The sequence below is a fragment of the Diceros bicornis genome, chromosome 24 (genome assembly GCF_020826845.1).
Source record: "Diceros bicornis minor isolate mBicDic1 chromosome 24, mDicBic1.mat.cur, whole genome shotgun sequence".
Classification (NCBI taxonomy): Eukaryota; Metazoa; Chordata; class Mammalia; order Perissodactyla; family Rhinocerotidae; genus Diceros; species Diceros bicornis.
The window spans coordinates 44549954-44663210 of record NC_080763.1 but is presented as its reverse complement, the minus strand read 5'-3'; the positions used below and the strand labels follow the sequence as shown (position 1 = coordinate 44663210).

Below are 113257 nucleotides of genomic sequence, written 5' to 3'. Positions count from 1 at the left end.
CACATTACAGATGAGATCCCAGACCCCAGAAGGAGGGACAGCCACCATCAATGCTGTTGTGACCAGCGCTGGCGTCAGCTTTCATCCAGTTCCTCATCCCTCATCCGAATTTGTCACTCTTCCCACAGTACTTAGTGCTCCACGCAGTGAGCACTTGAAGAGCCCAGAGAGGTGCCTTGCATCAGGGAGGCCTCATCCGGGCCCGAGTGAGGGATGGGGTCCAGGCATGGGGGTGGAAGTGGCCACCCTGTCCCTCTCCCCAGTGGGGACTCTGAGTGGTTCCTGCTGTTTGCCATCGGCACCCTGGGGTTGTACACTCAGGTGAAAGGCTCGCGGCCCTCATCGTGCCCAGGGGATGCTAAGTGGGTGCTGCTGACGGTGACAGGTTCGTTCCTCTTGCCCTGGGTGTGACAGGGAGCTATGGGCTCTTTCTGGAAGGAGCTTGCCCTCAGGTCAAGTGGTGAGCTCCCTGTCACTAGGGATGTGCACTTGGAGCTGGTGAACATCCTTGATCATGGTACTGGGCCACTGCTGCTCAAGTGGGCAGTGAGCTGGGGGGCAGAGGCCCCCTCTGGGTCTTGGAGTCCAAAGAACCACAGAGCAGCCCCGAGGGGGTAGGGGTCTGTTTTGGGTGGGAGCCAAGTCTGGGAGCCCATTTGTCATGTGTGGATTGGGTTGGCTTGGCCACCAGTGAACACAAGCAATAAGTTAAGGGCTCGTGGGGTCTGCAGACCTCCTGCGAACGAACCCAGGGAAGAACAGCCTCAAAGGGCCCTTTCCCCTCGGGAGGGGCGTGACTCTGTCCCTAATGCTGCAGTGGCTTCGGGGGATCAGGGGGAGCAGCATAAGCTGGGTGCAGACGTCTCCTTTCCACCCTGCTCGTGTCCTTGAGCCAATGCTGCACGAGGATGGCTTTCTAGGACAGAACTGTACCTGGGGCAGTCATCTTGCTAATGTAGTAAGCTGTTAAAAAGAAGCCAGCAGCGCCTCTGCCTGACCCCACACGCCGGGGACATTGTGCAGCTGCAGTGGGAGCCGACAGGCTGGGGAGGGTCAGGGGGCCTCACCACAGGGGCAGCCAGGGGCCAGCTCAGGGCGAGTCCCAGCCCTGCCACTAACAGAGCGTGCACGGGGGGACACGGGGTGACCCTGCCCCCCTGGAGCCTTAGCTCTGGAAGCTCATGGTGGGGGTGGGGTGGAGTGTTGCTGAACTTGGCGTCCTTTCATCAAGGCCCCTTTCTGTTTTACAAACTGATTCTCGATCCTGACGCCCAGTGTGACATCTGTGCTGTGGCTTCAGTTCCCACTGTGATGGATGCCACCCTTCCAGCCTCACCCCAGGTGGCCAAGCCCATCCTGGAAGCGGAATCTGCTGAGCACATTTTTTAGGGTGGCACATTTTTATCCAGAAGTTATTAGCTACACATCAGTGTTTAAAGAGAAAAAAGTGACCTTTCATTTTTTTTTTTCCTTGAAAACTTGAGAGGAAACAAAATACATACTACTGATTTTTTTTTTTTTTTTTTTTAAGATACAGACTAAATGCATGACTGCAGAGCGGTAGAGGTGTATATTTTTCATAATGTGGGGAAGTATTTGTGCTGCTTTCTGGAAATGGGCTGGAACGTCTGGTTCCTTTCCCCGGCCGGCAGCCATGCTCTATTTTCTGTAGAACGTGAGGCCGTAAGAACGGGCCAGCCCCTCCCCGGCTCCGGGCCGAGCTGGGACTCCTGTGCCCGTTTCTACCTTCTATTGAACCACTTTGGGAAGAGAAAAGAAATAGAACTTTTTGATAGTGTGGTAAAAACATTGATTTGAACTATTTTAGTAAAAGGAGTAACAGAATTGTGATAGTGTATACTTTGCGCTAGATAAATAAAGGCTCTTGGAAGCCTCCGCGGTGGCTGCGCAGTGCTTCTTTGTCTTGGGCAGAGGGCTGTGGCTCCTGGGAGCACCTCAGATGGATGTCCAGTGGGGCACGAAGCCGCTCCCTTAGCAAGACCCAGCCCCTTAAGGTGGATGGGGGAGACCCCCAACTGCTACTCCAATGGCCTCTATCTAGTCACAGGCCAGAAATGGAAAGGATTTCAAATCCAAACCCTGGTCTGACCTAGGAACCTGTGCTCTATGCAGGGACATTTGATGGTTCCAAACCAGCGTGAACTCAACCTATTCTTCCAAAGAAAGCCAGTGCAGGCACAGGATGTGGGAGGGTGCTCCCTGAGAGATGAGAGGTTAGGGTTGGCTGGCAGTGGGGCCAGCTGCCAGGCCTAGGCCTCTCCCGGGCAGCGTTCCTCCACTGCCCACTCCTCGGCCCCCCGGGGCCAGAGGGAGATCTGCTTCTGGACTTCACACCCAGGGGGGCTGCTTTCCGCCCATAACAAAGGGGTAGTTTCACAACTGATTTTATTTGGCTAACTGACTGAGTCTCATTTGTAACCAAGATGCAATTCACAGTATGTTATTACATTCATACTTAAAAAATATATCTCTATGTACAGGAATTTGCAAATCGATGTAAATATACATTACTTTCCAAGTACATTTCTCCCCTTCTCCCTGGAGGAAAAAGAAAAAGGCCATCCAACAAGGCGACTCCTTCAGAATAACTTTAATACAAAGGAGTAAACATCTCTAAACCAATGCAGTGGCTCAGAAGCCCTGCTGGGTGTCACGGGAGAGAATGTCACAGAATGAAAGTGGTGACAACAGCTTGACTTCAGATGGAGCGGGACTATTTCAAATTGAGTATCCAGGAAAAGGAGGCACTGATTTCTAGAAGGAAATTTACTCCTTACTGAAGCTATTTATTGAGCCAATATGGCTGGTTAACATTTTCACTAGTATAAAGGAACCCAGTGCAGGCCTCAGACAACACCAGCTGAAACCAAGGACACAGTCTGACCCCTAGGCTACGCTGAATGCCGCTGTCCCCGTTCTCTAGATGTAGAGGACCGCCCCAATTTCATTTCATGGGTTCGGTCCATTTCTTCCCATACTGCAACTGTCTAGCATATACAAGGTACCCTGCTGCTTACCCATTTAAACTGCTCTTTAAGTTGATTAGAAAAACTTTTGTTAAAAAAACAAAGGGAAAAAAGCGTCATGTTATCTCATCCAGCCTGCCCGCCCCAGCCCCCCGACTGGAGGCATGCCAGGTGGCGGGATGGGCGGGGGCACAGGTGGCTGTCCTCCAGGGGGGACAGCTGGAGGTGGGTAGCTAGCGGGCGGCAGGCCCAGGCCTGGAGGAGGGTGAGGTGGGACTGCGTGGGTGGGGGGCAGGCGTGGGGGTGGGGGCGGGAAGTTGGGGTTGTAGGTTGGTGGAGGTGGGGGGTAGCTGGGAGTGGGGGGAGGAATGGCAGGTGGTGGGAAAGAGGTGGGGGGTGGGGGCACAGGCGGTGGGGGTGGGTTAGGGGGGTAGACGTGTGGGTGGTAGGGAAGGTGAGCTGGTGGGCCATAGGCTGGGGGCAGGGCGCCGTAGGAGGGGCCCTCGGTCTTCATCATGGACTGCAGGCTCTGGTAGCCCTCTCCGGACATGTAGGAGCTGGTGGTGGACATCCCAGTAATGTAATTGGAAGGCGGCGGTGGTGGTGGCCGGTGTGGCAGCGGTGGTGGCTGGTGCACGGGGGCCGGGTGGGCCGGAGGAGGAATCTGGACTTTGGGAAGGTCACCGGCATCCACAGGGCCCGGTGGCTCGGCCTCCCCTAAGGCAGCCGCAAGTGGGGGCTTCCGGTCTGCAGGGAAAGACAAGTCACCGCCCAGCCCTACGACGGCTCCCATGGCACTCCCAGGGCTGCTTGTGCAGGGGTGTGTCTGCTGCTTGCTGTGGGGTGGGGAAGCCCTGTGCCAGGAGCCCCACACAGCGGTTCTGATGGCCACCCCCCGGATTCCTGGCCCCCATTACAGCAGGTGGGTTGCTGCTGTTCCCCCAAGGCCATCTTCACAGAGGAGCAGTGAGCAGCTGTCACCTTCGTGGTCAGACAGCACAGGCCCGGGCCAATGTCCAGATGCCATCAGTGGATTCACAGAGGCCTTCACCACCAGCTCCCCTGGGTCTCCCTCCCTCAGCCCTAACCACACCAGCCACGGGCAGTCCCTGCAGCGCAGACCCTCTTCCACCCCAGGCCCCCAGCCCCCTCTTCCTAGTATGAACAAGTGCAGGGCCCCTTCTTTCTGCCTGCTCCGCCCCCAGAGACTGAGCTCAGGGCCAGGACCACATCGCATTACTGTGTGCAGCACTGGCATTTAGCAGAAAGCCTGAGGGCTGGTCAAGTGAATGATGTGGCATTGAGAAAAACAACGGACAAGTCTCTGACATTCCCAATGTAGCCACCAAAATAGCAATTCTGGTTCTACTTTACTAAAGAGAAGCGAGATCAAACCCTGCTGCGTCCTCTCAGAAAGAACTCCTGAGACACCCCTGTGCTCAGAGCCCAGCACAGGGCTGTCCAGACACAGCCCTCACACTCCCTTCCTCCAGAGCCTCATCTCACACGGTTTTACCTGTGGTTCCCCCTCCTCATTCATGGTCAGACACCAGAACACCCCACCAGGGGTAGCCAAACACCGAGAAAGTGTGTCTCTCCCCAAAGCAGCCCAGAATTCAAAGACAAATCATAGGAGCAAGATTTCTGGTTCCAGAGAACACAGAAAAGGAGAAGTGAGGGAAATGAAGAGGGTTTCCCGTCCCCCAGTACTCTCCCTCATGTGCCCCCCAGAGCTCCATGCAGTCTTGGTTGTGTAGACACAGACATGCGACGGCCAGGGTCACGTGGGCAGTGGCGAGGCTGGGGCACCAGAACAGAGCCACAAGCCCACTGCTTTTCCACCCCCACGGCGCTGTGGTGTCCGCTGTTCCCTCACAGTTCTCACCAAAGTGAGCGCGAGCAGAACTTCAGGTCGGCTAGGACATCCTTCAGCACCAGACATGTCCCTGGGGCTGCCTGTGCTGACCAGCATACCCACCCACCACGTCAGAAGGTCAGACACGCCTGTGGAGACACTGCTTGGGCTCCAGGGCAGGGCCGGGGCCCTCTGGTTCCAGAAGCTGACCAGACACACAAAGTATGAAGCCAAGGCCTGTGCAGAAAAGTGCCCAGCACCCTGAATTCCTCCGTGTGTCCCTCCACGCAGAGGCACTCTTCCATCTTTAAGAAATCACCTCTTGTAACATGCAACTCTGTCGCCTCCTCACGTCACCAGTGCATCTGCCCTGTCCCGTGACTGAACTCGGGACCAGCAGTCTCTCCTCAGCCCTGCGCTCCCTCTCCCCACACTCACTCCTGACATCCGACCACCACAGCCACCCTCTGAAAGGTCACTGGTGACCTCAACACCTCCTCCCGCCTCCTGTGCCTCACAGGAACTGTGGGTCTAGCTCTTCTTTTCTCCCTACGCCATAGACTCTGGCTCCATCTCTCATCTTCCCTTCCGTCTCCCCATCTGCCACAGACATCTACAAAACAGTGCGGACTCTCCTCGAGAGCTCCTGCCGCCCTGGCCCACCCACCCCTTTGCTTCCACCTCCACCTTCAGGCCCTCGGCTGGCAGGCTCTGCCCCACCACACCCCTGCCCTCCCAGCAGCCCAGCTGGCTCCAGGGTCCGGCCCGCTGCCCACACTGGGCGCTCCCTGTACTCTGCGGGGCTCCTGCCTCTGAAGAGGCCCTCTCACTGCCCTGGCTCCCCAAGTGCACCACACCTCTCCTCGGCTGGTGGTGTGCCGGGGGCCCAGGGGCGGGGGATCTGCACCTGCCGAGGAGATGCTCCATAAATACTGAATGACCAACTGCAGGTGTTTAAAAGCAAACTTCATATTGAACTTGGGATTGTAGGATTTGTCCCAAAGTGCAAAACGATGCCTCTGTTTTCTCAAAGCTTATAAACTACCGTGACTGACTATAAACGGAAAGAAACCGAAAGAGCTGACACTGATGGGTTCAGAGAAGTCTCTGGAATATCTACCACCCTTTAGAAAACACACATAACTCCTGCCTTCTCCAGTTTAAGGCTTTGTCTCCCAAAACACTGCCACAGGGAAAGAATGACGTATTCTTTACAACTTTTCTACTCTATTTTAACTATGTCAAGGAAGCTTCCCAGTTCACTGTGTACCTGTTGGGAACTTTTCATTCTTTAATTTATTCTCCATGTGACTCTGTGAATAACTGCTTATTCTTCAAAATGTACTGAGAAGATATCCTGCCAACAGGAGGCAGATGCAAGAGTGGAGTCTAAGACCTACAGCAGTCCCGCCCGGATCTGGATAAATGTGCACAAACTTGCAGGGCTCTGCTTTCCTAAAACTGATTCTAAATCCACTTTTCCTGGGTAGTGTAGCATTTCCGGATCTGAGGAGTCAGAGAACATTCAGATATACTTAGAATTTACAACCTCAAAATACCTGGTTTGTAAAAAAACAATTTTTGAAAGATCTTTGGCAATTACCTTCTTTTTAAATTTTGGCTACCAAGTCTCCCTCCAATAAACTTTTCCTAAGTCTGTCCTTCAAAAAGGCAGAGAGAAAAGCTGGCATTCCCAAGCTGCTTTCAACAGACACTTACCTGGAGGTGGGTGGGCTGGAGGCAATGGAGGGTGAGTGGTCTCAATTTTGGGGATTTTAGGTGGTGGTGGTTCTAAAAAGAAAAAGTAGATTAAAAGTAGCAGTAGATTCATACCTCTTCCTGTGAATAAACATATCACAGAGAAGAAACAAACAATGTCCTGTTAGAAGAAAGAGCAGATACGACCAAAGCTTTAGGGAACGTGAGGAAGGCCTCAGCCACACCGTTAAGTACTAATCCTTTTAAAAGAACTAAACAGATGCCCCCGCCCACCTGGTGCCCTCTAACCCCCTCTAAAACTGACATACAAAACTAAAAAAAAAAAAAGATGAGAACAGGACATTACCTGCTGCTTTGTTCTCTTCTTTGGGAGAAACAACCTGTGACGAAAGAAAATACACAACTGTTAACCCAGACCCTGGGTGTATGGAGCAGAAACTGATTACGCAGGCACTAACACAATCATAACAACAAAACACGGCCTAGACAAAAATTATTTTTGGCCTAAAGTTGCAGGACAAACCCGGCACCTAACAGAGCATCATTTCTGCTTCCTTCCTCTTTCCCTTTCTCCAGTCGGACAGAACTACAAACTGTTTTGAAGAGTGCGTTCTGAACAATGCCACGTGTCAGGCCCTCTCACGCACTGTCCTGAATTTGATGAGCAGTGTCTGCTGACATGCGTTTACCCCACATGGCTTCCTTTGGGGCTGTGTATGAACAAATGGCTTCCTCCACGAGCCGGGTTGCTACAGTGGGGAGAAACTTTGACCCTATGTCACTTAGGGCACCGAACACAATAGAGTCAGAGAGAACCGGAGACACCTATTCCAGAAGTCAGTGTAGAGAAACTTTGACCCTATGTCACTTAGGGCACCGAACACAATAGAGTCAGAGAGAACCGGAGACACCTATTCCAGAAGTCAGTGTACAGATGCAGAAATGACACCCTGACGGGTTTTGGGGACCTGTAGGAGATGACACAGGCCGTGGTGGCTGGAGGAGGAGGACAGAGTCTTCCTGGCTCCCAGAGGCACCGCTCTGAGCACATTAGTGTTCAGGCTCCCCGTGGACATGCAGTCAGAGGGTAGGGTCAGGTGCGTCACGCACGCCCTGCATTGGTGTTCTGTGAGATCCCTCAGAAACAGGAACCTGCGCAGGCGGGCTGTAGCCGCCTGGAAAGCTGGCTCTGCCCAGGGCCGTCTGGCCCACTCACCACGGCGCGCTTCGCCTGTCGGGGAGGACTGGGCTGTGGGGATGGCTTCTTGGGCTGCTGGGCTGGCTGCGGCGGCTGTTGCTGGGCTGGCTGCTGTGAGTCCTTCTGCTGGGGCTGTGGTGGCTCGGGGCCTTGCGAGGGCTGTGACTGTGGCACTTGTGGCACTTGTGGTGTAGACTGGAGAGATGGGGGCTGCTGCAGCTGATGGGGCGTGTGATGAGGCATCTGCTGTTTGCCTTGTGAGTAAAGATCCAGGATCTGGTGGCAGATGTCTAAATGACAGGCAACAATTATATTTACCACAAATTGATATTTAAGTAAAATTTACCTAGGAAAAAAAAATCAGCCCATTTCCCTTCCAGCTACGATTCCCCTACAAAGACCAATAAGCAGGGATCATACCTGCAATTCACCTATCTCCGTTATTGCGCACAGCACTGGGGTGTATTTTTAGTTCACCAAAACTATGTGCTTGGACAGAGTGAACATTATTATTAAAGAATTTAATTAAAGATGCTTCTGAAGAATAGTTTACATACGCCTATTTGGGAAAATCCATTCTCAGGACTCAAGGTTTCCAGGAAAGAATGACCTAAATATGGAACACCCTTGCAGAAAGCTCAGCATGCCCAGTACCTTCCAGAACATCCACAGGGACATCTTGCACAAACTGCTCCCACCATCTCCTATACATGGGTTTGGAGGTCCATTCTTGTATTTCAAATTTGCACAAACGTCCTGCGAGATACATCACTGCCACTGCTATGATCTCTGGTTCCCACTGCAGTGACAAGGTCGTGCAGAGACTAGTTCAACAAGAAAAAGAGGTGACTTGACTTGCATGAGCAAATACTTAACGATTAACCCAATGCATGGAGATTAGGTGCCATATCTAAATGTCAATTTGCTTATTCTTCCCTAAACATGACCAAAAAAAGTATTATAAATAGAAGAAGCAAGTTTTAAGTCTTCCAAAGGTATCGAAATAAGTTACTTTAACCATAGTTACTAACTTGTCCGTCCCTTAAAGAATAAGAATTCCAGCACATTCAAAAATTGCTGTCATGAAATACGAATGAAAATGGTTTATGTTCTACAAACCTCTGAAATCCTAGCCACTGAACTGTTTCTTCAAATGACAGCAACTCCACTCATAGGCATTCTGTTGCCCACGTGGCACCTCATTAGATCCCTGGGCTCTAAGAACATCAAGACTCTAAAACCACTGCAAGGAAGTATATTTGTGCAGAACCGAATGGGTTCTAAGCACTTGGCAAAATCCTCCAGTATATGGTTTTGGACTTATGTTTCAAACTGGTGATAAGATTTCAGCCTCTTACACTGCTGTGACACGGCAAGGCATCCTCTCTGCTGGGAAGCAGATGACCTGGACTTTAGCCCCAGCTCTGCTATTAGTTGGCTCTTCAAGGTGGGGCAAGTCAGTTTCCTCAATACAAAATAAGGGGTTTGGATTAAATGACTCATAAAGTCCCTGCCTATTTTAAAACACTACAATTAAGTCAACATTTGAACACGTGTACCTGTCATTTACAAATGTCCATGCCATTTGAACCAACTTTTGAATTTTGTTTTTATCACCTAGAAATAGGAAGAAAAGGTAAATTAGTGGTAATGGGGGGGAAAAAAAAAAGAATGCACATGAAGCAACAAGTATTTATTTAAAGTCTGCTGTGTGCTCAGCACCATCCCAACGCACAGCAAAAAGCTCCCGCCTGGAAACAATCGGGACCAAGTCCCGCCTCTGTCCTCATCCACATGACCTATGCTGACCCACCATTTATGGAAACCTGGCTCAAAGGCTGATTTTATTAGGCTTTTTAAAAATCTGACTCATTTTCCTGCCTCATATCACTTGGCCACTGGATGACAGAATCTGTTTATACATAAAAGGAAACAGTATTAACGGCTACGGTATTGAATTATCAGCCAGCTGGGTCCCGCGGACTTGACACCCTGGGCTGTCTGCTTTCTTCTTGTGAGGAGCAAAATCTGAGGGTCATCAAATTAGTACAAAGACTTGATTTCAGAATGAAATAGTGCTTTAAATAACTTTTTTCCCCTTACCTTTGAGTTGTTTTGCATACTTGAGTAGAAATTGGTATGGATGTTCCACCTGTAAGTCAAACTTTATGGTCTGTAGTAAGATTCTCTCCAGAACCATTACTTCTTCCTAAAAATAAAATAATGAATGTTGGGGTAGTAAGTTCAATCACAGGTCTGAAAACAGCACTGAAAAAGTGAGCTTTCCTATTTATTCTCTCTTCAAGTTATATTTTAGCAACTATTTTTTGTTCCTTTTCTCCTCTTTCCCGCTTAGGCTTTTAACATGCTCAGAGACAATGATAAATTCTGATAAGAACTAAAAGTAGGAAGACGAAAAAATCAGAGTTAATTTTTAAAAAATACTGGAAACAAAATAAACATTCTTAGACATGTTATTACTTTCCATATGTATGAGTCCTCCTTTACAAAACAGACCTTTACTTTATAGGTAATTGAACTGAACTGTAGTTTCTTTCCAGACCTCCACTAAAAAAATGCAATCCCTGAGGAAATTACATGGAAAACTTTAAGCAAGAAAGAGATTATGATAATGGCAGCTTCATGCAAACTAGAATAGTGAGTTGTACCAGTTGGGGGGGAAAATATATATATATATGCATATATATATGTATATATAGCGTGTGTGTGAATGGGGGCATTTCATTTTTGTGTTTAAATCTCTCATCTATCTGAAATAAGCAGTCCCATCATTTACTGAATAAATCATTTTCAAACCACATCCTAAACTATCTAAGCATACACACACACATAAAAGCTTTTCTGTTTATTGATCTGTTTGTCTACTTCTGTTACCAGGATCAAAGGGACGTAACATTGGAAGAGATAGTTCAATTATTACTCCTCTATTTCAAAAAGTTTCTTGTTTTTGCATGTCCTCCCTCCCCACCTGAATTTTAATATCATTTTACTTAGTACCATTCTAGAAAAAAATGAAAACTATTGATGTTCTGATTGGGAACTCACTGAATTTACAGAATAATTTAGGGAAATGGACACTTTTAACTATATTAAATGTTCACATGAAAAATTTATTTATTTATTAAAGTATTCTTTTCAGTCTGTTAGCAGTTTTAAAGTTCCTCCCTTCCTACCCCAGCATGGTTTCCACAAATTTCTTATAAGGTTTATTCCAGGTTATTTTATTTCACTGTTGCTATTGTAAAGGAATCTCCTCTTTTATTATACTTCCTAACAACTAGTTAATGTCCATAATAGATACTTCTTGAATTCAACCTCTGTACAGCCTGACTGTACCCAGTACTTAAAGACAATGTAAAATACAACCCAGACACTCTGTGCGGGAAGAACAATTAGCGAGACTCACTTGTTTGCATCAAAGAAAGGGCTGTGTAGAGGATTGACAGTCTCATCATTAACAGCTGTATAAATCTATTAACTCCGGGAAGAGACAATGTGTTAAGTAACTGGCTTTTACTTTGAAGTTTGGCATTACTTCACAGAATATAGAGATGATTCTGTCATGATTTATTATTCCAAATGGCATGGCAAGACTGAGGTTTTTCTACCCAAGTTTCCCAAGCTTTCTCTCAGGAAAGCTTCTGAAAATCTTAGAAACTTGCACACAGTATAAAAAAATACTGCTAACATTGGTTTTTGTTTTCCTGCTTTTGTCACCACCTGTTTCCCAGAAGTTTCAACATATCTTCTAATTTTAGAAATAATCTTTTTACCAGTGTGCCAGGCTGTAGCCCATATAATATTTCAAGATAGCCCAAGGCCTGCCTTCCCTTTGCATTTCAAATATTCAAGTAATGGGGTAATTATAGGTCTGTGTGCAAACACCATTCCTCAGGGAAGTGTTCCTCAGCCCCACACCAGCTATCTGGGGGACCTGTCTAGGTTCCCAGGTTGAATGCCCTCATCGCATCTTTAAATAACTTGTTGGAACAAATAACTGTTGAATACGTGAGAAATTAATATAATGGGAGGAACCGTATGTTAAAGTAAAGCTAACTAAGGCAAAAAAGTTCCACATGATTCACAATCTTATTTCTCCTAATTGCTTATATTGCCTCCTCAAAATAACTGCCCTGCTCTCTTCTCGGCCAAGGAAAATGTCCCCCACAACGTCTTCACTGCTCCCAGACCCAGGGTCCTTTCCTTTGGGCCTGACACCCCAGATCATGTCTGGTGAGACCGCACAGGAAACAGAGGAGGGCAGGGTGCAAAGCCCCTTTGCCCGCTCTGGTCCGGCTGGGCCCTGGTTTCAGTCTGATTAGCGTGGCCATTCCCTCTTCCTCTCTTCTGGGCACTGGAGCTGCAGAACTTCTACCTCACTGTGCCTGCACCGGGGCTCGGTTTCCTGACGTGATGGCACAAGGGGTAACAGGGGACTTCTCTAAGGCACCCTGCAACAGCACACACCAGCTGCTGCCGCGCCCTCGTCCTGTAGCTGTGCAGATCTCTGCGACGCCTTAGCAGTAACCACAGCTAATCAGCCACAAGCTCCATCTGCCCGCATGACCGAGACCTGACCAAGCACCACACTCTCCTATAACCGTCTCCCTGCTCTGTAAAAACCAAATACCCATGGGCATCGAAAACATTATCTGAGGGTTACATTACTTTTATAAAATTGCATTTTTATCATTGTTTATGAATTCCTAATAGGTTCACATTTTTATAAACAGGGAAATGGATTTACAAATAAGTTCAAGGGTCAGAGTTACCCACAATGACAATACTTACAAAGTATTCATATTAATCACAACCACAATACACGCAAAAAGCCTCTGAGCCTCTGTTAATTCCTCAAAGCAAGGAGGAAAACTAACACACACATTTAAAATACACACATATAAATACTGCTTGGCAGAGAGAGGGTAACTATTGTGGGTGGCAACACCAGCTAGTTAGGAAAAACGAGACCACAAATGGCGCTGAACTTCCTCATCTTGATTAGCTTTGCTCTAACTGGGATTTTGAGTTTCTCCCCATAACACTAGTTTGTCATTTATTCGACAAGTGTCTGTTGAATGCCTACTCTGTCCAGGCACTGTGCCACACAAAACAGACACGGTCTTTGCTCTCCTAGACCTTGCAGCGGAGAAGAGGAGAGTTCTTTGTGTGATTATTTGATTAAAATCTACCTAATTACGAGCTGTCATAAACGTTATGAAAGATAATTAACAGTGCTATAAGGGTTACAATGGGGGGAACTGGACAAGAATGGGGACGAAGGAAAGCCATTGGTCCCGGAAAGTGGTCTTTTTAGAACATAACAAAAGCATGTGTACAATCATTTTAGCACCCTTTCCTGACATTGGCAGGGGTTGTGGGGCAGGGACAGGATGGATGGTATGACCAATATTAATGCAATGCAGATGTTACTACTTTCCAACATTTTTGGGAAGCAAAAGACACAAAGCATATGTAGATGCATGTCATGTACATATAATATTGGTACTTTCTGTCTACCCAGAAGCTGGCTGGAGATGTGGCCCTGCCATCACTGCTGAACCTAAGAAGCCAAATTGCTTCTGGGTCTAATGGCAATGAAAGGATTTTTGCTCATATCCATGAAATGTGCTATTGCCCCGAAAGTGCTCAGAACACGGCTTGATACATGAGGAAGTGTTACATAAGTGTAGGCTACATTATCTGCCCTCCTCTCTTACAGAAGCAAGGAAGGTACCTTCTGCATAAGGCCCTCTTAGGGACTCAGGGGACTGGCAGATACAGTGGCCACTGTCAACAGATGGGACTCTATCATTATGCTACCATGAAGAATCAAGATTTCAAGGCAGGAAGTTACAATTCTTACCTTTGGGTCATCTCCAAACTGTCCAAATTGTACATCATTTAATAAACTACGAGCAGTTTTGATGATATCTTTACATTTTTTTGGTGTTTCTTCTACCTTCCCAGCCAGAAAGAGACAACAAGCTCCTGTCACCTAAAAGAGAGACAAAAGCTCCTGAGATACTGTTATCAGAACTCACAGAGAAACAGAAGCAGCGATCTTTGGCCTTTACAATAAACTGGTCCCCCTCGTTCTCCTACCTTCCTTTCTCACTTACTCTGACACCCTAAAAGCTTGAAGGAAATGTCACATACACATACACTCCTCCTCCCAATTGGGCTTCATAAATTATTTTAAATTTAATTTTCTGAAGAAAATATCATGTAAACAAAGTAGATGCCAGAAAGGAAAAAACTCACAGAAACCGATTTTCTTTTTTACACTGCAAACTTAACGATAATGACTCCCTGAACAGTGAGCTCTACTACAGCAAAAGCGCCCCACTAACCGCCTGTCCGGGGATCCATCTCCACCACTGCCCACACTGCCCTTCCTTTCCCTCCAGCTGCCTGGGGCCTAGGCCAGTTCCGACATCACTGGCTCTTCTCACTGCTCTATCTTCAGCTTTTCTTTGCCCACTCCGACCTCTCCTACATGCCCCTCCGTCTACACAATCCTGATCATGTCAGATCTCAGACACTGTGTCAGGGGTACAAAACCAATTCTGACACAGTCTCCTTTCTCTAGAACTTCACAAACTAGTGAGGAAGACGTGCATACAAAAATAAGTAAAGTCTTAGCAAAAGGAAGAACTCCCAACAGATTAACATCCTGTTAAGTCTAGTTCTGTCATCTTCTTCACGAAACCCTTCAATCACTTCATGGTTTACCTATTAAAGTCAAATTTCCCTAGCCTGGCATTCAAGACTCACTATGGGCGGATCCAGTCTACCTTTCCACCAGGGTCCCACCATTCCCTTCCTGCCAAACGGACCTCCTGAATGGCTGACATCGCACTGCATGCTCCTCCCAGTCTCTGGTCATGCTAGTTTCTGTTGGGAGTATTGTTCTAGCCCATCTCAGCACGTCTAAGCCCTACTTACAGTCAAGGCTTAACTTACTGCTGGCACCTCCCCACTAGCACCTTCCCTGATCCCTCCAAGACGTAACTAATCTCTCCCTTGAATGCTACAGCCTTCCTCCGTGCCACTCCTATGGCCTCACTCTTTACCATGTGTTTTGTACATGTCATTCCATCTATCCCCAACTGAAAGCTACCTAAGGCAGGTTCCCTGTCTGAATCTCCCACACAGCACATAGAGCACAGTGCATGTTTAAGAGGTAACTGAAGAATCAGTGATACGGCATAAAGAATATCTATTCCATCTTGGCCTTTGTTGAGTCTCAATTATAAGCCCACATTTATCTTGGGAAAGGTAACAAGCAAGTAAACTTTCACACAACGTACAATATGATTATGGTCCATACTGGCCCAAAGCAAAAAAAAAAACTGAATATAGTTAATTGGAAAAAAACAAAGTTCAAACTTGACTTTGTTTATATACAGTATGTAGCATATAAAAATAAATACTTTCTGGAAAATATGATAAGAAGACTACAATCAGTAGTAGTAGTAAACTGCATGGAAATAATAATGTGATAGAGAATTATGATAAAATTCAAACACTTACATATCTTGGGAATTGCTTGAAGGAATGAAACATATAGAAGCGATGAAAATAAATTATTCCAGTTGCCAGGGTATCATAGTGTCTGTTGTTCTGGTTAAGGACTTTAGCCAAGAATTTTTACAGGTTATGTTCTTAGTTAAATGTGGAAAAACAATAAAGACAAACAATAACAACAAAATCAGTGGTAAACACTATCAGTGGCAAAGCAGGCAGATGGAACCTCAGGGTGGCAGAATTCTGGTACAAGAATTCGCAAGTTGAAGTTTATGCTTTTAACAAGGCAAGCCTTCACCATCCTGTAGGACCACCTCCACTGTGATCACTGGGTGCTCATTTTCCACCTGGTGGCCACTTGCTCAATGGCTAAGTTTATACATTTAAACCATAAACAGGAAATAGAAAACTCCTGAAGAGCCAAGCAAACCAGAAATAACATTTAAATAACAAAGATATTTAAGAGGCATTTTAATACAGATATATTATTTTGTCTATAGTATCTAATTTAATTCTTGGTGGTGGTGGTGGGGAGCCTATCTATATTAGATTCCAAGAAGACTCAGGATACAGTCCCAAACGCGTGCCCACATCAAAGATGAAGCGAGCCCCCTCTCGGCGGTACCGGGCCTCAGTGGCTGGATCGAGTCCTTCTAACTGTGAAGGTGTATGAGCCAAGTCTTTCTTATCCCAGTACCAACATGGTTTTGTGTGGTCCAGGTTTGCTGAGGTTACTGAAGGGCTTGAATTTTCTTTACTCTCCTTCATTTATTGAAGTAGACTTGTTCTTTCCAAAAGATTTTCTGAAAATGTTAGAATCCTAAGAGAAAGAGCAGCAGCAGCAAAGTTGGAAAGGGATACTCCACATTAATCAATCCCAACATTATAAACAATCTACAATCACAGACTGTACCTGATTTTGGATTAAAATTTCCCATAGAAGCACCACTACTGACAGGCAGTTAGAAGCCCAGGTTCACCTCCAAAGCTAATTTAACACCTAAGTGACCCACAGTATAAGTCCCAAATTTCATAGCTTAAAAGGAAGAGCATTTCCATCTCACTCTTCTTTCTGCCTTTTTTCACCAGACTGACCTCCCTCATGCTGGACTAGAGTCCATTCTTCAGTAAAACCCAGGCCTGTCCTAGCCCCCTAAAAAGATTTACTTTACTCCAAAATTATCCATCTCTTCTAACCAGCACCCAAATTTTCCTTTACTGAGTTTACTTGATTTCAGTTAGGTACTTTCACTTAGAAAAGCCAACAAATTGGACTCATTGCCATCTGCACAAGTCACTGAATTGTGCAATATGTTGAATCAGATATGAGGGAGAGTGATTTTGGGGGAATGGATGGAGGGAGGGGTTTCACAAGGGAAGGAAGGAGCGCCTTTAAAATTTTCTTGCTTTCTCATCCTCTTCTCTTTCATTTTCATTCAGAATAAAGAGATTCTCTAAAAGCTGAGGAAAGAAAACAAAAAACAAGGACTCTCATCTAGAGGCCACTGTAATATGTAAATTGTTTGTAAATTGGATCAGAGAATAGAAATTTTCAAATAAGGCAGCAAAAGCATTCTAAAAGAGGCAGCTAGAACCAGGTTGGTCTGGTTAGCAAGAAAATAGCAGTTCAGTGGCCAGGCTTTGGGCCAGGACCATCAATTAATCTGGAAGCCTAACTTTTCCTGTGTGCCTGCCTCATTTCTGGTGCCGTGGCAGGGCTGAGTCCTCTCTTTCTTTTTGCACTTGGGAGCTCTAAAGAAAATCGGATCTTTCCTATAACAGGAAGAATTAAGTACCTGGAGAAAAGCAATCTTCTTAAACTAATTTGCACCTCTGTGTGCAATCGAACTGGGCAACAGTTGGGGGTGGGAGACGACCAGTTAACTAAAGCCTCGGTAAATACGAAGAGTTCATAATCAGATGCTCAGTAAACACAAAGAGTTCATAGTTAGATGTCATACTGAGATATCACGTCTCACCCATCAGATAGGCAAAAAATCCAAAAGTTTGATGATATACTCTACTGGCAAGGCCAGGGAGAAGCAGGTGATCTCATATATTGCTGGTGGGAGTACAAAATGGAACAACTCGCACAGAGGGGAATTTGGCAATACCTAACAAAATTACATGTGTGTTTGCTCTTTGACTTAGCAATCCCACTTCTAAGAATCTACTCTGAAAATACCATCACAAGTATGTAACAACATATGCACAAGATTACTCTCTAAAGTGTTATTTATAATAGAAAAAATTGTAAACAACTCATATGTCCATGAATAGGGCACTGGTTGAATAAAATACGGCACATTAATATAAATGGCATACCATGCAGCTATTGAAGAGACTAAGAACTTTAAGTACTGGTATGGAGACAGTTCCAGGATCAGCAAGAAGCAGGACAATGTACATAATATGTTAGTATCTACTTAAGAAAAGAGGAGAAATAAGAACAGACATCTCTATTTTTTTAAACTAATAAAAGAAATGGTGACCAATAGAGAATGGGGAAGAGCAGAATGGAAAGGACAGGGATGGGAACAACACTTCACTGAATGTATCTTTCTATGTAGCTTTGACTTTTTAAAAAACCTTTTATTTTAAAATAATTATAGATTTACAAAAGATTTGTAAAGACAGTATAGAGAATTTTGTATACTTTTCACCCAGCTTCCTCTAATGTTAACATCTTATATAAACATGGTACATTTACCAAAACTAAGAAATTAATTTTGGTACATTATTAACTAAACTATAGCCTTGACTCAGATTTTGAGTTTTCCCAAAAATCCCTTTTCTGTTCCAGGATCTAATCCAAGATGCTACATTGCATTTAGGCGTCATATTTCCTTAGTATCTCCTAAGATGTAGCAGTTTCTCAGTCTTTTCCTTGTTTTTCATGACCCTGCCAGTTTTGAAGAGGTAGATTAAAATGTCCCCGATTTAGGTTTGTCTGACGTATTCTCATGAATAGACTGGAGTTTTGAGAAGAATGCCACAGAGGTGAAGTGCCCCTCTCCTCACATCACATCAGGGGGTAGGTGATATCAGAATGACTTCTTACTGTTGATATTAACCATGATCATTTGGTTAAGATGGGATCTGCCAAGTTTTTCACTGTAAGTTATTGTTTCTTCCTTTTCATTTTCTATTATTCCTTAGAAGTAAGTCATGAGGTCCAGCCCCTACTCTAGGATAAGGGCATTAAGCTCCACCTCCTGGAAGAAGTATCAAAGAATGTGTGGACATATGTTAAAACTACCACAGTGAATAGTAAACACTTGGGGGAAAATATTTTGCAATGCAAAATACTATGCAAAGTACCTGTTTCTCCTTAAAGTTTCACCCATTAATTTCAGCATTAATCTGAGAATCTTGCCTGCAGCCATTATTATTGTAGTGTTCCAATGGGGATTTTCTATTTCCTTCCTTCCTTCAACTTTATTTGGAATTCTTTTGTAAGAAAGATCGTTCCTTCTCCTTCATTTATTCAATCATTTATTTATATTAGTATGGAATCAGCAGTATTTATTTTATGCTTTGATTGGCTCCTGAATCTTTTTTTAACTTTGACTTTTGAATCATGGAAATATTTAACATACTCATCAACTGAACTAAAAAGAAAAAAGCAAATCCAAAAACTCAAAATAAACCCATTGTACACCAAACAGGCAACATAACCACACAGAAAACCATTATAAGTAATATCTGATCTTGTTCCATCCTGAGTGAGATATATTCTAAGGACAAAAAGAACTGCAAAGAAATCTTAAACCTCTTCAGCAATGCATTGTTAGTAGTTACGTTAACATGGTAATTGTCAAACCATTTTTTTGTATATTGTAGGATAAAGCAAATACATAAATGTTAATGGGATTAGGAATCAAGATTTTCAGTGCAAAGGAAACAAACATATATATATATGCACAAGATCAAAGGTTAAGAAAAAAACGTGTAATGTTACATTTTAATTGAAAATATCAAAATAAATCACGGTGAAAAATATAAACATATAGATCCCAGCTCTGTGCATTTCAAATACCTGGAAGCAACAACACTCTTATAATCAGGAACACATATAGTGCCCAAATCTTAGCTTTCCACACTACTATCCTCGAAAAGGAACCAGGTCTCCTCTCTTGCCTGGGGTGTGCTCAAACGAATGGAAGCTTATCAAAAGACACAGGAGCCAGCACTGACTCTCCCAGGACAAACTCAGGGAATCTGAATATTAAAAAGAAAAATGACTATGACTGATCGTAAAGAGTGAATAAACAATCCACGAGTCCATAGTAATATTAAAAAAATTATACATACATATATATATATATAAAATGAATCCACTTGGCTAGCTAGCACTGTTAATAATTATTGTGAAAAAAGTACCTTTACCTTAACAAGAATGATCAAGCTTGGCATCACTAATAGGGTGAAAACTTGCCATTATGTGCCTCCTGACGTGATGAGATAGGAAATAAATATCAACCACCTATGTAGTATTCTTACCGCCCCAAAAAGTTAACCTAAATCCAACCAAGCCTTTAGACCTAACTTCCAGTTTACAGTAAATACTGGGAGTAGAGGAACAAGTTAAATGGCACAATAAGGAAACTATGAATCACATCCAGAAAGTGTGACACTCTTACAAGACAACTGACCTGGTCTCTCCCAAAAAGTCAACGTCATGAAAAAAACAAAAGATGGGAGGAACCATCCTGGATTTAAAAAGACTAAAGAGGCATAACAATCAAATGTAACGTGTGAACCTTGTTCTCTATTAACATCAATTAGTCTTGCCTGTTTCTGAAGGATTGTGGAATGATATAGTATCTTTTGTCTACAACTGATTTCTTTTGCTCAATATTATGTTTGTGGGGTTTATCCTTGCTGTTGCATAAAGCAGTATTCATTCATTCTCACTACCGTACAGCAGTGGTTTTCAACCAGGGGCGAATTTGCTCCTCAGGGGATATTTGGCAATGTCTGGAGACATTTTTGGTTGTTATAATTGGGGGGCTGCTACTGGCATCTAGTGGGTAGAGGCCAGGAATGTTGCTGAACATTCTATAATGCACAGAACAACCCCCTTCAACAAGGAATTAACTGGTCCAAAATGTCAATAGTGCTGAAGTTGAGAAACTTGGCTATACAGTATTCCACTCTACAAATATAACACAATTTATTTATCCATTCCACTGTGGATGGACATTTGAAATGTTTCTGTTTTTTGATTATTAATAACAGTAATGAACATTCACGTACATTCTTGTAGAGCAGAAGGCAACTGGCCAATCAGCTGAGGGAATCAATATCTCAGCATATCTGTAATTTACTCATGGTGCACTAGCTGGGAATCTCTACTTTAAGATATATTAACCTAACAGTTCTCCATGTACTTATTCATTCAAATATTTACTGAGAATTTACTATGAGCCAGGCCTCAATGACACAGCAGGAAACAAAAGAGGCAAGGTCTTTGCCCTACCAGAAGCTTCCAGTCTAGTGGCAGAGACCAAGAAACAAATACATTGGTATTTGTAAGGGAGTGGTAAGTGTCATGAAAAATAACAGAGCATGGTAAGGGGAGAAAGTGATGAGGAGGAGCTGTTTAGAGATTTGCAGAAGGAAGACCAGTTAGGAGAGGACAGTAGCTGTTCAAGTAATGCCTAGAGGAGGGCCTGTCCCCACACAATGGTAGTGGGAGAAAGAGGGGGCATTATAACTGGCTGTGAGGCAAAAAACGGCAAGAGATGATTTCAAGTTTGCTTGACTGACAGAGAAGAGTGATACTAAAAACAAAAATGGGGAAGAGAGAGTTGGTTTTGATGGGGGGAGGAAAAGAAGACTTTGGTTCTATAAACATTAGGTCTGAAGAACTTGTAAGACGCTTGGGTGAAGCTATCCATCAGACAGATAAGCAGGCCTGTTGAAATCTGGTAAGAATATATATCCTTGGGATTCATCTATATAGCACTGACAACTAAAGTCATGGTGAGGGAGGAAGGGAAAGTGAAGAAAGAAGAGGCCTGGGGACAGAACTCGAGGAAGGAGGAAGAATCACCAAAGGAGAGAAAGGGAAGGAACGGTGAAAGAGGTAGGGAAATGCGCACCCTTAACTGCAGAGGAAACCACGGGATATCAGCTTCAAGCCAGAGGTGACAGTCAACAGTGACAAATGCTAAAGAAAAATGAAAGGACAAGGAATTAAGGAAAGGGTACTAGAATTGGTGATTAGTTATCAGAGATATTGAAAATTGATTGTAGCCATGGTTACACAACTCTGAATATACTAAAAACCACTGATTTGTACACTTTAAATGGGTGATTTGTACGGTATGTGAATTATATCTCAATAAAGCAGATACATACACATACGTAAACAGAAGAACCCTTTCAGAAGTGCATTGGGGCAGAAGGAAGACTACAAGGGGTGTTAAGGAATGAACAGGCTATGAAACAGGTTATTCCTGTTTTTTCTGCATAAAGGAGAATGAAGCATGTCCGAAGCCAGAAGATAAGGTGCCACTAGAGGAGGCTGAACAAGCCACTGAGCGTTTACTTGGCCAAGGGATAATACAAAGCACAGTAAAAAAGTCAACCTTAAAGGAAGTTCTTTCTCTGAGACAGAAGGGAAGGAAAAGTCTGAGGAACATATTTAAAAAATCATTTAAGGGGAACGAAATAAATCATGAAAGAGTATCTCCATTTTCTCTGGGAAGTAAAGTGCCAAGGCATCTGCTGAGATGAAAGGGGCAGAGGAGGGACAGGGTTAGGACCCAAAAGGGATGAAAAAGAATCTCAGTCCAAAAGTGGATAAATCACAAATATATTCAAGCCTGACCTTGCTGTCATTGGCTAAACCCCATGCTAATAATCTAGTGTAGGTGCCTTCAGACTCCGCAGCTGAATGAACAATTACACAACACACAGTGAAAATAAACCTACATAAACAGAATAGAAACAGTCCTCTAAATCATTCATGCCCCTGAAAAAGTTCTTGCCTCAGTGCTACAACCCTTTTCCCTACTACTCTTTATTTTTTCACAAGACCCTAAAGTTATAAATTTTCTCATTAGCAGCTCATAATTACTGTAAAAATGACAGAGATTTAAGAGCTCCACAAAGTAAAAATCTCTCCATACACAAGCAGCATGTCAAGGCATTTCAGTAACATCTTTCAGGAATGTGCTTCAGATACATCATTTCACATGATGAAAGATTAAATGCATTTTCAACATTTAGAATTATGGATACTTACAAATTGGAAACAATAGTAAGGTCACTACTCAATTTTTTCACCCAGTACAGAAATTCCCTCTAAACAACAGTAATATTTGGTCACTAACTAACCTTCATTTGGCCACTTTCATTAATTGGACCTTAATAATTTACAAAGCAGCCTATGACATTGCTGGGTATCAATAATTGGTATGCATATTAATTCTTGTATTAGTCATTTATTGGTTTTTATCTGTTCTGTTCATCCTCTAGATCTGGTAAATAGATGGGACAGAATAACAAACGAATGACATCTACCTTTCAACAATTCTCTGTAGCTCCCACCTAGGTCCCTCAGGTTTGAAAATACCTTTCCCTTATCTATTGATCGCCTTTCAAATATGTGCAGACAATTTTCCATTCCCTCCTCTTCTCCAGAGTAAACGTTTGTCTCTCAACATGGTTTTTAGTGTTTCAAGGTCCATCCTAAACTCTAGCAATCAAAATGGAAAACAATACTCTTTATATGATTTGCGTGGTACCTGGGGGAAGGGAGGTTACTAGTATTCAACATGACCATAGCGTTTGCACTGAGTTGCAGCACGTCTGCAAGCTATGTTTTCTTATCCTCACAATTTATCGCTGAGGAAATGGAGCCAAAGAGACATGAAGCAACTTGCCTAATTCATACAGCTAGTAAATGCCAGAGCCACAATTTGTCATTAGACCGAGATATACCACCTTCCCTCAATCTGGGGAAGATTCTATTTGCTTCTATAAATGGAACATTACATCCCAGAACCATTTTTGTCAAGTCAGGTCTTCCTCATGTCAAATATGTACAACTGAGTTTTTGTAAATTTAATCATTCCTGGCAAATTTACATCTTGTTAGTTTTGGCATATTATTTCAGCCTTTAAGAAGTCTTTGAATCCTGTGTATCATCTAACGTACTGGCTATCACTACAGGTTTTGAGTGTATTTATTACTTTAGAAGCATGCCTCACATATTTAAAGTTGGTAATACGAAAGCACTAACCAGAGTAAGGGCAAGACCAGAGCCCTGCAGCTTATCTCTAAAAACCTCTCTTCAGGTTGACATCAACCCGTTAATCAGCATTTTGGGTTTGGTAATTTGAGTGGATATATCCATCTAACCAGACCCTATCCAGTGTATATTTATTTCTTGCATCTACTAGGACAGGAAGAGAGATTATGTTCAGTGTCCTAAGGAAATATAAATGGTTTCATGTCCAGCAATCCCCCATCCACCACCAACCAGTCTAGTAAACTTATAACAAAAGGGAACATGGTTTGTGTCACCTGGCTGCGGCGGCTGCTTTTTTTTTTTTTCGGTGAGGAATTAGCTCTGGGCTAACATCCGTTGTCAATCCTCCTCTTTTTGCTGAGGAAGATTGGCCCTGGGCTAACATCTGTGCCCATCTTCCTCCACTTTATAAGGGACGCCGCCACAGCACGGCTCGACAAGCGGTGCGTCCGTCCACACCTGCGATCCGAACCTACGAACCCCAGGCCGCCAAAGCCGAGCGCGCGAACTTAACCGCTACGCCAGCGCGGGCCGGGCCGTTCCCCCCGCCTCCCCCCCTCCACCACCCCCCCTCCACCCCCCCCCCCCCCCCGCTTCCTTTTTAATTGAAGCTCTGCTGGCTTGAGGGAATAAGCTCTCCTTTCTCAAGTAGGCACAAACTCTCTTTCTGCTCTCCCAACAAGATTCTAAAACAGATTATTAAGAAGTTCTAGCATCCAAGAGCCATGTAATTGCTCTCTGCAAAAACTGAGACATTTACCAGACTCCAATCTTCTATCAGTAACTGCAGTTTTAGGATTCCTCAAAAGCTATGAACAATGATTGTACAATCTTATCTGCAAGTACTCTGGTATATTATTTATCTGAGCCTACAAATATGAATTAGATTTAGCCCAATTAGATATTCTTTATAATCTCCTCAACCGCCATAAACTTAATTCCTCTTAATTTTGTTTGCCCTTACCCAGTTTTAGAGAAAACAAACAGAAAACATTTTTCTTCCTTCTAGACACTCAATGAACTCACTGCTTTCAACCACGATCTCCTGAAATGAACTAGTTCATTTTGTAGGCTATGATCAATTTTTTTTAATAATTTTATTTATTTATTTACTTTTTTCCCCAAAGCCCCAGTAGATAGTTGTATGTCATAGTTGCACATCCTTCTAGTTGCTGTATGTGGGACGCGGTCTCAGCATGGCCGGAGAAGCGGTGCGTCGGTGCGCGCCCGGGATCCGAACCCGGGCCGCCACCAGCGGAGCGCGCGCACTTAACCGCTAAACCACGGCGCTGGCCCTATGATCAATTTTTAATTTATGACGTCAACTTTAGAAATAGCATTTAAAATTTAAGGATCTCATTAGCAATTAGAAAGCGTCTTTATCACTTGTTCGTGAAAACCACGTCTTCAAAATGGAACAAATGTTATGATGCTTTATGCAAGAATCAACTGATACGTTTGAATGCATCACAACATAAACAGAATGAGACAAAAGCAAAGAAACCCCTAAAATTAAACACTAATGTAGTCCCTCTGAAAAAAATAAAACAATCCTGGATAAATAATCTTGACTATAAATGTAAGAGTTAACAGGCAAGCATCCTAAGAACATCAACAACCTTAACCAAAATGTCTATCAATACCACCACTACCATCATCCTATCCATTCTCCATTCAGCAATATAGACAGCTACTACACGTCATGCAGTGTTCTAGACGATGAGGATACAAAGCTCCCCGTGGAGGTTTCATTTTAGCAACATCATTCATACAAACCTTTAACGAGCGCCTACAGTTGCAAAACACTGTGCTGGATATCTCTCAAGAGCGATACACAAGCATTATCAGGTTTACCTTACAAACATAAAAGGCCATCCTCAAGTAATTGCTCTGAGAAGTCGTTCCTAACTTCAGATGATTTAGCGAAAGCTCCGTTTAATTGGCAAGGCAAATTCACGGAGCGTTACCGACCATGCTTTGTGCTGGTAACAGCCTAAAAGCTTTTAGATAACCTCTCGCCTTTCGCTTCAACTTTCTAAAGAACACTGCCTTTAGTAAACTAAATAACCCAGGAGAGGGTCGGTAAGGACAACGTCTCGGCAAGAACGAATCTAATCGCGGAAGTGCCTTTTCCTCAATCCTACTCTCACCTTTGTTACACAGCTCCTCAGACTCCAAAGTCCGAGTACACCAGATGTGGAAGAATACCCAAAGTCTCAGGTCTAACCAGGAGTCGGTTGGGACCGACACACTGCGAAACAGCTGGGACGACGTGGGTAGTCTGTGGGTAGTCTGTCGCTGCGCGCGCGTGAGACCCCTGCCCCTTCTCCCCACCTGCTAGAAAGTCACCGAAACCTAGCTGCGCCTCACTGCGGGGGCCGCTACCTGTTCGAAGGTCCGCGCCGGCCTGCCTGCCCCGCTCCTGCGCCTCAGACCCTTCCCCGAAACCCGTCCCACAGCCCCGCCGTCGCCCGCTAACTTCGACCTGCACCGGGGGGTAGCGGAGGGAGGCGGAATCCAGCAAGAAAGACTCCGCCAGCGGACGGAGGCAGGCGGCCATACCCTACTGCGACCTCCAGGAACTCGGGAGGTGAGCGGCGCTGCCGGCGACCCGTCGGTCACTCACCCCTCGCCTCAGGCAAGCCCTTTAGCAACGTCTCTCCTTGCCGACTGCGGCCATCTTGGGCGTGGAATGTCGGGGCACTACGTCATCACGCTGCGTCCGCGACGGAAAACAAGCGACCGGAGGGCACCTGTCAACCAATCAGAAGAACGTAGAGCTCTCAAACGAGGAAAGAGCCGCCAATCTACTGCTGGTCCCTCCCCCCGGGTCAGTGGTCGCTGCGGGCAGGAGGAGGGGCGGGCCGGGGGCCCATCCCGTTGGTCCCGCCCCCCGGGGCGAGAGGGAATTCGAGAGCAACCGAACCTGCTAACGGAACTTGGGCGCGAGGGGCGGGGCCCTAGCGCCCGTCCTCCAATCAGCGCTCGGGTGTGGGCGCAGTCTAGCCAATGGTGGCCCAGAAGCTGGCTGGGCCGAGCCCGCCGCTCTGGCCCCGGAGCCCGCAGGCCCAATGGCTGAGGAGGAACCCGAGCCGAACGGTTGGGGGCGGCGGGGCGGGGCCGCGCCCATGCGTCTGATCCGCGGGCCAATAGGCGGCGGCGGCGGCGGTCCGGGGGCGGGGCCCGGGGGCGGGCGGAGCCGGGTTGGGCCGCGGCGGCGGGGCCGTCTCAGGCCGCCGTCCCGCCCCTCCCGTCCGACCTCCTCCGCCGCCGCCGCCGCCGCCTGGGGCTTGGTTGAGGCGGACGGTGGGTGCGGGCCGGAGCGTGGCGCCGCCGCCGCCGCCGCCGCTGCGCGAAGGGGCAAGCGGGCAGGTGAGTGCCGGCGGCGACCGGTCCCCGCGCGGCCCGCGAGGCAGACTCGCGCCGCCGCCCCCAGGCGCTGCGAGGCGGTCCTGCGCCCCGGCCGGCGCCCCTCGGCCGAGGTCCGGCCCGCACCCCGGCGGCCGCTGCGGGCCCGGGGGCGGGGGCCGGTGTGCGTCCTGGGGCCCGGCAGGGAGGGCTGGCTGCGGGGGGCCCAGCGGGGTCGGAGGCGCCTCTCGGCCTCTGCCCTCCGGCGTTGGTGGCGGGCACACTGCCGCTGCCCCGCGGCCTCTCTTGCGCTCGGCGCTCCCGGCCCCGCTCCCCCCGCCCCGGAGGTGGCGGCAGGTGCAGGGGGCGCCCGGCCCCTCGGCGCCCACCGGGTGCGGCCCAGGCCCCTCTCCCTCGCGCTCGTCAGCTCGGCTCTGCGTGCGGCCGGCTCACGCTCTCGCTTCCTTCCTCCCTCCCGTCACCCCGCGAAAGGCCGAGCGGCTTTCCTGTTCCTCTCTCCAAACCCTAGGTGCCGGCCGGGGTGCCCGGGGACTAGCCCCTGCTTCTCTCTCACTTTCCAGCTATAAAAACAGTCGTTGAAAATAGGTCATCTTTCTTCCTACGCGCCCTGGCCGTCTTCCACACGTTCAGTGCCCTACTAGGGAGAAGAATTCAGGGCTTTGGAGTTTGTCATTCCGGCATTCAACTCTTCCTCCTCGTGGCTCCAGCCTGGCGATGCAACTCCGCCTCTCCCATTTTGCACTCGGGGAGAAGGAGCCGATTAGCGGGGGCCTCACTCCCGCCGTGTGTTGACACGTTTAGGATCACTCGGAGGGTATTGTTTTGCTTTTCCAAACGAAGGATGTGATGTTTCAAAAGCAAAAATACTTTTAAAGTAGGTTGACAGGTTAATTTTGCTTTGAAGAACCTCCGAAGAGTTAATCTGTTAGCGATGGACCTGTCCATAGCTTGGTGGTGGTGGGTACACAGCTGTAGGTGTTTGTCAAAACTGGTAGATCTGGAGACGGGAAAGTGTGAATTTTATTGTATGTAAATGATGCCTCTCTCTCCCCCATTTTTCTTCTCAAAAATGACCCCACTGGTATTTCAAAACTGAAATAACCAGTAAGAGTCTTGGAGATGTTTTTCTTACTGTTTTAAGTGAATGCATTTAACTCAAGAATATAGCAAAATAGAAGCAGCTTTACTCTCCACGGTTAAAATTTGGCAAGACTTGCTTGCACCATGATATATTGTGTCTGTACGGGCTACTATGCATACAGGCCTGCGTTACCAAATTAGTCCCAGGGGCTGCTGTGATTGATATTTTGGTCAAGTTCCAACAATTTAAGGAGTTTTACTCTGGCCCAAGAAAGTGGTTTGCAAAGCCCAGTTCTTGAACAGCTACAGAACAACCTCTTTACTGGGACCCCAAACAACCTCAGTTTTCAGTCTTCTGCTACCCCTTCCTGTCTGCCCTCCTTTTTCTCTCTGTATTCGAAATTGTAAGTTAATATCTGAAATGAAACCCTAGTCTGAACGTGTGAAATGGTTGCTGCTTCTCATCTCTTCTCCAGTTTGCTAACATCTCTCAGTGCTTTTTCCAGGAATAAGAAGGATGTTGGACTTGAAGATTAAAACATTTATTCCTATGTTTGCTGTAGAAATGAAAGTTTCTGTTCATTTGTGTCAATAAGAAAGTACCGCTTATGGAGCTCCTCTTCTATATGGTGAACATTTAGGCCACATTTTAAATGATGGTTAAACTTTTGCTTTAGAAGCCACTGGAGAATGAGAAAACTGTAAAGGTTGTACTCAAATATTTTTCCATTCTAAAGTTGAACCACTGGAAAACTATTTTTGTTTTGAGAGCTCTGATAACCAGTCACAACAGCCTCCTTAAAACTTGATGCTTTCATATCTAGAAGAGAATGACGAGATGACAGCTAGAGGAAAGTGTCAACATTAGCACAACAGGGGCTTGCTCATAGTCAATAGTTAGTAGATAATTATTGAATTCAGTGAAAACCAGGTACATGGTTTGGGCCGCGTGGAATTTTAGTAAAAATAGAGTAAAAAATCTCGCCTCCTGCCTCAGGGTTACTCGCATTCTTTTTTACTAGATGTTGGTTTAGTTTGCGGCTTTCCAAGTCTCTTAAAATGTTTGAATTACATCATCCCCTTTTTTCTTATTGCTAATCTGAAGTAGCTTTTAGAAATGTAACTAATAATACTGTATCTTTTTTTGTGTAGCTTGATGAATATCTTTCACTGGAAGGTTTTTTCTCTTTAGAAACTGGCTGCTGTGTGTGGTGCTTCTGTTGGGGGTGGGGAGGAAGAGTTCCAAGTGTGTTTCCTCTCCTTGTACCTAAGTCGTGGGAATGGAGCCTAGATTTTGTTCCCCCACAGAAGAATAAGAGTCATTTATTGCTATGGCATTAAACGTTTTTAACAGAACAGTGAATATATCTTTATTCTTATGTTACTTTGGACGTTGCTTGTGGCCAGTTATTTGTTTTCTCAATTAGCTAGCGTTATATTTGGGCCCATTAATTTATCAGTGAAGAATATTTTGATTTGTGAGTCCTTTTTCTCTTGCTTCGGTCATAGCAGTGTTTATCTTGGATATCAGTTCATTCTGAGTCTTTTTAACCAGTTAAGAGTCTTAGACTTACACCTGAAATTTATACAATGTTATAAACCAATGTTACTGCAATAAACAAAAAATTAAAAAAAAAAAAAAAAAGTAAAACCACCCAGAATGTCAGTGCTCAGAGAAGAAAAAATAGTATTAGACTAAGGATTCTTGACTTTTAAATTTTCCTAGTTTTCACTTTTGTTACATTTACAGGTGTACCTTCCTTGGCAAAATTGACTTCTGTACACTGGATTTCCTTATATTATTTTCCTGTTTATAAAATTGGAGATGTTAAATATTTTGATCTACAAATATAATTAATTTACATAATGTTTATTCTCCAACGAAAAAGAAATTTCTAACAAAATATTAATACACGTGATATGTTTTTCTATTACAAAGGAGTTGAGACATTTTTTTTTAAGTCACTTAGTAGTCTTATGGAAAAAAAGCCTAGTTAGCAGAATTGGCCAGATTAGAAGTCCTGCTTTTGGTTGTTGAAGTCATCCAGTAACTCAAGCCAGAGATTAGCTGTGTGGACTCCATTTCCAGTTGGGAGCTTCCTCTAGGTTTTGGAAATAAACAGATCATAAAACAAGAGGTACAGACACAGGTACTGACAATTTTCAACTGAAATAAATTTGAATGGAAGAAAAATGATTCCAAGTGATTATAAAATCCAAATACCAAAGTTAAGACTTTGAAATTCTTTCTTTTTCAAGTAATTTCCCAGTAGAAGTTAATTAATAATCAAGATAAGTCCAAACACTCTTGGCTGACAATGGAAGACAAGTCTGACTCTAAAGTTAAGATTTTGAAAAAGATCTGAGTGATACTGATTTACTAAGCCAGAGTAAAATTTTAACCTTTTACACCCTTAGCCTCAGTAATGGGAGTGCAGAGGGAGGGGAGGACAGAGAGACAGAGCAGGAAGAAATGCCTTCATTATTTTTTAGAAGGAATAAAATATTGTCTAGAGAATGTAGATAATTAGCTGTCTATATAGAACTCTTAATGAATATGCAATATTTTAGGCTCACGATCCTGAGTTTCACTTTCCACTTTGTTTAGGATACAGTTCATTAGAACATAACAAGATCTAAAAAATCCTATGACTAAGTGGTTTAAAGGTTTCAGTCTCAGAAAATAGGCATGACTCTTCAATATCAGTAGTTTTCTATTAAGCACAGTTAAGAGAAAGTAAGGATTAGTGTTAAAAAATACTCCTTGAAATTGCTTTTACCATAAAATATTTACTAATGACTAATGAGGTTTTTCATTTGTTGATTGTAATGGTTAGCATTGCTACATGTCGTGGTCCCCTGGTTGGTTTCTACAGTTCTTCCACCCATGACAAGAGTGTAGCATTGCAAAGATTGGTGTGGGATTTGTGGGATTGTGGGGAAGCTCATTTGGAAGTTTTGCTCATGTCCCAAATTTAAGCTGAGGCCACTCCTATGTTTTTGGACAAGGCCAGCAAAATGGCTCTGTACTTCTAAAGGGCAAAGAAATAAAACCTTTACATGGTATATTTTACTACTCTATGGGAATACTGTTATTTGGAACTTCAGAGCCTTCATAACTGAGTTGGTTTTGGGCTGAATCCATGAAATACTGTTATCAGTAAAGTTTGCCATCTAGGTGTGCTGGTGAGGCTCTGCCACCAATCGAGTCTGTCATCTCGCATAAATTGATTAACCTTTGTGAACTTCAGCTTTCTTATCTGTAAAGTGGGCAAAATAATATCTGTCTTTATCTATTGTGTAAAATGCTTTCCTGAGTTCCTGATATAGTAAATGCTTGAGTGTTGCAGTTGTGATGAAGATGATCATGTTGGGGACCTGCCACAGGACACTATATGTGGCAGGGATGACATAGTTTCAGCAGCCCAGAAACAAACAACATGATGTTGAGCATGAATAACTGCATTTAGGTTCAAAAACTCAGTTGTTTAATATAGCGCATCTGTTTCACTGAAGATCAGTTTATGTAACAGAAGGTTTTGGTTGAATACCATCTTATCCTACAAGGCTATGGGACCATGTCTCATCCTTGCATTTCAGATTAGATACTCAATAAATGTGTCCTGAATGAATGTGTAAATTCACTAGTTCACTTGGCTTGTAGACAGGGTATGCCAGACTTAGGTATATGAGTAAAATCTTCTAGAGTTGAGTTCTAGGAAGGCAGTAGTCCCACTGAGCTGTGCCCCTCTCAAAGCACATCTGAAGGGTTTTGTTGATTTAGAAAAAAAACATTCATTGAAGTATACTATATCTAAGTGGTTTTGTTTGCTTTTGAGAAGGACGTGGTGAGAGGCGTGTTAAATCTGGACAAGAGAAGACTTTGAGGGGGACAGAAAGCTGTCTTCAAAATTTTGAGGGGTTGTCGTTTCTCTTCTAAAGGCAGAATTGGGGCAGGTCAAAGAGGATTAGGAACTTTCAAACAGTGCAGTCCTGGAGTGGCTCGCCAAGTGGATATGCTGCCACAGGAGTGGGCGAGCAGCAGCCGGCGGCCACAGGAAAGCGTGTTGGGAGCAGATGAGCAGCCAGCAGCAGCTTTGGTCTGTCCCCGCCTCTGCCACTTGGTAGCAGCCGGGTGCATTTGGTACCAGGGATGACACGCTCCGCCCTGTCTCTCTCACAGGGTTTTCAGACTTGAATTTGGCAGTGGATAGCAAGGCATTTGGACAGCCATAACTGCTGCATTACATTAGATGTCATTGTTTTAAACGTGTGGGGTTGAGGGTTAACACACATAACCCCAAAGATCTTTTCCACTCCTGATATTCCACAATTCTAGAATCTAGAATATTTATGTGAGGAATGTGGGTGATTTGAAGGTAATTTTTTGACAGATTACAGCTGTTCTTTCACACTCACATTTTTTTTCTTTTAGATGTAATAGGAAATGATTATTCCTAATACCAAATGATTCTCTGCTTTATGAAAGGTTTTTTTTTGCAACTTCCTTTGAATAGGAGCCTCATTTTTAATTTGTGTATTTACAACTTAATTCAACAGTATTTTAAAATTAAAACTGTTATGTATTGAAAAGTCAATCAGAAATGGTTTAAGCATCTCTAAAATTACCGTGTAAATTAGTGGAAGTATGGCGAAAAACATTGTAGAGGGCAAGAAACATCTGTATTTTTGTTAAATCTCCAGTTTGTGTATATCTCTGTCTTTCTGTGACAGCCAGACTGTTCTGTATAAAGATTGAAATTTTACTTACATGTAACTTAAAGGTGCACATTCATCCTGGTGCTTAAGTAGCTACTGAGTTGAAATTAATTCCACCTTTCTTGCCTGACTGCCTGCCTAAACTTCTCCAGACTTCTGAGTTGCGGTGCATCAGTACCTCCTTTGATAGAGATTGAAATGATGGGTGCTAGTTAGCCACTTAAACTGGTATAAGTTAGTGTGGCTTGACCCGACTGCTAGGCCCTGCTACTGTGCAAAGAGAGAATATGTTTCTGATACACTAGTTTGAGTTAACTTGCTACTATGCAATGCGAGGACTGTGCCTTATCAGTTTCTGTAGGAGAGAAAACATCACACAGTTAAATGCTTTTCAGATTAGGGGTGCTTTCATTTCCCTAAACCATCATCCTGTAATTTGTGTATTTAATTCAGAATGTAGTCATCTGATTCTAATGGCCTGCGAAGTATTTTAGTGAGATTCTTTTCTTCCTACACAAAGATTAGGCAGGCTCTCACACTGCCTTCAAGTGCATTTTACAGCTGGGGGCCTGAGGTAGGAGGAAGCCATAGGACCCTTCTCTCCTTTAGTCAATACAGCTGTCAAGTTGGATAGATGCAGGATATATTGAAAAACAGATGCTGTGTTTGAGCTAAGGTTTCCTGGATAAATCGCCAAATAAGTGTAATCAAAAATGTTTATTCTAGTTGTATTTAGTTGAAAGCAATTCAGGAAAAATACATGTATACATCCTTTCCATTTAGAATTTTTTGTTGTTGTGAGGAAGATTAGCCCTGAGCTAACATCCGATGCCAATCTTCCTCTTTTTTTGCTGAGGAAGATTGGCCCTGGACTAAGATCTGTGCCCATCTTCCTCCACTTTATATGGGACGCCGCCACAGCATGGCTTGACAAGTGGTGCGTTGGTGCGTGCCCGGGATCCGAACCTGCAGAACCTGGGCCGCCGAAGCAGAGCGCGCACACTTAACCACCGGGCTGGCCCCCATTTAGAATTTTTGAAAAAATAAAAAAACCACACAGCTGAATTCCATCTCAGTCGGTTCAGTATGTGTGAACTATGCTTTGTAAAAATGGGTTAAGTATGCAGTGCCCTCCTCACCTCGCCATCAGCCAAGTTCCCTAAATGCGCTTTTATCTTATTTCTCCTGACCTATTTCTTCCGCTACACAGATTATATGTAAGAGAGTCATCTGATTGGTCGAAGTGTTTACTGATTCCAGATGCCACTTGAGTATTAGTCAGCAATTTAAATAATGGTTGAGTGTGCCTATTATTTTACTGTCTTCTAATGCCTATTTTATCTGTTAGGTGGAGAGATCGTTGATGGACTTGTTGAATAGTTTATGGTATTTTAAAGAGACAGATTTTGAGGATTCTGTAGATTTTTAAAGTATCTTGATGGTGAAGAAATGTAGATATGTGTGAAACTCCTGGCTTGCCCTTCCTTTTTATAGACGCCCCTTCCTTTGACTACCTATCATTGTAGCATCCATTTGTCTGTCAGTCCTGTATTGCTTTTTTACGTATTTTCTTTTATCTTAAATATTGTTTAAATCCTTTTTTTTTTACCGTATACTTTTGTTTCTCTTCAGATAATTCAGTAAGAATTTGGAAATTATACCTGATTTAATTCTAAACTTTGGGGAAAAATCTTTCATTTAGCATTGAACCTTCTGGCTAATATTTTGAATTTAACTTGAGAGAGTTTGTGTATACACGTATTTAATTTAGCATGTCTTTATATTTCTCTAATGTAAATATTTGAAATAAATATTGAAAATAAATATTTGGTCTTTATAGGAACTTGAAGAATTTCTATTAGGTAGTTTTTTCCACTGAGAGCATTAAGGATGTTCTGGAGACTTATTTGACTGGTTCATTTGTTGAAACTTGGAATCTAGCCCCAGATTCAGCTGAAATCACAATAAAAATTATTCGTTGTGTGTGAGAAATTTTTGAATCATAGGTGAAAAGGATAGGTGGTTATTTCAAATCCATGATGTTGGGGAAATCTTTTTTAGCTAAAAATGGCAGAAGCGGGTTGAATTTAGGAAGCCACTCACACTGGATTCTAACATCTTCTCAAAAGGAGTCTTAAAATTTAGTCACCCTTCTTTAATTGTACTTTGTTCCCTGCTCCCCCTGTTGAGTTACTTTTCTTTCGTATTTGAGGATCTCCGTGCTGTGAGTATGGTTTCCAGCCTGCTTGTCCTGTTGCCACAGGCCTGGCCTTCCCTCCTTTCGTTGTCTCTGCAGCACTAGTGTGGGCTTGGGCACTTGGACACAGGAGGGCTTGTTGAATCGAGCACACCTATGTTTAGAGTCCGCCTGTGTGCCGGGCATAATACAGGATTTCAGGTTGGAAGCTGTGGGGCCGCTGCTGGTGGCTGCGGGCTCTGAGCCTCCTGACACAGCTGTGGTCACTGCCGGCCTCTGCGGGTGTGGCGGGCCCATGTGTGATGAGCAGAGCGCTGTGCGCATGTGCAGCTGCATGGGCCCCTGGTCACAAGCGCCCACAGAGCTTCAGAATGTGTTCGTGCTGTAGCTCTTCCCTTTCTGTCAGAAACGGCCTCATTCCTGCTTTCTAGGAGACCAGAAACACTTAAACAGTTCCGGATTTCTGTTTATCAGAGAGTTTCTCTTATGAAATTTAATGTCCTACAGCTTTTCGAACAATGAACTACGGATTCCCGAAAGAAACCATCTTTTATGTGTGAATTTTATATATGTATAAATTTTATTTATTTATTTATTTATTTTTGCTGAGGAAGATTAGCTCTGAGCTAACATCTGTGCCCATCTTCCTCTATTTTGTATGTGGGACGCCATCACAGCACAGCCTGATGAGCGGTGTGTATGTCCGCGCCTGGGATCCAAACCTGTGAACCCTGAGCTGCCAAAGTGGAGGCACAAACTTAACCACTATGTCACTGGGCTGGCCCCTGTATTTTTATTTTTAAGAGTTGTTCTAGTTCTTTAGTAGAAGTAGTGAGATATTTAGTAAATATAAATGTCTCCTTTTTTTTTTAAATTTTATTTATTTATTTTTTTCCCCCAAAGCCCCGGTAGATAGTTGTATGTCATAGCTGCACATCCTTCTAGTTGCTGTATGTGGGACACGGCCTCAGCATGGCCAAAGAAAGTGGTGCCTCGGTGCGCGCCCGGGATCCGAACCCCGGGCGCTAGCAGCGGAGTGCACGCACTTAACTGCTAAGCCACGGGGCCGGCCCAGTAAATGTTTCCTTTTGACTACTGTTTTTTTTTTTAATAATTTTATTTATTTTTTTTCCCCAAAGCCCCAGTAGATAGTTGTACGTCATAGCTGCACATCCTTCTAGTTGCTGTATGTGGGATGCGGCCTCAGCATGGCCAGAGAAGCGGTGCGTCGGTGCGCGCCCGGGATCCGAACCCTGGCCGCCAGCAGCGGAGCGCGCGCACTTAACCGCCAAGCCACTGGGCCGGCCCAGTAAATGTCTCCTTTTGACTACTGTTTTAATCACTGCTGGGAGAATGTATCAGTGGTTCCTTGCCGCAAAACCTTACTATCGTGATGGGAAGTAAATATTACCCACAAGGAACGCTAATATATCCAAATATGATATCCAGAGATTTCCCTTCATTCAGCAAATAGTTGACGCTGGACTGTGTGCATGGCACTATCTATATTAGACCCTACAGATAATGGAGAGATGGGGGCTCTGGTGTCTTCCTGCCATGAGACAGTAGGTAAATTAGGCACATAAGTAAGGTAACCTGCAGTGGGTGAGGCTAAGGGGGCTCCAGAGGCGTGCTCAGGAAGTTTGGGGAGGGGGACCTTGTTGGTGAGGTGGGTTTAGCCAAGACATACACACATTGCCCAAGGGGTGAAGTCATGTAGGTCACAGTGATGGAGGAGAGAGGGTGTAGACCAGGAGAGACAGCCAGGCCGAGGGGCTGAGGGAAGGCAGTGTGCAGGGAACTAGGAAACGGCGACAGGAAGGCCTGATGCTTTGTGGGGTGAAAACAAATGTGGGGCTTCTGCCTTCAAGGTACTTTTAGTTAGGGATGTCACACAAATACTAGAAGAATTGGTGCCAAACCATATTGAATCCAGAGGCAAATGAATCTTACAGACATTGATGGCCCTAAGAGTTCTGAAGAATGGCTGCTGGGCTATAGACCTCCCAGCCTCCAGAACACGTGAGTTCTTAAAGTAAACTTAAGGCTCAGCAACACATCACGATGGCCTCTGATTCAGTGTGCAGGGGGCTGAGTGCTGTGGCGGCTCCCGGACAGAGCGAGTCCAGGGCAACTGGGAAGCTTTCCTGGAGGAGGTCACTGTAAACCCGCTTTCTGGGTGGCAGATTAAGAGCTGGCCTGGATCTAGGATCCTGTACCCTAGGGAAGTACATTCACTGGGGACAAGGACAGGCCACCCCCTGCCCCCTCCTTAATTAAGAAGTGAGTTAACACCTATGTGGAAGATGCTTCCTGCCTAACTTGGGGCAGCTGCTTTCTCTCCATTAGGGCCAAATCTCTGTGGGAGGGAAACAGTCCAAAGAAAATTCCAAAAGGCTGAATCTCAAGGTAAGCCAAGCCTTTAGCATCTGTTAGTCACCTTGAACTTGACCCATTCTTACTGACTCTCAAGGGAGTGAGGGATGCATTGGAGGAGCCTGGAATTTCCTCAAGGCTATTGGGGTTGTTTTGGCTGAGCCTTAAAGTACAAAAAATTTTGTCAGGAGGAGACAAAAGGGTAGCAGAGGGGAGCTTCATTCCGGAAAAAAGGGAGAATGTGAGCAAATCCCTGGGGCTGTGTTGTGTAAAGGGATGATGGGCCGAATAAAACTGGACAGGGGAAATGGGATAAGGCAGTGAAGGGCCTCGAGCGCTGTACTAGAGAGGTTGAGTGTTACCCTGTGAGCTGTGGAAAGACGTTGCATTGAGCCAAAAAAGCATACATATTGTATAAGTCCATTTATATGAAGTTCAAGAATAGGCAAAAGTAAGCGATGGTAACAGAGGTCAAAATGACAGTCACTTCCGGAGATGCCTGTGGCCTAGAAAAGGCACAAGGGTGGCGTGGCCAGTGCTGATCTGTTGGGTACCTTACCCGAGGTGGTGGCTGTGCACACATACAGATAAACTCACCAAGCAGTGTACTTTACTGTTTGTGTTTCATACCTCCCTTTATAAAGGCTATCTGTCGACAGTGTCGGGAGGAAGGAGACAGGAGGCAGGGAAATGCATCAGGATGGGAGGAAGGGGCTGGAGGTGAGGGTCTTCACTGGGAGTGGCTTCAGTGACATTTCTATAAACATAGCCCCCCCAGGGCATTTGAAGATTACCTTCCATATGTCTGCTCTCCCAGGTGCTGATTTACTGATGTGTTTTGAAGTTTCACCTGTGTTATAGTTCTACACTTATTGTTTCTGAAAGCCAACAGTTTTCTGGCTTAAGGAGAAAGAAATCTTGAGAACAATGTGAATTGTATTACTCAACTCTAGAATATTACCACCAAAGGAATCTATGATGTTTTCCTTCCTTCCTTCCTCCCTCCCTCCCTCCCTCCCTTCCTTTTTTAATGGAGAATCCATTTTAATGTAGTACAGATCTTCCCCGACTTATGATGGCATTACATCTTGATAAACCCATCATAAGTTGAAAATATCTTAAGTCAAAAATGCATTTAATACACCTAACTTACCGAACATCATGGCTTAGCATAGCCTACCTTAAACGTGCTGAGAACACTTACATTAGCCTAGAGTTGGGCAAAAGCATCTAACACAAAGCCTGTTTTATAATAAAGGGTTGAATATCTCATGTAATTTACTGAATACTGTACTGAAAGTGAAAACAGCATGGTTGTCTGGGTGCAGAATGGTTTAAGTGTATCAGTTGTTCACCCTCATGATCACGTGGCTGACTGGGAGCTGTGGCTCACTGCCTCTGTGTAGCATCACCAGAGAGGATCGTACCACATATCGGTAGCCTGGGGAAAGATCACAATTCAAAATTCGAAATGTTTTTTACTGAATGCGTAGGGCTTTGGCACTTTTGTAAAGTTGAAAAATCGTTAAGTTGAACCATTGTTAGGTCAGGGATCGTCTGTAGTTAATTTATATGTTGAAAACAGCGACAGCAAAAGTAGTGTGCTTTAGAAACCCTTTCTTGGCCCCACGTGCCTCTTATATATTTCTTTTTTCTCTCCTACGCTTTTAAAATTCCACAAGTTGAAGAATATGATTTTTTCCCATTTTTTTTTATTGTGGTAAAGTTGGTATACAACATTATATAGATTTCAGGTGTACAACATTGTAATTCAATGTTTGTATACACTGCATAGTGATCACCACTGTGAAGTCTAGTTACCATCCATCACCGTACACTTAACCCCCTTCACCCAGTTCGCTCTCCCCCCAACCCCCTTTCTCTCTGGTAACCACCAATCTGTTCTCTGTGTTTATGAGTTTGTTTTTGTTTTGTTTCTTTAGTTTCCACATACAAGTGAAATCATATGGTATATGTCTTTTTCCATCTGACTTATTTCACTTAGCATAATGCCCTCAAGTTCCATCCATGTTGTCATAAATGGCAAGATTTCCTTTTTTCTTATGGCTAAATAATATCAGCCATAAATCTTCTTTATCCATTCATCCATTGATGGACACTTAGGTTGTTTTCATATCTTGGCTATTGTGAATAATGCTGTGATGAACATAGAGGTGAATATATCTTTTCAAATTAGTATTTTCATATTCTTCGGATAAATACCCAAATCTATTGTGTTTTCAAATCATTGTGACCAGATATTTAATGGTCTCTCACATGGAGCAGGAATTAGACATTTTCTGTATGTTCTAAGGAGAAAGAAACGTGGGTCCCCAGGTAGAAGCCTCAGGAATACAGAATTTGACCTGATGTAAGAACTGCCCAGAAGAGAGAATGCTTTTCCCTGGGAGCTCACACAATGTCCTGTGCAGAGCATCTGCTGTGTGCTGAGTTCTGGACTAGAAGTTGGGGACACACAGAAATAAGACAGAGAAGGTGACCTCAAGGAGCCTGCTGTCTCGGAGGAAAACTGATGTGTGAGCAGGTCTTTCAGTGTAGTGGGCTCCAGTGGTACAGAGGAGGGACTATTACAGCTCGGAGGGTCAGGAAGGCTTTTAAAGTGATGCCTGAGCAGGGCTTTTAGAGAAAGCAAGAGTTACTGAACGAGTGACTCAAGCATTGCAGGTGAGGGGTGGGATGGGGGAGGTGGAGAGACAGGCGTTCTGGGTAGAGGGACAGGGCTTGGAGGCATGTGATGATACCTGTATGAGGGCCTGGGCGCCATGGGTATGGCTGGAGCATGACATGTGGGGGCGGGGTGGCAGAATGGGGGCAGATTTAAGCGGCAGGGTTGGGCCTGGGCAGGGAGACAACGTAAGAGGCTAGTGTTACAGTCTAAGCAAGAGATGAATTCCAGAGGTGCGCAGGGGCGGGTGACCTGAGATGCTTGGGGGCGGCCACTTGGCAAGATGTTGTCAAGTGTTGGGTCTGGAAGGCCCTTCAGCCTTTGTGCACCCTGTGGTGCGCTGTGCTTTTGCCCTGCATTTAGACGGGGCTGGCGGGGCCGTGGCTGAGCACAGGCTTTACAGTCAGAGAGATCTGAATTTCAGTTCTAGCTGCACCCTTACCTGATGTGTGACCTTGGACAAAGACGAGGGGCCTCGCCTTTCTGAGAATGTCAACTAAAAGATGAGGAGGGCGCAGTGGTTAAGTGCGTGCGCTCCGCTTCGGCGGCCGGGGTTCGCAGGTTTGGATCCCAGGCGCACGCCCTCGCACCACTTGTCAGGCCATGCTGTGGCAACATCCCATATAAAGTGGAGGAAGATGGGCACGGGTATTAGCCCAGGGCCAATCTTCCTCAGCAAAAAGAGGAGTATTGGCGTTGGATGTTAGCTCAGGGCTGATCTTCCTCACACACACACACACAAAAAAGATGAGGATAATGTCTACTGATGAGAGGGTCTAGGAAGATCAAATGAGGAGGTATATCTTAGCCCAGCCCCTGGCAGAGGGTAAGTACTGCATACAAAGTCGCTGCTGCTGCTAATATTTTAATTAATGATCGTTATCTCAGGACAGGTGTCAAAATGCCAAGGGGTGATGGGAGTTGGGGATACCTAACGGAAGACTTGGGGAGGTAAGGGGCTGTGGGCAGAGCGAAGAAGCCTGTTTGTGGCCCTTGGCTCCCTGACTGAGGGCCAGTGCAGAGCGGCATGGCTGTCTGGGGCTCCCTTTCCCCCAGGCCTGCTAAGAGAAGGGGAGAGTCCCGGAGCTCCTCTTCATAGGAGTTCTCCAGTTGTCGAGAGCCTCACACCTAGGAGGTCTGGCCAGCAGGGCTGCAGGGAGAGGCCAGGCAAGCCCATCGCCGATGGCAGGTTTCTATGGTCTTCCTGCCAAGCTATGTGTGAAGTGTGATTCAGGTCCTTCTTTCCAGACCTATGGGTGGTGTTAGTTATTTTGGAGTCAAGTTCAGCGGTCCTCCACAGGGTGGATTCAGAGAGGGCCTGAGATGCAGAGAAGAGTGGCCGGTGCTCCATCCTTGGCCGTGAAGAGTAGACACGGGAGCTGTTTTCTCCTTTCAGAAGCTAGTCGGGAAGTGTAGGAAAAGGTGCTTAAACTGTTCCTCCTCCTGCCCACCCCTCCATTTATTTTTTTCTGCTTTTGATCTCAAAACAGTTAACTAATTCCTTTACTTGCTGCAAGAATTTTAGGTATTTTTACCTGTTCCCTTTTATTCCAGGATACTGTGTATTGCGCACTGAGTATTGTGTACTCACAATGCTCTCTTGCACACTGAGTTTTAGAAGACTTCTTAGATACGTAAGTTACACGTTCTGCTTCATACCTTAGGTACATAAGAGAAGACACGTGTCATAGCCCTGTAAGGATGCTGCTTGTTGTTATTTTAGCACATGGCCCATATTTGCGTGGATTCAACTACAATGGAATTAGTGATCATCTGTGTAGTGGGAGAATACGCATTTTAATCCTTTTATCCCATCACAGTTTTCCACACTACAGTAGTCATTTCTTTTTGTAAAAAACAAATGGGCCAGGGTATGCTTTTTGGTTCTCCCTTGAGATCAGGTGTAACGTGGGAGGGCTCCGTGGAGCCGCGTCGTGGTGTTTGTTGTTGATTAGTGTGTGGATTGCTCCAGCAGCTTTTTGGCTGAGTATTTGCTCTCTCTCCCTGGGTTGTCATCCTAAGGTGCTTCTCTCTCTTGGCAAATGCTCAGATGAGACTCCTCAGGCAGTCTTATTATCTCCACTGCTTCCCCGAGACTCTCCCCATGGACTCTGTCATGCTTCCCTCATTCCTCTCCTTGCCTTTGAACTGCCTGCCCTTTCTTCACACATCCCAATCCCGTACTGGCTTCAAGACACATCTCGAGACCCACTGTTCTAAAATGTTTTCGGACGAATGTTATCTTATTGAGGTCTTTGCCCAGCATGCTGTGGGTGCATCCTGTGTCCCACCATCTCATCTGCTTATGGAATGCTCTTTATTCTGTTTCATTTCTTATATGATAGAATAAGAATAATAAGGGTCATGGGTGGTTGAAGTGCCAGATTGGGAGGTGCTGGGAGACCTCGGTCAAGTCTAGGGTCTGCCATCGACTTCCTGTGAAACCCTGGGCAAGCACGTTGCATTTCCCAAGGAACCAAAGCAAGGAATTAGACTAACTCTCTGAATTTCTTTGAGCTGTAAAGTGTCTTGAACATTTGTACAGGAAACCTGATCTGTTGCTTATGATACAATTACTGTTAATGGGAAATGACTCTTAAAGCAAGGTGGGGAGAGAATATATAGGTTTTTATGCCCATATGATAGTTTGTGAGTACATGTATGTATACATAACTTTTATCTCTGTAGTATCGTAGAAAAACATTTTAGTATACACAGTAAAATCTGTGTAATTTGAAAAAAAATTTTAGAGTAAAATTTGCTTCTACTATAGTTTTTATAGGTGAAAAGGAGCAAACTTTTCTTCCAAAGCCTACAAAGCAGATTTTTTTTTCATTTGAGAGCCTCCAAATACTTATATTTGTTACCCATTTCTTTCTCTGGAAGGAAACTTCAGGATATGGCACATATGAGGTAGGATCCTAGCGTCTTAAGGCTAAGCCACTGCTGTGCACATTTTATCACATGGTTTTGTACTTTGGGAATGTAATGTTTTTCTCTCTGTCTTTTCTTTCTCGTCTCTGTAGTCAGAAAATGGGTAAGAAGAGTCGAGTAAAAACACAAAAATCAGGCACTGGTGCTACAGCGAGTGTGTCACCGAAGGAAACCCTGAACCTAACCAGTGAGCTGTTGCAGAGTAAGTTCCGCTCCTGGCCTCCCTGCCGTTACGTGGGACATGTGCCTTCTCGCTCCTCTGCATCCTCAGTGCTGCGTGTGGCAGACTCACTGGTACAGTGGAGCCTGAAGTGAAGCAAACCTGTGTTCAGTCCCAGCTAGTCAGCCGTGTGACCTGGGCACGTCACAGAACTTCTCTAAGCGCAGTCTCCCCTTGTGTGGAAATGGAGATACTGCACCTGTGGGTACCTGTAACTGTTAACGAGGCTTGGATGAAATAATGAACGTAAAGCTTCCAGCACAGCCTCCTGGAACACGGTCTTCCCTGGGCACTGGTGGGCAGGGACAAACTCGACTACTTTTGACCGTGTGGCCTCGGACAAATGACTCAACCCCTCTCAGTCTCACTGTTCATGTCAGTCAGTAAAGACTGTCTCGGGAGTGTGGTGAGGGCCCCATGAGTGATGGCGTGTGAGGGTGCGTCACGGGCTGTCAGGCCCCAGGTGAGCACAGCACGCCTCAGAGAGCAGACCTCTGGAGCTCTGCTCCCTTACTAGAGCGGCTCACTTTATTTCCAGTGATGCAACCATAGTTTTCTGATTCTTGCATGCTCAAGTTATGAGTTCTTGGTTCAGGGAAATTAAATATCTATTAAGTGCCTATACTTGCTTTAGTAAGTCAGTATAAACTGGTAACTTCTTTATTTAATTGTGAATTTAAATTGGTACTCTGTGTGTTTCACATTTAGCTGTGCTCACTCTTTTAACTGACTACATTCGTCTCATTTTCTTTGCCCCTTATGTTTAGATTATGTGACAGGCTAAACCCCAAATAAAAATTTAGCTTTCTCTCCCTGCCAGAAGCAGGCAGCAGCCAGACCAGGGCAGGTCCCTTCCCTGAATGTCCCGTGGACCCCCATGCTCCCGCCAAGAGCAGTGTGGGCCCCCGAGCACTGAGGTACTGACCACTACCACCTGTTTGCCCACTCAGCTGTGGCAACCTGAGGACAGGCCCTGTCTTCTTGTATTCCAAGGCCTTAATCTTGCTGATGGAAGATTGAAGTAGGACTGGTTAACCTTAACAGTTACAAGTCAACACATAACTAGTTATTGTTAATTATTTACCACATACACTCTGTTCCTTGGAGAACAAAGGGCGCCAAGAGGTTTAGCATAAGCATGGGAAGGGGGCTCTTCTTTAAACTGATACAGTTAATTAAAAAGGAAAGAGCTCCTGATAGGCAGAGCGCCCAGGGTGCAGCCTTCTGAAACTACCAGCCCATCACGAGCATTGGTCTTTCCGTTCTGGCCCTACAGGAGAATCTTAGCTTCTTTTTTAGCAGCGACTGTGCTGTCTCTTTTTGTAACTCCCCCAGAATGCTTAATATAGAGCCTTACACAGGGATGTGCAATGTTTGTTGACTAATTGTCCTTATGTCCAATGTAACTGGTTCCCTTAGAGAGCCATTGTTGTGGGGTTTAATGAGGAAGAAATGTTGACTGTTAATATTACCTTCTTTTTACCATCTAGAAGAGTTTTCAAGGAAGTGTTTTGCATTTTAGATTTGCTTTTTAGATTTTCCTGTTTATAAGTGTAATCTGAGGAAAATTTATCAGAGCAGCAAAAATAAGGCAGATACAAGCTAGGTGCTCACACTTAGGTTCTGGGGCCACAGTTGAATCAGTGGCATTTGAGAGGATTTATATGCTTTGAAAAGTACACCTGATTTATACTTCTCACATTTATCTTCATGGCTGTGGTGTCTTTGTCCTTTAAAAATAAACCAACAGCAATTACACAACCCAAATCCTCTTTCTTCTGAAGACTAATGGGTTAAGTTGTAAGAAAGAAATGTTTGAGTACCGTGGCTTTTATGTTACAGAATGCAGTAGTCCTGCACCTGGCCCAGGAAAGGAATGGGAAGAGTACGTGCAGATCCGGTCTCTAGTCGAGAAAATACGAAAAAAACAGAAAGGTAAATTTTCTAGAAGGATAATCATATTTTAATAAAATCATGTAGGGGTGTGGCATAAGTTAGAAAGGTTTTGAGAGCAGTAAGGTCTCAGTTTCATGCATGCCTCTCTGAAGGTGCTTGTGAAGGGGCTCCTAGACAGGGAGAGACCTTGCCCTGGGAAACGATCAGGATCTCTCCCATTTCTGAGGTGCTGTTACCTACTTAGAAAGGGGTAAAAATGTTGAGCTTTAGGGGGAAAAAGTGTTTGTATCTGGGGCTAAAATGACACAACTTTTATTTATTTTTATTTTGTGAAATATATATTTAAATCTGTTTTTCCATACTGTGTTTCCGTTAGGATTTGAGGTCAGTACATAGTACCGTGTATGGTCAACATGCAAATATATACTGATTGGTTAATATCTTATCAACATTTACAGTGAGCTCAAACATATCTTGATTAAATAAGAGATGTAGTTGTATTTCCCAAGCTGTGTTTTACATGGTGCATTCAGTAGACATCTTAATGATTCTCAGCCAGGCTGGCGATGGGGCCAAGCATCCATTTGAAAAAGCTTATTCAATATACCTATTGTTTTTGTTCTGGAAAGCACAAAAAGTAAAGATTGGTATGCAGGGCCACAGGGAAGGCGGAAGGAGAAAACGTAATAAGGAGCCTGCATTTAAAAGGATGAGAAAAACCTTCTTAGACTGTTTTTATTAATTGTCATGAAAGTGAGTCCCAAGAGGGTTTGTTTTTTATTTGCTTTCTGAAGGAGTAGATGATTGCTCCCCTATACACATCTGCAAACACGCAGTCTTGAGGTTAGATGGTCACCAAATGGTCACCAAATGGTGACAGGTTCCTTTATAATGTGTTTGTTTGCACTAAATGGTACACTAGGCTAATCCTGGCTCTCCAAACCAGTAGCTGAAAAATTTTTGTGTGTCCTGAGTGTCTGTTCTGAGTAGAGATGGTTTATTACAGCTGACCCTAAAGTTAGAGCATTCGTTAGTTCTTGATAAGTGAAGAGTAAATACTGTCTTAGAACACCCCTAACAAAATCATTTTCCTTCATTTAGCAGACATGTTTGCATATCTAGTATGGCACAACTCTGTGCCAGGCAATCCCACTTCTCAAATCCAGTTGACCGTTAATTATATCGTGGTGACATGGCCACAGGCACCTGGGCTGGGTTCTGTGCCCAGCTCCTCATGTTAGTAAATTTCCTTTCCCTCTCCCTATATTCATCAAAAAAATAATGTTTTTTGTACACCTGAAACTATTATAATGTTATATGTCAACTAATATAAATAGAAAACAATTTAGGGATGAACGGTTATGCTGTGAGCAACTTACTTTCAAGTAGTTTGGACCAAGAATGAGAGAGAGAGAGAGAGAGAGAGAGAGGAGCGGGGAGAGAGAAAGAGACAGACAGAGAAAGTGCACGTGTGGCAAGTTGGTGAATCGAGACCAAATCTATTTGAATGTTTATTCTGTTCTTCTAACATTCTTGTAAGTTTGAAAATTTCCCAAATAAAGAGTTGGAGAAAAGTAAAACAAAACCAAAAAAATGGTTTTTCCTGTGCACGGCTTTTCATTTTTTTCAATATTTCAAACATGCTGAAGAGTCCCGACAACAATATAATGACGCCTGAGAATCTACCTCCTAATTGCATCCACGTCAGGGTCTCACTGGTTCACGTTCTCCTGTCCTCCTCTCCCACTTGCGGGTCTGCTTCCCTTTCCCCACTCCGTGCTTTGCTTTATCTTGTATTGGTTTTCAAGAAAGAAGACGTTACACATTTAGCTGAGGCCCCACACTTCCATCGCCTTCCCTTCTCTCCCCTCGGGGGGTCTTTGTCTTTACTGTGAATGTTTTTCTGCTTCATGTATAACCTCACAAAAATATATGATAGTAATTGGTATTTTTAAAATTTACATAAATGATATCATACTACTTGATTTTCTTAAAACCACAGTGTTTCATTTATTGGTTCATATAGATCCAGCTCATTTAAATTGCTTGGCAGAATTCTCTTGAGAGCCCTACAGTTCTGTGCTCCTAGAGTCAGGACTGTGGTTCTCATCCTTACTCATGTCTCCTTGGGCACATATGTGACCAGCTGATTGTTATTTTCATGGAATTTTTGTTAGAGCAAATGTGCATGTGAGAGATGGCAGGTGGGACGTGAAGGGGAAAGCTGCTCTCTGTGTCTGCAGTGGTGATGAAGGCTCCCCTTCCCATCATGTCACTAATAGAACCTAACAGTCAATGTTCATGTTACGGAGGATCAGCAACTACTTCTCTGTAACCAACGGTGGGGTTAGGATTTTAATTTGCCCTTCCTGTCACTAAGATATGTATTGTGAGTATCTGGTGATGAGTTTTGATTTTTTTCCAAGATTGGAGCATTATTACTATTTCAATGTAGTTATGGTTTATTTTTTACTTTCTGAGAGCAGCGTGAATGACATATATCCTTAAAATGGCTCTTGTTTTCTAAAACTTGGATTGATATAGGTCTGTCTGTGACTTTTGATGGAAAAAGAGAAGATTACTTTCCTGATCTCATGAAGTGGGCCTCTGAGAATGGAGCTTCTGTCGAGGGCTTTGAAATGGTTAACTTCAAAGAAGAGGGCTTTGGTTTGAGAGCAACGAGAGACATCAAGGTGAGTTTATAAACTGTTGGTCTGGGAGGTCTAAGTGTGTTTGGACTGTGATGTGGAGGACACAGGATGTAGAGAGAGATGCCCTAGGCTTGTTTTGAGCCTTGTGGACACATAGGCAGCATGCAGCCAACACTCCCTCTCCCTGCCAGCAGTCTCCTCAGTGACCACATGGGCCTGGAAGAGCCTTGCCCAGTGTTCTAGGCAGCCCCTTCCAGCTCGTCCTCCTTAGGAGCCGTGCTAATAACCAGTGACTGGGGGCAAGCCAGTTCACATTTCTGAGCCTCTGTTAGGAAACTATAGAACATACCTCCCAGGATTTTGAGATTGAAATAAAGAGAAGGATGTGGGCTCAGGTGGTTTGGAGGGGACCTTGTTATGGATTGGATGTGGGGTGGAGTGGAGGACAAGCATGTTGAGGATGCTCACCTGTTTGCTGGAATGGATAATTGAGTGGTTGGAGGTACCACTTAGTGAAATGGCAGCACCAGGGGTGATAGGGAAAGAAGAAGAGAAACATATATCTGCTAAGAGACAGTTGCTTTTTCTCCACTCTTGGCCCTTCCTTCTGGATGAAGAGAGCAGCAGCACCCTGACATTCCCGGCCTCTCTCTGCCCGTTACTCGGGCCTATCCTAGAGAGGAGGTGTAACTTAATCTGTTTGATGGTTTGGCGAGAAGGAACTGGGCTTGGCCTTTTTCTCGTTGGGAGCTGGTTGCCCATATGCATTCATTCTGCTATGCTCTCTGCATGCTGTAAGTTTCACAGGGGCAGGCCACCTGTGGGGATGCCTGCGGGGCTCCAGTTCTGCCTGTAACTAGGTGGGGGAGTCTGTCTAATTCTGGGATTCAGTAGGTGATATTTTGGGTGACCATCTGTTGTAGTCTTGTGTCTCTCTCAGTTGGTTTAGAGCTTGGGTGGAGGAAATGAGTGTCATTTATTTGGGCCCCCTCAAACCTCCAGCAACATTTTTGGTTAAGTTGTAGTTAACCTTTCATTGATACATTGAAAAACCATACACTGGTTTATTAGGTACCTGTTAAATATCTAGTGCGTGAGTAGTACCGTGCTTGTTATTACACCAGGCTTCAAAAAAAAAAAGAAACAGGGTCTCTTCCTTCATGATGCTTATAATCTATGGTAAAGGACAAGACACACATAAAAATAATTCAAATAGTAGACATTGGTAAAAGGCAAGAGTAAACAAGATGCCACACGTCTTCTCTTGTATCAAATGAGAAGCATCATTAGTGTGGATGCTGCCCAAAATATTTTAGCTGTGGTTTGTCTTTACTGTGTGCATGGTTTTTTTTGAGGTACAGTTGATATACAAAAAATTGCACATATTTAACGTATACATTTTGATGAGTTTGAGTTTTAAGCAATATAGATACACACATAGAACATAACCGAAAAGAAGCATCTCGTATTGCCAAAAAATGAGATAATATTTTGGACAAAAAATTAGTAACCAAAATAGATCTAATGGGCTTGTGCTTTTGCTGGTAACCATCGTGCTTTAAAGACAAGCATGTAGAGGAAGGAATGTTATTCCGGCTTCACAAACTCAATAGCAGGAGCAATTCACGTTGACAGATTAGGGTTTTTGTCAGAGGTAAAAATTTTGTTTTGTTTTGTTTTTAGAACTTAAAAATATAAGTACGGGGGGCCAGCCCCGTGGTGTGGCTGTTGAGTGCGCGCGCTCCACTGCTGGCGGCCTGCGTTCGGATCCTGGGTGCACACTGATGCACTGCTCGTCGGGCCATGCTGTGGCGGTGCCCCACATAAAGTGGAGGAGGGTGGGCATGGATGTTAGCTCGAGGCCCGTCTTCCTCAGCAAAAAGAGAGGAGGATTGGCATGGATGTTAGCTCAGGGCTGATCTTCCTCACAAAAAATAAAAAAAAATAAAACTCTAAATTAAAAAAAAATAAAATATAAGTACAGCAAAGAATAAACAAACACCTTTGTGCTCTACCCCAAATTATATTTGCTTCAAATTAAAGTTGCAAGTCCTTTTTTTCATTATTTGTCTTGACAACTCAGTATATATAGTTTTTCTATTGGAAATAGGGTTTTAAACCATGCTTCTTCCTCATTTAAATATAACAAATACTTACATTTTAAAATATATTTGATAATTAGAAACAAAGTGCTGATGTGCAACCTTGTGTTTCATGTGTGATTGGATTTCTGACCATAGATATGGTTAGATTGAAGATTGTAACATGATTTTACTATTTTCTTGTTTCCCCCCCCCCCCAGGCAGAAGAATTATTTTTATGGGTTCCACGAAAATTACTGATGACTGTTGAATCTGCTAAAAATTCAGTGTTGGGTGAGAATAATTTCTGACTGTTCAAGTACAGAGTGCAAATGATAAAAATATATAAAATTTCATTTTGTTGAGCTAGGGACCATATTTGGTTATTTTCTCAACTAGTGAAATATTCCCTCAACTCCACATGAAGTGTTTCCGTGCTCGTAATCTGACATAGTAGAAGAATGTCAAAAGAAAGGTGCACGGTACTTTAAATGTTACAAGACGTTTTAATTATCTTCCTAACTTTAATCTGTATTTTGAATGAATATCTTTTGAAGAAGTTTGTGGAACTTATGCTATTAACTTCTGGGTTAATTCAGGGCCCTTATATTCTCAAGACCGAATTCTTCAAGCCATGGGAAACATCACTCTGGCCTTTCATCTGCTGTGTGAGCGAGCCGACCCCAACTCTTTCTGGCAGCCCTACATTCAGACCCTCCCCAGTGAATATGATACTCCTCTCTATTTTGAGGAAGATGAGGTTCGGTATCTTCAGTCAACTCAAGCTATACATGATGTCTTCAGCCAGTATAAGAACACAGCTCGGCAATATGCCTATTTCTATAAAGTCATCCAGGTGAGCAGCTGGTTACTTGTATGTTTAACAGGGTGGGAAGAAAGGGAAATTGATTGCATAAATGTTCCTCTTGACATCTTATTAAGGATGCTTAAACATTTTGCTTTTTAAATTAAAAGGCCTTCTGGTCTGTTGTTTCCATTTTTACAGAAATATCACTGAAATATGGTTTGAACGTATCTGACTTCATCAGTGTCCAGTGTTCATATAAGCAGCAGTTGTTTCTAAGTCATGAAAGTCAGTATGTTTTTCTGGAAACAAAAGATTACAATGAAAATTTAAAAGCTATAAAATGTATCTAGTACAAAAGGTGCTCTGTGTATAGATTTTCCAAGAAAATGAAAGTCCATTTGTGGGTTCTTCATCTATATTAGTAGTAAAATATTGACAATTAGTTTCCTAAATTATGACACTGATTTCTTTATGTTTTTCGCAGTGTACTGTGTATTATATTAATTTTAATTGGTTCTAAGTAAAAGTGTCATTAAAAATCTTTATAAGACTGTGAACAAGCCCTCGGTGCCTGTGGCTATGAGGAGTAGTTTCCTCTGGGAAACAGGAAGGACATCGTGGTTGAAGCCACCTTGGCCGGTGCAGTGTGGTGATTGAGAGGGTGGGCTCTGGAGCTGGCCTGCCAGGGTTCGAATCCCGGCAGCAGCACCTGGAGCTGTGTCGTTTTGGGTGAGTCTCGGTGCTTCCCTTCCCTCCCTGTAAAGGGGATACTACAGCAGCTGACTCCCAGGGTTGCTGAGCAGATGAGATGAGTTGGTCTGTGAGTTGGTCTGCGTCAGGCCCTCAGTTCGGTAATACTCGTTATAGAAATGCTCAATTTATGTGGCTAGTTTGTTTCAGTCCTTCTGGCCGTGTTGTTAGGTTGTTTTGTTTTTCATTGTTTTAAATTGCTTCTTCCCCGTCACAGCAGTACCTTATGTTAGTATTTCCTAACCTTTTCTACTAAAAAACTCCTAGTGGCCAAGGATAACGAAGAATATTCCTGCAAGAGCAGGGACCAACCCCAAAGTGACCCATCGCAAGCTCAGAATCACTTCCAAGTCTCATGTTTTTGTTGTTGGTTTTTGGTCTCTCATTTTTAAATCTTAAAAATTCATGCAAATATTTGTTTGTTGTAGTTTAAAAATCATGTTAAATGACGTACTGTCAAGTCGGATTGGCATTTTAGGGAAACAGCCCAGTCTCTCCTATGACCGTCCATGCGCTGGATGTCCCTGGGGAACGCACGTTCTGGTGGTTCCAACAGGAGAAGCACGGCTTTACGTGTAATAAACGCCATTATCCTGACAACGTGGTCAGTCTAGGTGTTTTCAGTCTAGGTTCTTTTTCACAAGAAGAAAATGTGACATTGACTTAACATTAGTAAAAATAGGCAGCAGAAGGGAATCATTACAAATTAAAAATACATCATAATGAGCTTTTGTAGAAAATTTCTTAATCGGTGATTTAGTTTAAGAATGAGATGTGCTGCTGTGACAACTAGGAAGGTATAGGCTGTGGAGTAGAAGATTTTTGCATAAGGATTCATGACAAAGGAAAACAGATTTAAGCAAAAGTTATCTTCTTAAAGATCATATTTTTTTTTTTTTTTTTAATAATTTTTATTTTATTTTTTCCCCCAAAGCCCCAGTAGATAGTTGTATGTCATAGCTGCACATCCCTCCAGCTGCTGTATGTGGGACGCGGCCTCAGCATGGCCGGAGAAGCATGTGTCCTGCGCACCCGGGATCTGAACCCCGGGCCGCCAGCAGCGGAGCGTGCGCACTTAACCACTAAGCCACAGGGCCGGCCCTTAAAGATCATATTTTGAGTCTAGCTGTTTTCCTAGTTTTAGAATATTCTCATTGCTTATAGAAGTCTTTAATAATTATTCAGAGTAAACACAAATGTTAACGTTGTTCTGCTGTCAGTTCATTAGTGTCATGTTTTCTCACCTCAGTACCAAACCATGTATCTTTCTCGTGCTTTTCCGGGGGCAGATGTTGGCCTTTGCTCCTTTTAGTCGACCATTTCATCAGTGCATTATCACTCAGGGGAGAGAGTGAGGAGTATTAGCATCACTTCATATTTAACACTTTCATTACAGTGACCTGCCCTCACTTTGTTTTTTTTGGCATTTGTGGCTCTTAACCTTTTCCTGGGTCATGGGAACCCTCTTCCCAGAGAAATGCACATGTGCACTGTATCGCAAGACACTTGCATACCATTTGGGGGGTCCAAATTCCAGAACCTGATATGCAGTTTTTATTTATGACTTCCCATTAAAAGTCATTTTCCCAGGGCCTGTACCAAGCTATGTGTCTGAACTGAAACCTGTTATTACTCTTGTGAGCTGACTGCTGGCTTGAAGGTGTGCCAGCCATGGCTTTTGGCCACTGTCTCCTGGTGCACTAGCAATGTGACAGCAAGCACGATTCGTTTCCATGTGTCTATGGTGGCGATCCTAAGTCCCTGGGAGTGGGGCACGGGAAAGTGTTAATAGTCAATTCAGCCTTACATCTTGCTTCAGGCTTTAGGATTTTTATTCTAAAAGAAAAGTAGCGCTAGTACCAACCTTTACTAATTGTAAATTCCTTTAGGTAGATTTCTCTGCATTGCGTTTTTATTTTAATGTTGCTCTTTCTCTCTCTTTGGTTGTTGTTGCTTAAAAGCTAGAAAAATAATTTCCTATGCTCTTTCCTCGCAGTGTATTTCCTTGGTCAAGGGCTTTTTAGTGTGGCCACTCACTAGTTCAGATTACTTTTTGTCTTTCACTTGCTTTACCTGGTTCGTTTAAAATGGTCTCTCCAGGCCTCTCCTGGTGCTTCTCGTGGTAGCAGGGGCTTGGGCTTTATGATCTTTTAAGTTTTTTACATTGTATTCTTCTTGAGATGTTCAGTATACAGTGGGTCCTTTAGGTGCTCAACAGAGGATAGTATGTAACCAGAAGCCTCAAACTCAAGGAGTTCTGAGGGGACACCTTGTATTAAGATGTAGTACCTGCTGGTGAAACTGTATTCTGTAGCTTGAGGGTTGAGGAATGCCAACACCCAAACTCAAGAGGCTAAATTTAGAAACTGGCTCAGCCACGTGCTGGGAAAGCTTGTGTGGATTGAGAACCCTAAGTGGTGGTAGAATTTCTGTCAGTTTGTGAAAAGGGGACCAGGGAAGAAGAGGGGATTAATGGCAGCAGGCAGTTTAATGGCATTTAAAACTGTTTCGGGGTTTTAAACCCCATAAAAATACTCCTAGCAGATCAAAACATTCCAGAGTTCAGCTCCACGTTGGGACTTTGACATGGAAATATATGGCCAGTTTTGTCATAGAAATCAGTGAAAAAGTAGGATTTGGCTTAAACCTGACTTTGAAATAGCGTAATTGTGTGAAAGTGAAGCAAATTATATAGACTTGACCTGACTTAACATAGTTAAATGATAGTACAAATATTTCTCACCCATGTCAATGAGAAAGAAATTAATAGATCCTATGAATGAACTGTTTGTTTAATTGATAATCCCGTCTCATGGACCCAGGCACTGTGATGGGGGGTACCAGCTTTTTGTAAAGGTTAAGAGCTATCTTAGGGACATGCACATTTCCTGTGTTGTTGAGCTTGAATATGATGTTTTGTTTTTTTTTTATGAGGAAGATCAGCCTTGAGCTAACATCCATGCTAATCCTCCTCTTTTTGCTGAGGAAGACTGGCTCTGAGCTAACATCTATTGCCAATCCTCCTCCTTTTTTTTCTGCCAAAGCCCCAGTAGACAGCTGTATGTCATAGTTGCACATCCTTCTAGTTGCTGTATGTGGGATGCGACCTCAGCGTGGCCGGAGAAGCAGTGCGTCGGTGTGCGCCCGGGATCCGAACCCCGGCCGCCAGTAGCGGAGCACGCGCACTTAACCGCTAAGCCATGGGGCCGGCCCTGATGTTCTTTTAAGTAAACACAAGTGTACAGAGTTTAACAGAATAGAGACATATCTATAAAATTACTATTTTTCCCTTGATCTTATAATTTAAGTGATTTGTCCCATCTTACTTGGATTTCCTCATTAGTGTTGATGGAACAATTTGAGAGGCGCAGGGGAAGGTGTGTAGATGAAGATGCTCATTCGAGCCTAAACTGACATGAATTTTATTTCAAGGCAAGCATCCATTGCAGCGAGCTTCCACTTCTCCTGCCTGACGCTTCAGGACGGGGTCAGGCCGTCTTAAGTTGGTATCTTCCTTGAACAGGCAACGTCTCCTGCCTAGCCAGGGCTGTAGTGACAGGATTCGAGCAACCTTACTCACAACTTGCTGACAACAGGACCCACCAAGAGGCAGAGGAAGATGTCACTTTCCGTTCTCGGCATCCTGTGGCAGCTGTGGCTAAATACAAACAGTTGCTTCTGCCGTTTCTCGCTGTTCTACTTGTCTCTGACGGAGCCTCACAAGAATAGCACAAGACGTGAATTGCCAGGATAGATTTAGCTTCTGTTTTCCTAAAACTCACATCTACATGGAGAAATCTGAGCGTACATAAGGCCTTCAGGAACAAGCACCAAATTAGAGTAGAAACCTCTGAGCATGAGCTTCAAGATGCCAAGGCCCGGAAAAGCCCTGGCGGTAAACGTCAACATCTAAAGCTGTCTGTAGACGTGTGCAGCTACATGTAGGTGAGCAACACTGAGGGAGAACACGCACACGCACACGTAACCATCTCCTCTGGTGGAGAGGTTGTGAGCTGGTGCCTCCCAGCGCATGCATGGGTCGTGTTCCACGTCGTCCCTCCGCGGCGGCGTGGGGCTCTCAGCTTCCCTGCTCTGCTGTTCCTTCCCCTCCACTTAGAAACCTGTCTAGGAGTCTTCCTTCCCGCATAAACCCCCTGACCTTGGATTTCCTCTCCTCTTCTTGTTTTTAACCCATTGTATTCTCTTGATTGTTTAATGAATTCACCTCATCTTTATTGTGTGTCTCTCGAGTGTGAGGTAACACACCTGGGCACAGGGACTAGGCTCTCTGGGGATACAAAGATTTTTTTTTTTGAACCTTTTATTATGAAATAAGTTTTTAGACTTACAAAAACTTGCAAACAGCACAAAGTTGAAGGCGTGGCCATGGACACCGCTTCCCAGATACCATTCTCCTGACCTCATTCCCATTTGAGTTTTCCCCAGAGGCAAATGTGTTTCATATGTGACGTTTCTGTTCTCAGCCAACTTCATGACAATGTCACATCTGCTGGCTGAGGGGTGAGGGGTGTGAGTAGCTGCAGAAGTGAGGAGGGAAGGAGCAGCATCAGAGGGGACAGGCGAGCGAAGAGGCTGGAGGGGTTGAGGTCAGTGAGCGGTGAATTGAGGTTGAGTCCTTGGGTTTATGGTAATGGACCTGGGTAGAGATTCCGGGATGTGGAGGGAAAGAATGTTTTCTGTTTTCAAGTTGTTCATCTGAAATGGCCAAGGGGCCTTTCTGTGTGTCCTATAAATGTTGTTCCTGGTGTTCTGAGCCGTGGGCCCTGTGGGCCAGGCCTGACGGAGAAGGGCAGGGCTAAGGAGGGTGGGATTGGCTCCTGAGGACATCGTGGGGCACTGAGGCTGCAAACAGAAGATACTGCTCGGCAACAGGACCCTCCCTGGCACCGCCTCCTCTCTCCTCTCAGGGCTTTAATCCTCACAGTCACCCTGTGAGGGAGGTGTTAGTCTTCCCTTTGCAAATGAGCAGTCGGAGCTGAGGGGCAACCTGCCGGAGGCTGAGGGCGCCCATGCCCCGGACTGGGTTCAGAGCGGTCTGCTAGACCCACGCCCACGTCCTTTAGTCAGTAAGGTTGTTTCTGGTCTTAATTTTGGAACCAAGAACCAGTCTGGTTTTAAGGGCAGAGCAGTCTTGTTTAAAATCCCTCTCTGGGGCTGTTATTTACAGAAAGCTGGGCGTGACTTGCTGACTGCGAGGCCCCTTGTCAGGACCGTCCCGTGAGCCTGCACAGGGCTCGCCTGCTGGCGATTTTCCAGCTCCGTAAAAGAATGTCCCTCCTGTCAGCCTTTAGTCTCATGCTTAGAGATGAGAGAGATTCATTCATGGAGGAAGCCATAAAGCCGCTTGCTTTTCCCCCAAGCTGTGATGAAGCTGGTCGTCCCCTTTTTATTGCTGCCCTTACCATTTCGACTTTTAATGATATAAAAAATGTGAAGACACTGGAATTTAGGAAGATCAGTGGAGGCTTGCATATTCTCTGGAGAGTTGCCAGTGCCTTTGTAATCTTTGTTAGAGCCTCTGGCAGTCTGGCTGAAATGCCCTGACCTGTGTCCTCGCTTGTCCCCATAGCTGGCCTTGCCCACTATTGATTTGTGTTAAGTGTATACGTGTCGTCCTTATTGTGTCCTTATTTCAGCTTTCTGATTTTGTAAATTATTCATCTAAACGTGTGTCTAATTTTTAATCATTTTCATAAATAAAGGCTGCAGATGTGTCATTTAAAAAATCAGATTTGTGTTTTTACCTGTTTGCTTGTTTTGTGTACTATTACAGCAATTCAAATAGATATAGACTTTACCTTCTGAGAATCTGGTGCTCTTTGTTTCTTCTGTTTTTTCCAGCCTTACTTTCAGCAGCCTCTGGAGGACTCAAGAAATGAAACGCCTTTTCTCTATATTAATGGTTCTAACTGGGGAAAGCCGTGCTTGCCGTCCTGTTGGTGGCACGTGTTCCTGTCTTGGCAGTTGAGGGAGGACACCACTGGAGGACGTTTGGTTGTGTGCCTGTACAAGGGGACAGGCTTGGCAGCCCCATGCTGTGTCCTCTTGTAGAACTTTCTCAGGTACAGATGCCAGGGTCTCTGGTCTGCGGTGTTTGCTTGTGCCACTGCCCTTTCCTGCCCTTGCCCGCCCCCTCTGGCTCTTCTCACTAGCAGCCCTCCTGTTGAACCACAGCCTTCCTCCCCTTTCTCATCTGGTTACCTGACTCGGGGTCCTGGGCGCCTTTAGAAAACTTCCCACTTTGCTGATCAGAGTTAGGAACAGATGTCCAACAAAGCGATACACATAGATTGTCCCCCATCTCCTGCTTTCGTATCACCCAGGTGTGCGTGTTAGTAGACGCACCTATGTGGGTCATGGCAAACAGACCTAAAGGGACGAGCTCTTACATACGTGTCCCTAGTGGTAGAACTCAGAATGGAAGAGGATTCGCATTTATGACGATGCCTGCTGTGTGTCAAGCACTGTGAGAGCTTTCTCCCCTTTTATTCTTTTGGTGAGGAGGAGCCAGGAACTACTGCCTTCCCATAAGAATCTGAGACAGAATTAACCAAATTAGATTCAGAAGAAACCTCCAATACCAGATCCAGATTGTTGGTATTTTACTTCATGTCCGAGAAGTTAAGGCAGAGGTCCAAGATGGGTCTCGCTCCTAAGACAGTGTTTACTGAGCAGACGCCTCCATGTGCCGGTGGCCAGCAGGGGGCTTGACGAGGTTCTTCCAGTCCTCATTGTTACCCCAAAGCTGCGCATCACGCTATTTTACATGTGAGGAGACAGGCTGAGGGCGAGAAAGCTGGCCAGAGCTGCTGATGGAGAGTCAAGATTGAAGCCTAGATCCGTCCAACCGTAGGGACTGTGTTTTCCACTTCCCTCTGTCTCCCCAGACCTATCCTTTTTACAATTCCTTCTTTCTCCCCCCGCCAGCCCCACTTTACCAGTCCTGGGTCTTTCCCACAAGTCTGATCAATAGAATTTTTTGTGAAAATCCCCACAAGTTTAAAAACAAAAGAAGCTTCAAAAAGGTCTTTCTTGAAACCTGCTTTTTTCCCCAGCTCCCCTAAGGTCTATATTTGGTGAGTACATTTCCTATAGCCAGCCCTGGTGGTCTGGTGGGTAAGATTCGAGCTCTCACCACCTCGACACCACCGGTCTGTCAGTTGTCATCCTGTGGTGGTTGCATGTTGCTGTGTTGCTGAAAGCTATGCCACCAGGATTTCAAATACCAGCAGGGTCACCCATGATGGGCAGGTTTCAGTGGAACTTCTAGACTAAACAGTCTAGGAAGAAGGACCTGGCCCCCCATTTCCGAAAAAATTGGCCACGAAGACCCTGTGAATAGCAGCAGAGCACTGTTTGATATAGCGCCAGAAGGTGATAGGATGGCGCAGTGAGACCGGGCAGGGTTCCACTCTGCTGTACACAGGGTCGCTAAGGAGTTGGAATTGACTCAGTGGCACTAACAAACATTTCTTATCCTTGGGACAGGATTTTGGGGTTTTATTTTTTGTTTTGAATGTGTATGCTAGAAGAGGGAATCTGCTTATATTTTTTGAGACCTCAGATAAGTGCCCTTATGAGAACACTCTTCTGAGTTAAAGACACATTTGTAACCACTCATGTTGATTGATATTGATGCCCAAATTCTGTTCCTTCTCTGCAGAACTATGCTGTTTTTGTAATTTCTTACAACCTAAACGGTTGAGGCTACAACCATCCTATGGCCACTCTTTGTATCCATCATCTGCTCTCAAGGAAGAAAACATTTGTGATAAAAGCTTGAAAAGGGAATAGAGATAGTGTTGGAACCTCCATAAAATCAGTGATTACATTATTAATATGTAATTCTTAATTGGATTGGGACTGGAACCTCTCAGCAGCTGAATGTGGAAGCATAGTCAGGACTTTTTGCCCCTGCTGCATTTTAACACCAAGTGGAAAAGTGGATTAGCCCACCGTTAGGTGAGCTTGAGTGAGTTTACAGACCTGCGTGGAGTGAGACGGTGAGAGTGATCACCTTAACAGAAGTGGTAGGTCAGTGAGTCTTCTCTGACAGGCAGCAAGGGTGGGGCATGTTCTGTTGACATTCGTATATAAGATGCTGTTGATTAGACACAGCCACAAGTCCAGGCTTCCTGACTTCCTTGGATTTGAGAGCCCGAGTGTGGGTGGGTCTTGGCTGTTGGTATTCATTGTGGATATTTGCTTTCTGCATTTGCTTCACGTGTTGACTCTGCCTAGGATTGATATGGCCTGACCTCTGATTTGAAATTTGGTGCTTCATTCTAGCCGTGGTGGGTTTACAGCCCACTACAGGTGGACCACATTTTTACTGTCATGGAAATGCAGTTTAGCAATAAGTTTCTGCTGCTATTGTTCTTTTAGCAATAAAAAAGTGCCCACATCATATCATAGTTTTAAAAGTAGTCTTGTTAACAGCAAGTTCTCCCAACTCTGCCCTCCCATCCATTCAGTGCCCAGCTTGCCCACTTTGACTTTTCCATCGATGTTTCCGTAGGATGCAGTGTACTCTAGAAGAAAGAACAATTCCTCATCTTATGGGCCTGTGACCTGCTAGGTAAATCTGATCAGATTGAGTTGGAGTCTGAGTTCTCTTATCTGTAGAAAGGGGACGTGGATGCCTGCTGGCTGGGCTGTGTGGAAATAAAGAAGGTAATAGCCCTGCAGGGCCTAGAACGCAGATGCCCAGCCCTGCACCAGACTCAGCGGTGTTGGCCCAGCCCACTTCCAGGACCATCCTCTGGTCTCTGTAGACCATGGTCCCTGCTCAAGGTCTGATTTTGCAAGGCAGCCCTTCCCAGTGTTAGAAGACTGTAGTTAGAGAGCCAGCCACTCTTTATGTGGAGGCAAAATATGCCTCCCTATAACCTTCGTCTCACAGTTTTTTTCTGACTTTTAGAGCAAAAGAGTAGATTTCATCTTCTGCCACATGTCCTCCTTTCCCACCCCATCTCCTCTCCAGCAGAAGCATTCATTCAGCAAGCACCTTCTCTGCATGAGGCACCTGCTTGGAATCGACGGTTTACAAAATTAATCAGGAGCTTAAATTCTGGGCATGTATAATTAATTCAGTAAAAAAGAATATTTAAGGACACAGATTAAAAAAATAATGTGAAAGTTCAGAGAAGGCAGAGGGCTTTCAGCTGAGAAGCTTGAGGAGGATTTTTTGTTGTTGTTTTTAAATAGGAGAAGTGGCATTTGGAGAAGATAATTATTACTGTTAATGATAACCTGTGTTTGTTTCGGGCCTTGTAGTTATGAACCATGTTCATGTCCATCTTAGCAGATCATCATCACACTGTGACATGGGTCTGTCATTTTCATCCCGTGAAGGGGTGAGGAACCTGATGCTCAGGGGGCAGCCTGGCCAAGGTGAAGGGGCCCGTGTCTGCTTGTCTCACTGGTACAGCCCGCGGAGCCCTGTTCATTATCGTCTGCGGGCATCCCCATGCTGCTGCTCCGGCGTCTCAGAGACATGTCCTGGCATTCACTACTCTCTTACCTTGCTTTCTTTGTCTCCTAAATCATATCAGTGCCTGACAGCATCTTATATCTTTCTTCATTTGTCTGTCTTCCAACTGGAATGTAAGCCCACTGAGAGCAGGGACTTTGTTTCCTTCTCAGTGAGAATGTGCCCAACACACAGGAAGTGCTCAGTCATTACTTGTTGAATGAATGAAGCTGTCAGCCAGTGGCGGAAACAGCCACAGACAACATTTAATAAAACTCTGGTCAGACATCGTGCATTACTTCATTCCATTCTGTCAGCAGCCCAGTGAGAGGTGTGAGTACTCTGACTTTACTGTTGAAGAGCAGACACGCCGAGGTCTCACGACTGGAGAGTGACCAGGCTGAGTCTCAAATCCAGAGCAGACTCCAGAGCCTGGCGCTCAGTCAGCATGCTGCACTCCTCCTGCCCACTTCAGAGTCACAGGACTCAGGCTGCATGTCACCTGAGCTCTGCTGCTCCCATCATCTGTTTGATGGCTCTTCTAGAATCTGCAAGGGCTCAGGAGCAGACTTCTGTTGTCTGTGTTCCTTAGCTTAATTCCTTTCTTTTTTATGGAGATATTTGCCTTTTTCTTGTGTTCAGACAGCTTTTTTTTTTTTTTTTAGATTTTATTTATTTATTTTCCCCCCAAAGCCCCAGTAGATAGTTGTATGTCACAGCTGCACATCCTTCTAGTTGCTGTATGTAGGACGCGGCCTCAGCATGGCCGGAGAAGCAGTGTGTTGGTGCGCGCCCGGGATCCGAACCCGGGCCGCCAGCAGCGGAGCGCGCGCACTTAACCGCTAAGCCACGGGGCCGGCCTAGACAGCTTTCTAATTTTCCATGATTTGTAACTGATCCCCAGCAATGATTCCATGATCACATTTCTTACTGTCGTATCTTATTTTGGAATTCGTTTCCTTCCAGTGATGACCCTGACACCCAGGCCAGGCTGCTGTCCTCTTTTCCAGAGGGTCTGTCCACTCTTAACTCCTCCAGTCTAGCTCTACGTGCAGAGCTAGAGAGATCTTTTTGTAATGTTAAGTCATAGCGTGCCACTTGTTTCCCATCACGCTGGGATCACCTCAAAGGGCAAGGTGGCTGAGATGGCCCCTCCTCACCTGCTTCAGCCACACCACGAGGTGCCCCTTCCTCCTCTCATTACAGTTGCTGCCTCTGGCCTTGGTCAGTTCCCCAGTCTTGCCCAGCCCCTTCTGGCCGCAGGGCTTTGCTATCTGCTCCCTTCCTGCCAGGGGCAGTCTTCCCGCAGTTCTGTGACTGCCTACCTCCTTCCCGGTCTTCTGGGTTCAGCTCAAACGTCACTTCCTGAGCGAGGCTTTCCCTCACCATAAGGTGGATCTCCCTTATCCTCTACATCAGTGTGTTAGTGAGGGTTCTTCAGAGAAACAGAACTAATAGGATGTGTGCGTATATATAGAGGGAGATTTATTTTAAGGAATTGGCTCATGTGATCATGGAGGCTGACAAGTCCAAAATTTATAGGATGGGCCAGCAGGCTGGAGACCCAGGAAAGAGCTGATGTTTCGGTTGAAGTCTGCAAGCCACCTGCTGCAGAATTCCCTCTTGCTTGGGGAGGTCAATCTTTTGTTCTATTAAGGCCCTCAACTGATTTGGATGAGGCCCACCACATTAGGGAGGGCAGTCTGCTTTATTCAGAGTCCACAAATTTAAATGTTAATCTCATCCAAAAACAGCCTCACAGACACATCCAGAGTATCGTTTGACCAAATATCTGGGCACATGGCCCAGCCAAGTTGACATATGAAATTAACCATCACAGTTAGCATGCTGTTTATTTCTTTCATAGCACTTGTCACTGTCTGTAATTGCTTCTTATTTATTTATGTATTTATTTGTTATCTGTCTTCTCCTCTGGAGTGACCTTTCTCTCCTGGCAGGAGCATGGCACTGCTGCCGGCTCAGTTCCTGTCACACAGGAGGCTCGAGTAGAGCTTGTCGAGTGGGGGATCAGATTGCTTTCCAGGTCTCTTCATGTAAGTCACATGGCCAGGGCCTCGTGGGAGGTGAGTGGCCGAAGTCCCACCTGTCCTCCCCTCCCCGGGCCATGTACCCGCAGAGCTGCAGCCTCACAGACAGACAGGTAGCATTTTCAGGTTTGTAGAAAGGTCCCTGTCAGACAGGAAACCTGATGGGATGTCCGAGGAGCCAGCATCCGTGAGGGCTGTCCCGAAGATAACAGAACACACCATCACTGCTGCGGACTTCAGGGGCCCCGGACGTCTGTGTCCTGTCCTTCCTTCCTCTGTCTTCCAGGAGGTGAAATTGACAGTGAAGGAAGAATGTATCAGATCCCCTGCTTTTAGCAGATTTAGTCTAACAGCTCTCCAGATCGCTGGTTTAGGTTCTCCTGGGCTATTGTATTTCTCTCAGTTAAAAGAAATATATACCTTCTGTATTTTCCAAAAGTTGGGGTGATGTGCAATATCCTTCTACAACATGTCGTCTCCCCCTCCCCCCACGTTCACTCCCCCTCCCCCCCCCCCGAAGCTGAGGGCTCTCTGCAGATCCACACAGTGACATCTTTCCTTGCCTTCTTACCAGATCTCTTTTTAGGTGGTGCACACCCTCCCGCTGCCGTGCTGCACTATGAGCCGTCTGCGGTCAGTTCTTCCTGATCACGTGGAGCCTTACGCTACTCCAGTGAATTACCTCTCCTCTATGTGCTGACTCTGTGTGCTGATGTGTAGACGTCTGAGGCTGTCCGTACTCCTCCTGACCCTCTCTGACTGCTTCTGCCTGGAAATCACTGGGTTTCTTCACCTCACTTAACGACTATAGCAGAAATGCCCTGCAATTATCAGCGGTTTAAACCTGAATTGTATTTTTGGAGAGCTGTTACTTTTAGGCCCACCTGTGTTCTTTAGCCCTCGAGCTTTGTTACATGTTATGATTCAGGTAATTTTGTCCTTTTACAAATAACTTGATTCTTTCAGTTTAAAAGAAAAAGTTCTAAAAATTAGTAATTGAAAACATAGCATTGATATTGTGTTTATTTTTATTTACATTCAGTCTAATCAGGAAAAAAATAGTAATAGGATTCATTTTTTATTTTTTTTAAAGTAGGTTAAATAAGTACCTATTTAAAATATCTTCTGATAATAATGGAGTTTTACTGAATGTTCGTTTCTCCTCCAGTTCAGTGGTAGGTGCTAGGAGATAGAAAAGTAATATGAGGTCCTTGTCTTCTAGAGGTTTATAGTAGAGATGGGAGGAAAACAATTGGCAGGAAATGTTGAAGAGCAAAAATGGTAAACTGAGGCAGTGACTGCTGTCTGAACTCTGTGATACTGGGGGCAGTCAGGTGGTACCTGAGTTGGGGCTTGGAAGGCAGAATTGTCTGGTTGAGGGAAATACTGTCAGCAAAGGTCTGGAGTTGGGGGTGAGCAGGGTGTATGCAGAGGAGCAGAGAAGACAGCCTAAGCCTAGCAGAGGCCACAGCCCTGGAATTCAGGGAGTTGTTTGCAGATTTGCAGTGAGAACCTGCTCCCAGAAATCTGACCCGTGCATCTCCCTGGGATGCCTGTAGCTTCTGGGGCTCAGGCCAGTGTGGAATGAAGTGGCTGCAGCTCTAGCAGTTCTGTTTACGTGACACCTGCTCAAGCGGCTCAAACTCCCTGAGCCTCAGTTTCCACAGTTACAGCCTAGCCTGTCTCACTTACAGACTTGGGAGTGCAGCTGAGATATCAGTGGATTTAAGTGTATTTTTAAAATGTAAAGCATTCTATTAACATAATTAACCGGAGCGGGATTTGAACACCCTTCAGCCATGTCGAAAAGGAAAGTTCCTGTATTGGATGTAAGAGGATGAGACAGAAAGGCTTGTTCACAGGAGCTGGGATGGAGAGTACAGGAGAGAGGGAGGGAGGACAAAAATGTGGCAAGAGCCAGGCCTGAGAGCCTTCAGCAGCCTCAGGATTTCTGTCCCCCCTGTCCCGTCTGTCTGTCCGTCTGTCCATCCGTCCGGGAGCCATGGGGAGCTGCTCACATGATGAGATTGGCCTGGGCTTGCCTACATGCCTCAGTATAACCTCGCAGCAGGGAGGCCAGAAGACCACTTAGCCTGAGGAATTGGAGAGTATTTAAAGGTTGGATTGACAGTATCTGTGACAAACGATGTGAACAGTTTGGGAGAGAGTTAAGGATGATCTTGAGGTTTCTGGAATAAATTGCTTTTGGGTTTACCTTCTCCGCCTTGCTCCTAAACTGACTTGAGCAACCTTTCTCTTTTTCAAACCTTGATGGTCTAGAAAGGAAATTTTTGATCCTAAATTTCTAGCTTATTCTAACTTGCTTAAACCGAAGACACACCAAAAGTAATCTTGTATCTGAGTTTTCAGTCCAGACAGGTTTATTTTGTACTTTGGAATATATATTTCAAGCAGAAATCTTTTGTATGCAAAAGTCAAGCCTGGAGCAAATTTTTATTGTGAAATTATAAGCTTGTGAAAGTGAAGGTTTTAATGGAAGTGCTCACTCAACCTTAACCATAGTGACACACACACAATAGCATGTCTGAACAGAAAGCTGTCAGACGAGCAGCTTTCAATTTAAATATATCAGTGATTTCAAGACCGACTCTGAGTTTTTACTTGACAGCATTTGCATCAGAAATGCTACCATCAGCTTTGAAGTCCTTGCTCTTGTGTGGTCTTTTCATTAGTCTAAAGTGAGTTAGTGGCTGTGGTTTTTAGAACCGGAAGGACATCGGCTTCCCATTGGTGGGCAGGTAGACTAACCTGAGGGACTACCTAGCTACAGCTACTGTGTCTAAAAGCTTACACTTAGTCACCTGAATGTGGGCGACATAGTGACAAAGGAAGCATTTCAGTTAATGTAGATGTGAAATGGAGTTTCCCTGAGTTAGTGAAGTGTTGGACCAGGGTATATGGAGGACTTACGGAGAGAGATCCATTGGGAAGAATCAGTCTCTGTCACACACACACACGCACACACCCCCACCTACTCACGTCACACAGTGACATAGAGGTCTCACTGCATCCAGGCCTTTTCTCTCTGGTGTTTACCACGTGTTATCAAGCATCACTGATATCTGAGGAACGTTGTTAGGTGCTGAGACTGCAGAGAGCTAACGATGTGGTGTCTGTTTTCCAGGAGCTTTCAGTCTACTGGAAAACCCAGTCTAGTACAGTGATACAATAGCAATTGTGGGGACCTAGCCCCGAGGCAAGAGAAACGGCAGAACAAGTGGGGGGTCAGGAGAGGCTGCACAGAGGTGGAGGTGGCACCTGACCCTGAAGAAGGTCCAGGAGTTTGCCAGGAGGAGGGCAAAGGGCACAGCATGGCCACTCATTGCAGCTCGAGTGTGGTGTGCACAGGGGCAGAAGAAGTGTGGGTGGAGAGAGAGACAGAGGCTGGAAAGGAGAGAACAGAATTAGCTCGGTAGCAGTTTACTCAGTGCCAGGATCTTCATTAAGCACAATTCCATTGAATTTTCACTACAGCCTTGCTGGTTTGGTAGTTATTATTCCCATTTGACAGGTAAGGAAATTGAGGCCTATTTGCTGGTCTCTCTATTCCAAGCCTTAAATTCATACCTAATTATTGGTCCACCAGAACTTAAATTCAGACTTGACTCTGAAGTATTTTCTCTGTCTGTAGTATCATGCTGACTTTGTCTTGTAACCATCAAGCTGCTCATTCATTCCATGAACATTTATTGAGTGCCTAGTGCTTAGTAAATCTGATGTGTATTTCAGCGCAAGCTGTTGAAATAATTTAAGCAGTGGATCTGTAATCAGAAGTCCTGCTGAGATGGAAGCACTGCAAAGGCAGGGGTTCACCTGTGTTGTTTGGGTACCTGGGCCACTGATTGCTGGCACGTGGTAAGAACTCAGTAATCAGTTACTAGATGAGAAGTACAACTCCTGTATGGGGTCAGGAGTAGGTAGTGACCGAGTTTGCCGTGTCAACACTTTCAGCACAATTCTGGGTTTTCTTTTGAGGATGTGGGTAGGTACTACGTTCCTGGAGAGGCCACTCTAGGAATTAAAAGCACCATAAGAGCATGACAACGGACCAAATCAAATTTGTGTTAAGAAAAAGTCATTCCAAGCCAACCTCACTGACTTGTTTTTCTTTTTAATTTGAAGGGGATACTTAATCTCAGGAGGATGCTCATCCTGGTATTGTAACAGAGAGTGCCATCCGAACATGGTTAGAGAGAGTTAATGGACGGCATCAGGCTGCAGCGAGGCCTCAGGCCCGTTTGCAGGCTCTCTTACTGGCCCTGGCCTGCCTAACCTCTTTGTCGGGATAGGGATGAGGACCTAAAAGGCATGCCGATCACATTTCTGGATGATGAAGAACTGAGAAGGGGACTTCCTCTGTAGACTAAGCCTGTGTTGATTCAGAAGGCTGTGTGACACCCTAGAAGGATGCAGTTTAACAGGAGTCATTTGGAGGGCTGTAGGTGTAGTGGGAAGACCGATGGCTAGACATCAGAGCCTGGAGTCCTGCTCTCTGTCAATAGCTCGTTTTGTGACCATGGACAAGTCATTCATGCTCTCTGAACCTCAGTTTCCACCCTTACTAAAAAGAAGGGAAACCTGCCCTGTTTCCCTACAGGCATGTGGATCCAGGTGAGAAATAGAAGGAAAGATGTTTTTAGATATAGGGCATTTTACAAATGCGTGTTTTCTAAAAGAAGCTACCTGTCACTGCCCTTCAGGGGTCCTGAGAGGTGAGTCTTGGAGGAGGTGTGAAACGAGCTGGATGGGCTGTGATGGTTCCTCGAAGTTCAGTGAACTATTGAGTGACTGTTGCATTCAAGGCACCAGTGGATGTAAAAGGGTCAAGCTTAGCCCATTTTATCCTCATTCCCTAGTCCACAAGCTGGTGGGGGACATAAGATAAGTGGGTAAAAGCTAAATGACACTAAAACGTTCGAATAACAGTTTATGGCAATAGAAGGATTTCACTGGTTGATGTGGGATTAATTACCAAAATTCTAGGTGAAAACTGGTAAGAGAACTTCAGAAGTAGAAAAGATTGAAGTGATTTAAGAGTTTACCACATAAAAAATATGACCTTACTTTAAAGGCAGTAAAGATCAATAATAGCTTCCAAACATTACACAGTACAGACTGTTTTCTAATAAGATTTATCTGCAGATTATCTCACACATCGTACATGGCAAGTAATAGAAAAAGATAAAAATAGTATGTATCTATTGATGAATTATATCATAGTAGTAATGAATAGGCTTTGACCACATCAGTTATTCTTTAAAATAGCCAGTGTTAATAGAATAAAGATATAATAGGAAAAAAGGTAGGGTCATCTAGTAACCATCTATAGTAGTAACCCCCTGTGTAAAGATGAATAGTTAGGGAAATTTTCTGTTGACTTTTTTTTGTAATTGAGATTTAACTGACATAAAGTACACATGTATGAAATATAGATGAGTTTTTATCCTAAGTAACAACCAAGATCAGGATTCAGAGCGTTTCTAGCACCCTAGCAAGCTCCCAGGCTCCTTTCCCACCCTTTTCAAGAGGGAGCACTTCCCGTCTGTCACCACAGGGTAGTTCTGCCTGCTCGTGAACTTCCTATCAGGAGAGTCATCCAGGGTGGACTCGTTTGCCTCTGGCCTCTTTTGCTCAGTGTGATGTATGTGAGATTCATCCGTGTTGTGGGTGTAGCAGTAGGTTATGCTCTTTTTATTGCTGTATAGTTTTCCACTGTATGAATATGCGACAATGTATTTATCCATTCTCTCCTTGATGGGCATTTTGGTTGTTTCCAGTTTGGGCCATTATAAAGGAAGCTGCTATAAGTAATCTTGTGGACATATGCATTCCTTTCTTCTGGGAGTTCTTTTGGGAGAAGAATTACTGGGGTATTGGGCAGTCATATATGTAACTTCAGTAGACATTGGTAAACCCTTTTCCCAAGTGACTGAACCAGCGTCCACCCCACCAGCAGTACATGTACGTTCTAGTTGCTCTGCTTTCTCACCACCAGCACTGTCTGTCTGGCATTCTTACACGTATGCAGTGGTGTCTCATTGTAGTTCTGACTTCCATTCACTGATGACTGATGGTGTTGAGTGTGTTTTCACTTGCTTATTAGCTACTTGGATATCCTCTTTAGGGAAATCTCCATTCAAATCTTTTACTTATTTAAAACAAAATTATAATAGTATATTTTATTTAACCCAATGTACATGAAAGATTGTCCTTTAAATATATAATCAATATAAAATGATTAATGATATATTCTACATTTTTTATCATAAATCTTCAAAATCCAATGTGTATTTTTGAGGGGGGAGTATATTATTAAGTTTTTTAATTGTAAAATATATGTAACATAAAATTTGCCATTTTGACTTTTTTTAAGTGTGCAGTTCAGTGGCATTAATTACATTCGTTGCACAACAATGACCACTATCTATTCACAAAACTTTTTCATCACCCCAAACAGAAACTTTGTAAATGTTAAGCAATAACTCCCCATCTCCCCTCTGCCCTACATTGCCCATTTATAATTTGGTGTTTTTTTCCTGGATATGTGTCCTTTACAAGCTATATGTTTTTGACTATCTCCTCCTAGTCTGTGGCTTGCCTAGTCACTTTCTTAATGGTATCATTTGATGAACAGAGTTAATGTTCATCATTTTAATTAATTTTAATGAAGTCTCATTTATCAGTTTTATTTTTTAAAAATGGTGTTTTTTATATCCTTTAAGAACTCTTTGCTAGCCCAGGGGTTCTCAACTAAGAGCAGTTTGCCCCTCGGGGGGTGGAGACATTTTTGACTCTCACACCTGGGCCCGGGATGCTGCTACACCTCCAGTGCACAGAACAGCCCCACAACAAAGAATAGTCTGGCCCAAATGTCGATGTGCTGAGGTTGGGAACCCTTGTGCTAGCACAGCATCATGAAGATGCTCTTGTATGTTTGCTCCTGGAAACTTTATTGCTTCACCTTGCATGTTTAAGTCTATGGTCCATCTCTCTTTAACCCTTGTATATGTGGTGAGAAGAATTTGAGAGAAATCTTGATTCTTCCACATCTATGCCCCTAGCCTTTTATTTAAAACAAAGCTCAGTAGGTTGATCATCAGGAGCTTTATATGGAACATAATAACATATAGAACTCAAAGTTTGGTGTTTGGTGATTTGAAAGCCATATTTGAAGCATGAAGTAAATGGCCTGGCATTGGCAGAAACCGAAGATTTTGTTGTTGCTGCTGCTTTTTAACTTTCATGTTACAACCATAATGAAAATTCCTGCACAAAAGATTCAATTCATAAAGTAAATTGACTCTAAAGTGTGCTGTTTTTATCAGACTGTTATCTGGTTCTTTGCATATAAGTGTCATGATTAACTAGACGTTTGCCAGACAGAAGGGAGCTTGTTAGCTTTTCCATTGTAGTGCAGTTGTATTTCCACTTGTCAGGTCTTCCATAAAACCGACTACTTAAATATACAAATCCTAGTAAAATAGGTTGTGTTTTAGGATAGTTGGAAGAAGGGGAAAATGCTTTCAGAAGTGGTGTCCTTGAACCATGTGAACAGCTGTTCTTCAGGAGGATAGCAAGGATGGAAAAGTTATGAGGACTTCTTCCTGTGTTTAATGGTCATGTGAAGTAGGTTCATAGTATTTTTCTGTTGATATCTAATTTTATATAAGAATTTATGGCCTTAGAGTGGTCAAATGGGGGAAAAAATTACCTTGTCCAATTTATGTTGTGGGATGGTAATTGCTCTGCTGTTGAAACTGACCCTGGCAAGGGGATCAGTTGGTCTAGGGTTTAATGCTTAGATTTTGCTTTATAATCCTGAGAAATACATGTTGGTCTTTTGGGGCACCACTGTTTCCCCCTTTTCTGAATTTGTATGAATGGTATGCACTAGAAAGAGTGCTGGATTTGGAATCAGAATCTCTTGATTTGAATCACAGCTCTGCCTCTAAATAACCTAAGGGATGGCAGGTCGCTTAGCCTGTTTCCCCATCTGTTAAAGGAGGCACCGGTAACTGCCTTATGTTGGTCCTGAGAAGATTAAAGGAGAAGTGTGAGAGCACCTTGGGAAGTATCAATCTTCACATAAATGTAAGGTACCCACTTTGTGGGTCCACCCAGGTTTTTTTTTTAGTTTCTTAGTATGATATATGTTACATTTATATAGAGACAACGCTTCAAGTGGTTAAATGAATGGATTCGGAAACTTCCCCACTTCCTAGCTGGGGGACCTGGGGCACGTTTCCTCTGGGCCGTAGCTGCTCTATCTGTAAAATGGGGGTGATGGTAGCACCTTTCTTACAGGGTTACTGTGAGGTTTAGATTTTCTAACATCTGTAAAATGCCCGGGACATTTTATGTGCCTGGCGCGTAGTAGCTACTCAGTGAGTGTTAATGATTATTTCTATCGTTACTGCTGGAGTTGATGTGGATAATAGTGAAATTTGGGACCTGCCTCAGTCAGACCTTTTCTGCGCACAGTGACCAGTCTGCTGAGAACAGGTGTGAGTAGTTCCTGTAGTACGAAGTTCTGGTTGTCAGCACTGTGAGGTTCATTCGGGGTAAGGGGTCATGGAGGGTCTGCCCTGGGGAAAGACAGTGAATCATGAGACAGATGCACAGCATTCACCTGCCTCCGCTGCCAACAGATTCAGAAGTTCAGTCGTTCATTAATGAGTCACCTCCCTAATTTCACTAATTTCTCTAACAAGGCCATTTTAGCTTTAGCCCCAGGAAGGCTAAGAACAAACTTTGTTTTTTTTGTTTTTTGCTGAGGAAAATTCGCCCTGAGCTAACATCTGTGCCAGTCTTCCTTTATTCTGTATGTGGGTTGCTGCCACAGCATGGCTGACGAGTGGTTTAGGTTTGCCCCCCGGGATCTGAACCCACAAACCCAGGCCACCAAAGCAGAGCGTGCCGAACTTAACCACTACGCCATGGGGTCGGCCCCAAGAACAGACTTTTGTCACTTTTGTTTCCACAGCTCCTAGCCTAATGTTTGGCACGTAATAAATGTCTGTTGAATAAATTTTCATTATTTGTAGGTCAGATCCAAAACTATATTAGAGATCCTGAGAAAAAAGAAATATGGCTGGAGTTAGAGATCTTTAGATTACTTCAGAGAAAAAAGTAATGTGGCTGGAGTCTTTTGGCCCTGGTATCAGAGACCTTTTGACTTTTTTTTTTTTTTTTAAGTGAAATTCTTTTTTAAATTATAAACCATACATATGTATAATAGAAAATATTAGAAAATACACAAGAGGCATACGGAAGAAAATTAAAATTTTATTTATTCTATTTGGCAGGGTTTCAGTGACCCAGAACCTCTGTGGGCAGATCTGGACAAAGATGGGACCAGAAGCCCTAGTGCAAAATTTGGCTCCTCTCAGGCTGCATTTTGCCTTCATTCATACGTGTGTGCATGTGTACATGCGAGGGGAGGGGTTTAATCAGAGAGCAAAGATCTTCACTATTCTCCCCCTTGGTGGCAGCTGGCAGTAAACTCCAGTTCCTGGATTCAACTCGAGCTAGCATAAGTCACCTGGGAAACTTGTTAAAAATGGTGTTTCCTGGGCTCCACTCTTGGGGTCCGTAAGTCTGGACCGAAGGGCCGGATGCAGCACATCCAGAGAAAAGCATCCTGGGCTGTAGGACTTTGGGAGAGAAAAAGAGCTATTGGAGGCTGTCCGGAATTTTACAGTTTCTTTTATGCTTCACAATTTTCATCTGTTTCAAAGAACAAAAACAGATGTATGGAAGTGCAGAGACCAAAATAAATCCATAAGCATAGAAGGTAGGCCTTATGGAGGCCTTCAGATGGCCTAATTTTCATAAGTAACTTATTGCAGAGACTCAGATGGGTTTCTATGTTGGATTTGATGCTGCTTAAGACTCCCAGTGTAGAAGCAACTGTTTATCACATTTTAACTCGCCAGTGTCTTTGTTCAGAGTATGTAGCATATGTTTCAAAGAACTGGGATATCTCCAAAGCTATAATTTGGGATTGAAATAGAATATGAGTTCTCAGGTGACTGAGTGAATGCTGAGCATAAGCAGGAGAAAAAGGGATAAGAAATTGTGTCACCACAGTAATGACAATCATAAAACAGACCAAATGCCCCTCATTCTAAGCAAAGTCTCCTGCCTCCAATTTGAAGGGAATTGAAGTGTTTTGTCCACCTTTAGTTTCCTTGGCTTCTCTCCATCCTTCTCAGAATTTCCCCTTACCTTCACCATCCTCTTTTGCTTCAACTTTCTTTCTTTGTCCAGACCACCCCTTTCGCCTGTGACCTTGGTAGCATGATGCCTACATGTCTTTGTTCTGTCACTCCCTCCCCCTCCCGTGCATCTTCTTCCACTTTTCCTGCAAATATGTTCATTTCCTCTTGCCTAAAAGGCAGAAAGGCACTAACATTTGTTGTGTTCCTGAGTCCTGGAGTGAAGATGCCATGGAGCAGAGTCACAGCCAACCCACAGTGAACCTGCAGTGAGAAATAAAACTGGGTTGTTTTAAGCCACTGAGGTTTCCAAGATAGTTGTTACTACAGCAGATCCTAGTCTGTTCTGACTGATAAAGTGTACATGTGCTTGTGTGCACTTTTTTGAGCAGTGTGCCCAGGTCCGTGGTTAGTTTGTTTGTTTTTTAGAGGCTTAAAACAACACGCATTTATTGTCTCTCAGTTTCTATGGGTCAAGAATCCAGGCATGGCCTTGCTGGGTCCTCTGTTTCAGGGTCTCTCTCAGGCTGCAGTCAGCATGTGGTCTCATCTGAAGGCTCGGCGGGGGAAGGATCTGCTTCCAAGCTCACTCACGTGACTGGTGGCAGGATTTGGTTCCTCAGGGCCTCGGTATTTTACTGACACTTGGCCAGAAGCTGCCTTCAGTTTCTTGCCACATCAGGCCCGTAGTTTTTATCAGATTTGCAAACATCACCACCCCCCTTCTCCCATTCTCTACTTCCTCTACTCTCTGTTTTGATTCATCCTTTGGTAGATTACTTTCTCTAAAAAGACCCTCTTCATTATTTCCATTAATTTGCCAATGTCTACTAAATTTAAATCCTTTTTCCTGGAAGGATACTAACTTATTGATGCCTCTCAAGTGCCAGCAAACCTAGGTGGTTGGTGTTCTTCATTTGACATGTGAAGAAACTGAACAGGTGGGTAGAGGCTGCTACAGGGCCTCCGCCCTGTGCACTGCACCCTCCTTGCGGGGCCCCACTAGCTCCCCGCCCTTCCACCCACTACTTCCCTACATGCACTTTTTCATGCCACAATCGTCAGCTGCTCGGTTTCCCCAAACAAGCCCCTCCTTCTCCTGCACTGCCATTTCTGGGGCTCTCTGTCCGGGACACTTTCTACCTTCTTGCTTGGAAAAAACCTGCCCATCTTTAGAGACCTAACTGACATGCTCCCTCCTCCATGAGTCATTACCAGATCTCCCTCTTCCCTACAATGTCTGCAGCCTCCTCTCTGTAATTCCAACTCATGTCGTTTACTCCACTGTGACACACCATCTTTGCCATCTGCCTGCGACGATGTTACCTTACTCACTGTTTCCCCCCGCAGTGCCTTACACAAGCAGACACTCGGTAACGTTTGGTGAATCAGTGGATAAAGCTTCACTAGAGTGTGCTGAAGATGCAGAAGTGTACTATAGCACATCTAGGATGAAATTGTACCGCTTTTATTACTTTACTCCTTTATTATTTTCTATGAATTAATAGCTACTTTGATAACATTTCTGAGATCGATCAAAACCTTTCTTTTTTTAAAGATTTTATTTATTTTTTTTCCCCAAAGCCCCAGTAGATAGTTGTATGTCATAGTTGCACATCCTTCTAGTTGCTGTATGTGGGACGCGGCCTCAGCATGGCTGGAGAAGCGGTGCGTCGGTGCACGCCCAGGATCCGAACCCGGGCCGCCAGTAGCAGAGCGCGTGCACTTAACCGCTAAGCCACGGGGCCGGCCCCGTTCAAAACCTTTTTTAAAGTTTCTTAACACCTGCTCCTTTTCCTACTTTTTTGCAGATATATTTCATCCCATAGTTCAGAGTATCGCAGTAAATAATACATTTGTTGCATTATATTCTTTTTTTTATGGACCTATTTTAAGCATAGTTAGGAGGCTAAAAGATGGGATTATTTTGGCTGTCTTTACAATGGGTGCCTATTTCCACTAAAAGTCAGTGGGCGGACAGTTGAATCTAATTTCTGTCTTTCTGTCCAAAGATATGTTTTCCTTGTTAGCACTGTGTTCCCATTAAGTTACTGTGAGTAATTTGAAGTACTTACCTTTATTTTTCAAAGTGAAAGGTTAATTTGCCAAACGACCACACTGGGAAAAGTTGGCATAAGAATAGGAGCTAGACCAGGAAAGTGCCTGGGACACACCCATCCCCACCAAGCTCCGGGATTGTCCAGCTACATTTCAGAACCAGCCCCTCAAAGCCAGGCTATCCACCTGTTCACTGTGGGCCCGTCCTGCTGTGTCAGAGACGTGACCATGGCATGGAGGAAGGGGGCACGTTTGTGTGAGGGGTGAGGTGGAGTCCATAGAAATGAAAGCACACCTCTGCCACTTGGACGGAGCAAGGCCGTGAATGGGCACGAGGAGGCCAGACTGACCCTGAAGCCGAGGTCACGGCTGGGAGCTGCTTTTCCTGGTCTCGGCCAGACTGCTCTTCTTGTACTAACTCAAGTGTGCTTCCACCTTGGAGATGCCCTTCTTTTTTTTTTTTTTTTTTTTTTAAGTAAAGGGCTGATTTAAAAAGAAATCTCCACGTTGGTCAGTGATCACCACAACATAGGCAGTCTCTCACTTTCTCTCCAAACTAAGTTTATGACTAATAGGGAAAACCTGAAGCAGAAGCTGTGCGCCTGTATTAAGCTCCAGAGGTTCAGTGGGAGAACCTCTGGCGGGGAAGGCGGGGGGCCTTCTCCCTCCCCTGACCCCTGCAGCCACCTGACCCCTGCCAAAGACCACTCCTCTGTGCTCTGCGCTGTTCCTCTTAGTCGCTGTCATCCCAGCTGCGTCTGTCTCTGGTCCCTGCCATCCACCACACAGGAAGGTACGTGAGGGCGGAGACCAGAGCTGTCTTGCTCGTTTGTTTTCCATTTCCTGCATGGCATTTCACTCAAGAGTGGGCACTCTGTAAATATTTATTGAATGAATGAACGAGTGCCACCAAGCTACTCAAGAGCAATTATAATATGGTGTGAAATCAAGCGCTAGGTGGTATTTTCCAGACTGCGTGTGTTAGAACTTCAGAGATCACTGGAGGTCACATGAAGGTTTAAAGGAAGAGAGATCTTAAACTGTCAGAGTTTGGCTAAGGGAATCAGTGGAAGGAAGGGCATTATTCTAATTTGGAAAGTAATATCATATAGTTGTGAAGGTTGGGGGAAGCTATTTTCCACATTAGGTTTTTTTTTCAGGGATAAATAAGATTACTTCCATAATTTGCAAATTTTTTTTTTAGAAATTAAAGGATGAATAAAAAAACAATGGTCATTTTGCCGAGCATAGAGTCTTAATTGACAAAGCTAATGATCTAGAAAAACCTATGTTGGAAATGTCACTTTATTCTGTGTGTCTGGAAGTGCAGATGGGAAGACAGATTTTTTCCTTTTTGCAATAGATTCATTAAGTGTCTAGGAAGAGGTTCTCTTCTACGCCACCTTCCCCAGCCTGAGTAGTTTGAGACTAAATCTGAACTCCTCTTGCCTCATGTCTCTTACGAAGGAGACTGTTGCCCTTTACTAACAAGGCGTCTGCCAGCACCTCCTCTGGAGTCAGATGATCCTCCCTGCAACTGGCATGGGTAAAGTCAGCATGGTGGGGATGAAAAATAACCGCTGACACTTAGCGCTTACTGTTTGCTGAGAGCGCTCCACTGTGCACAGAAACCTTAGGCGCTTGCTACAGGTCATCCACGATCATTGCTGACTCTGGCTTTGAACTGAGGCCATCTGGACACAGAGCTGGTGCCCTGACTACTGTGCTGGGCTAGGCTGTGCTGCTCTCCTGTGACTGAGAATAGCTCCCTGTGTCCACTGAGTTTAACACCCAGGTGTGTGTGTTGATGGCGCAGTCCCTGCTTGCCACGGCCTGCCTTGGAAAGGTCGTCTGCTCAGGACTTGTTAGGTCAGCAGACCTGGTGGAGTGTTACTTCCTGTGGTCGTGCAGCAGTTAACCCTGCACGTGAAAATTATTTCTAGTCTGGGTTTTTTTTTTGTCTGGTACAGTTTAATTTAAAAGACGGAGAGAGTATTCAAAGTAAGCCTGGCCTTGCTGAGGTCGCAGTGCATCAGCCCTTGCTTTGGGCTGACTCACCCCTCCTGCCTTCATGGTGGGCACCCCTCTGTAGCACTCTCAAATTTCTCAATCTTGAGTGTACTGCGTATGTGATCGTCACAACCCCACGTCCTCCTCACCATCTACTTTCTCAGCTCCCAGGCTCCTGAGCGTCATGAGGAGTGTCGGGTGACAGCTAACTCCAAGATGTGTCAGACCTTCCCAGCCTGGCCAGAGAGCTGCATCGTCATGTCTTACTGACTTCTGTCTCACTCCCCTGGGAATTGTTTCAGAGTCTCTTTAGCTCAGAGCTGCTGCCAGGCTCCCCCATCCCTCCTTCACTGAGAAGACTCAGACCATGTGACAGGCACTTCTATTTCCCGTTGTCTCCATCTCAGAGTTTCTTTGTGCCTTCACCTCCTTTTGTCCGTCTGAGATAGAACCCCCACCCCCAGTAGCTAAGGCAAGCCCCGTGGCCTGTGTCAGGAGCTCTGTGACATTGCTCTGCCTGCTGTCTCTTCATTTCTCTTCAGTCTCAGTCTTTCCTCCTGTCCTAGCTTCATCCCCTTGGTTTACAGAACGTCCCTATGCTTTTGAGATAATGCCCTGTCCATCTTCGATCTTTAATCACAAACATATCACTCGGGAGCCTGGGCCCTCCCCACTGCCCTGCCATGACAAGCCCTCTGTGGGTCTCGGGACCGCCAGTTCACCGACTCCAGTTCTGGTCTCACTGCCCAGGCTCCTCGCCTTCCCTCACCTTCCCTCACCTTCTTACTTCCCTCTGCAAGCCCTTTTTCCCTGGGCTTCTCTCACACTGCCATTCCTGTCTTCTGAATGTAACTGTTCCCAGGATTCAGGACTCTGTCTTCAAAACCCAGGTCTAAAATCTTTTCTCACCTATGACTTATAGCCAAAAGTGTCTTATATCAAAAGATGACTTAATTCAATATATTGGATTTCTTGCTTTCTGTCCCAAGTGAACTGTTTAATAATTATCTATTTTATAGGTAGTGCACGAAAGATAGGCACTGATTAAACTATTCTTTCATTGAAAATTTGTTTCCAGAAATTGACTGCTCCAACAAAATAGTATTATTCTTAGAATGTGAGATAGTATTTCCTCTTGAAAAAACAAGAATGAAATCCATTTCATAACTGTTGATCAGTAGAGCGTTTAATTAAGAAAATATAAGGCAAAGCATAATTTTTATGGAAAAGGAAGTAGTGAGGTTCATGTTTTCTGGCTTGTGGTGCTCGGCTTTCACTTGGCTTGTTCTCATGAGACGGAAGCCAAGCGAAGCTGGGTGCAGTCCTGCACAATTTGGCCTTGCCCTTTTCCTCTTCTTGATTTTATACCCAGTTCAGTTTCAAGGTAGACTCTAACATTATTTTACAGAAGAATTTTTCTTTATGACTTCTTTTTTTTCCTAAGAAATTTTAATACTAATGGGGAAATAGCCAGTAAGTACTGATGACATCTTAGTGCCTGTTTGGTTTTTTTTTTTTTTTGGTAAAACAGTGCCTGAAGGAGTTCTGGTACCTATTTTGGACTCAGTGAAATGAGAGAGGGAAATTTTTATCAATTGAAGATGAATATAAAATAATTTTGCTTAATCAAAAAGAAAGCTCTCTGCTACTCTACCCAAAGGCACAGACATTTTAAATTACATTTGGTTACTCAAATGAGTGTCTTGACTTACTGTAATAATATTCTATTTTGACTCTAATAAATTATCACCCTATAATTCAGTTCATTGCAGCTGCAAGGGGGGCATATTTACCAGTAAGGTTAAAATATTTGTTTTACTTATCAAATCTCAGAGTAGTATGTTTGAAAGTTCCCTTTTCAGGAGATACAGAAAAAGTAATCTAGACTTTTTTGAGCAATAGCTCTTCGTTAGTGACTTAATATTACAAGAAGAGAAGTTTTGTTACCTCTTTTTCTCTATTCCCTCAGTTGGGACATTTGTAATTTCGCTTTACCAACAGTGACCCAGAGCAGTAGTGTTGGGGATTTTCTCTTTGATTGGTACCTTTTGAGCACAATTCAAGCATGGGAAATAGAGAAAAGGAAGGAATATGAGTAGTTCTGAGGTAGAGGAGGGACCAGTGGTCCCATGACTGGCCATGTCGAGACTCTCCCGGCAGAAGTGGCCTTGGAGCTGTGTTCTCTGCCATGTGTTCTCACCCACCTCCCTGTGACCAGCAGCCGGATGTGGTGCAGCAGAAACCTTTACCCTAGATTTCATCATCATTGGGATTTACCAAAGTAAACTCGTGGCAGCTGGTGACAGAGTAGCACATGTGAGATATGAATTCATCTGATGTGCCTGAGAATGTGGATGTTTCAGAGGTTCACTCAATTGTGAGAATCCTCCTGAATCGCTAGGACTGATGTATTACATCAGCATTTGGCCCTTCTTTATCAGAATCCCAAGTCTGATATATTCAGGTTCTCAGATTCCGTGGTGCACCCCTAGAGTTCATTTCTCACTAGCTACTCGTAGACTTCTTCACTTCCATTAGGCTTTAAGGCAGAACGTTTAAGCGGCCAAGGTTCATTTCCCTAACAACATGACAACTAGGAGAGTTGAAAGTAGCAAAAAGATAATGCCCGTGTAAGAACTGGGAGATAATCCTGGTTTAATGATTGATAGAGCTGTGGGGTGTCTTAGAGCCTGTTTAGAATTATCATGAAAATGATAGGAATTCCAGATAGTGGAATATTGTAAGTTGTTGGGACACCAGTGTAGCATAATTCTAGTGAAGAAAATATTGGAAAGTAAATTCCAAATATGGTCCCTATGTTTTAAAATGTAATGAAGGAAAGGAGTATACACATCTACATGTATTTGATACATATCTGTTTTCTGAGACTGGGGCTCTTCAGTCCAGAATGAAGAGAGTTGGGCCAGATGATCTCTAAGTTACCATCTAGGTTTGAGATTTTATGACTGTAGATAGTGACTTGTAACTAAATATGGTATCCTTTCTGGTGGTTTGGGAAATAATAGATTCATAGTCTTAGTTTTGCTACTATTGCCGGCCTCTAAGCTTTATAATGTCCTTTAAAATATCTCTGTGCTGAATTTTAAATGAGAGCAATATTTGCCAAGCATTTTTCTAGAATTTCACCAAGAAAAAAATATATTTACTGGGGCCAGCCCAGTGGCGTGGTGGTTAAGTTCGCGTGCTCCACTTTGGTAGCCCAGGGTTCGCAGATTCGGATCCCGGGTATGGCCTTACACACTGCTTATCAGGCCATGCCGTGGCAGGCATCCCACATGTAAAGTAGAGGAAGATGGGCACAGATGTTAGCTCAGGGCCAATCTTCCTTACCAAAAGAAAAAAAAAATTTTCCCATATCAGAACGTACGCTTTATTTATAAAAATAGGACAACTAGTTATGCTTTGCCTTAAACTCCAGAAAACTATTGAAATAGGTCATTATCCCAGCCCCATTATTTATTAAGTGCATAAGCTGGGACATGCTGTTAGCTTATTGGTCCCTCAGTTTTTGCATCGTGTAGAATGGGGCTAATAATAGTGCCTATTTCATAGTAATCATGATGATTAAATTATATAATACACGTAAAGTTCTCAAGAGTTTCTTGTACAGAGTGCTTAGCAAATAGCGATTGTTAATATCTACCTCCTTCCTTCCTTCTCTCTCAGTCTCTATTTTTCTCTCTTTCTCCTGGAGATACAGAGAGCTTTCCCATGTACCAAGACATGGTAATTCCTTTTCTGGGACAAGGGTTTATACATTATATGCATACTCTGAATGTCAGTCACCCTTTCAAGGAGATGGCTTTCACAGTGGCAGTCATAATGCTCTCCTCTTATAAATGAGTGGTAACTGTGATCATGCTAGCTTGATTAGTTTAGCCGGAGTCCAAAGTCTTTTTTTTTTTTTTTGTAAGATCAGCCCTGAGCCACCATCCATGCCAATCCTCCTCTTTTTTTGCTGAGGAAGACTGGCCCTGGGCTAACATCTGTGCCCATCCTCCTCCACTTGATGTGGGACGCCACCACAGCATGGCCTGACAAACGATGCGTTGGTGTATGCCTGGGATCTGAACCCAGGCTGCCAGCAGCAGAGTTCTTACACTTAACCACTACGCCACAGGGCCGGCCCTGAGTCCAAAGTCTTTACCCTGAATTGTTGAAATCTGCAACAGCTGAAATGAAAAACTGTGAGCTGATGGTAAATAATTCTAGCCTGCTTTTTATATGCAAATGTGTTTTCCTGAAACAATAACCACTTTTTACCATTGTGTTTGTTTCTAGTTTCCTTAATGATAAGTTTGGGGAGTCGCAGGTACATGTACCTTAGGAATAAGCATTGATCACTTGGTGGAATTGTCTTTTTGCAGACCGGAGAAGAGGTTTGATCATGGCTTAGAGTCCTTAAATTAATCAGCAGATTGAGCTTTTTTGGGCGGGAGAGTGTCAAAAGGCAAAGAAACAAAGGATTTAAGAGTTTAAAAGAAGATAGAAATTGCTTGTCTGACTCCCTTTTCAGATGAGGAAAGGGAGACACGGGGTTGGGTGATCTGAGATGACACCACTCAAAGGTGCACACTCTGCCGGGGTGAGCCGGGGTGTGGTGGAGGGAAATGGTGATCATTGGGTACAGAGGGCTGTTTGGCCTGGTCCATGTTGCTCCTCATTGGATTCTTAAAATAGAGTAGAGGTTTCTCAAAGAAATGTATTTTAAAGGTAGATTGGGGGGGAGGGGAAGAGAGAGAGAAGATTCTCTGATCCCTAGATGGTGGAAAAATGTTCTGTTCGTAAGAGATGGAAGATAGAAGAAAAGGGAACCCAAAGCTGTTTCTCTGGAAGCCCGTGGGAAGTGCCTCTGCGCAGCAGGGGTTCCCACCCTGGCCAGAGCTCTTGAAGAGGGACGCGGAAACAGATTACCCTGGGTTATAATCTGATCACAACCAGATTACTTGGTTACCCTGGTCCTACTTCTGTCGCCTTCTAGAGTCATGGTGGTTTGGGAAGTTGTCACCTCCTATATTCTCACTTGTCAATGGTTTAGGCCATTAGTGGATCCACAGAGAGGAAATCTCCTGTGTCCACTAGGTCGCAGCGCTCCTTGACTGTCCAGGGAAAAGGGCGGGAGACGTGTCTCCTTCTCACTTGGAAGAAGAGGATCTCTTTGAGTGAGGCACCATGTGAGGCATTGAGATTCCCTGTGGGTCAAAAAAGACGTGGTCCCTGCCTCACTGAGTTTACCTCCTGTGGCCAAAAAAAAATCAATGCGCGCGCGCGCACGCACGCACGGTGGCAAGCTGAGGTCAGCCTGGGAAAGAAGGGCACCAGGCTGGGAGGACACAGCACAGAAACCTGGATGGTTGGGGAAGGGGGACACTCTGGCATCATCTGTTTTTTTAAGTCACTTATCTGACTGCTGCTTGGCAGAACCCCCCTGAGGATGTTAACGTGTCTTTACGTCCACCTTCCACATGGCGCCTAGCAGAGTGCCTTCCACTTCAGAAGCAGTCAGTAAATAAAATATCTAGTCCTAACCCATTTTCAGTTTTTTTCTGAGTAAGTAAATATTTGTTGAGTGAATAAATGATTGACAATCAAAAATGTTGATTGATTATGACTAAATTTGGTTGCTAGTTGATTGTCCATCTTCAGAGTATACAAATGGTAACCAATGAAGTTTTTAAACAAGCATATCTTTTGCAGTGTTTTAACAAATTTCAATTTAATTTGAACTGGATGTAGGTTATAGATTTCATTGTCTTCCATGGAGAAAACCAATTCTTCCATCTTAAAGTAATTTCATAAATTTATTGAACAGTGTTGATATTTCTCCATTCATCTCATTTTCTTTTAAAAATTTCATTAAAAATTTTTATTATAAGGTAATACGCATTTGTTATAGAAAAATTAAATATATATAAGTGAAAAGCAAGCAATTTAAATTTAATGTGTATTGATGTATTTATTTGATGGTATTGAGTGAATTCAATGAACTTTATGATGAAAAATTCCCTGAGGAGTTGGATGTAATGTATGTTTAAAAATAAAAGTCTTAAAAATTGATTTTTTTCCTCAAGAGCCAAATACATGAACCATGCTTTGATTCTGATTTATGGTCATCAAAACTAAATTCTAGATTCAATAGATATTTTGCAATTTGTCATTCTGTTGAACTGTGGTATAGCCACTTAGGAAATGAAATACAAGCAGAAGGGTTGATTGAGCTACTAGAAATGTGTTGCCTTATATGCTGCTTCTAATTAGCCTCGTTTGGAGAGAGGGGGAACCTCAGTGTTTTTAGTATGAATTTTCCTTCTGCCCACCCCTCCTCCCCGTTCTGCTCTTTCTTTCTACCTTCCTGTGTTTCCTCCATCTGCCGTCTGTTGCTGTCCCCTCAGTGCTCTGCTTTCTTCTTCTTGTTTCCCTTCTTCCACTTCTCCTTCACTCAGCTTCCTTCAGGGGAACCCTCTTCTCTCCCTCTGGCCCCTTCCCTCTATGATTGGTACCATCCAGGCCTTCAGGATGCCTCTTTTCTCCCCAGTTTGCAAAGAACCTAACATTTGCTGAGACATAGCATCCACAGTGAGCTTAAGCAGGATGCCACAGGGCTGCCCTGCAGAGGAATTTCTCAGGTGGCATTGAAAGCACCCAAGATCTCTCGGCTATGTGAGATGGGGTCACATTTCCAAAACTTATGATTACATCCGCCCCCAAAAAGTCAAATCTCAGGTTCTGTAACTGATTTTAACCTTGTGGAAATGAGAGAAATGGAACCATCCCTAGAGTTAGGCGTGTCTCTCTACGGCTAGTTTACCCTACTGTCCCTGTTAATATATGCTTACAAAGTAAAGCCAAATACAATCTTAGACATATGTTAGAAAACTCTAATTGCATGCTATTATGGTTTTTTATCAGAACAAACTAGATACAACTTCTAAGTTATATTTTGTCATTCCTGATACTATAGAGCCATTAATGTCACTGAACTACATATATATATTTCAAATTAACAATTGATTATATGTTATAGCAGGCTATAAATTCTTTAAAATATAGTATTTAGGGGTCATTTTTATGAACTGAACCACTTTCCTTTTAGTATGTTTAATGCTTTATTGAAGGTGATTATTAAATGTATTCAACTTGATTTCCTTGTAAAAATTGGTCTAGGTAGAGATGAGTATTCTTTAGAAAAGTAAAGATCTGATTTTGAGAAGTGTTTGTATCTTGGAGGCGTTTATGTGTTGTAATCTTTTTTTTTCCTTAGAGGGATTGAATCTTTCTTTAGGTTAAATGTGTTTCTTCTGAGAATTGTTTTAGGAAATAACCTCTCCATATATTTATAGAAGTGCTTATCTTTATTTTATTTTAAAAATGCTTATTGTTAAACGTTAAAAACAAAACAAAACAAAAAACTTTAACTCAAATGTATTTGTTCCTGTGCAGAGCTGTTAATGTTTCAGAGCTGTTTCACATACTAGATGTTTCTGAAATAGGAATTCACATAATAACAAATTCTGCTTATTTCGGTTCTCCACAGAGGTTTGTTGTATCAGCTTAAAATAGGCCTGCAGCTGATTCGTGTAACACATATTAACTGTTTATTTAGTTTAAGTACATGTCTGTATCTCTCATTTCTGATCAACCTGGAAAATTTGCATGCCGCGCAGCACCCACCTTCTTTTATACTTTATTAAATATCTGTCAATTATAAATATCAAGGTTTTACATTAATGTCAAGATAGTGCATCAAAAATTCATGGAATATGTGACTTTTTCCAAGGGTATTTAATACTTAATGCACTTGTGTCATTTTTCTTTCCAGAGATATTGACAGGTTTTATTAAGTGTTTGTTAGGGAGATTTCATTTTTATCAAGGGACTATAAAGAGAAGCTGTATGCTAAATCAATTTTTTAAAGCCAGAATATTGTTCATTTTTTCATCTTCAAACTCTTGTAATCCATAGGTTTTATTTAAATTTCTTCTTGGTTTATTTTTGTTTTATGTGAGTTGATAGTTCAAGACAGAACTTTAATAAGGATCAAATATGCTGACTGTAGTGGTTTTTAATTTCCTTAAGCATAGCTTCCAGACCCATGCAATATGGTAAATTCTTCAAAATGTCATCCTTACATATTTAGCAATATTACTTCTTTTTATTGAAGCCAAACAAACGATTTTAGATATTAATCTTTCCTAAACATAGCGATTATTTTGTACTCGGTACCATATTACTGTGTCTCCCCTGGAAGGCCTCCCTTTGGTGGAAAGGAGTGGAAGGATGCCTCCCTGGCTGGCCTGGCGTGGCGGAAGGGGACAGGCATCCTCTTATAAGTAAGCTCTTCAGGGCTTCCCGCTGACTGTGAGCTACAGCAACTGTTCATTTCTCCAACTTCGAATATTATAATGCTCAAGAAAGGGAAAATATCAGTCACTTAAAAAGCCCGAGGAAAATCTGTGGCTGGTTTCTAACCCTGTTTTTATGGGGGGCGATGCTTGGGCAGCCCCATGGCACTCCTGTTGGGCCCCGGTGCCCAGAGACCCTGGCACTGTCCTCTTTCTGACACTGCCAGACAGACCCTCGCCCGTCCCTTATGTATCCACGACTTGGAAACAGCTATCACAGATAAAACTAATTGGCCACAGTGAGTAAGTTTCCTGCTTTAATTTACATTTTTGTTTTTAAAGTACAGGTTAGGATGTCTTCTATTGGAGAAGGCGTGTCGTCATAAACTAAACCCTTAGAGGATTTTCTCTGTGAAGCGAGGAATGTTCATTTATCCTCCTTATAAAGTATGAGCTTAATGACATTCATCTAAGAACAGTTTAGGAACGTTCAAGTTACTTCAGATTAAAATTATAATTTTTGGAAAATGTGTTTTTAAACCTTAACTTGGTCTTCATCAGAGAAAAGGCTTAGTGTTTAAAAAAAAATCATCCTGTCCAGAGTTTAAATAGTGTTTGGAATAGACATTTTTTAATTCTTGTTCATTTTTTCAGGATATGTGAAAATATTTATTTTTAAAATTAAATGTTCTTTGCATGCAAATTATTTTCAATATTTGAATGTCTCAAGATCCTTGTAAAACTATTATATAATAATTTTAAGAGGTAGGATAGATTGTTTTAGAAACCAGATTTTGCTTAAGTAATGCTGAAACAGTAGCCCCTTTAGATAAACCCAGTTTTGGTTTACAACAAGTTGCTGTGAAGGCCTTGCCCTGGGAAATAATTCAAGAACTCCCTGGGGGCCTGCCCCGTGGCTCAGCAGTTAAGTGTGCGCGCTCCGCTACTGGCGGCCCATGTTTGGATCCCGGGTGTGCACCAACGCACCGCTTGTCCCGTGGCGGCGTCCCACATATGGCAGCTAGAGGGATGTGCAGCTATGGCATACAACTCTCTATTGGGGCTTTGGGGAGAAAAGGGGGAAATAAAAGGAGGAGGATTGGCAATAGATGTTAGCTCAGGGCCAGTCTTCCTCAGCAAAAAAAGAGGAGGATTGGCATGGATGTTAGCTCAGGGCTGATCTTCCTCAAAAAAAAAACAAAACTCCCTGACTGTAGCCTATTCTACCATGACGCCAGTAGGTGGCGTTAGTGTCACAGTAGTGACAGCCCTGTTGAAATGGAAATTATTTGCCTTCCTCCATAGTGTCACATTTTTCTTCAGTGTAACTGTTAAGTGCATGTGTCTGTCGCAGAATAGCTTTTTATACCAGAATTACGTACGGGTAGGCACACCCTATTTTTTTAAGCAGATAAGAACAACTATTTCTAACAGATTCTGCAAATATTACATAACTCTACAGCCAAAATAATCTTCAAAATTAATCTGAAGAAAGCATTTGCACATTTTTTTTCTTGAGTTTTCTTTACGACTTCATCAGGACTGTGAGCGTGAACTTATATCTTCAGTAAGAAATATATATAAATAGTAGGAAGGGAAACAGTTTGGAGAATTAATTTTCCTTTTTGGTCTTTGAGGAGGTCGCCCTCCTCCGAATAGTTTTCACAGAGTCTATTTAAAGGTCTTTGAGTGTTGAAAGATTCTTCCTCAAGTCATTTTGACATTCAGCATTCCAATTTTGAAAATTGTCATCTTTTCTTCTATTGAATGAGTCAGACTTTTTTGGGGGGGAGGGTCAAATTTTTAATACTTAGGGGATTTAGCATTGGAATTTACCAGCTTTCAAAATACCATAATGCATTCCACAGTTTAAATGAATTAAAATATTTTAAAATAAAAACAACCATGCTGTCCCACCTCCTAGAGTTTGAAAAGAGATGGGATATGCAACATTCCCAGTAGATCAGATAATGTGAAATTTCATTTTATTATAAGTGAAAGGAAATTTTAGCAACAGAATTCCTTCTTTGAAGTTCTGACATTTTTCTGTGGTACTTCTTATCATCAAATTAGTTTTGGGTGGAGGGACATTTCTTATCTGCTGAATTTGTACCTTTATGAGAAAAAACCTGAACACTGTTGTAGTTGTTTCATAATTAAATGGAAAGCGTCTTTAAGACTCTTACAACATAGTCTTGCATTTCATTTGTTACAAAGAAGAGGCAGTAAGAAGCTGCCTCTCCCATCTTCCCTATGGTTGACAATGATACTGCTTTGTTTTGTTTTTTTAACCCCAGAGGTAGGATTTCCTTATCTTCCTGTAGCAGCTAGAAAATGCCCCTGGGCATTATGTTATGTTATATATTGACTTAAAATATATCTTCTTTAATTTCATTTTTATTATCACAACATTTAAAAATTACGTGCATATGTTTTTGTATGTTGACTTTTCTTCCAAAGGGTTAAAACCAGGCTAAGGATTAGAGGGGAGAAGTAGGCACCTGGGAGCCCACACCCAATTGGCAGCCTTTTGTAATACATAATTTGCCTAAAATTGCGCATGGAGCACCAGCTTTTGTTTTCTAATTGATTTACGGTTTGAGCCACTTTTACCTCCTCCCCTACTGTCCTGCACACGGTGCCAGCGAGTACATTACAGTGAGCGATGATAAATTACCTTGCACTTGTGATGCTAATGCGTCAAGGGTAAAACCTGCATACTACATGGAGCTCCATGCATTAACAGTGGTGCAAAGATGGTCCTGCAGAATTTCATCTCTCTCTCGGAAGTCACCATTTGTTCGTTTGATCACTTACTGCAGTCTGTCCATCAGACTGTAATTGAAACTCAAGATTAAAATTATACCATTACAGCTTTTACTTTCTTAATTGAAACGAAGTTTTTAAGGACCTGGAAGGTCTAAGGTGGGGCGGGTGTTGTGAAGAGAGGATATGAAATGTATAAAATTTTCTCGTAAGTGGGAAGTTTTGGATATTTTTACCAAATGTTCTTTTGTCCAGAAAAAACAGTAGTCAGATATAAATGTCCCGATCTCTATTTTATCATTATCTTATTTGTTTGTAAAATTTATTTTGTGATTTCACAAAACTGTATTTTTCTTGATTTTCTGTGCGTGAGCTGCATTTACTGTGTGTGTAATTGATTTGTATGTAACAAGTTGATTCCCATCCAGACAATTTAAGTCAGAGATAAATGAAAGAACTTTCAATTTATTAGAGTGCCTTTAATTGTTCCTTTTATTGATATGAGGAGATTTGAAATCTATTCACAAGGGTTGTGCAACACGTTATGACAAAAGACATAAAGGAAGGCCAGACGGACACCTAACTTGGGAGGCTCCAGGTTTCTGTTTGGATCAAATACTCGGTGTGTGAGTGAGCCTACCTTTTGTAAAGTCAGTCCACCTTAAATTTTATTTTTGTGTGGTGTCTGTGGGTTTTGGTATCGAAATATGAAGAAGCAGATTTATGGCGGCTGCTGGGCACAACAAATTAAGTTGACAGTGATGTATGAGAGCATAATAGCACGATGATCCCTCAGTAGCGCGGCTGGACGCCTCCTGCTTCATTTGGCTCTTGTTAGGATCTGTTAGCAGCTAAATAATGGAATTCTGCTGACTGATTTCTGTTTTCCCTTTTTCTCTTCTCACCTCTGCTTTCTAAAACTTCTAATTCCCAGACCCATCCTCATGCCAACAAACTGCCCTTGAAGGATTCTTTCACTTATGAGGACTACAGGTTGGTGGGGGGGTATGTGTGCCTGTGTATTGGGGGGGGGCGGTGTACGGGATTTGTGTGATGCATGTGTGTGTGTGTGTTGTGGGGGGGCGTGTGTGTGTGGGGGGAATGTGTTGGGAGTGGTTTCTAAGTGAATTTGGGATCTTGGAAGTGAGAAATGCTTCCGTAAGAAGTGACCTGTGTGACCATTTAAAGCCCCCAAACAGAGCTGGTCTTTCAAGAAGTCATCATGGACAGCAGGGATAAGTGTCAGCATTTTAATAGCCACGTGGAAATTACCGTTAACCTGTGGCGGTCCGGGATTAGTTGAGAGGTAGCCAAGTGATACTTGAGATTAACGTTAGTGTGGGGCGGTCATGATGATTTTTTTTCTTTTTAAATAGACGATTTTAGTGTAAAGTGGGGACTTTTTTTTTGAACAAAAAGATTTAATTTACTGCACAATGTTATAAAAAATAGCCATCCACATTTGTAGAGTTCTTAGAGGATTTCTGATCAGAAAGGAGTTATATTGTTTGCTTTTCATTGAGGCTTAAAATAGGTACAGAGTCAGCATGTGGGTAGAAGAGGGTGGGGTTGGCTTGGGGCTGGGGTCTGGGCAGCAGTGACACCCTGGAGACCGCCGTCCACAGCCCACCTTGCAGACCCTCCTTCTTCCTGGGAACATCCTCCCTTAATCAGTCACTCCTTGATTTCTTCTGGCTCCCTTTTCCTTCCATTTCCCCCTTCCTCCCCTTAACCCTAGATTTAATTTTAAATGATGGTGAAGAAGGCCAACTATCCCCTTTGGTACTTAGGAAAAGATTTTGAAAATTCTCGAGAACTCAGACAAACCTCAATTTCTGGTTGAGTTGTAACTGTGAGGGGCTTTTAAGTGTTCCGACCATAATTCACTTTTCTCATTGTTACAGGTGGGCAGTCTCTTCTGTCATGACTCGACAAAACCAGATTCCCACGGAGGACGGTTCCCGGGTGACCTTGGCGCTGATTCCTTTGTGGGACATGTGCAATCACACCACCGGCCTGGTAATGACACCTCTGTGTTGTGTTTAATCAGGGAAGGCTGTGGTGGTCAGGCTTTAAAGTGGACATTCGACCTCCAGACCACTTTCCCCCCTTATCACCTCCCTCCAAAGGGAACAAACAAAACTGAACCGAGCCACCCCTCCTGCCTCCCACAAAGAGAAGCGGGTATTTTTTCCTCACTATGTTTACTTAATCCTGAAAAAACAAGAACCTGAATCTTACTTATGTATCACTTTCAAAAACCACAGTGAACTGCATTTATTTGCTAAGCCATAATTCCAGCCTAAACCTTCATTTTCTTATCATATTGAACCACAAACTAAATCAAAGTTTCTTTCTTCTTATTCTTTTTAAAATACCGACTTATTGAAGAAACCTTTCTTTCTCGTTTTTCATTTTATGTTCCTTGTTTTCTTTCTTTGCTGACTATGTTTCCACTTAGGTTCGTTCCTCTGATTCTTACCTGTCCCTCTGCCTTCCCCCGCTGTGCTGACACACCCCGTGTGTTAACCTGCTTTTGTTCTGTGGCGTCCCTGCTCTCGCTGGTGCTGGGCGGGAGGAGGGTGCCCTGGCGTTGTGCTCTTGGCCTTGGGTACAGGATGCTCGGTGTCGCCAGACACGGGAAGCACTGGTGGGAGACATTTAGAAAATAGGGGCGTTTTATGACGACTGTTAATTACGACGACGTGTAAGAGGAGGAAGCCTGCTCCCTGTTCCCCAGCATTCTTTGGATTCCAGGCAACAGCGGTGGTTGACGGGCTCTCTGTGCTGTGGTTGACGGGCTCTCTGTGCTGAGACGGTTGTCTGGGAAAGACTCCCTGATATTAGTAAATAGAAATATGACCGACTTCAAAATATTTTGGATTTTTGAACATTATGCTAGTATACCGGTTTGGTTGGTTTTTGTTCATCTTTTCTCAGTGTCAGCTTTCTTTGTTATTATTAGCAGTATTATAAATAGACTGGAAAAATGCTGTAAATGAGTATTTCACATCTAATTCCACAAAATGGCCAGAACACATGTACTGTGTGCCAGACACTTAAGATAGAATACCCTGGTGCTAATTGGGAAGGTCTAGCAGCAAGTACTCTTACATGGTAGAGAAGGAATAGTTTTACTTTTATAATGATATTTTTCCTTAATTTAGATATGCTTAATCTAGTTAGCCACTTTAAGAAATAGTAACGTGTTTTATCATTTACTTTCATTAATGAATAAACTTTTATAGTCTTTGTTCTTGATTTTTTTCCTTTAGAGCTATTTTAAACTGATCATAAGATTGAAGTTTTAAAATTTTTCAAGTAGCTTTTAATATTTGACTGTAGTATTTTTCTTTTTTGAGAAGCTCATTACTTCCCAAACTTGATTGATAATTAGGGTTTATTTTTTTTATTTCTAAAATTTAAACAGCACATACTTTATCATAAACAAAGAACCAGTTAAACAACACGGAAGCCTATGTAGTAACATGTGGAGGTTCCCCTCCCCACGGGTTCTGGCCCCAGCAGCCCCATGGTCCGTCCACTCGGTGCCTCCCAGCTAACTGGTTACTGGCTTGGTGCTAATCTCTCCCATCCTTTTGCTGTGCACCCTCACCGTCTCAAATATACACTGGTTTTTGTGTTGCTTTCATGTAAATGGGATTAAACTATTCACTTTTCTCCCCCTAAAAGTAAAAAAAGAAGTTTATCTCAAAATAAAAATAATGAATTGATGACAGCTACTAATTCTGTAGCTTCTCTAATACTATTCATGAAGTCTTTAACCTACCACAGTCCTGGCAAAAACATTGTAACCTTTAGAAGGTCTATACTGGACGTTAGTGCTTTTTCTTATAGTGGTTATTTTCCCTGCATACTGAACCCTACACCTTTGGTGGACTGTTTCCCATTATCATTATAAGACTTTATGGGAAATTTCGTCTGGCAGAACTTAAGACTCTGTTTTAACACTGTGAAGTTGTATATTATATGTATTAACATTTAATCTCTTTTTTAAAATAAGATAGTTTAAATTAGGGCTCGGCTTTGAGACAGTAGATTTTCTTTTGTGTGTGTGTCTATTCTGACAATCGCTGTCTGTCTATTCTGACTATCACTGAGGGAGTAGACAGAAATTTGTAACCCAGCAACGCTGCGTGCTTCTAACAGTGTCCCAAAAACCTGGTTATGGGAGTAGAAATGGAAGAATCAAGTCTGTGACAGTAATTCCAAACCAGTAGCAGCAAGGAAAAGCAGAAGAAAATAAATGATAGCCTAGGCCAGAGATGCTGGCGAATGTGAACTAATTTCCCAGCCAGTGCCACTCGGAGAAACAAATTTAGACAAGTTTATAAGGCATAGTACTGAGCTGTAAGAAATAATATATCTTGAGATTCTGCATGACTTGTTCAAAATTAACATTAAGGAGCAGGTCTCCTTTCTTGAGGTTGTTCAGTTCATACAGAGAAGGACACCTCTAGGTGGTTTATAGGCCACTGTATTAGTTCCGATGGTAAAGTGTGTTGGAATAATCAGCCTTTGTATTTGAATATGTGCCTCTGTCAATCAGGATGAAAGGGCATTGGGAAATTCAAGCAGAATTGAGGGAGGCTCTTTTTCAAGGTCTTTCTGTTTGAGTACTGAAAAATCTAAAACATGTAGGCTTAGGTGAGGCTTCTGGTCTCACAGTGAAAGCACAGGTTTTTACAGTAGCAGACAAGGCCCCTGCTCAACCTGTCCCCCCTACACCCCTGCACACATGGGTCTGGTGCCTGCTGTTCTCAGACACTAGGGCTTGCCCCCCTCAGGGCCTTTGCTCTTGCTGTTCCTCTGCCTGCAGCCCTTGTCCCTCAGCTGTCTGCAGGACTGTCACAGCCCTCCTCAGGCCAGGCCCCCTGAGCACCCTGTATAAAATCACTGCATCTCCCCTCCTGTCAGCTCCTTCCTGTCCTCGTGCGTTTCCCTCCATCGTCTAGATCCTGTATTTCTCCCTATTTATTTTTGTACGTTGGCGGCTTCCCCCATTCTCCGTCCTCCCGCTTGTGCTCCCATCCGGTCCCTGTGTAAGCGTACTCCGGACTGCCAGCCTTCCCAGGCGGGGAGCTCACAGGCCATTCCTATTCCACACTTCATTATCAAGGTCATGGTTGGGGGTCAGAAAGGTGAACTTGATGTTGGGCGGGAACTTCGTGGAGCTGATTTTAATCTGAATCAAGTGTTTAAACTGTTCTGTGAGTGAAAATGTGCCCGAGTACCTGGCTTCATTTATTTCTCATTGCCTTCATATTTCCCAATGGTCGTTGCAGATCAGAAGTATGAAGGATTTCTAGATACATGGTTAATAAACCATTGGTTCTGGGGATATTGGGTTTAAAGATTAGCGTTACATGGCCTTCCATCCCAAAATGCCATTCCTTAGACTCAAAAGTAATCTTGTGGATCCAAGCTGTTGATACCTTTATTAGCAAGCAGCCCTTGCTGCTGTCTTGAATTTTGATTCTCCAGGATAGAATGAGGAGGTCAACAGTAATTAATGGGCGTCAGTAGGTAACCTGAGAGATTGAGGGGCTGCTCTGAGGGACAGGCTTCTGAGAAGGAGCAATTAATATACTTTGGGGACCTCTTCTTTCCCTGGGGGGGGTCATGCATCAAGTGAATATTCTCAAAGGCAACGTCAGGTCTTAGGTACAGTGTGCTAAGCACTGAGGATGCAGAGGTGACAAGAGGGGTCCTGGTCTGACTGACGGGCAGGTACACAGGCACTGGTGTTGGGTCAGGGGGACGTCAGCATAGGGGCTTGGGGGTACAGAAGGAGAGTGGGGGGAGACGAGGTGTCCCCAAAGAAGCCAAGGCTCAGGCAAAACAGGAGCAGAAGGTGGTTCCAGGCACAAGGGAGCCAGAACAGTGGCCCAGAGTGGCAGGCGAGTGGTTTGTTGAGGCCGAAGGGAGACATGGGCTTCCTCGTAAATTGACCTTGGTCTGAAATTTGGATTTTTTCTGAAGGCAGAGTGGAGTGCCACTGAAAGGTTTTAAACAGGATATTGACATTGTAGTGTCACTAGGGATGCAAGAGGGGCAGTACTGGAATCAGACCAGTTGGAAGGTTCTTGCTAACGATAAGCTAGGCAACAAAGAACAAGGACCTCAGCCATGTAGGGGAATGACGGGGAAAGAAATGACCCAAAAGATGTTTAGAAGATAGAGTGCTGACCAGTTGAGGCATGAAGAGTTTCTTTGTGATCTGTGTGGCAACACCATGCCATTGCCTAGCCCCCACCTACAGGGGAGATGTGGGTTCTCGGTGTAGTTAGTGGATTTTCTGTATTTATTAGTAACGGGCTTAGAAATTCTCACAGTATAGCTCTCAGCAGAAAGTAAGTGAATAGAATATATAACTAAGTTATTTATTTTTCCTTTGCTTATCTGAAAGTTTTAACTTCTCTAATTTCAGAGTAAAATATGTACATAATTCAGGAACAGAGCTTTTCTTTTTCCCTAATTTTTTATCCAGTGGAAAACACACTTCACTTTCTTCATGGTAAAACACTAGATAAAGCCGGTGTTTGCAAGTCGATTCGAGTTCTCAGAGATCCTGCTTCCGTCTCTGGGGGCTCAAAGGCAACAGCCTTGTAATAAATGATTATGTGTGGTGGAGACCAGCAAGTGATAATCTATACAATATATTTTCCTAAGAGTACGTCCTTTACTCCAGATATGAATCTTCCATATAAATTTCTGGTGTAAATAGAATTAATTAAAATAACCAAGCAGTTCTTTGCCCAGTTTCATAAAGCAGGCAGAATGCACCCTTTTAAATACCTTTAGATCTCTTTTATCCTCTAATTGCCAAAAAGACCCTCATGAGTGAGAGAACTGTGTCCTCCTTTCTCGTGGCCAGATCACCACTGGTTACAACCTGGAGGATGACCGCTGCGAGTGTGTGGCCCTGCAGGACTTCCGGGCCGGAGAGCAGGTGAGTGTCATTTCCTAGAGTCTCCTACAGAATGTGGGCTAGCCAGTGGGCACTGAATTAGTATTGTGTTGGTAATTTTAAAATGGTATTTAACTTGGACAGAAAAATTGGGAACTTATATTTAGGATTGTTTTGGGACACATCGTGAGACCTAAAGCTGTAATGAACATATTGTGCTTTGAGTTGGACCTTTGGGTCCACAAAAGAGAAAGATTTAAATGCAGTTATATGCACAATTGACCTAATTTTGTAACACTGTCAACTGAAAATAAACTTTGTGTTATGACAGTAGAACAGATTTTTCAGTTGTATAAACTGCATTGTTTTCATTTCCTTTTCTGTTGATTAGAACCTTCTTTATGAAGAGGCAATTAGTTTAAGTGGCACAAACATAAGGGAATCAGGAACCATAAGATCTGTCCTCTTGTACTTTCAAAATAGTCTGAATTTTTATCTAATAATTTGGGCGGGGGCAGGGTTAAGCTTTTCAGTAAGTTTGAAAATATGCATCTAAGAACACCTGCGCTCTACGTAGCAGTCTTACCACCAAACAGATAATGCAAAAAACAGACCTGATGCAGACCATTGACGTTCCAATTGAGCCAAAATGAAAAAAGATCTGCTCTTTCTGCATAAAAGTTCATAAACCCTCCTGCTAGGTGCAGAATTGCCGTAGGATCTAGAAATGGATTTCTGACAGACATTGCTTTAAACTCTTCTAGAAGAGACTCTCTTGTACTAAAAGGAAAGGAAGACTGTGGTGAATTTTAAAGTGCAGTCGTAAAGTAATAGTCTTGCTGTCCCTCGGAAGGACAAGAGGATTATGAGAGAGGCCTGGTGACCCCAGGCTCCTTTGTGTACTAGTGAGGCCTACGTGGGTGGCAGAAGCCAAGGCTCATCCTCACCCGTCTCAGACAGTTTGGGAGGTTGGGGAGAGTGCACACCTTGCTGAAACCTTGCCCTGCTCCACATGATGTACAGAATAGGTCTATGATCACTTTAGAGCTGTTCCATCTCGTCAGTGTAAAGTCGAATTAGATATATGAGAAGTGATCCTTTGCCCTGCTCTGTGTTAAGAACGGATGTTAAGTTTCTTTTATGTTCCTTTATTTTTTCTTCACTGCATCTCAGATTTACATTTTTTATGGCACTCGGTCAAATGCAGAGTTTGTGATCCACAGTGGTTTTTTCTTTGACAATAATTCACACGACAGAGTGAAAATAAAGCTTGGAGTGAGTAAAAGTGACAGGCTCTACGCGATGAAGGCCGAGGTCTTGGCTCGCGCTGGCATCCCAACGTACGTAGAAAAAAATGGGTCAGCTCTTTCCTGTGGTACTTGAACTATTTCCAGTTGCATAGTGTTTAATTGGTGTGTTAATAAAACTTCTCTACAGCAGTTTGTCTTAATCCCTTTATCCCTGTTACACAGCAAATTTAAACCATTGCAATGCATGGTAATTTACCAAAGTTTTCAGATAAACATAATTGTGTCGTTGGGAGCATTCACAGTCAGTTCTAGGGGATATGGCCTGAAATCCTCATCAAGTTAAATAAATACTTTAGTATCGTTAATGTCATTTACCTTGAAAAGGTTAATGACCTGGATCAATTTGTTTCATTTAATTCTTTGCCACCATTAGTTTCTGTAATGAAGTCATGATCCTCAGTGATTTCAAGAATTTTTGGTTAAATTCTTTAAGATTTTCTTGCATTTGAGGTAAAAATGATAAGACAAGAATTATGATTTATTAGTTCTCAAGGGAATGGAGGAACCATTCTTAATGAAAATGGATTATCCAGACCTTTTTTTTTTATTGAACTTGTCAATATTTGATTAATGATTAAAATGTGAACTCAACATAAATTATTGTTAGCATTTTTTAAGAACCATGGGTATGCTTAATTCTCTTAACGTGTTGTATGCAACCTGAGATTAAGGCTATTAGACTGTAAGAATTGCTGAAGAGATGGTTAGTGCCATACTCCTCGGTCAGCCCATGCCTGCTGCATTTTGCAAGGACTGAAAATTGTGCCTTCAGAGTTCAGATGAGGCGTTGGAATGACTCCTGCCAGCTCAGCTCCTTGAGGACGCACATGATTGTAGATTTAAGTGATTTCACTTTGGACAAGTAGGTAACTCTACAGCAGGGTGACTGATCTTGTTTCCCGCTTTTGTCAGTTCCAGTGTGTTTGCGCTGCATTTTACGGAGCCACCCATCTCTGCCCAGCTTCTGGCTTTTCTCCGAGTATTCTGCATGACTGAAGGTAAAGCACTTCAGGAAAAAAAAGATGTTGACTTTTTTTTCCTTAAATTCATGAAATTGTAAGGCGTAGGGATTCAGGTTAAAGAAAAAAGTGCTTAAAACTAAAGACTTTTTGGGAGGAGGTAAGATGGTAATATTGGAGAAGGAAGAAATTGATCTGTTTTACCCTGGAAACATTTTATTAAATCATCTATGTGTTGCCAATATTCATGTGTAATAAACAGTTCTTCACTGCATTGGAAGAAAACTTAAAACATCTTGGATTGTCTAGCTAGATAAAAATTCTACTTTTTTAGATGGGAGTTTTTGATGTGCTTATTACCCAGGACTGTTAGAACCTGATTTCACTCACAGTGTACTACTAATGTCTTTAATTCACCCAGAGAAGTGAAGGATCGGTTGACACTGAAGTCATGTGATCAGCAATGGCATATGTGGGCCACAGGCTTCATTTGTTAACCCCCTCTGTATTCTGTATGTGAAATTGCCTGCAGGCCTTTCAGTGCCAGGTATCCTGTTAGAGTAAATAACACTGCAAACAGAATCGGTTTAAATCACAAGATATTCTTGCCCACAGCCTCTTGCTTCAGGCGCAGAAAGAGTTAAATATAGGTATTGAGCATCTACCTTTACGTTTGCTTAAGACAAAAGATTTGGAGTTTCTTATACTGAGAGTTCACCTCTTGTGGTTGTATTTTCATTTTTCATCTGAAAATGTACTCCTGCAAATCCTCTGGTCCTGAGGTTTCATTTTTGATTGTGTCTGTGTTGCTGTTGTTGTTAACGACCTCAAATCCTGTGAAAAACAGATTGGGCAGGAGTGAGTGAGTGAGTGAGTAACTGCTGAATTGAACAGACAAATAAGTTTCCTTCTGAAGGAAGCTGCCTGAGCACTAGGGAGGAGTGGTTTAGGCCAAAGCAGTAAATCGTGGCCCCTGGAGGGGAGTCTGCTGGGCTCTGCTGTGCTGAGCTCCCCGACTGCACGTCTGGATCCAGGAGGAGTTCTGCCCAGGTCCAGGGCACGGCATCAGGGTGGAAGGGGAAGAACGTAGGCCCGTGACACAGAGGGCAGTTTAGACACCAGCTGCAAAGCCCGAGGAGGTGCGAGATGGTCCTTGTCCCTGATAAGCAGCCATGTTGCTGTGGACTCACTGTCACTCCTGTGAGAGCCTTTGGTGATTTTGTACTTTGGTAGTGGTTCATCAATTCAATTTAATGAACACGAGCTAAGGGTTAACTGTGGGCTTTTCTTGCATCTAGTATAGGGATACAAAATCGAATGTCACAATTCATATCCAGAAGGAATTTATAACTAAGAGAGATGATGGTGATGATGATCCCTGTAATCTGTGAGCACCCATATGTGCCAGGCATGATTCTCAATGTGGGGCAGACTTGATGTTAATCCTCATCAGCCTTGCGGGAGGTAGCAATTCCCACTTTACTGATGTAGAAACTCTAGTTCAAAGAGGATGAGTAACTTGCCCGCTGAGTTCACAAGTGATGACTGACTCGAGCCCAGCTCTGCTCACTCCAGAGCACAGGGAATCCAGCAGGGTGTCGTTCCTTCACTAGAGGAAAGACCCGGAAGGACTCCTGCTCTCGAAGCCCTTGGCTCATTTCTCCGAGTGTTCCAGACAGGTCGTGTGGCGACACTGTCTTATTCCCCTTCTGTAGGTTCTATTTCTCCAGTAATGTGAAACGGGTCCAGTTTCACTGCTAGAAAGTAGCAGAGAGAGAACCCTCTCCGTCTGGCCCTCCACTTTCCAGCACTGATGGGTAAGACTTGGGTGGGTTGAGGAAGAAAATGAAAATAGGAACCTCAGTATCGGGGGTTCTACAAAGAGATTTCTACCACTAAGGAAGCATTTTTTTTCCATCTTCATTATTTTATACAAAGAATATAAACTGAAGAATCAAAAATCTAGAAATCCTGAATTTTATCATGATCTTTTGCTAACAAATGCAATTTAATAAATTTCTTTTTTGAACATTCGATTAACTTCTATTTTCTTAAAAAAAAAAACTACTTGAATTATTTTAGGTCCGCTGATTCTCTTTAGTTTCTCTTTAGTCATAGAAAGACAATTTGTCATGTCAAGACAATTGATGTATTCTTGGAATTACTCTAACTAATACTAATAAAAGTTTGGTTTGCTGGCAGCAGAAGTTCTTCAATTTGAATTGTAAATAGTGACAGCTGTGGGGCATTTTGCTCTGAAAGAGATACTGTCTCCTAATTACATAAGAAGCATGGGTATATTTCTTGAGCATGAATAGGATCGGCGTGTTTTGGTCTTTTGAAGATAATGTGCCAGGAGATAAAATGCTCAGAGCAGTTGCTGAATTCTTTCCTCTTCTTAAATATATTTGAACTTAATTGAGATGTTCACTTGTGTTTATTTGTAATTCCTATTTAAATCCTTGACAAGTGAGGGATATAGGCACATTTTTCGTTAACTAAGATTTTTACAGTCCATTTTCTTGTTTCTTTCAGTTTGCGGCTTACTTTATAAGATGAGATAAATAGCTTTGTCAGGTCCACTACTGGAATAAGCACCAATCAGACTTAAATTTAGAAGGATCACTGGATTGTTGTGCTGGTTTTCATTATTAATATTTACATTGATGAGCTAAATGTCTCTTTGACCCAGTTGGTGTGACTGAGCTTATGGCTTACAAGAAGGGTGTTGTGAAAATAAGGAGTACGTCACTATAGATTGTCTTTAAAAAGTATCTTATGAGACTGTCTGAAGGCTCTCAGCGTCCCTCATAAAAACAGTGAGAAATGGAGTGCTACGCCAAGCTTGGTCTTGATTCCAAATCAAGAAGATCTCATCTCTTTTTTCTCCCGAAATTTCATTCTATCTCTGCCTTAGAGAGCCTAGGAATGGCTGGCTGATTGAACAAGGAGAGCTTTTAACCACAGGAAAATGACATTGTTGGAGAATATATTTTGTTAGGTGGACTGCTTGTTAAAAACGAGAAGTAGTGCTGTTTTCCCCCCTAACAGATGGCTGTTTGTATTTCTTGTAGAAGAATTGAAGGAACATTTGCTAGGAGATAACGCTATCGATAGAATCTTCACCTTGGGTAACTCTGAATATCCTGTTAGCTGGGACAATGAGGTCAAACTTTGGACATTTCTTGAAGATCGAGCCTCGCTTCTTTTAAAAACATATAAAACAACTATTGAGGTAATTAGACGGATTAAATGAGGATTTGAGCTTTGTTATGTTTTAAAAGATGTTTAATAGGAGATTCCTTCCTAAATGTAAATTACTGTAATTCTTTAGCAAAATCATTGTGTATTTGACGTTTTTCATTCAGCTTATTAATATTTTTCTGTTTAACATGTTTGTACTTAACCAAAGAATCATACTGAGGCATTGTTGAGAAGATAAATTTTTATTTATTTAATACTTTTCTATAATTTCTAATTCATGTGATACAACAAACATAAGTTTTCATTTGTGGTTTCAAAGTTTACCATTGTGTCACTAACTTCAAATACTTCTTGTTCAGTTCTTCATTCATTCATTCAACCAAGTGCCAACCCCTGGGGTTCCATCAGAGCAGGAGACAGAGAAGGATTAAAAATAAGTGAAGTTCCCTGTCAGCTCTGTTAGAGCAGCATTTGATGTAGGCTCTTCTGTTTTGTTTTATGATAGTTTTATTGAGGTATAAGTATATACAATAAAATTCACACTTCTATTTCGATCTAAGTACATAGTCATGCAGCCACCTCCACAGTGAAGTTCTAGAACCTTCTGTCACCCCCAAAGTTTCCCTCATACCCCCATCCCCAGCAACAACTGCTCTGTGTTCTGTCACTGTAGTTTTGCTGATTTAGACTTCTTTATAATTAATTTTGCTCCTTTTCATTTTCCAGGAAGACAAGGCCTTCTTGAAAAACCATGACCTTTCTGTTCGTGCAACAATGGCCATCAAGTTGCGCTTGGGTGAAAAAGAGATTTTGGAAAAAGCAGTGAAGAGCGCCGTGGGGAACCGGGAATACTACCGCAAACAAATGGAGGAGAAGGCTCCGCTCCCCAGGTATGAGGAGAGCAACCCCGGGCTCTGGGAGAGTGGCGTGGCGGACTCGCGGCTCCCCCTGGTCTTGAGGAACCTGGAGGTGGAGGCCGGCGTGCAGGAGGCCCTGACCCTGCCGGAGGCCGCCAGCAGGGCAAAGGCTGCGGAAAACGGGCTCGTGAATGGCGAGAACTCTCTCCCCAACGGGACCAGGTCAGAAAAGGAAAATTTAACTCCACAGGAAAGTAAAAGAGCGACTGAAGACGCCAAAGAATCTTCTTCAGACAGCACTGATGAGGTGAAAGAGTAGCCCTGAGCTCTGTTGGGGAATTCAGTTTAGCAAAAGTTTATGAACGGCCTATTTACGTCGCTGTGTTTCCTTGTTCACATTTTTCTTTCTGCAGAGAGGAAGATATGTTTTTGCTGCTTTATATAAAAATGATTTTTTTAAGTTATTTAAAAAATCTAGCTTCCCTTTTTGATTAAGATTGCCATCTTGCTTCTAGGCAAAACAAGTTATCAAACCACGACATCAAAGGGGGAAGAGGTGCCTTGGAAGATTTTGCAGACCCATTGTGGGCAAATGTATTTTCTTCCTGGGGAAGAATTCAGTTCCTCGATCAGCTGTGCTTTTGTGGGCCTGTCATCTTGACAACCAGAATTAAAGCCTGCTCTTCCTCCTGCCGACAGGACTTGGTGCTGGTGCACTGGGTGGGGCAGTTAGTTGCACAGCGGAAAACAGGCTTGAGGTTAGGAAACTTGAGAGTCTGGGCAAAATTTCTTTTTTTTTCTCTAAAAAAAATAACACCCCAATACCAAAAGAAAAGGTAAGGTGGCAACCTTATTTTTAATAGTTTTAAATGTTGATGATAATCCTAATTATATAAATACACAGACACATATATCTAGTGATTTCTAAAGATTTGTTTACTTTTCGTGTTTTGTTTTACTGTCTTAAGAACTTGTCCTTTCTCCTTGAATCAAAGTAGGACATGCCTCATCCTCCTAATTTTACACGTTGCCTCTGATTTTGAAGTGGTGCATTTGATATCCAGCGCTGGTGACGGAGTTTGCAGACACACAGTGGCCCATAGCTCTCCGTGGTTGTGTGCCAAGCGAGGTGGCTCCCTGACTTTTCTGGTTTTCACAACAAGCGAGATTTTCAAAGCTACACTTTTGAGTAAAAAGCCTTATTAAAAGGAACACATGATTAATATTTTTGTCTATTCCTTTTCTTCGGAGCGGGACAGGCCCTTTGAATGGAGCTTTTACGCAAACCATCCTACTTACCCACCGTGCAGTTTTTGAACCTGACCTGTGTCGTGTGCTGTGCTTGCCCTGGGGATTCAGAGATGGGTGAGAGGCTGCGATCAGCCCTTTTGCAGCCCGCAAGGGGGTGCCCCGGGAGGGCAGCAGGAACACAGGAGGAGGGATGCTTAAGTTTTAGGGGAAATAAAAGCTTGGCATGGTGTCCTGGGGTGGGGGTGGGATCCATCCCCAGAAAGCCACCAGTTTTCAGGTTACCAATTACCAGTCTTCCTTAACTACAAATTTCCACATTGTTTCTGATGTCCTAACTATTAAGCACATCAAGTATTTTGAAAAATGCTACGTAAATTATTCACCCAACTGTTTTGGTAAACATTGCTGCATACAGTAATCTTAGGATACTCCCATGTTTCTCCTTGGAGAAGACACAGCTCTGCAGATAAATTGCCTAATTCTCTACTGAGGATACATTGCCTTCTAGAGCTCAGGTCACGGTAACCTGCTGCAGCAGACGCTAGAGGCAGGCTCATCCTTACATGAAGTCGGCAACGTTTACCTGCCTTGACCCCGGTGGCTTTCCTGCCTTTTTGGTGTGCACACAGTCTGAACTTATTACTAAGAGGACGCCTGTGACGGCCAGCTCTCTGATCAGCCTTGTACCTCAGATGCTTTACCAAAAATATGAATGAGGCTGTAATTTCCAAAGGGCAAAAGTGCTGTCTCACTCAAGGAGTTTCTGCTCTGCTATAGAAGCTCTCAGGCCTAGAACTTGCATGACTAACTTGTCTGTAGATATATTTTCTCACTGGATTAAAAGTTCTCAAGTCTTGTATTAAATACGTCCTTTGAAAAAGTATATTCAGTTCAGATGTAAAATAGTGTCATGAGATGGGTGGTTTTCAAAATATTCTCTGGAAAAGACTGGAGTTCAGATGGAGCTGAAGGAGCCATGGCCTGGAGTCAGGATTCAGACTTAGTTCTCACAGCACCGCTAACGGGCGTGTAACCGCCACACTCCGGCCTCAGTTTCTCCATTTACTTGTAGGGTGAAGGAATGGTACTAAATTATCAAAAGTCCTTGCTTAAAAATTCAGAGACCGTTATATCCACTAATTCCCTGTCAACAGGGTCTATTTGTTAAGATTACTGGAACAAAAAGTGATTGTATAAGTTATGCTCCCAGTCGAGGACAGTTGCTCTGTTTGCGACATGAAAATGACGCTCATAAGAACAGAAGTCTCTCGATGTCAGAAGACAGAGTATCTGTTGAACAACATTACTTTCCTAAGTTGGGGAGAGTTGCCCTAGGACGACTCTTCGAGGTGGCGAGGGCACAGCACACATTCGTTCCCCTCGTGCCCTGTTACGGCTCGGCAGGTCCAGTGCCGCTTGCACAGACACTTGGAGCCGCAACTAAAGCATCTGAAAAGTAAGGAAAGTGATTAAATGGGCATTGAAGAACCCTCATTGCCATCTGTCATGAACATAGACCTTTCTCTTAAATCATTTTCAAGTTTACTTTCTTCTTAATGCTTTTGGATAAGAGCTGTTTGGGCTAGTCATTGGAGACATGCCAGCTTCTGCTTCTGTTTCGTTGGTTCTGTGTGTGATTTGTGTAAACAGTTAGCAATTAGATTTCACCAGCCTAGAAAAACTACCCCATTTTTCCACGCAAACTAGCAATTGATAGGTGATTTTCCCCAATAGTTTCTAGAATAAGCTCACTAAAAGATGTGTTTAATTTTCTTTGAGAGAGAAGGATAAGATATTAAAAATATTCCCAGGTTCCCAGTATGCAGGGTTGTGCTAAATTAAGCCTTCACTTAAAAATGAGAAAATTAATTTTCTGTAAGTCATCACCTCTATTTTTGGGTGGTTAATATATACATGTTGGAGTAAAAGAATAAAAAAAAAATCCAAAGTAAGTACCTATAAAATAGGGAATCATGGTTGGTGGTGGTTGGTTTGGAGGGTGCGTTTCAGAGATTCCGGATCTTAAAGTGTTAGCTGTAACCATGGTAACGGAGAGAAGCTTTTTATGTGATATATTGTGCCATGTTCATATTATTATTGTTCTGGCAAAATGAACCTGTTTAATAGGACCTAGCCGGTAACCTGACCCAAGAATTTGGCTCACTTTTATTTAAATGTCAGTTTCAGGCAGGTAAGAGTAGTCTCCGATAACCTCATTACGGGTCACCCTACTATTTTAATCAGCAGCACCTTCTATAATGTATTCCTAAAATTCTGTGTATAAATTGAATTTGAGTAACTCGAATTGTATTTAAATGCACTGGCGAATTTGTTATTTAAATGAAGCTGCAGCACTGGTCCTGGGTGTGCTTGGGCTAGAGGGAGGAAGCCTTAGTGGGGACGTGATCCCTGTCGTCCTGTATCTGAAGAACTGTCGTGTGAGGGAGGGATCGGACTCACTCCAGGTCTCCGGAAGGCACAGCCAGGGCCCATGGGTGGGGAGGCGGGTCCCAGCCGAGTGAGGGCGTGCTTTCTAGCATTGCCAGCTGGTTGTGAGGGAGGGCTCACCCTCACTGCTTGGGACATGGACATGGACATGGACATGGACAGGTCCCCGGCCCTTGGAAGGGCGACTCACAAAAAGAGGGTGTTCTAAATGTTGGGCACTTTAGTTTTATTAATGATTTTACAGAAGACCAGGGAGGCAGTCCACGTGGCTAAGAGTGCAAGTTCGGAACACACAGACCTGGGTTCCAGCCCCACCCCTGCTTCTCTCCTGCCTGTGGGACCTGAGGACAGTCCTTGGATGTTTTTGTACTTTCCTTTAGGGTATCTCGTGCTTCCTGCCTCTGGAGGGTACTGGGAGGACCAAATGAGATAACGCATATATAAGCTTCTGGTACAGTGTCTGCCGCCTCTTAAGCATTCAGCAAATGTTAGTTATTACTGTTTTCTAAGTCTGAGCCCCTCCTGGGAGGCAGAAAATGTTAGTGGGACTGGAGATAGCAAAATTACCCCTGCTCTGCAGGCAGGCAGCTTGCGTCTGTCCACTGATGCGGGATCTTTAGACCCGCACTTGGCCACAGTTGTGTTCCTAGTGCAGTGCCGGGTTCTGTGGGTAACTCAGCAATTCCTAAGAAACCCTTGCTGCCCTCGAGGTGGTGTGACAGCCACTTGAACAAATAACCCGGGCAGAGCATGCCACCTGTCATGAGAGAGGGGTGGACAGCGCACTTTGGTACTCAAGGGGAAAAAGCCTGGAGGAAGTGGCATCTGGGCTTCAGGGGTTTGTGAGCAGTGGGGTGGAGGCCGGAGTGCCAGGCGTGTAAGGAGGGACCAGGATGTTCAGGCCTGGGGAGAAATCCTGCAGGAGACTGAATCCTGAGCACTGTTCTGGGGGCCAGCGACCCGCAGGGAGAGCTCCTGTGGAATTCCACCTGCCCTGTAGTGAATAAAGCTCTTTAGGTGGAAAAATGGAGCAATCACCAGCTCCTTTAAACACAAATGCCACCACTGGTATTTCCCTTAGAAACAGGATAAAAAGGCAGAGAAGCCTGTGTTTGTGGACTCTTTAGCATGATCTGTGGAGCTGGGAAAGTTAACTTGATCGTCACACTCATATCAGGCTGGGCCCGGGCTCAGGCATGCCGGTGTGTGTGTGTGTGTGTCTACGTACCCAAAAGTATATTTTATATATAAACACGTATACACGCACATAGATACGTACATATGTATCATATACACAAATGTACATGTACGTATGTACACGTACATGTGTGCAGATAAAATTTTCTCAAAACTCATATTTTTCAGTTTCAGGCAACAGAGAAGTTACTCGGCATGGTTTAGGCCAGACTTGACAACAGTAGTGCAGGGTGTGAATGCTGGTGCAAGGGAGGTGCTGGCTCATGAAAGCTGGGCTCTAGCGGTTCGTCTTTGAATTCCTAGTGCCCAGTGTAGTGACTGCACTGAGTGCGCGCTCTGAAGAGGTGTCTCTACTGACGGAACAGTCAGCCGTGGGAGACGGCGCCTCTGGAACGAGGACTGACCTGCTCTGGAGGAGTTCCAGGCTGACATTAAAACCTCACCCCTCTCCTCTGTCGCCATTCTCCCTTTCCTGTTTTCTGCTTGTTCTACACTAGCTCCTCAAGAGTGTTATAGTAGAAAAGGATCAGGTGGCTGAACCTCACAGCATCCTTTTCCATCTTAACAACGCACGGTTCTAGAGGAGCTGCTTCAGGATGGCAGAGTCTGCTCCAATCCCCAAATGCAGCCACAGAGTCCCTGCGGATGGTTGCCCTCGGGCTCTGCATGCCATCGGGCGGGTTAGCCTCATGCTCCTGTTTCCTTCCTGTCTGAAGATTGTGCCGGTACCCCCAGGAGCTCCCCATCCCCATACTCTCTCCACCTTTCATCACGCAAAACTTGCTTTTGCGAGAAGGAACTGATGAACAAATTCTCCCTCCAGTGTAAATGACTGGTAGGACTCCGAGATCCTTCCAGAGTATTTGCATTTGAGCCTACAATCAAGCTCTTTTCGCTCAGAGAAGAAACAGCTCATCCAAAAAGCATGGGCTTTGAAATCAGGCAGACCTAAGTCAAATCCTCACCCACCACTTTCTTCCCCACGGTCTGTGACCCACAGCAGGTTTCTTAATGCACAGGGCCTTGGTTTTCTTAGCTGCAAAATGGAATAACCATACAAGGTTGCTGGGCGGAGTAGCTGGGACAATAGATGTAAATCTAGCATTGTGCCGGGAGCAGAGGAGCTATTCAATAAATGGTTCCCAGTGTGATTGAATGCATGATGGCAGTAAGCCTGCGAACAACTGACGGTAGAACTAAAAGGCTTTATGTAAAGGGGGTAGGTCTCCTCATCAGCCCTGTGATGTCAGTACGTGGACCTCAGTTCACTGTGCCGCTGTCACATCCACCATGCGCTGTCAAGACTTGGCAGATATCTCACACTGAAAATATTTATTTACTTATTTCATACATATATATTTTTAAGTATGAAGAACCATCAAATAGGCACCTCTGAATTTCTTGGCTTTAAGTTTTCAAGTCAATCTTACAGGCAACTCAAAAAAACCCTCCCCTAAATGTAAATGCAAATGACAACTGATGGAACAGAGACAGAGAGAGAGAGAGCAGTTAGAATCGTGTGCCACCCTAACAGACCTAATTTGGGAAATAATACTCTAGCTGACTCCAAATCATGTTGTCGAATGAATCCTGAAATGATTCTAGAGACAGTTACTGCTTTTTCATGCAAAAATTACAAGAAAAGTTTTGTTTTATTTTGGTCAATGGTAATTGTCAAAATAACCAGCTTTGGGCTTCTGTTATCTAATGAATTAAGTGTTACACCATTAAGACTGCAGAGGAATTACCGTCAGGAAATTCGGTCAGAACACTCCTTGGATTTTAAAAACACCAGAATGGGTGTTGTTGAAAAGTTGTATCAGGAAAAAAGGAAAACAGAATTGTATGCCCCGCTTGGCTCTTCTGCGCAGATCAAATTAAGGGCATGTTAATAACCTCCTTCCCTTCTCACCATCCGTCCTCTGCCCTTAAGGAGCAGGTGGTATAATAGAAACACTGACACAACTGGAACTATACAGCTAGTTCTAACAAAGGTAGTGGTTTACATAAAAGCCTTTACAGTGTTATTGTTGCAAGGCCTGGGTGCTGAGCGGGTTCTAGGGTGGGGAGCAGCCTGGTTGTGTGCGTTTTTGCCGCATGTTTAGAAGCTGTGGGAGCTGCTGACTCATGCGCCAACGACATTAACAAGAGCTACCAACTCGGCACAGAGTGTTTAAGGGAAAGGGCCTGGCTATTTTGCATAAATTAACTAGGCTGAGCACTCAAAGTGCCAGAAGACAAGTAACGTGGCCTTCAGCTGGTACTTTGCGGTGACAGAGAGGCTGTCTCCTCCTTCAGGTGCTCACTCAGTGCCACTCACATGAGTTGGCTGGGATAGGGGGCACAGGGTGAGAAGAGGCATGCACGGGACACTTGGTTTCCGCTGAAGGTTGGACACAGCACTTTGTCCAAGTCTTCGGGAGGCTCGAACAGCAGACTTAAGATCTTCGAGGTATGGGTTCTTCTCCCAAGAACCTAAACAGACTTGATCTGCTGCTGTCTCCTGCCTCCCCTAGGTGGCAGAGGCAGATGGAAAAGCCCTGTTTCACAGATGACAAAACATAGGTCCAGTCTTGGTGTTGAGCCGATGGGAAAGTGAGACGCAGATGGTCACAGGGTCTCCTCCCAGTTTTTCTTCCTTAATGTGCTTTGAATCAGTGACGTCCATTGATTCACCCCGCAGTTACTGAAGTATCTGATGATGTGCCGGGCGCCGTACTAGGTTCTGGGGGTACAAACGTTGCGTGAGACAGGTGCTTGTCGACAGAGCTAATGGAGGACTGGGATTGCCTCCCAGCCCATCCTGGAGGCTGCAGAGGGCCTCCCAGGGGAAGTTATGCCCAAACTAGGTCTTTATGTATGTTCCTTTTTCTGTTCTTAACAGAAAAGAGGCCAGAGTTTTTAATCCCACAGTATATAAAACTGTGGATTACCTGTATGTTCTTTCGGTCTAACTTTACCCCCCCACACACACACGCCTACAAAGGTTCATTTCTATTACCAAATAATAGAGAATTTAAGTCTCTGATTTCTTTTCACAACTTCACTTAAGTGCTTTGAAAACATGCCTCAGGGAACTAGGATCATCTTCGTGTTTATAGATATTACATTTCCAGATTTTTTGAACATTCTGGGATCTTCCAAATGAATGATGGAGTTATAAGAGGAGACTCCAGCATCATAGCTTTGGGGTGACTTGGTAAATGACAGTGAAATCCCTTTTTTTTTCCTTGCTGAAACAGACACCTGTTATGAGACTGGGGTGTGAGAGCCTGAATGATGGGGATTTGTCCCTTTTCCCCAAACTGGTCTGCAAACACCCATCCCCAAATGACGGCATTTAAAAAACCACCTGTTAATCCTGTTTGGGGTTGACTTGACTGTCTACCAGTAACAGGAAAAATCACCCATCTACTTCAATCTATATTAAATGAACAATTAACGAGGAAATGAGAGGATCCAGGCTCAGTGATGGACCACATCTGGGCATAAAAGCTTGTCTTCTGTTTCCACCTCATTCCTGTGACAAGTTTTGTTGTTTACTGCCCAAGCTGCCTTTGGTGGAAGAGGCTAGGCTCTCTGTCCATGAACATTTCAGTGTCTAGAAATCCAAACGAACAAATATACCTCCCTAAAACAAATATAAAATGACTCCCATAGACATCAAATGATTCTCCAGGCTCTCTCTAAGGAAGCAAGAATTTCCAGCAGCAATTAAATTGCATGATTGGATACAGGGAAAATGTTATAATTGCTACCAGGTAGCAATTTATTAGGATAGATGTTACTTATGACACGTGTCAAAAAGGTCAAAGTTTATACTTCCTTGGACATTAACCTAATCTTTGAAACTCTAAAAGTTAGACTTTTTGGCCATTAATTTTTTTTACAAGCAGAGATTTTGACAATTAACCCAGTTAATAAAGGTCAAATTTCAATTTTTTCCAATTTCTGGAGCACTTAACTTATTCCTTTTTGAAAATGGGGAGATAGGGGTTGATAAATAGTTATTAAATGAATACAAGGATGTAGTTCTGCTGTCAGGGTGATGATTATAAAACAGCTGATTCTGGAAGAATAGAATTGCTGTGTATCTGATGGGAAGGAAAGTAGATTACAAGCCGAGGAAATAGAAAAATTAAGCCCAAATAATGTGTGCAGTTCGTAGGATAATATGAGTATTTGGGCTTGTTAAATCATCTCAGGATTCTAGTCGTTCAATTATGTAGACTTCAGGCTTCAACTATTGAATCCGCACATTTTAAAATAAGTAATTTCTGCAAACTTGCAACAAAGTACAATGTGAGTTCAGAACCAAAGTGTCACCCACTAGGCTGCATCCTTCAAGTGAAGCCACAGACAGATGGGCAGACAGAACAATCAAGGCAGCTAAGTTGCTGTGACTGGAGTCCAAGGGCCAAGCTGAGTAGGGGAGAGCACTGGACTCGCCTTTCTCCACACCACCACCGGCGGGCAGCCCCCCAAGACTGGACCACACCAGTGTGGATGAAGGGAATTTTATCATCTATTCACGGTATGGGAAGCAGCAGAGACAGTCCACAAAGCCCTCCTCTGCCACCCAGACAAGACAAGCTTGACCTTCCTTTCCACCCCCATCAAAACCAAACCACTCACCTGCCTCCTTCCAGCCCTGGGTCCCAACTTCTGGAAAGCCTTGATGGAATCCTCATTCCCCTGCTCCGTTTGCGCCCCCTGGTGGCAGTGCCTGCTGGGAGGAAACGCCAGTCAGGATGCTGCCCAGGGAAACGAAGCCGTTTCTTGCGTCCCACTTCCCCTGAGAGCGGGTGCCTCCCCAGACCAAGCTAAGAACCTGATCCTGAGGGGGGGGGGGGTTGCACTGGGGGTATGTTTGGGGTTTATTGTTGTTGCTGTTGTGTTGTATAAATAAAGGCTTCTCGGTACAGATGTGCTCGATGTTAAGGAGCTAGTATATAAAAACCACATCTACATTGCACCTATTTACCCAACAAATAACTACGATGTGCAAGCAGCCGGCACCCTGGCCCTTCCGCCCCGTGCCCGCTGGTCCTGGATGTCTTCCCCACCCAGCTTCTTACGCTTGAACTCTGCGCTGAGGCCGTGCGCTTCCGCGGCCCGTTGCAGCGCCGTAGCCACGCTGATTCCGCTTGGCAGTTGATATCGGAGGCCCTGCTCACAGCCAGGGCTGTGTCTACCAAGCTCAGTGCCCGCTGTTCCTTGCACATCATAGGTGCCCAGAAAATGCTGAAGAAAAAGGAAGTCCAAGCCATTGAGCTCAGCAAGAGGGCTTGAAACTGTTTGTGAACAACAACAAAAATAGTCTTTTAAAAAATATATAATTTGGGAAATTGTTAGAACGGTGACTTGGACTAGAATGCTTTATTCCCAACAATTCCACCAACGTTATGCCTGCGAACAGTGTGGACAGATGCCATGATGGATAGAAACACCGGGTGATTACGTACTTTCAAGAAGGATAGATCACTTTCCCAGAGATTTGTAGTCGGAAGACAAAAATGTGACTCGGTTTACAGAACTCGGGTTAGCAGCAATTCCCGGGAACACATTGCGTGCAGTGAGTGCCACCTGCGTGGGGACACCACGGAAAGGAAAAGCAGGACTGGAGCAGCATCTGCCAATCCCGAAATACCCCCAGAGGGCTGCAAACCTGTGTTAAATCTGAGCGCACCTGATGCTTTCAGCCCTTTGTGGAGCTTGGTGTTAAAACAGGCTGTTGGGTCTTAGCCAGGAGACTGTAGGAAAGGTGACTTTGGCCTTGCGTTTTTTCCCCCTTTTGACCTCCACCACTCAAAAGGGACCTGCCCCCAGAGTCTGCAAGATGCCACCTTCCCAGCTTCCTCCTCTTGCCCGTCTCCCCTGCCTGCACCCTGGTCTCTCTTCCCTCCTGCTCCAGCCTGCCCTTCCTCCCGCCGCATCACCAGTGCCACGCTCTGCTACCCCACTTCTCCCCTCCTCACAATAGATTGCTTCAGAGATGTTATTGTACCTAGAATTTGCTCAGAGTTTACTGGGGGCCAGACATCCAAACTGGATGGGATCAGGGCTGGTCTGGGCACATCGGAAGGACGAGTGCCCACATAGGGGGCACCCAGAGGAGGCGGCGTGGAGCCCAGACCCAGCCGACAGCAGCAGTTTTTTCAAAGGACACTGAGGCGGGGTGGTGCCTGGGTGTTCTGGGGCTGTGGAGCTGAAGCCAGGGGCAGGGCTGGAGTGGAGGAGGAGCCCCCTCAGATGGGGACTGAGGCTTATCCCAGAGCCTCCCATGTCAGGCAAAAGAAGCGTGACTTTTCTCCTCTGGGGAGGGGCTCTCTGAATTTCCATGAGATCCCTGTGGGACCCTACACGGTGCACGGTTGGGGGACCAGGCTGGAGTGGGGAGCCACTCAGGTGTCTGCAGCAGTGAGCCCCGGGGGAGGCAAGGAGGTCCAGCCCTCCGACAGCACCAGGAGGAAGGGCAGATCTGAGACAGGTGCCTGTCGGGGAGAGAAGAGCCCAGGACCGCGCAGGTCACAGCTTGGGGGCTGGAGATGCCATTATCCAAAATGGCTCTGAGGATGAGGAGCAGGTTTCCTGGGGAAGGAATAAGCACCCTCTACCTCTGCAAAGCCAGCAGGCTGCAATGACAGCATGAGCCCTGGAGGAAGGTGGGCTCAATCCCGCTCTCCCACCAGTTGGCAGGGTTATTTAACTGAACCTCAGTTTGTCTGTACAATGGGAGTGCAGCGAGCACACGGTAAAGTACCAGCACCGAATCCAAAGACTC

The 113257-nt window shown here is 43.8% G+C and overlaps 2 protein-coding genes across 3 annotated transcripts; one reads left to right on the top strand and one right to left on the bottom strand.

Annotated features, from left to right (window-relative positions):
- Window positions 1-2596: 2596 nt before the first annotated feature.
- CCNK (cyclin K) lies at window positions 2597-26351 on the bottom strand. Of its 2 annotated transcripts, none has more exons than XM_058567679.1 (11): window positions 26200-26351; window positions 15882-16130; window positions 15317-15398; window positions 13647-13778; window positions 9863-9968; window positions 9319-9376; window positions 8414-8583; window positions 7778-8049; window positions 6908-6941; window positions 6562-6633; window positions 2597-3734 (listed from the first exon to the last, which is right to left on the bottom strand). In XM_058567679.1, the coding sequence occupies exons 2-11, from the start codon at window positions 16076-16078 to the stop codon at window positions 3109-3111; spliced, it is 1749 nt and encodes a 582-aa protein (XP_058423662.1). In that variant the 5' UTR covers window positions 16079-16130; window positions 26200-26351; the 3' UTR covers window positions 2597-3108. The 2 variants fall into 2 exon arrangements, with proteins under 2 accessions (XP_058423662.1, XP_058423663.1); XM_058567680.1 differs by lacking the exon at window positions 26200-26351 and adding an exon at window positions 26059-26128.
- A 505-nt stretch (window positions 26352-26856) lies between these two features.
- On the top strand, window positions 26857-102802 carry SETD3 (SET domain containing 3, actin N3(tau)-histidine methyltransferase). The gene is made up of 13 exons (XM_058567678.1): window positions 26857-26945; window positions 43027-43136; window positions 44997-45089; window positions 47595-47743; window positions 50004-50076; window positions 50382-50638; window positions 89251-89309; window positions 90221-90335; window positions 95215-95289; window positions 96421-96587; window positions 97470-97555; window positions 100591-100751; window positions 101447-102802. The coding sequence occupies exons 2-13, from the start codon at window positions 43034-43036 to the stop codon at window positions 101894-101896; spliced, it is 1788 nt and encodes a 595-aa protein (XP_058423661.1). The 5' UTR covers window positions 26857-26945; window positions 43027-43033; the 3' UTR covers window positions 101897-102802.
- The last annotated feature ends 10455 nt before the right edge of the window (window positions 102803-113257 follow it).

Excerpts from the sequence above, each read along its gene's own strand:
- SETD3 (XM_058567678.1), top strand. The coding sequence starts at position 43,034 with ATGGGTAAGAAGAGTCGAGTAAAAACACAAAAATCAGGCACTGGTGCT. Across the intron at positions 45,090-47,594 it reads AATACGAAAAAAACAGAAAG|GTCTGTCTGTGACTTTTGAT; the intron begins GTAAATTTTCTA and ends GGATTGATATAG. Across the intron at positions 89,310-90,220 it reads TTCACTTATGAGGACTACAG|GTGGGCAGTCTCTTCTGTCA; the intron begins GTTGGTGGGGGG and ends TCATTGTTACAG.
- CCNK (XM_058567679.1), bottom strand. The coding sequence starts at position 16,078 with ATGAAGGAGAGTAAAGAAAATTCAAGCCCTTCAGTAACCTCAGCAAAC. Across the intron at positions 13,779-15,316 it reads TCAAGCAATTCCCAAGATAT|GTGACAGGAGCTTGTTGTCT; the intron begins GTAAGTGTTTGA and ends TCTCTCTTTTAG. Across the intron at positions 8,050-8,413 it reads CCCTGTGGATGTTCTGGAAG|ACATCTGCCACCAGATCCTG; the intron begins GTACTGGGCATG and ends CCTGTCATTTAG.